Genomic DNA, 141,999 nt, shown 5'->3' with positions numbered 1-141,999 from the left:
GGTGGTGGGGGATGAGTGTTCAAACCCCTGGGCTCTCACTTGTGGGGTGCCTCAGAGTTCTGTCCTCTCCCCCATGCTTTTCAACATCTACATGCAGCAGCTGGGAGAGATCATCAGGGGGGTTGGGCTGGGTGTTCATCAGTATGCGGATGATACCCAGCTCTACCTCTTTCAAATTAGAACCAGTGAAGGTGGTGAAGGTCCTGTGTGAGTGTCTGGAGGCGGTTGGAGGATGGATGGTGGCTAACAGATTGAGGTTGAATCCTGACAAGACAGAAGTACTGTTTTGGGGGGGACAGGAGGCAGGCAGGTGTGGAGGACTCCCTGGTCCAGAATGCGGTAACTGTGCCCCTGAAGGACCAGGTGCGCAGCCTGGGAGTCATTTTGGACTCACAGCTGTCCATGGAGGCACAGGGCAGTTGTTTACCAGCTCCATCTGGTATGCAGGCTGAGACCCTATCTGCCCATGGACTGTCTCGCCAGAGTGGTGCACGCTCTAATTCTCTCTCGCTTGGACAACTGCAATGCGCTCTACGTGGGGCTACCTTTGAAGGTGATCTGGAAACTACAATTAATCCAGAATGCGGCAGCTAGACTGGTGACTGGGAGCGTCCGCCGAGACCACATAACACCGGTTTTGAAAGATCTACATGGGCTCCCAGTACGTTTCCGAGCACAGTTCAAAGTGTTGGTGTTGACTTTTAAAGCCCTAAACGGCCTCGGTCCAGTATACCTGAAGGAGTGTCTCCACCCCCATTGTTCTGCCCAGACACTGAGGTCCAGTGCCGAGGGCCTTCTGGTGGTTCCCTCGCTGCGAGAAGCCAAGTTACAGGGAACCAGGCAGAGGGCCTTCTCGGTAGTGGCACCCGCCCTGTGGAACACCCTCCCACCAGATGTCAAAGCGAAAAACATCTACCAGACTTTTAGAAGACATCTGAAGGCAGCCCTGTTTAGCGAAGCTTTTAATGTTTAACAGACCATTGTATTTTAATATTTTGTTGGAACCCGCCTAGAGTGGCTGGGGAAACCCAGCCAGATGGGCAGGATATAGATAATAAATTATTATTATCATTATCATCATCACCACCACCACCACCACCCCTGACCACTGGTACTGCTAGCTAGGGATGATGGGTGCTGAGGTCCAAAAACAGTTGGGAGACCGAAGTTTGGGAAACACTTCTATATACTGTGACATTGGTTCCCAAACTCGCCCCCCACCCTCACCCCCCATGTTAGATGTTGATGGTTTTCCACTCTATTTTCACAGATACACAGCTAACCAGTTTGGGAACTCTGGTCCTACCATGTTCAACTCACAGATGCCGAAATGGATGATGGCACATTCTAAAAATGCTGAAGCCAGCGCAGAAATTGTGACTCATAACATAATCTAATTGCCTGACCTTACTCCTTTTACAGTCACACACACCAGTGAGGTAACCAATTAGCCTCTTCCTGCAACATGATCTGACCATACTTCTCAAAGGTAAGCTGAATGTATGTTGGGCAACTGATCGGATTTCACAATTCCACAGTTTCTGTGTGCTTGGCATGGATGTGAAAGGGTGCAGAGATACACTAGACTAGAGAAAACAGCAAACCTCATATTTCTTACGCAGGGGGAGGCCTACTGACTACAGTAAGTCTGTCCTGGAGTAAGTACCTTGTTGATTATAAAGCTCTTTGCAGAATGGGGGAAATGAAGAGAAAACGGTTCCCGGGAAACTGTGGGACCGAATAGCATGTAAATGAGCACCTGTCATTTCCCAGTGAAACAAAATAATGTGAAAGTATTTGTGTGTATCGTGAAGGTAAGCTGTGGGAAAGAAAACCAGTTAACTTCAGAACTGACCCTTAAAGAAACGAGCTCTTCCTCCTCTGGTTGAACAAGCACCCAATCAAAAAAAAGCAAACATTTATAGGAGTAATATATTGCTTTCCCAATTTTGCTCATATTTAATTCTATTAATATCTAAGAAATGGTAATAGACCTTCTCATCTCATACTGCATTTCCTCTTGATTTTGGAAGGTACATTTTTATTCTCAGAGCCACCTGGTAGAGGATGAACTCTAAAATATTTTTTCAATGGCAGGTGGCATGTAATTTTCTCTCTCTTTAACTTATCTGGGTAGAATCTTGTTTTCTGACCCAGGGACGGAGTGGGATTGTGGTCCCCTCTAGGGTACATTTTCAGGAAAACGTTCGGATCATAGCCAAAAGAGCTGCCTGGAAGCTTAAGCATCCCAAAGTCATTATTATTATTTTCCTGTCACCAGAAGCCACATGATCAGCTTTAGCAATGTTTGGTTCAGGCTGGGATTTCTGCTGGTAGCTGTTACACCATTCTCCCTTCTTTATCTTAGAATGCAGCATGTAAAAAGTAGCTTCTCGGTGAATAAAATGCCTGATAGGAATCTATAACCAAACAGCAACTAGTGCTGTTCAAATCTAGTTCTGTATGGCAGAATATAGCTCCTCTCTGTTCCATCTTATTTGTTTCTGGGTGCAAGAGATTATCTCTCAGAGTCTGTGCATGCTGATTTTGCTTCCTATTTAAACAGTGTGTGAAAGCATGATCAAACAGCAGCATCAAGAGCGAAAACAAATGCAGCTCATTGCAGATGAGAGACTAAAGCTGAATTAACACAGCAATTCCATCAGAATAATTTAAATGGCAGAGAAGCTTGGCTACCTGTCAAATACGTGCGCGCTCACATATGTACATGCATGCACGCACACAACCCAACAGACTCTTCCCCAAAACTATTCACAAATTGCCTTCTCTGTTTGTGAAAGCTGCACAAATAATATGGGCAGGTTTCAGAGCAGGACATCCTAAAAATACCTGAAGCTAGGCTCCCCATCGGACTGCACCCCATCTTAATGCAAGTGGAGGATTCTATGCTTGAAGCTCCCCACATACTAGAAATATCCTGCACATGGAAAGTTAGCATTATCAAAGAGCCTGGTGTGCCAGATGTCTATGTGCAGGAAATGTATTTATGACCCCTCCCCCCCCAAAAAAAACCTAAAGAAGGGTACAACTAATTTAGCACAGTTATACATGACAGCTTGTTGGCATATAATTTAGCACAGTTATACATGACAGCTTGTTGGCATATGTCAGTCTTGAGAGACAATGGAGAGCACCTCTGGGGGGGGTGAAATCAAACCACTGGATTGTATGCCTTGTATCTTATTTCCAGCTGATGAAGACTATTACGAAACAGTAGCATCATTCCGGAGACACTGTCCTTTTGAAGCTGTTTTGTTTGTTTGTTTTTGTTTTAAACATGCAACAAGCTTTATTAATAGTCCTACAATACATTACATATTTATAGTACATCACTTAAAGGACATTGAAATTTCAAATATGTACACACACAAAAACCCCTATACTTATTTTTTCTTACATAATTATGAACCTTAAGCTTCAGCTGAATTTATGCTACATTTTAACAAAACTAAGACTTTGGACTTCCTGTCAATTCCCATTGTATGATTATATTCTAATATTGAATGTACCTACCATTATTAATCTATCTATCTATATAAAAAAATGTAGGCATTGTGTGCGCAGAGGTCACAGCCTTTCTCCGTAACAGCTGAACTGTAATGTAACAAATTTGGCCACAACGTTCCATACCCATCAGTGAGGGATCTGGCATAAAAATAATTCCAAAAAAGCACAGCTTTCACACCTAAAATAGCGAATAAACAAAAAAAAAGTGCCGCCCAAAGTTGGCCAATTGCGCCATTTCCACATATTCTTGTAACTTATTCTGCCAATCCATTATAGTCAGAACATCTTACCCTTTCCAGTTCTTTGCTACTAGTGTTCGGGCCGCAGCCGTAGCGTACAGCAACAGCTACAGTCCTTTTGAGGCTTTCAAAACGTCTTCCGTTGAAACTTTTGAAAAACTATTGAGAAACTTTACTTTTGAAACTTTTGAGATGCCTCCTGTTGCTACTTTTGAAAGACTACTGTGAGACTGTCCTTAGACATCTGTTTTGAACACATGGTTTGATGGTCCTCGCTACCACTCTGTTATATTGCATATATGAACTTTGATTGGCTTACTCCTATAATTTGAATCATATCATTATTCTATTATATAGTTTCTACTAACTATTAGCCTATGTGTTGTGTTTGTATTGTTGTGATTAGTTCTTATTGCAACACAGGGGTTTGTTTTTGGCTGTAGGACTTGCCAGAAGGAGGCATACAAGGCGCCATCCAACCATATTAGGGACCCCACTCCGGATTTGTGTAGGATTTACCCCTTAGCCTTTTCTTCTGCTGAAGATATCCCACAAGGTTTCAGGTCAGAGCTTTCCTTCTCCTAGATGGGCTACCTTCCCAGGTTGATGGCAGCACATTTTCTATAACTCTACAAAATACAGTCATACCTCGGTTTACAACCGCCTCGGGTTTACAAACACCTCGATTTACAAACACCGCGGACCCATCTGGAACGGATTAATTCACTTTCCATTACTTTCAATGGGAAAGTTCACTTCAGGTTAAGTACGGACTTCCAGAACCAATTACACTCATACTTCGGGTTAAGTACGCTTCAGGTTGAGTATTCCATGGACCCGTCTGGAACGGATTAATCCACTTTCCATTACTTTCAATGGGAAAGTTCGCTTCAGGTTAAGTACGCTTCAGTTTAAGTACTCCGCGGACCGTCTGGAACGGATTAATCCACTTTCCATTCCTTTCAATGGGAAAGTTCGCTTCAGGTTAAGTACGCTTCAGGTTAAGTACAGACTTCCGGAACCAAATGTGGTTGTAAACCGAGGTACCACTGTAAATGTCATTTGCAATAATTTATCTAGAGGGCCCCCAGTGAATTGCTACTGCAGCCTGCAATAAACAGGACACAACTGTGTAGCTCTATCCCAAAATTCTCAGGATTTGTGTTTGTTAATTTTTTTGATAGGATTTTTTTTTAATCTAAAAGATTTGTTTTGTCTGCAACTGAGCTAGATATCTCGTCATTAAAGATGTGATGATGTATCTGGCTCTGATCACAAAACTGACGGTTATCAGTCAGTAGACGGCCTATGTTTTAACTAGGGGAGTGAAATGCATACATCATTGAGCAAGGACTCTTAACGCCGTTCCACTTTAGCAGTTTTATCATCATCAAGATTAATTGACCATTCACTGGAGGGACTATAAAAAAAATGGAAATATATCCTCATTTCCTTTTATACCCGTACCAGTAAGGGGTCTTTAATCTAACTGGCTAATTGGTGACTCATATGTTTATTCTCCTCCCCCCCCACTAATTTAATATTATCAGAATGTGACCTACATAATGGATATGAGGAATGTTATTTTTTCACACACATTCTCTAGGGAAGTTCCAGAGGTTATCAAAACGGTTTGCAGCATATTATTCAAAGTTTGCAGCTTGGAATGGTGTTCCTGTACCATATGGGACAGCTGTAAAACCCCATAGGAAAAGATTTTGGGTATCACATGGCAGGACAGTCTCCCAAAGATGTGCTCTCCCAAGCCCACATTCACAGTATGTTCACACTCTTGTCTCAGCGACGTCTACGCTGCCTTGGTCATTACAGGGGATTCAGGCACCAGACCAACTCTGCATTACAAATATTTCTGCAAACATGACATGAAGGCTGGCAACCTCAACTCCACCATGTGGGAATCCCTTGCAGATGACCGCAGGGCATGGAGACAGTCAGGTTCATCATTCATAGCAATGACCAGAGGAGAAATGACTGCTGGGAGGAGCACAGAGAACAAGCGTCACGGTGCATCTGCAGCAGTTCAACCAGACGCCTTCATTCAGCCCCAGCTGCAACAAAACATTCTCTCCTGTATGGTCTCTGCAGCCACAGCAGGCGCTGTAACCTTCCAACAGGGCACACTGGGTCTTAGTAATTATGGCATCCTTTTCAAAGTGCTCACAGACCGTCTGTTTAATTATCTGTTCCGGGACCTTTCCTGGTATTAATGTCAAGCTGACCGTTTGATAGTTACCAAGGTCTTCTCTCCCCACCTACCCCTTTTTGAAGATGTAATCCATGGGTAGGCAAACTAAGGCCTGCGGGCTGGATCGGGCCCAATTGCCTTCAGGATCCGGCCTGCGGACGGTCCGGGAATCGCCGCTTGGATCGGCAGCACGTGCACGTTCTTTACCTCTCCCTCCCTCTCCCTCTCATGATGGCAGCGGCAGTGCCTCCTCCCTCCCTCCTCCTGGCTTCTCCCTGCCCTGCCTAGAGGAGGAAAGGGGCTGGGCTTTGTTGGTGCCAGCAGCAGCAGCGCTCGAGTGGCTGCTATTTTAAGCAACCCCTCTCCAGAGCCCTTTCGCACACCACTCATTATCCCTCTTCCTCATTTAACATAGCTAGGTGTTCCCTTGTCACCTCTTTTCCTATCGTGGGCTGCAGCTCCCTCCTTGCATCACTTATTCTGTCATCACCAGGTTATGCACTGCTTTCCTTTTGGGTGAAGGCAGAAGAATATATACCATTGCATTACTTGGGGGTGGGGTGAGGCATTCTGAACTTCCTGCTGGAACTCAATTTCACAGCTATCAATACTTCAAAACAGTTTAATATGCCACTGTGAGCCCTCTTTTCAAAATCAATTTCAGAAATCACTGGGAGCTGTTCTGATAAATTATTTCTCCTGGGAACCAAGATTTCTTGTCCTGTTTCCCTAGATCTGTAGTAATTACTGGAGAAAGGTAGTATGCATTAATGCTTCACCAGAGGTATTTGTCTTCTCAATGAAAACAATGAATTGCTAAAAGGAATTTCAGATATATTTCATATATTTAAGAAAATTTACATACCACACGATTATAATGAATTTTCCAACTGGTTTTCAATAAATCTTAAAATCGACAATAAAAAACTGCTACACAATAAAAGCATTTTGAAATAATTAAAATTAACATTAAAATATATTAAAGCACATCAGCATGTGTCTTAATGGACTTACCTAACAAAAATGCTTCAAGCAGGTACAGTGGAGACAGCAAAGTTGCCAGCCAACTCCCTATTGACATCAGGCTGACACCTTTGCTGCCATACTCAAAGTTAAATTTCTTACAACTGCAGAACAAGTATTGCGTGGCACCCGTAACACTGCCAGCACCACAGATACGTCAACCAATCTCCTAGGAGGAGCTAGCCAGACTGTACTTCTTAAGGCACGTTATGACACAAGGCAAGCTGGTAAACCCTTTGTACTGGTAATTTATCTGAACATGTCAGTGAGAATGCTTGGCACCCCATAATAGGACTGTTTTGCTGGAAACTCATTTTCCTGAGAGCACGTGGAAGTTAAGTTTTATTAAGAGCTCATTTGATACAAAATGTTTCCATAATGAACTCTTGCCAAGGCTTAATCACCACCACACTTAAATCATTTGAACTGAGCCAACCCCAACTCCTGAAAAAAAATCTGTAAATCTGTATAAAGGTGTTAGATATGTCCGTTTACCTTATTTGGTGGGCGGCGTTGCAACCAGGCCCCGGGTCCTGCGTCATCTGGCTAAGGGCTGGAGACTGGCGGGCTCCCTGCTGTCGCCTCCCTATGGCGCTGTGTGGGGCCCCGCTCAAGGACCGGGCTTCTCCAACCATTCAGCGCCGACGGGGGGCATGTCCACAGGGAATTTAAACTCCAGCACAGCAAGGTCAACTGGCCCCTTTTATTGTGAACCAATCAGTACACTAATTTTGGCAGCTGATGGCAAGCAAAAAGGTTTTGGTAAAGCAGAGGGCACTAGCACGAGATCAGGCAAGCTCCTACTTTTGAGTGGGTTCCAGCAGCAGGTGGAAACATTTTAGTCTTGCTAGGATTATGCCAATGCTTCGAAATACGCAAGGTATTTTGAAATGGTTGGTTTTAAGTTTGGGCTCTGGTTGTCCTACACCCAAAGCTGTTAAAAGGCACTCCTAATTGACCCATCTCCTGGGTATGCAAACCACCTACCCACACATTTTCCCCAAAGTCTACTTGATTCTGATGGAGTTAACTACAAAAGTAAGCATCATCTTGGGTCCGCAGCAGTCTTATTCCTGATTCAGTCACAATTTTTATGTGAAAATGATGCCCTCCAAGTAAAAAGGGCGGCTACTAACTTGTTTCACACTCCTTCCTTCTGGCACTGCCCCTTTCAGGGGGAATAATCAGCAAGAGAGAGCTGGTCTTGTGTGCAGTATTGAGTCTGTCTCTGTCTCCTAGGCATTATCTAATGGAACATGGTGGCACTCGCTTTATTCTGTAGATACCAAGGACATTATGACAGACAAGCTTGAGAAATAAATAGTTTCAAAAGCTGTTCACATCTGTAGTCTTGAGCCTGTTGTTTTCTCATCTAGGATTTGGCTAGCTCTGCATCAAATATTTGTATTTCATTTGAGAGGGGAGGGAGAGAGCTACAAGTTCAAAAATAATGAACTTCGTTAAAAAATGACAAGGAGAAAAAACACTAGGGCTTATCATTCAGGAAAATATGGGTAGAACACTGTATCTGCTCTCTATGGATAAAACAACAGATAATTCACGTTATTTGAACAGAAGTCTGTCTCCTACTGATACGAATGCCAGGCTGCTACTGTACTTCAGATGCAGTTTAGTAATTGCATATACCAGCAAATTTGTTTTGTTATCAGACTTGAGAGATTTTATTTTATTTTTTTAAACCCTTGGTGAGCTATATTTGGATGACCACAGATCAAGGCTGGTATTTTTTTATTTAACAGGGATGAAGTTCTTTCGTTTTCCAAGAGATTGTGCCTTACTTTAAAATTTCTCTGCTCTGTTGTGAGTTGCGTCGGAATGAATTGTTCCTAAAACGTTATTCTGTTCTTTTAGAAATGCCATCAAATTGCGGCAAAGGGATCAGCATGTCATTCTACTTTAGTGTTTGGACGTTATTACTTCTTCCTACCAAATTTAATCATCAAACTCATTCATCTCATGAGATGGTAATTTTCGTGCAAGTGCAATTATATTTCACAGCAGGGCAGCTGATTAGGCAGACAGAAAAAAAAAATAATTCATCAGGAAATTATAAAAAGAATTAATCGTCAACAACTTGTATAGTGAAAATCACTGCATGCTGCAGTTTTGCTAAATATTTTAAGACCTTCATCCTCACCATACCTTAATGTGGAGCAGTATATATTCACCAACAAATAAGGAAAACATAACCCATAATTAAAGTTTACATTTCTATTTGTGCTGGAAAGATGGCACTCTTTAAATATATTTAAATGATAGTGATGGTACCTCCAGTGATAAACAAGATGTTTCATGAGCTCCAACATTAAAATCCTTTAAAAAAAGGGGAAAAATGGCATTACACAAAACACTGCTACTAATTCACATTTTACTGTCATATTTCATACAGATTTAACTGCCATTCAGTGCATCCTCATACAAATGACAATGTTTCAGTGACTAGGGCTAGACTAGTGCTGTCCTTAAATACACCCATAATTGTAAGAAAACGCTTATGGAAATCAGTTCTATGGGTCATTCCCTACACCTTTATACTAAATCACTAGCAATAACTAAGCAATATCTGTATCTATAGTTAAAAGTTAGATTTAGTAACTGGAATGAAGGAAAATTCTACAAATTGTATGCGAGACACAATGAGTATATACTGTACCTTTGTAACAGATGGCAAGGTGTTCAAAATAGCCCCCTCAGTTGTAATCATATGCATCAAAATATTCATTTTTCGCTTCGTAAGACGGTTTCTTTGAATCTGGTTTTCTCGAATCTTCGTCTGCTTCTTCGTTTGGATCTAAAAATTAGGTAAGTGTTTATTCAAATATGAAAGCCAGCTTCACATTGGTATTGCAGTTAACAGTATCTCTCCTCTGAACTCGGTGCTTCCGAGTATTGACTAAACTGTATTTCTCGATAACTGTAAATGCAATAAGTTAACATGAAGATTATTTCACAACACGAGTACCTCTAGGTAAAAGGTGCATATGCCTTCAGTTGGTTTCAGGCAATAGGAGCTTTGCTTGCTACCATCCAAAACTATATTTTTTCTATGGGATCAGCACCAGATTTTGCAAGTTTCTTTAGAAACTTTTGCAGCCGATAGCCACTTTAAGTATGTAACTTGTAAGTATAACTGAGCAGGGTGGGGGGCACAAACAGCCTTACATGAATGGAAAGTTCTCAGACTCCAGGCCACACCCTTACTTCAGAGTAGTGCCAGTTAGTTCCTACCACTGACTTGAGACTTCAGAGACCCTCATCACTGTGACCCTCTGTACAACATAAATACCACATTGGTGTTAGGATTCCTTAGCCTGTCTTCCCTACCTTTCTTACCCATTTTCCCTCTAATGTTAGAACTGTTGCCCCAGACTCCCCCGACCACTCTTGTACAGCATTCCTATTACTGCTACGATACCTCCATTCCCAAGCTCCCAACTAGTACCTCACTCTAAACTCCTCTATTTTTCTCACTGGACACCTTCTCTCTGTGGTGAGAGCACTGGGAGGCAAGCTGCTTTTGCCCAGTCCTGCATGCTCCCACCCCTCTCCGTCCATCCATATTTACTTCTGGTTGGCTAGGAAGCTTTACAGTGCAGAGTTTGACACCAGCTGCACCCGCATCCTCACATAATGCCATGGCCCATTCTAGGACCCCTTAGAGACAGGTTCCTCTAGTAACTGCAACTCCCCTGGTCTGTCCTTTGTGGATCCATGAGGCCATCACTCCCACTGCTCTCAACTGAGCCCCAAGAAGACATCTCTGAACAGATTTTGGTGGTTGGTCCACAGACTCCTTGAAGGATCAAGGGAGCCCTGATGAGACTTCCACAGATGTCAAAACCCCATTACCCTGAAGTACCTAATGGCTGCAGCAGAAGGCATCAGCCCATCTAACTGGCCAGGGGTCATCATTGAGGAGGGGCTCCGGTCAATATCTACCTAAAACTCATCCAGTTGCTTCAAGGCCTTGCTGATTCAATGTGGCGTCAGCTGTTAGGAGCACTGTCTGTGGTCCTGAACTGACACACATTCATCTCCAAGGAACTTCTGACCTTCCCTTGCTTGGGTTACCATCCCAAGGGGAGGGGACAGATCAAAAGGGCAAGAGATGCAAGACAGTATTTACAAAGTAGATTGAAGGCCACCAGAAGAAGGAAAGTAGTGATTCACAAGAAAATGAAGGCCCTATATGCTCCTCTCATAAAAATGACCCTCTGGGTGTAGAAAAGCATTTGGATTTAACTATTGTATATATCTACACAGCAATTCCCATCCTTTAATACTGTAGATTTGGAATGGGTAGAGTCTTACGTTATGAATCATTTCACTCATTCCGTGAGAAAATATTCTGGATGAATATTTTGAAAAATGGCGGACAAAATATACCTCTTTCCCCCCTGACTTCACATGTCTAGTTGTAAACAAAACTTCGGAAAAAAGGTGCCACATTATATTTAGACATCCAGAAGGAAGTGAGGAAGAGACAGGGAAAAGCTGAATTAAATAAATTTCCCCTGTGTTGTACTCAAGCTTAGCAGTATTTTTAATTATTTTATTTTTTAAACCATTTATATACTACTTAATTATAGTCATCTCTAAGTGGTGTTCAAGGAACTCAATACAATGCAAATAAATATCAGTTAAAATTAGAAATTGAGTTATTGATTTCTTCCATTGTATTCTGCACTTCCTCCAGACAAACTAATGGTGGTGTAGATGGTGTGTTAATCAATTTTAACTCTTAGGATTGTTGTGAGGATAATTTTGTTTTGGAGACAGCTGCTGACACCAGAGACAAGAGAATTAATGATCCTGTTAGCAGGGTGTCTACAGTGTGATGTCAGCTTCATGCAATGTCTAGTAAAAATTACCCTACACCATGACAACACTGTGGACTTCCTTGATTCCAATCACTGGCCATTTTTTGGGCAGGGAAAGAGAGAAGCAGCATAACAATATCAAGGCATGAGATAAGTTGTGCTACATGCCATAGCAGGGAAGTAATTTTCAGTTGTTGTTGGTTTTTTGTTTTTGTTTTTTTTAAAAAAACTCTGCTTCTACCTAGAAATTCATGACTGAACAACTTAGGTCTCTGTAGGTTGGCTGTCAGTGGGATTGGGGATTTTAATACAGTACTACATTATTCCGTTCACATCTCTAACCTACAAACAGCCACTACCCGTCGGCCTATACGGTCTCCTATTTCATTTGCTACACACCTTCCAGCATGTTCAACAAATGAGGCAGAATCCTTCAACTGACGGCTCATTCATTATAAAATGCTAATTCATTCCCAGATTATTGTTAATACTTTTTTTGCTGAACATCTCTGCGTTCCCTTGGAGGGGGAAATGTAATCCCATAATCAAAATCATTATAGCAGCACACATAGGCAAGAACGGTCGATACCCTCTCCCATTTATGCTTAAAAATTAGCAAACTTGCATTCTAGTGTCTAAGTATTTGTAGTTTGTAGTTAAGGCCCATGCCTTTTAAGTGGACTTTGAAGTACACACAGAATGCAGCCTTGGAAACATTTGCACAGAACACCCTTGGTGTGACAAAGCTTTCTTTCCTTTTTATTTAATTGCGATTTGCCCCAAGCCCTGGGGATGACAGTGAGATGAAATAAATAATAAATCCACGATCCAATGGGTGGAAGCGTGAGAGCTCAGTGAAAGAAGGCATATGCCTATCAGGAGGAAGGTTTGGGGGTTTTTTTTACACATAATCACATTCCTGGAAATGACATGATCATTATTGCTTAAGTTTGCAGCCTGAGGCAGACCTGAAATGTTTCTACAACATGGTGACGGAAATGAAAATAGGATGTTCTGATGGAAAGCGTTAGGCTGCTCTAGTGGAAAGCATGGTGCTGCGGCTTCATCTACAATATAAACATACAGAGGACTTACTCTCCTAGCTTCTATAATTATACCTTTTCACTATTGGATGTAATTGAAAGCACAATGGATTATTTTCTCTCTCTCATTACATTCATAATACTCAGTTATCTACCTAAAGTTAATCAACCAAGAAATGAAAACTATGTGTGAGAGGAAGAGTAAATAGGCTGTTGTCATTATTATATGGATTCTAACATAGTGAGAGGCTTCGTGCATTACAGAATTAACTTTAGGGTATTTTAGCATCTCTGCCTAAGCCAGCAGACCAAATGCACTGATTACCAACACTAGAGATATTTCAAGGAATGCAATGGATTTTTGGGGTGGGGGCAAGGGGAAGAAAATGGAGAACTTCTACTCATAAAAGTAAACGTTATGCACTACAATATATTCTGAGCTGATCTAGTTATTATACCCGTATTCAATTCGACACACTAAAAGCAAAAAAGTCAAACAGAATAAGAGGGGAGAAGCTGTTGTGTACCATTATTGGTCAGAAGTCCAGAGTGGTAGCTAGGTGCCCAATCTGGCTGGCACCCCAAGCATACTCTTTAAGCTCCTTCAAGTTTGCTCTACAGGTGGCTTCGCAAAGCCATACAGAGAAAGCAAGTCTGGTGTAAACTAGCTATCCTCATTAACAGGAGGCAAAGTATCTGGAAGGAACAAGAGTTCCAAATGCATGCTAATTCCTAACTCCGAACCAGATTGATTTGCCAACTCCCGTAGTTTGATTTGGCCATCAGTGAGAGCAGTGTCATTTTTTCTAGGAAAAGAGGTGCCAGAACTCACCATGAACACCTCCCTTGTTCTCTTATAATGGCAAGGGCGCCCACCTGAGAGGTGCTGGAACTGAGTTTCCAGCAAGTTTCGGCTGAAACAAAACCCATGAGAGAGAGAACAAAGCAACTTCCCCAACGAGCACAGTTTTCACTTGAAAGTTATCAATAACTGTTAGTCATTGAGTCATAGAGTTGTAGAGTTGAATGGGACCAAGGTCGTGGCATATGCATAGCAGCATCCCATTTCTGCTCTGCCAGACAGCACAGCGCATTCTCCCTGTATGTGGCAACTCACCATCCTGGCTGACTTTTACATCTCCAGTTGCATCGTTCTGCATCAGCTGTTGTTCTGGCATGTTGACAGAGTCCGCTTGGTCCTCTGGCTGATCACTATGTCCTGTCTTCTTATTGGGTACAAGGTGTGGTGGTTCATCTTCTTCCTGCATCTCCCTCTCAGGTACAAGTTGTGCTGGTACATCATGTCCCTCCATTTCTGGGGAAACAATGCTTTCTGTATCTCCCTCATTTTCTTTATTGTCCATTCTTTTGGAGGGGCTCTGTGGCACTTCGGCTACAGGGGGTGGTTGAGTGATGCCACTGACATTACTTGTGTGGCTGTTAGTTTCTACCACAGACCCAGCACTTCCAGCTAATAAGGTCTCCTCACCTGAGAACAAAAAATGTAACTGTAAATGAAATGGAGTCCAGGTAATGAGGTAGCAAGAGCTAAGTGGTGCGGTGATGCAAGGTTCTGGAGTCCTCATCTCACTAGGCCATGATGATCAAGGACTGATGTTACCCAGTAGCCCTACTGATGTTCTTTTTGTGTGTGCCAAATTTCTATTAAACTTTAAAATCTTTAACATATAAATTCCAGATTTCAAATTTGCTATACATTTCTCTTTAAACTCTGACTTCCCACCTTTCCCTCCATGCTGTTCTTAACCCCATCCCATTTGCATACTGCATTCTAACAAAAGTTTCTCCTAAGACATATCTTCTATTTCATATATTTTCATTTTTCTTCTGCTGCTCGTATTTCAAATCCTGCTCTCCATTTCATCCAAGTATGATATCTTATTCAGATATTCATTCTTCCATGAATAGTCCATCATGTTGGTTTCCTATTTTTGCTGTTAGTTCCACCAGTTCCACAAAGTCCATTAGTCTTTCTGATGTTCTTGATCCTCCTGTAAAATTGAGGCAGGGAATTCTAGATGAATCAAACAAAGCTTTCTTGAGCCATTTCCAAGTGCCCCTACTATGCAATGGTGCCCAGACTCATCCAGGGGGAAAAAAGACAAATAGGTAACTAATGATCCAGTGTGCCACTGCTCTCAAACAGAGCATATTTTGAGCTCTTTGGATTTCTCTAAGCGTGGTACTCTTTTTGGTACAAAACTAATGGATGGGCTAGACAGCAATGTCTGAAGTGGAGAGCTTGTGCTGGTTTTTTGTTTTGTTTTGTTGCTAAGGCAGGATATACCACCTCTTGGCCATATTCATAGTTCGGAAGACCAGGAGACACAATGGCTGCTTGCTGGCACTGAAATCCAACAGCCGTATGCTCTTCATCTTCAGCAGTTTCAGTCCAAGCATTCAGTATGACAAGCAACTTTCATGTATGAAGGTTTGCAAAGTTGTAATGGCACAGAGAAGTGTGATTGAGCGTGTTGAGACGGCACAAGTGTAGGTCAAAGACCACGTGACTATTTTCTAAACTGGCACACAGATTGAATAACATCCATTCCAAAATCATCCATGATCAGCTGGTATAGTTGCATCCAACAGCTAATCCACTGCTACTCTGAGACTTGTTCATTTGAATGGAAAGGAGATAACTATATTGGCTGATCCACTCCACAGAGTCCCATAATAAGAAATATATCACACATGCTATATTTTCCGGAAGGATGTAATCTCTGCAGCAGTGTAGGTACTAGACTGATAGTTTCACATTGCCAAGTGTTGCACGTTCTGGAATACAGGGTGTTGTAACATGGACTCAGCTTCCCTCTGCTGTTGAATAAAGGGTGTCAGTGAAGTCCTTGAGTATATTTGTCCAATGAGCAATAACATTGCCCATGTTTCACACTTCAGTTTATCTATTTTATATTTCTCTAGTCAGTTAGTTTTTACATTGTCTTCTCACTGCATTGTAGCATTACAAGTCCTGGCACATCTTGACTTCATCATCAACATCAACCGGTTCTAAACCACTTATATCTGGGATGTGGGGTGGGGTGGGAGAATACAGTCTCCCTATGAGGTGATACCCTATGCATAATAAGGCGATTCATAGTTGGCTGTGCATATATAACTATTGTTGGTTTGGCACAGCTTTTTGCAGGGAGAACGCTGGCTGAGCAATGTGCTGCTGGTTGTGAGCTCACCACTATGCAATTCACGCTGATACCATGTTGCATATTCATGATTGACGGTGAAGCAAACAACTGGTTAAAAACCACCGAGCATTTACAGTTGCAATGCTTTGTCATGGGAATCCTGACATCCTATGCTTCTTCCATATTTGATGCGCTGGCTCATCGGGAGCTGAAGATGACAGTGGATATACAACACTGCTTCTCACCCAGGAAATTTGGTAACCAAAGAAATATCACCATGTGTCGAAGACAGGACATAGAGACAGTGAGCAAATTTCCATGATTCAACTTCTACAGTGGTGGTACTCATTGCTGTGCCATGGCTGTGTGCTTTGCAGGCCAAGGACTTGCAGGCCAATGACTTGTGTGCTTTGCAGGCCAAGGCTTCGTGCTTCCACTGTTCAGGGAGGGCAGAAGCAAGGCAACAAAATGCAAAGGGAATGGCTGAGTCTCCAGTGACTACTATCAAGGGAATGCATTGGCAGGATAGACTAACCCCTGGGTTTTCAGTTTCCTTTCAGCTGCTTGCTTTCAGTGAACTGCATTATTATTCAGCCTGACTTCTTATATATGTGTTTCCCCGATATGACAGATTGTTCTCACACAAAAAAGACACCAAAGGCACCTCACGCAAAGGGGAAAGAAACTGCATTAGACCATATACTTAAAACCAAGACATTTGCGAAAATGTACACTTCTCTAGCCATCTAGCATTACCCAAATGAATTTCTCAGGCTTTTGTAGTCCAGAAGCTACAGCAGCTTTTCAATGAAAAGCCAGTTAATGAATATAGCTTCACCAAAAAAGATAGCATTCATGTGTAAGAAGAAAATGCATAACTCTGTAGCCTCCCAGCTGACAAAACGAGTCTTAATAGCTATGACAGGACAAAGATAATACTTCTCAAGAATGAATGAATTGGCTGGCGTTAAGACTCATATTGAATAGGTTACCGTATTTTGCTGGAAAATATTTCGGAAGAAACAACCAACATTTAACGCTGTCAGAATATGGATTCACTCACAAGTGCAAATCTTTCTTTCTTTCTTTTTTAAGCTGTAAAGATGAACTGCTGAGGCAGCTTGCTTAAATCAAGAGGCTGTAAGTATTTTCCTGGCTCACTGTTGCAAATATGAGAAGCACTCCCTTGGGAATTTACCTAAATTATCTATGGTTATTTAATGTTAGCTACTGACTTTTCCTTTATCAAAACTTTAGGAGCAATGGGCGTAAGCCCTGTACTGGTAAAGCATTACAAACCTATAGTTTTGTGTTGTGTAAAGGGCCCATAGACCTATCTGAAGCAGCCCTCACCTCCAGGCATGACATTTCACAGTGCCATGCACGTGCTATGAGCTACCACCTCCCAATTTTTAGTTTTGACTTACTGTAGATAAGCATAGCCAAGATCTACACACAGCTGGTCTGAGGGATTAAAGCAGGCATCCCCAAACTGCGGCCCTCCAGATGTTTTGGCCTACAACTCCCATGATCCCTAGCTAAAGGGACCAGTGGTTGGGGAAGATGGGAATTGTAGTCCAAAACATCTGGAGGGCCGAAGTTTGGGGATGCCTGGATTAAAGCCTCTCTCCCTCCTGTTAGCATTTGCACTTTATTTGTTAGAAAATGTATTTTACAAAGAATAAATTGTTAAAGGGGGAAAGAAAACATATGTAATGTAACAGCTGCAAAGCTTTTTGACTGGCCAGCTAAAGCAGGCGAGAGTAGCTGATGGGTCTCAAACCCTCAGTGAGTTAGGGACGTCCCCTACATGCAAAGAGATCCAGCAGATTGAGTGGACAAGACCAGTAGTGGGTCCAATGGTCAAGAAGGAAGTTTCTGCACATGCTGTAAAGCAAAGTGAGGGGCAGATGGGGCTTGTCACTCTGGGAAGGTAGCCCATTTAGGAGAAGGAAAACTCTGATCCTAAACCTCCACTGCCTATATTCAAGAGAAGAAAAGGCTAAGGAGGAAACCCTACACCATGGGTAGGCAAACTAAGGCCCAGGGGCCAGGTCCGGCCCAATCACCTTCTAAATCCAGCCCGCGGATGGTCCGGGAATCAGCGTGTTTTTACATGAGTAGAATGTGTCCTTTTTAAAAAAATGCATCTCTGGGTTATTTGCGGGGCATAGGAATTTGTTCTCCCCCCCCCCTTCAAAATATAGTCCAGCCCCCCACAAGGTCTGAGGGACAGTGGACCAGCCCCCTGCTGAAAAAGTTTGCTGACCTCTGCCCTACATAAATCCGGCATGGAGTCCCAAGACAGTTGGATGGTGCCTTGTACGCCTCCTTCCGGCAACTCCTGCAGCCAAGCTGGTGCCAAATGTATTGCTTTCCTTTCTTTTGGACCACATCAGCAAGACCGGGGATCAAGGAGGTATTGTCGTCTGGGCAGTCCAGGACCTCCACACACTCCTTGAACCCCAGGGAGCTCACTTCAGTGCTGCTAACACAAGCGGCTTGCTTTCACCCCCGGAAGCACACTCCATTGTCTCTTGAGACAGATGCCAATATACAAATATAAATCATTCAGAAAGGTAGAGAACAATATGAGATACAGGCAGTCCCCTCTGTACATGAAGGTTACTGTAAGGGGGCGGAGTTACAGAGAACAGCCCCCCCATCATAAAGTCCAGCTCCTCAACCAGTCAGAGCTCCAGCAGCGGGTCCAGTGAAGGGCAGGATGAAGTGAGCAAGTCGGTACAGGGCTCCGGCAGCATCCAAAAGCCACGACTGCAGCCTGGAGCTCCTATACAGGAAATGGCCAGGGGTGGAGCATCGGACAGGCGCCCTTTTCCCCCCAATGCCTGATTTGAGGCATGCCAGCTCCCGTAGGAGCAAGGGGCGGTGCTTTGGGGTCCCCAAACTACTTTGCTGGGCGCGTAGCCGGAAAGCGCCATTGCGAGATTCTGATGAAGACTGAACAGTCATGTTTCCCCTATCTCTTGCACTGTAAATAAGTATGCACCAATAAAAGTCTTAAAGACACGACGGTGTGGAGCGCCGTTACTCGAGGGTAGCCACCAGCATCCCTGACAGTTACGTTCCAAGGTACCGCATGTGTTGGCGGAATCGCATATAAGTGAAAAAGTGAGGAAACGTCCCATCCCGCCTTTGCCCTGCTCTTTTAGTGATGTTTCAGTGGTATCCTTATGATGTTTCTGGGTCACTTCCAGGTTTGGCATGCTACACGTATACACGATTGTGCACATATCAAATGCGTGTGGGTTGCCTGTATATTGGCATATTGATTTATCAGGCAAAAAATGAAGAGAGAAAAGGAAAGGAAAGGAAAATAACAGTGAGATTTAAGGCACAAGCCCACAGCCAAGATCCACCAGTTACAGGGTTTTATGATTTGGTGGAAGCCTTGCTAGTGCTAATTCAGCACAAAAGGAACCAAATTTTCAAGCTCCAAACACCAGCTGCAAATAGTTGTGCACGAAAATTCAGGTGCCAAATTTTAAGTCTCCTTGCTGATCAATGACAGTGAGAGTGTTGTTTTGAGGTTTATATCCTCAGCACCTAAACACGTTGAGGATCACTAGTTTCAACAGTTGGTCTGACTTTTGAAAAAAAACAACTTAGGGCCACACCACGCCATTCACTTTTAGATGCACATCTGTTTTGAAATATCCATGTAAACCATTTTCTGTATTCTTATCAGGAAATCATGAATGGCTGTAGCTGTGCTGAGCATGCAATTCAATGGCAGATCTGGGTTTGCCTTTATGAGGCATCAAAAACTGCCCTAAGGACAGAGGTTAATAAATCATGAATGATGTGCAGAGTGTAAAAGTATTCGCTTTCAAAACATTTCTGATGAAACTGACAGACAGTGAATCTAGGGCAAACAATGGAGGGTGGTTTGGGTTGAATATATTGTATGTATATATATGTATATGTGTATATGTGTGTGTGTGTGTGAACCTACCACCAAAGAATGTCGTGACAATCAGTACAAACTATGACAACTATGATAACATAGTTTTCATATTAAGAAACAGTCAAATTCTGTAGATAATGGGGAGTAACCAAGAAAGGGGGACTAGTGGAACTTTGTCTTGCTTGCAGAATTATGCTTAGCATGTATCTGGTTGACCAACATCAGCAGAAAGGATGCTGAACTAGGCAGAATTAGGTCTAGCCAAGCATGGTAATTCTTACATTGTTGGGTTTTTTTTAAAAAAAAAAACCACACACACAAAATTGTAATCCCAACATAATAATATCATAGAATAGATTAGCCGTAGAGTATCTTTACTAGCTATTGCATATTTGTCTTGAAAATAAATTTATGACATACCTTTCTTCTTTGATTTGTAGAAGAATCCAAAGAATTTTTTGAAAACGCCCTTTTTTTCCTGAAACAAAAATCAACATCCATTAAGGTTCTAAAATACTCTAGATCATCAATACAGTATAATCAGCAGTATGGAATAGCAATTTTACACACACACACACACAAACACACACACACACACACACACGGGCTTTAAATCCTAAGCTCCATAAGTGGAGCTTCACTTACAGGGAGATTTCTCATCTTCCCCTTCTCCTGAGAGTAACAAGTCTTTCTAGGCCAATATGGGGCTGAGGCAGGGGAGGGCTGCAACAGGAAGGGAGAATTTGCAGAAAGGCTCATTCCTGCTGGGAGCAACTGTTGTGGGCCCAGCTGTTGGCTGGAGAGGGTGCTTCTGTCTCCTCTTGTCGCACTGACTGCTGGGGACGTGCCTGTGGGGCACTCCAGCCAATTGGGAGCATGCGAGGGGCTGGGGAGGGAGAACCTCTTCCTTCTGGTCCACTCCCCTGATAAGGCCAGCAGTGCCATGACTTAGGCAGCCAGTCAGGCAGGCTGGATTTCCTATTCTCCTTCTTCCCACATTTCTCAAGGAGAGAAGGCGTGTGGAAAAGACCGTCTTAATCGTCTACTCATGATAAAATGTTCCTCAAGATGCCCCAATAGGGAGTACTGCTCCAACTGGTGGTTTCAGAGGAAGCAACATGCAGATGTTGAAGTCATTCTGACAGAAAAGAAAGGCTAGGGTGAGAGCAGCAAAAGACCTACACCCCAACATCTTAGTACTGGAATACTCTGGTGAAGTGCTCGAATATCCATTATTATTTCAGGGCATTCAAAAAACGATGAGATAATAGACGCCACCCAGAAAGGAAACTGCTCTCCTTTTATGAACCACAGTTGCGAGCCAAACTGTGAGATGCAGAAATGGACAATGAATGGGCAGCTGTGGGTTGGCTTCTTCAACACAAAACTTGTTCCGTCAGGCTCAGAGCTAAACTTTTTGACTACCAGTTCCAGAGATATGGCAAAGAGGCTCAGAAGTGTTTCTGTGGCCCTGCCAACTGCCAGGGTTACCATTTCTGTGGTTTACGAGCTGCCTAAAGCTGAGGAGGCATGCTGTTGCTGGACATTGCTATGGATTACACTGGTCATTGTATTCAGAGGCCAGGGAGGAATTCTCCTTCAGACTAACCGGGGCTCATCTGCAGGTTTTGCCTACTACTTCATCACAATCACCACAACTAGTTGGCAGAGAAGGCATTGAGTTGGAAAAGGCATTGGCTGCCTCCCACCCACCCCCCCACTTTGCTGTCATGGGGCATTCTCTTAAGGCGGCCTGTGGGGTGTTTTATGTCCAGATTCCAAACTCGGGGGCTGAAGGTCCTTAGCACTCCCTCCTAGTGATATTGTGGCCCACTCAGATGTGATGTGCCGTTGGAGACCCACCTTAAGCCTGGCCAACCCCATTCAACCACCAACCAGCAGTTAGGTGGCTGATTTCAGCATACTCAACGTCTACATCAAACCACCTGACATCTGTAACCAATTAATTCGATCATCTGAGGATGTTTTGGTGAGGAAGCTGGACATATTCTGCACTTTGTACGGAATCTGTTTAGAATTCCACACAGCTCAAGCCATGATAATCATTATCACGTGACAGAGTGAAACACACTAGGGAACAGTAGCCGTTCTCTCTCTATATGCCACAGTATTATGTAAGCTGTGCTGAAAATTGAAAGCTGAAAGCATGAGAATAGGAGGGGCATGGATGCATAGGTAGGTAGGTAGGTAGGTGATAGATAGATATGATAGATAATGATTGATAGATAGATAGATATGGGCTAGCAGTCATTCATAAGATACGGATTTTAAGTCCAACTTATTTAAATGTGATAAAAGGTGACAGATGGTACCACAGGGTAGAACAATCTAGCAATTCAAATCCCTATGAAATTTTAGTATATTTCATAGACACCAGCATAATTGCCGTAATAAATCCACTTTTGTAATATCTTAAACAAGGTGCACCTGGAGTTTAAAACTGGTAAGATTTATTATAACACTGAGGCATTCTCTGCTAGAAAATGACAAATTGCTAATGTATGCTTGTTATGTAATAGTTAGGCTCTGTTCTTCAAAGCCCAATGAATGGACTGATAAAAGGAAGTGAAGATTTGTTGAATGGGGGTACAAGAGACTGATTCAGCTTTGGCTGCGTGAGAGACATGACTTGTTTTGAATGTAGCAGCATTTAAAATATTGTGTGAGGCATCCTGAATTCCAAACAAACTACAGTAGTAACTTTTAAAATTAATGACATGTTTTGAGCTAAGCATGGAACATGGGGGATACAATCCAGTAATCCTTTGGTCATGTGTACCAGAACTCCTACCCTAAAATGTTTGGGAGCAGTGGACACACTGTATTTCAGAGTAAAAACACATTTATCCAACTTTTATCAACCTTTCCTTATGTAAAGTCATCAGATATAATAAATACAGTTCTAATCATTTTCCATAGTTATAAAGCAAAGTATTCAGATAAAGCCCTAGGCTGCAATCCTGTTACACACTGACTAAATTCCATTTCCCCCCTGCATACTTACACTACTAAGGCTGTTATGCTATACACCAGGCATAGGCAAACTCAGCCCTCCAGATGTTTTGGGACTACAACTCCCATCATCCCTAGCTAACAGGACCAGTGATCAGGGATCTGGAGGGCTGAGTTTGCCTTTGCCTGCTATATACATCTACATAGGCGCTGGAAACAAACTCTGTTGAATAGAGCTTCTTTCTGAGTAGATAAGCATAGGATTCTACTATAAATCCCACTGTTTGCAAAGTTGCAGCCCTGGACCAAAAATCTTAACACTGAGGATTCTCCCCAAGGCATCCCTGTTCGACAGCATTTAATACTTCTGGTTCGATCAATATCAATCCTATTTTCAAGGGAAGTTCTAAAATACTTCAAGCATAGCCACAAAACAGTATCAAAAAAGTAAGAAGAGATATTAACTTAAATATATTTTGTGAGCAATGCATAAGAAAGCCAATTATAAAATCAATACGTATTTGATTTTACAAAATTTCACTGGCGGAGAAAATACTTAATATACACTTTATTGGCAGTTTGGGCATTATTAATTAAAGAAAACTCTTTTGCTGGTAGTAGATTTCTAAATAAATCAATAGTACTAAACTATTACTATAAATCTTTGCATATATTAAAACCCATAGCTTGTTTAATCTAATGTTAGCAGTTAATACTTCGCAACTGTTTCCAGAGCAAATCTGTAATATATTTTACCAATACTCCCCACTGCCCTTCACTGTCTTTCAGCCAAGAATTCATGATTTTTCAACTTTAACAATGCGCTTTATTTTCTAAGTCTGACATTAACGTGGCGTGCTTAACTACACGGATATGTTGAAGTGATTCAATTTCAGCTGCATGAACCAGTATTCTCCCTTCCCTTCTTGCCTCTTAGTATACTAATTAGTGTTGTCTCACATGACCAAGGTGGAAAGAAATGAACTGGATCCCAAATTCCCATGATCAAAACTCTGTTCAGGGATGCTGCTACTAGAGGCAATTTTCACCAAACTCTCCTTCCCCCTGCAGCCCCATGAAACTGTTCAGGAGAGGGTTGAAAAAACAGTGTGAGAGATGATATGGGAGGCCACAATAGAAGTGGAAAATTGAAGGACCACTCAGGCCCCATAGGCGCCAACTCCTAGGGCCGTGGGGGCTTCAGGCCCCACAATAAAATATTTGAGGGGGTCGGACCCCCACAAAGATGATGGGTATTCCCATTCAAATGGTGTGGATGCACTGCATCATGTGATCAGTTATGTGGGGTGGGGGTTACCTGCCCCCCATATTTTATTTAAGTTGGCACCCCTGTCAGGCCCCAAGCCAAGTGCAGTATAAACAGTGGTACCTTGGGTTAAGAACTTAATTCGTTCTGGAGGTCCGTTCTTAACCTGAAACTGTTCTTAACCTAAGGTACCACTTTAGCTAATGGGGCCTCCCACTGCCACTGCGCTGCCACCACGCAATTTCTGTTCTTAACCTGAGGTACTATTTCTGGGGTAGTGGAGTTTGTAACCTGAAGCGACTGTAACCCGAGGTACCACTGTAATGCAGAGAAAGTCAGGGGCTTGGGTAAATGGGAATACAGTGGTGCCTCACTAGACAAATTTAATTCGTTCTGTGAGTCAATTCGTTTGCGAAAAATTCGTCTGGCGAATCCCATAGGAATGCATTGATTTTTTTTGATTTTTTTGCCCATAGGAACGCATTAATTGAATTTCAATGCATTCCTATGGGAAACCGCGATTCGCTAGATGAATTTTTCACAAAACGAATTCGTCTTGCGAGGCAACCTCCGCTCGAAAAATCGCTTCGTTAAGCAAAAATTCGTCTTACGGGGCATTCGTCTAGCGAGGAACCACTGTACTGAGCTCATTTCAGATCAGTGTAAGGAAGCTGTGCTCCTAAGCAATTTCTATCCCAAGTGCTTCCCCTAAGTCCACATAAGTATTACAAATGACCAGACCACACTATAAGCACTTTCCTGTCTTGTTATTATCTGAGACTGAATAGATGAGGAAAATATATATTTTATATAAAGGGCTCCATCATTTCTGTAGGGTGTAGGGGAGACATGAAAGGTGGTCTTGTACCTCCTGAATTGATAAACTAATTCACAGGAGCAAATGCTTGTTATGAAGGAAGAAGGGCAACTCCATTTCCCCTACTCAGTACTTCAGCTCTTGCTGTTTCATAGTTTTTATATATTGAAATATTTGGGTATTTAAAACAGACCTTTTTCTCAGGTTCCACGTCTTGATAATATTCTTCAGCCTATATGATAACAATCAAAAGCAATCATTAACCCTTCATTCCACTGTTATCTAAACATACAACTAAAATGTACAACTTTGCTAAACTCTACAATATATACCAGATTATAAAAAGGGAAGAATGGTATAAAGAGGTGTGGGGTACAGCTATTAACGATAAATTAACATGTGACATTAAGGTAAGACACGGAATATGCAGGAGAAATGATTCTGAGGAGGTATGGAGGGTGTTTGTAGAATTTGCACAGTGGAACCTCGGTCTATGCCTACCTACGTTTACGAACACCTCCGTTTACAAACGCCGCGAACCTGGAAGTGTTTACATCCGGGTTCCGCGGCGTCGGATGCACAGACGCGATCTGCGCAGCTTGCACATGCGCAGAAGCACTCTATCGGCACTTTGCGCATGCGCAGAAGCGTGCCTTCGGCAAGCGAATGCCTCGGCGAGTGAATGCCTTCGCGGAATGGATTGCATTCGCAAACCGAGGTACCACTGTACTGTTAAAACAGAAAGGGGTCAAACCATCGCAAGAGGTGTTGAAATTTTGGGCGGTTGGATAGTTACAATGGAATGGTCTCTGTGGTGGGGTGCACATTCTTATTCTTACCAGTATTTATTTATGATCATTAGCTTGTCAAAATAAAATAATTTTTTTAAAAATATATACAAAAACTGTGAGTATAAATGTTTATTTTAATACAGATTCTTTTTATGAACAAGCTTCTTAGCTACATCTGGAAAAATACTACTTTTTAAAGTACTTTAATAATCGAAAGGTAACAGAGAATGAAGCAAAATTCTCAAAAAGTAAGTTATGCATATGCTTAAAATGGAACCGCTATGATAGTGAAAGAGAAGGTTTGTTTCTGGAAGGTTATATCCAGAAATCTCTAGATATAAGTAAGCTTTCTTAGAGGCATTTGCATGGCCACATTTGAAACATTAAAACAGCATTAGACTGTCACCGCCCCCCCCCTCCCCAATCCAGCAGGTCTCTTACCATCTCAAATTCAGTTTCAAATTAACTGGAAAGTGTATTATAACAAAATAGGGCTCTTACCCTATTTGCCCTCTAACCATCTGAATGGTATGCTAGCAATGCTTATGGTGGGGGCATCATGGCCTGACAGTCACTTAAAATTAAGCAAAGGCTTAATGTTTGTGTTTACACATTGTGTTTACAAACATTTGTGTTTACAGCTAGTAAAGGACTCCAACAAAACCTAAATGTGGTTGCAGCCTGTCATAATGAGAATGGACATTATATCTTGGGAACTTTACACAATTTTGAGTGACAGCAACAGGAGCTCAGCCATTCCAGCTATATATGTACTAAGTGGTGGAGAAGTTTAATCTGATTATTAAAGTTGCATAGAGTAGAATTCCCTTATTTCATCGGCTTACTATAAACCTTGAAATGAAAGTATACGAAAGTTTTTATTGTCTATGTTAGATAATACAACTGTGCCTCTTAACAAAAGTATTGATCTCAGCAGGTCTGAACTAATGCAGTTTCCGGTGCTATACTAACCCATCTCAAATGCCACATTATGAATGGCTTTGGGTGTTAAGAAGTTAATTTGTTTGACTGATGTAAAAACTGGCAAGGAACACCCCAGGATCAAGATTCCATTTTGACTGTATAAAAAAGTTCTCAAATACTGCAAAAACAAAACTAACCTCTTTTTCTGTATTCCAATTTGCATAAAGGTCTTCATCATGGACAACCTCAGCAGGAGCCTGGAGTATGATGCATTCCAATAAAGATTTGCATGAACACAAGGAAAGAAAACAAAAATGCTCTTATGTCATTTTATCACAAATCCGGGGGGGGGGGGGGGGGGAATCAAGCAATCGACTTGTTTCCCGTTTCCCCACTCTTGAAAACAAACTGCAGTTATGCCTCACGGAAAGCTTGCCATCCTAAATTGGCATTACAATATTAACCCTCAGAGTCTGCGACTGGTCTTCACTGTCAGGGGTCCTTTACCTTTATGTGACAGTCTGGGAAATGGGTAAAGTCCTCTCAAACAGTAAAGTGAACCTAAGGTCCCGTTTTTGCAAATAGTAAATGAGGTGGTAAACTTCTAACTAGACTGCTTCGCTTCAGAGTACAGGTGAGAGTTCACAACTGAATGCTTCTTCTGCCCTGGCCACAGTGAGTCAGCAGGGCTTTGGATGAGATGGTGGCTCTACAAAGGCATCTTCTACCACCTGCTCTGTAATGGTACATTGGCTTTCAATAAGTAGATCAAAACTTGACCTAAGGAGGGCTTCACCAGTGGCATCATAAAACTTGCATTTCCTTTTACAAAAAGAGTAGAAGGACTGAGTATATGTGGAAGCAAAATAAAAATAAAAAATCCTTCCAATAGCACCTTAGAGTTTAAACAAAATAAAAAAAATCCTTCCAGTTTTAACTACGGCAGACCAACACGGCTACCTACCTGTAACTGAGTATATGTGGGTTGGGGAGCAAGTATACATTTATGCAGCAGGGATGTTAAATATCTTTTGAATAGAATTCTACTTCCTTCCCTCTTGATGCACACACAAGTAACAAGTGCCATTCCCCAGTTTTGTTAAAAGGAAGGAATGACTTTTAAGGTAAAGGTAAAAGGTAAAGGACCCCTGGACGGTTAAGTACAAAGGCGACTATGGGATGCAGTGTTCATCTCACTTTTCAGGCCGAGGGAGCCGGCGTTTGTCCACAGACAACTTTCCAGGTCATTCCGGCGCAGTGGGGCACCGTGAAGGAAACAAGAGCTCATGGAAACACCATCTACCTTCCTGCTGCAGCAGTACCTATTTATCTACTTGTACTGGTATGTTTGAACTGCTTGGCAGAAGCTGGGACAGAGCAACGGGAATTCACCCCGTTGTGCGGATTCGAACTGCCAACCTTCTGATCAGCAAGCCCAAGAGGCTCAGTGGTTTAGACCACAGTGCCACCCACATCCCTCACTGACTTTAAAACCAGTATATCCACAGTGCAGATCTGTTCCGAGAAAGACAGTGAGTGAAGGGGGAAATACAGAAAGAGAAAAAAGGGACAGAAACATTTCTTTATTTTAAAATTAAAACTTCGCCCAACATTTCAGGTTGGGGCTAAAGGTGCATCCAGAATCTGGAAAGACTGAAAACAAATGGTTTAACAGAACAGGAAATAATGGTCTACTTTTGGCAGAAAACAAAAACACACATTCAAATATCCAGAACTACAATCTAGCCAAATTTGAGCAATTCTGTCCCACCAATTGCAATAAGCTTTAAGTATGCACGTAAGATTTCCATTGAAATTAACAGCTGAAATCTAATAGCTGAAATGTAAAGGGCACTTCTGCATATTACCAGGCCTATTCTATTCTTCCTCTTTCCTACTGCAGCCCCGTGCTCTACCCAAGACCCAACACTAGGTGCTGGAGGACCCCTGAGAGATGAATTCAACATGGTAGATGGGGAAGCAGCCAGAAGGTAAAATTGCAGTCACCATCCTTTTGTGTATGCAGAACTGCTTTCTGCCCTTACACAGGGCAGACTGCATCCATCCTAGTCAATGGGATTTAAATGCACTGAAATTTGCTGGATTGTGGCCAATCAAGCATGCCCAATATTTGTTTCCATGCACAGGCAGATGGAAGAGAGGGGTGTGTGTTATAATCAATTCATTCAGAAAGAAGACATGTACTTTAAATCTACCTGGTCAACAGGTATTTCCACTTGCACATTGTTATCTTCTTGTATTTGCTGAGCCTCTTTAATTTCTTGTGGGGGTGTACGAGCTTTATAGACCCCGCGTCCTGAAAATAAACAGGATTAAAATATATCTGTATTAATCACTATCTACCCCACAGTGTGAAAACTACCAGCATAAATAAATTATAACAATATTTAGGCATAGCTAAAAAGCAATTACTTCTTTAAGGGCAATGTTTGTATACAATAAATATTTTCGAACAACTGCAGTCTGATAAATTTCATCATTTTGAAATGTTTTATTTCTGTATTAAGTAATAATAAAAAGGAGGCAGAAGATGATACGGTACGAAGTTGCAAGAGTCATGTTATAAATAACAGAGACATTAACGGTTACTAAATATTGAGCTTTTATCTAGTAAAAGAATATGGAAATTATGCTGTAATTGTAAATTTAAAAACATTAAGAACATTGAAAAAGACCAGCAATGTCTGCAAATATGCATTGGTTTGCAACTCCTTCTTAATAAGCTTTTTTTTTTAAGGCTTAGTTTCTCTCTGGTGCACATGTTACACTGAATACAAGTATTTTGGCTCAAGTGACTATGTACATTTTACAATTGGGGAAAGATACACATTAATATGTAAACCAGGACATCAATACCGAATCTGCCTGCATTTAACTATGGAGTCTTAGGTACCAGATACAATATTTTGTGTTACCATCATCAGATGTCAGTTGCTTATAAGCCTCAGCGTCACGACTTGCCTTCTTGGGTTGTGCATAATAAACTGAAGACCTATCTCCTGCTCCTCGTTTTGATGGTGGTGTGGCAGGCTGCATGCCGGCTGCCCGTTTTGATCGTTCTGTGGAAGGAGGCTGAAGGAAACACACTCAATAAACATCCAAAGAACACCTATTCCTTTAGATCTGCAGCAAACGACTACTCTAACAACATTGTTAAAAGATTCAGAAACTAATACAGTTCAGTATTCATGGGCAGCAAAGTATCTCATGCTGCCTCTGGTTATATGAGCTATTCCGGAAGGCAAATGCCCTTTCCCCAACACTCTGTTTTCCTTTTGGGTCGGGGGCTTGATTCAATAGGTACTCAGCTTCCAGCAACATTGCATAGATCCTGGAACCTACTGAGCATAAGTCCTTCTTGAGTTGCTTGGTTCCGTTTTTCTTTCTTTTATAAACTAACATTTTATGGGACACAATGGACTAATCTGGAAGCTGCTAGGTGAAAATTCATAGCTTTGCAGCTGAAGGAGACATTGTACTTCAGTGTTTGAAACTCCCATTGTTCTAGGCGCGTTTTGCGGCAAGGAATTTCATTAGCGCAAGCAGTTTTCTGAGCTCTGGACACAGTACTGTGCCTAAGATTTCAGGTTAAAAAGGAAAGGAGGACCTTTTTCTGCCTCCCCACTTCTAGCCTCTCTCTGAAGACCGGAGAAGAGACCCTCTTAAGAATATTAGGGAGGGAGGCAAGGGAAGAATGACTTTGTTTTTTTGTGCAGTCTTCAGATGAGGACTACACCATGTGAAAAATGAATATGAGATTTTAGCTGCAGTTCATTCCTTTTCAGGTTTGTATTCTTGTTATTTTTTAAAAAAACAGACATTCCGTTGTTATGCCCATAACCTAGATTTAAGGTGCCATTTAGCTCCTAGCTTTCATATCTCAGTTTCTAACACTGCTTCAGACAAAGCACAGTTGTTATACATACCTACTGCAATAATCTCAGTACTGTACTGTACATTTTAAAATTATCAATCAGTCAATAAACCTTTTTTTTTGTATGCTGCCTATCCATGCTCAAGGCGGCTTACAACACATTTAACAAATGCATAATGACAAACATAACAAAAGTAGACATAAACAATTCAAAACATCAAAAAGTACACAAAGGTTGTACGAGATACCAAAGTTGTATGAGATAGCAAAGAAAAGTAGCTTTTCAACGGCCAAGTGAAAGGGGTATTCAGCAAGCCTACATGAAGGAAGTGCCAGCCTATTCTGAAAACCAATCTCTCTCTCTAGCCATAACAAAGTAGAAGGCGAATCAGAAGACATTTGGCTGTTTTCCCAAGTGAATCTCATCATTTGAGTGGGAGCCTACATACTTCATCATACACCACACATTTAATCTGAGGATTTATTAAAATGGAAGACTGGCTAACATTTGAACTCTAGCACAGCCTCTTCATGATCTTGACTGATGAAAGGGAATGTTTCACATTTATTTTGAGATACAGCCCTGTCCCTGGAATTACTACCAGTAATCTGAAATATCAGCTCAGAAGCAAACATTATTCTCTGGACTTTACGTATCTGGCATAATGCATTAAACTGCTGGGTTTTATTGGTTAAGTTCCTATGATATGATATAGCTCTCTTCCCCAACTAACTGAAACGGAGACTTCTCCTAATGTTATTTTTTTCACCTGCTACAGTTTCTCTTTAGTACTTATGTTATGTATGTATATGTGTTTTTGTACAAACAAACACACACATATACTGAGAGAGGCAGGCAAGTGTTCAAATTAGGTCTAGTATTTAATGCAGGCATCCCCAAACTTTGGCACTCCAGATGTTTTGGACTACAATTCCCATCTTCCCCGACCACTGGTCCTGTTAGCTAGGGATCATGGGAGTTGTAGGCCAAAACATCTGGAGGGCCGCAGTTTATAGTATAATAATAATAATAATAATAATAATAATAATAATAATAATAATAATAATTTATTATTTATACCCCGCCCATCTGGCTGGGCCTCCCCAGCCACACTGGGCGGCTTCCAACAGAAAAATAGAACACGGTAATCTATTAAACATTAAAAGCCTCCCTGAACAGGGCTGCCTTCAGAGGTTTTCTAAAAGTCTGGTAGTTGTTTTCCTTTTTGACATCTGTTCCACAGGGCAGGTGCCACCACCGAGTTTGGGGGTGCCTGATTTAATGTAAAAATGTATGCATTCAATAAATCAACAAAAGTGTTAAAATATATGCAAGCACCACAATTTGCATTTTTATTACAGGTTTTAATATCAACAGGGATATTTTGCAGCATCAGAAGGCATGTAAACAAATTATTCCCTGTTGCTGTTTCCTAAAGCGTTTTTTTTAAACTACAGTTTTATTACTCTTCCACTAGTTTCATGACGCTAATACCTATTACAAAACTGAAATAAGCAGGTAAACAAATTAGATTTCAATTCGCAAAGACAATGGGCTGCATTTAAGTTACCCTCTTCCCAACCTCACAGGCATACAATTAGACGAATGCATGAGAGCCCAATACCACTTTATGCATTACAATCCTAAGCATGGAGTCGCAGAGTGAGTCTATAACAGATTCACTGCCTGTGAGCTGAATGATATCTGTCTCTTACATATGCCTGGGATTTGCCTAGGCTTGGCTACCTGCACTGGCATGAGGGAGGGTACAGTTGTATCAGTGCTGTAGCACATAATACATCACACCATGCGGAGAGAGAAAATTAAAGGGCCCCCTGATACCCAATATAAATCACCACCATCTTTATTACATAGTTTGGAAATTCTTCTCATGACTCAACTTCCAAGACAGAAGATAAATTTACTTGTAAGAGCTCTTTTGCATTAAACACACACACACACAACCTTAACACATTTATTGTGGCATGAACTACGACCGACATATTCTGCAGCATGAGCTACAGCCTGCTTTATCCATGGCAAAAAAACTGATGAAGATCTCTATCATTTTCACGATCTGTGACAATGTGGGCCACATTCCAAAGGTGAGCAGGGTGAAACAAAATGAAACCTTGAAAAAAGAAAAATGCACACACAGAGAGCGCATTTGCAGGTCTCTCCCCACTATAGCACATGTCTCCTGGTGGCTACAAAGATCCCTCTGCCAGAGGAATCCCCCCCCCCCATGCACTATTTCCCTCCACTCTCATTCTAGTGCTTATCTCTCTTATCTTAGTGCTGTGCTGGGGTGCTTAGTGCTAAGATCAGAGATAACATTATTACTTTGCCAGCACTTTAGGGGCTTGTTTTCAATCTAATGATTAAAACATGGTAGATGCACCAAATGATCCATTAGTCATGGCAAGCTGACTAATGGTAAAAGCCATAAAACAACAAAAAAAGCCATAAAATCACATGGGATGATTAATAGGTGGGTGAGGCTCTGGGACAGGCCTGGCAGAGCAGATTGAAGGATGCGGCTGGCTGGATTAGGCCTGCAGGCCAGAAGTTCCTCACTGCTGCTCCGAATTTAATTACTGATACATAACTTTTAAAGCCTAATATGTTACTATCCATCTTAAGCCCATATGATAAGAGGGCTATATATCTGAACATATAAACAAGCAAACAAGTTGTAATTCTTTACTTCCTTTCCAAGAAAATGATGGACAACACAAAGTGTTATATTGCTACATTATGTTACTATTTTCGTTAAATGTTGCTTTTTGGTGAAAAGCAGTATACTGTACAAATGTGAAAATAAAATGTGAAAACAAGCAAATATTGGGTGAGAAGACCTACAACTGGCCTTCCTTTCAGTCAATAAAAACCTATCTTGATAAGGATGTCTTTTATAGGACAAATAAGGTTTCACATGCAAGTCTGACCCAATCAACCAAGCAAACCTACCGGTATATATCAAGTCAGAATTTTAAATTTTAATATTGTATTTTAATCTGTATTTTAATTAATTGTTTTCTTTTCTTTTATGTCTTATTGTAATTTTATTGGTGTTAGCCGCCCTGAGCCCGGTTTTGACTGGAGAGGGCGGGGTATAAATAAAAATAATTTTATTATTATTATTATTATTATTATTATTATTATTATTATTATTTGTAAATAAGCTCCACTGAGTTTAGCAGGGCTTGTTCCAAGGTATGTGGATACAGGATTGCAACTACAGACTGTTTAGTCATAGCATTTTCAGAATGAGGTGGGTGTTTTTGTTTTGGTGGCTGTGAAAACATATCCCAAATAGAAGACTAATGGCAATTATACAGGTGTATGATTGACTGCTAAGGGTTGATCGCTGGCTAGTGCCTTTATGACATCACTAGAGCCAAATACCCTCATCACTCTGAAGGCACTTTAAAAGTGAGGCTTTTGAACGCCAGGCAATACGAATCTCCACAAAAGGCAAATGTGATTAACTTTGCAGAGAGCTTTAGGCATGCCTCCTGCTACACAGAAGCTAAAGACCAGGCACTCCTTAAGTATTCACTGCACAGTTAAGTTACAGTCCAATGGTATCCAGGTCTACTCAGAAGTAAGTTTGGGTTTTACGGGGCTTCCTCCCATTTAAGGGGCAGTCTGGACTTTGGCATTGGAGAAAAGCAGATTTCCCTTAACAGCTGTACAGGCAGGCAGAAATTCAACAGGTTAAGCCTCTTCTGGTATAGAAATGCAATTACGGTAGGGCAAAGCTTTACCATGACTGCCCCCTCTCTAATTTTGTGTGACACCCTGCCTCCAAGAGCCCCCTTTTTGTGACATATATTTTGTGACTGGAGCCCACAGCACTCTCTCAAAACTCAGAATGTGCTTGCTGGTCCAAAAAGTTGGAAACCCCATAGTCTAGTGGCTAGGCATGATTAGGACTCAGAAAAAAATACCTCGTGCAAACTCAGTTCAACCCGAAACTTGGTGGCTTTAGGCAAGCCACATTCTTTAATGAAAGTTGCTTCTTTTTACTGTTTGCCATCTCACATTAAAAACATTTCTTCTTCATGTTTTACTTCTTCTTATTACAGATAATTCCAAACTCAGGTAATTCTGATAACTATAAGATTCACCCACATGGGGGGGGGGAATGGCCCAAAGCCTATAATAATATAAAGAACAAGACTATAGTGTTCGAACACAATTGAAGGTATTTTTTAAGAGATGTTTTTCCTTCTTATTTGCGTATTAGCTATTAAAAGGAGACAATTTTGAAATAAAGTATTATTGTTTTACAAAGAAATTTTGCAGGGAAACAGACTGTGATAAACATATTGCAAATCACACATTACAAGGGAAATGAAACAACAAGGTGGGGGGAGACAGACCCCCCACTCACACGCCAGTGTCCCTTTTCTGGCCGCTCTGCCCCTGTCCCTTTTCCGGCCACTTCCGGGTTGCGGTGATGTGCACTTGAACGGTTGCACACATATTAGACATTGCTAATGCTCTGGTCCATGGGGTCACAAAGAGTCGAACATGACTAAACGACTAAACAACGACGGCCATAGCTGCCAAGTTATCCCTTTTTTACAGGGATTTTCCCTTATGCTGAATAGGCTTCCTCGCGAGAAAAGGGAAAACTTGGCAGCTATGACGACGGCAATGGATAGGATTCAAAGAGCTACCATATTTTTCAGTCTATAAGACGCCCCATGTATAAGACACCCCCTTTTTTGAGGGACTCCAATTTAAGAAAATGGGGGGAAGATACTATCCATGTATAAGACGAGCCCAGATTTTGAACATTATTTAAAAGTAAAAAAACATAGTCTTATACACAGAAAAGTACGGTACTTTAACCACACTTAACAGTTTAAGCATGCCCTAGGATTTTTGATTCCACATACACACACACACACCCCTTTGAAGATGAGATCTCTGCCATATCACAATCTGCTGTTCAAAGCTACCTCTGTAATTAACGCAGTTGGCACTGTGGCCAGGGAGCCAGGAGACAATATCTCCTTCACAGCACAGACTGTGCCGTGCAGTTCATTGGATCCCAACTACAGTATCGTATTTCACATACATTGTCCAAGCAGAACTCCATGTAGACTGCAGAGCCTTGCAAATCCTTGAAGTTGTGCCAGGGATTGAAATCCATTTGGATTTGCCCAACTTGAATTCACCTGAAATTTGTCCGTTCGACAGTGAACAGCTGTTGATGCAGCATTTTTAAATGTGAGGAGAGGAGAGCATTATCCAGATCTAACTGGATTGCAATCAGAATGTTTAAAAGCCATTATAAATAATCTTACCTTTTTCGAAGGGGGCATTTCTAGAGGTCGAGGTGTGTTAGAATAATACCTAAAAATATAAAGTGTAATTTACTTAACGTGAATATTTATAAGTAAAGGTCAATGTTCTTTTTGTTTTTTTAATTTTAATAAACTTTATTGGAATTCAAATTAAAATACATTCACATAAACACACACACACTCATGAAACAATAATATAAATAATATAGAAATAATAACATACAAAATCATATATAATGAAATAATAATAATAATGAAAATATAACATAAAAATTAATCTCATACAACATCCAACTTAAATCAAACTTAAATAATAATACTCGTAAACCTAAAAAATTACAAGTAAAAACAAAAACGAAAATCCTACATTCAAATACTCATTCAAACCTAAAAATATAATAATCATAATACTCAAAATACATTCCAGCTATAATCCCCTTTATTTATTCCCCTATATCTCCTCCTCTCCTAATAGACTTCCACTCATCTCTCTCTCAGGTTCGTTAAATACTATATTCCGGTACTGCTTCCCCTTATTCCTACAAATATATATCCTAAAATTCTCAAATATAATCATGCCTTTCCATTCATAAGCATGGCTGAAAATAGTAAGGCTGCAGTTAGCATAACTGTGCAACTCGGCCCCTTTGTAGCTTTCTACAAAGTTCAGAGCTTATGCACAAAAGTTGCACCCACAAAAAACAAAACAAACAAGGAACAAAACAAAAACACACTGGGCATAAGTCAGAGAACAAAAAAAACTGGGTAACCATTATTTAAGTAGAGAGTGAGAGAATGTGAATAACTTTTACAAAGAAGGATCTAAGTCAAGGCCTATATCAAGATAAAGGTAAAGGTAAAGGGACCCCTGACCATTAGGTCCAGTCGTGACCGACTCTGGGGTTGCGTGCTCATCTCGCATTAAGGAGGCTTAATAAAAGTGTGGGCAGAGCTCCAAGAAGTCAGTCACCTGTTGTCTCTCAGCTAAAGGAATCTGATAGATAGATAGAGAGTGACTGGGGCAAAAAAGGGAAAAAAGCATTCTAACAAGATGGTCTGACTGACCTTCAGGAATGGACCTTCGGGATTTAGCTCTTGAGCTGAATCAGAGCAAATGGAAATACATTAACGAAAGCTCTATATGACAAGTATTTCCTGAAAACTAGCTGCCCTCAACCATAACCTCATAAACAAAGAGATGAAGGCATTTAGGTTGGGGAACAAACACTAAGAATATCTGTTTTATTTTACACACGCCTAATTGGATCAGTATGAAAGGTGGAAACAAAACCTGAACCACAGACCAAGGAAACTCTCCCAGCGTTGTGGGAGAGTTATTGACATATCATGCAAGGACATCTAATCGCTTCGAAACCAGCTTCAGACACAGAAAGTCAACTGTGGTGAGATAACAAACATTACTGGTGGAATAAATAAGGGTTTGGGGGATGGAATAAAGACAATGGAAAAATATTTGGCCATCTGATCTAATCCAAGTCAATATGGCTGGATAACAGTTGCTCAGGGGCAAAAAAAACAAAGAAGAGATCACACTAGGGGCCAGCTAGATGTGCTGAACCAAAGGTGGACTGTTCCAGATGCTCTGCTTAAGCCATGTTGGTACTCAAGACGACCCCATCCTTAATTGGTAGTAAGCTGTAGCATGGAGCTCATACACAGCTTGCTTTGATCTCCACTAATTGGCCTGGTTGGATGATACCCTTATCTGTGGGCCTGGGAGGTTGGGCACAGAGAGGAGAAACATTGACAATGTTTGGACATTTACCACCTGTGCTCCCGTGTGACAAATGCTATTCCATTGTATAATGAATGTGTGCATCTTAGCTTGGGTGCGGACAGTCCATCACTTGCTGTGGAGTCCGTCCCACAGGTGCTCTTCAATAAAAGCACTAGAAGTGGCCGCACTGGCATTTTAGACATTTTCCTTGGTTCTTCTGTGAAATCCGAACTCCTGTCAGCCCTCTGGCTCTGCAGGGCGCAACACTATAGACACTATGGCATAGAGGCTTCCAGAACATGCCTTCAGTGTGCCTGCAAAGGATGCTGGCCAGGTTGAAACAAGCCCACAAATCTCTTGCACATTTCTGTTGACTTAGGTCAGGCATCCCCACACTCAGCCCTCCAGCTGTTTTGGGACTACAACTCCCACCATCCCTAGCTAACAGGACCAGTTGTCAGGGATGAGGGGAAGTGTAGTCCCAAAACATCTGGAGGGCCGAGTTTGGGGGTGCCTGACTTAGCTGGTACTTTCCTAAGCAGAGGTTGAATGGCCATCTGTTATGGATGCTTTAGTTGAGATTACTGCACTGCAGCGGGTTGGACTCGACGACCCTTGGGGTCCCCCTGCCAACCGTTCTTTGAATCCTATGTTCTTCAAGCAAGTTCACTCAGAGAGGCCAGGCCAGAGCAGTGAACACAAGAGTTGTGCTATGCTTTCAACACATCCAGCTCCCTTCCTGCGTCCTGTCAGAGGAAGTACTTTCAATTTAAGTACTCTGCGGGCCCGTCTGGAATGGATTAATCCACTTTCTTTTACTTTTAATGGGAAAGTTCGCTTCAGGTTAAGTACGCTTCAGGTTAAGTACGGACTTCCAGAACCAATTAAGTACTTAACCTGAGGTACCACTGTACTAACCCCAGCAAAAGGGGGGGGGTTGGGGGGAGGGTTGACGGGAGGTATAAAGTCAGTTCTTAATATCCCAGCAATGTAACATCAATTAAGTTAAATCATTAATACTGTGCTCACCGCCGGATATCTTCTTGAACTCTAGAGTGCTGCCAGTATGGCAAAGGCTGAAATTTTTCTTTGCCGCATGCAACGTAAAAATGGTTATGTTCTAGCTCATCAGACCCATGTACAGACTGGCCATTTAATGTAAACAGTCTGTAAGAAATGCATATTGAAAAAGTAAGTATCTTATACCTATCAAAGAATACAGTCCCTCCAGTGTGCATAATTATCAGCTCCACTAGCAGTTTGTTTCATTATAATTTTGGAAAAACCAAGAAAATTAGTTCCATTTTTCCAAAGCAATATTCAAAGACCACAAAGGCGTAGCCAAGGGGGAGGCAGGGAAAGGCAGCTTTCCCTCCTATATCAATACAAATAAATAAAAATACATAACTGAGGTTATGCCCCCCCAAACAAGAGGCCTGCCCTCCCTAATAATAATAATAATATTTATTTATTATTTATTTATACCCTGCCCATCCAGCTGGGTTTCCCCAGCCACTCTGGTAGGCTTCCAACAGATTAAAAGCAGAATAAAACATCAAACATTTGGAAACATTAAAACTTTCCAAAACAGGGCTGCCTTCAGATGTCTTCTAAAAGTCAGGTAGTTGTTTATTTCCTTGACATCTGATGGGAGGGCGCCACTACCGAGAAGGCCATCTGCCTAACAAAAGGCTTGCCCCCCCCCCCCCCGCCAACAAAAATCTTGGCTACACTCGTGAGTGAAGACTACACCTGTATTTTAATATTTTGTTGGAAGCCGCCCAGAGTGGCTCGGGGAACCTAGCCAGATGGGCAGGGTATAAATAATAATATATTATTATTATTATTATTATTATTATTATTATTATTATTATTATTATTATTATTACACTGGCCCAGTGCAGACACAATGCTGGCCAACCAAACAACTATAGAAAGCCCACAAGTAGGGCATGTGGGCAATCTCTCTCTCTTGCTGTTGCTCCTCAGGAGTTGGCATTCAGATACTTGCTGTCTTGCTTCAATAGCTAGTAGCCACTATAAATGTGACCCAGCTGCTTTTAAGGTAATCTAAGGCTGTGTATACAATCCCATCTACTCTGCATCTGGTGTACTCCCACCACTGTCTTCAGAAGTTGTGTACATAGCCACATTAAGCACTGCTTACCTATGGATACCCCCAGAGCGTGAAGATACTTTTTCATTTATCAATCCAAGGACACCATTCCAACTTTTCAGCGTGAACTTGGGGAGGAGAATTTTCACAGGCGGTATCAACATGTCTCCGTTTGTGAAAACACTATCAAAAAGACATATGAACAAGCTATTTTAAGTAAGGAAACATCTGGGAAAAAATATTGTATTTAGAAAATTACTTTGATAAGAATATGTTTCATTAGGAATCCAGCTAGTTACACTTCAGAGACAAACTTCAAATCTCAACCTCTCCGACAAAACATTTTAACTCATCAGATAGTATTGTATATTTTCACCCACTTCCATCTGACATGATAGGGGAAAGAAAAGTGAAATACGTTCAGTTGGAGAACCCAAGGAAGATACAGCCTTTGAAAATTCAATTACTTTCTCCTATACCGACAAAAGATGTCCTCAACAATTCCCAGAGGAAATAAACCACAATCCTTTTAAAGAGATAATAGAATCAATTGATTTCTTCAGTGAAGCTCGCATTAGAAAATGGCTCTTCCTCTACCTGCAAAGATCCATGGAACCACTTTGAGACTAAAGCTGTAATCTTAAGTATACTGACCTGGAAGTTAAGTATAAATGAAATCAATGGGACTTACTTCTGAGTAAACATGATTAGGAACTGGGCTGCAAAAGCTTTGAAAAGAAGCAAAAGTTTGGATAAATCACAGACAGACACTACGTCAGTTGAAGTACCTATATATTTTTGGAGAATGGCTATTCCAAGTCTCCACTCCTCTATTTTCCCCTGCTTAGTGTGTCTGTGTAGTGCAGCATCATTTCTCCTACAGTAATAGTGTAATCAAACGAAGAGCCAACACACACAATACAGCAACAAGATTTGCTGAAAGGATTTTTCTTAACACTGCTGTTAATTTCCTTAAAGCATGTTACTACAAAAGGGCAACAACAAAAGGAGTAGCGGTTCTACTCTCTCATATGAAAAGCTAAACAACACATCTGATATATAAGGCTGGGTTAACTATGACTACAATAGTATAAGCAGTGCTAAAGATCCAGCTCTGTATACTTGACCCCAACCTGCTTTCACATATCCTGCTTTAGCATCACAGAGTGTATCAATAAAACTACAGTACATTATGGCAGTGGTTCTCAAACTTTCCCCCACAGATCACTTCACTGCTGAGGGTCTTGGTGGACCACTTAATTATATGCTGTTGTAGCAATTGTAACATGTTGTGCTAGATGCTGCCTGATTTTTAATTGTATCTTTTCAGACACAGTCACCGGATGAAGCTCTTCTTTAAGTCTGTCAAGTGCTATGGTTCATTACTTTTGGGGTGAGAGACTGGCTCAGAGGTGTTCTTCCGGGTCTACAGTATTCCCATTACATCTGACCCTGCTCCCCAAATCTTTTTATGCATAAACTGCCTTTTCTTGATGGAAACTAAGAGAGCTGCAGAGCTCAAGCTTTTAAGATGCTGCTAACCATTTAGCTGGCTAATTTGGCTTCTAATAGAGTGTTTCATATTTTCTTCTAACTTGTTACCCCCTGGCCTAAAGGCTGCAGAGAGATAAGACAGAAAATGAGAAGGTTCACTCTGGGGCAGCAAAGATCACAATCCGGCTAGTTAGCAGTATATTTGAGGATTTGATATTATAGATCTCTGCTTCATTCCAACGATGCTTCCCTATTACACCAAAGAACAGTACTGCACGATTTTCTAAGCTAATAATTTATTGCAATTATATTCCACCTTTTCCTTTAAAGAAATTAAGGCAGCATAAATGCCCCTGCCTCTCCCATTTTATCCTATTTACTCAATCCACTGAAGTTAATGGACATGATGGTTTTACTCTGGTACTATTGTGCCACCACCACTCATTTTTGAATCCGTGTACACATAAATTTGCCCAGAATTATCCTGTAGTTTCTAGTGGAAAAACTGCGTATTGGTGCTCTTTCTCCCAAGCCACCTTCAAGGCAACTTGAACATGGTCACATTGAAACCTGGGTCTGTGCATTTGAGCTTTCCTTTCCTTACGAATTTCCAGGGGTGGAAACTGTGCGGGGAAACAGGCAATTCCATAAGGTGAAGACATCATCCACTCACGTGGCTTCAATACACATCAAGCCATGCTTATGTGCACAGCAACAGGCAAACCGAACTTGAAACACACGCAGAGAAAGCAACCTCGCTGTATTTTAAGTCACTAATGTGTGCACAGACTTAAGTTCATTAATTTCAATGAGTCTACTCTTGAGTAATGGTAAAGGTAGCGACTTAGTTGAATACAAGTTCCCAAACGTCAAAAGTAACAGGACCTCAACAGATATTTACTTCACATTACAAGAACTGTTATTGTGTGTGTGGTTACAAGTGCATTTTTATCTTATAAATATTTAAATATCATCCATAGTATAGCTGTACCCAAAATTGCAATGTACAAACCTCCAATTCTGGTCTCAAATCAAATAGGTTTATTGTTCAAGCAAAAGGCAATGACAGACTTGTAGCAGTAGTATTAACAAAATAATTCAGAACATCCATCCATAATATGAACCACCATCTATTACGTTACCAGAGACACCAGCAAACTCAAATCCAGCTTGATTTCAGATTAACTCTCAAGTCAAATATTTATATTTGGCTGCTTATATTTAAAACAAAATTCTAAAAGCCACAGAGGCTGCTGTCAGAGGATATTTGGGGCCATCTAGTGGAATTTTCGGGGCATAGATAGAAACCATGAACCCTGCATTAAAATGAATTTCATTTACAGTACAAATATATTGTGCCAATAATAAATATGAATAGTCTAAAGAAGTTTGTTAGTCCTTCTGGTTAAGGATATCCCAACCCATTTTCAAGTACTTTTAAACACACCCATCCCTGCCCTTTTTCTTTACATCTCAGAAGTCTGAAAAAGTGAGAATTGGATCGTCTTTACGTGATCTTCGTCAATCCAGATAAGCAATACAAATTGTTCAAATACAAGTTGCTGTGAATGCTGAAACACTGTGCAAGCTTGGTACTCTGCTTACTTCCCTTGTCGTACAAAAGAACTAAAGACAACAGCTTGCTCTGCAACACTTCTCTCACATGGAGACAAACTTAAGTTCTGTAATTTATTCCGTGTATTTTTATCCCACCCGTTCTCCAAGGAGCTCAGGACGGGATACATGATTCTCTCCCCACAACCAGTGCTGCTTTTTTTCCAAGGGGCACTCTTGTTGTTACAAAGAATAGCATCATAACATCTATAGTGAGTTAGGTTTCTAGAAAAAAAGCACTGTCCACAGCAATCCTATGACATAGGCTAGGCTGAGAGGTAGCAGCCCTGTGTACATACCATGGTAAACCACAGTTAATCATTTACCATGAATGTGCCCAATAGTTTTGCTCCTTCCCACTAGCACACAAAGGGAGCAAAGACTGTCATGCCCGTTTGCAGCCCTTGTTCTGAGGCAAGTGTGGGAAACTTCTGGCCCTCGGATGTTACTGAACTACAACTCCCATAAGACCAGTGCACATGGTCAACAGCCAAGGGTGATGCAAATTGCTCAGGAACATCTAGATGGCCCACCTGCACCTGTTCATAGGTAACATTAAGCTGGGGGTTGTTATTTATTTGTCCCCAGTCTTTGTGCATGGCGAGCCATGGTTTATGCCACGTGGTGAGGTCCAAACTTTTTTCAAAGACGGCCAGATTTGATGAAGTGAAGGGCGACCAAAGTTGTTGAGGTTTTTTAAGGATTTTTTTAGGATTTTACCCCAGGAAATAAACTGCCACGGGGACCAGATTAAACCAACCAGTGGGCCGGATTAGGCCCCTGAAGCAGACTTTGGACATGCCTGGCAGTGATGTTTCAGACACAGGCAATACAAAGGTCACCTGGTTAACTTCATGCCTAACTAAGGATTTGAACACAGATCCTAGTCAAACACTCTAGCCATCTTTATAGTTTATTTTTATTTCAGAAGAACATTGATAACATCTGAGGATTTGTTAATAATATATGTACTTTTTTAAACCAACAACAACAATAACCATATACTTACCTAATATTTAGTGGCTTATTATAGCTTGATTGCCATTTGGAAGGTACTTTTATATTACTGTGGACCACGGGTCGAATCTGCAAAAACAGTGAAACTCACAAATTGTATAATGCAACATGTTTATAAAATATAATAATTAAAGCGGGCAGTATGAAGAAAATGATATAATTTAAGCTGCTACACTTGCTCAGAAGTTGGAGAAATCTACCAGAATCCTAATGTCCCAATTTATATATGATTTGCACTTCCTAACACGCTGTCGCAACCACTGCCTTTTCAGCAACCTCTGAAGTTGCTGTTTGGCACAGCAGGAGAGTCACTATCAGGAAGAATGGGGAAGTTCCTTCCCTTCAAGGCAAAAGAGATGTTCCATGCATGTGAACTATCTGGATTGGGACCGCAGGTATGTGGGAGGAGAGAGATTAGCCTTTCCACCCCAATGCTGTCTTCCTGATTAAAATCTCCCTAAAACAGCTATCTATTTACTCCATGGCCAAACTTACAGGTACTGTATCCCTATGGGCAAACAACAGCATCAAAAGGGAGTAGGGGTTCTTTTCTTTGCTTCCACTTTTAAACTACCCACTGTTTGCAGTTTTGCATAAACTTGAACAAATCATGGTTAGTCTAAACCAGGGTTAGTCAACCTGGTCCCTAACCGCCCACTAGTGGACGTTTCAGGATTCCAGGTGGGCAGTAGGGGCTTCTACACCACATGTTACTGCAGCACTGGTGGGCGGTAAGGAAATTTTACCATCAAGAAAAATGCATTAGTGGGTGGTAGGTATAAAAAAGTTGACTACCCCTGGTCTAAACGAAGGGTGGGGAACCTGCCGTCCTCCGGGGATTTAAAAATCACTGGTCATTGGGGCAATGGTGGTTGGGGCTTATGGAAGCTGAGCATGACTTTAGCATCATTTCAAAGGTGCCTTGAACTTGTCTTTTTAAATGCTAGGAAGACTGAGCAAATGTTAAATGAAAATGCCACTGATCAAATACTCACCACCTCATCCCTCTTCTTTCTTTGAGGTTTCTTTGTCCCTATACCGAAATAACTTAAAAGGAAAAATATAACCAGAATAAACAAAATGTTACTCAACAGCTTGCAAATTTAGTTAAAACGTTTTTGCCTCACGGAATACAGGGCCTTGATTTATCTGAATCTTCTTAGTCCAAATTAATACCAGAAAAAGAGGCTTCTGTACCACCAGATACAGGCATCTGTATCTTGGAAAGAGCAACTCGTTTCGAAGTCTCAGAGCAGGAGAGAAGGGGTATAAGCTTTCACTGACTTAGATGAAGTAGGGATGAGTCCAGAAAAGTTTGCGCCATTATATGCCATCCATATGCACCTACCCAGGACCCGAGATAATCTTCTGAGGCCCTTCTTTGTGTGCCTCCTCCATGAGAGGTCCAGAGGGTGGCAACACAAGAATGGGCCTTTTTTGCAGTGGCTCCCTGTCTGTGGAATGCTCATGGAAGTTTGCCTGACACCTTTATTGTACACCTTTAGGCGCCAGGCGAAAACATTCCTTTTTAACCAAGCTATTGGTTGAGTGGATTGCCATCTTAAACCCTTTAAAATGTGTTGAGGGGGAGAGTTTTGTTTTTATTTTGATTGTGTATTTTGTGGTATTTATATTCTGATTTTATTCTGTAAACTGCCCTGAGACTTGGGGGTATAGGGTGGTATATAAATTCAATAAATAAATAAAATAAAACAAATAATAAACTTGTTACTCTTTAAGGTTCCACAAGACTGTTGTTTTTAGAAACATTCAAGTTTTCCACAAATGACTGCCTCATAGAAAATGCTTAAGCATCAAAATAAATGACGCTGCAAAGTTACTGTACTTTACCATACCCATAAACAGAATGTGCTTGGGATCTTTCAGTTTATTTTAAATCTACTGTGGTATGGTGTTATTTTCAATTCTTCAACTGTATAAGAAGAGCCGCTTCACAGGCATCAAAGTTCACAAATTTATAGGCACTTTACAAACTTGTAACCTAGAGTGAAACCTCTGCATTCTATGTTTACTCCAAATGTATTGAACTCTGAGGAGAGCAAGGAAATGGATTTTATTTCCTCTGCCCTGAAACACTAATAAACAAATGCAAACAGCCGTCATCCTGCATTTGTGAGGGCATAAGTAGGTTCAAACAAAAATCTGATCAAACGGGTTTGCACTTACAACACTGAGAGGAATGTAAACATGGCCTACTCAAAACCGCTGCTCAGAATTAAAGTAAATGGCCCTGAAAGCCGCATTTCAGTAGTCAAAGAATTGTTATCTGTGAGTGATTCCATTTTCTGCCTGCGTTTCTCTCCATTAAATTCACCAAGCAAGAACAATGTCAGGAACACGTTGGTATAATGCTTTTTACTGTTGTATTCCAGAGGAGAGATTCACATTTAAGTTGGAAATCTTAGATGTTTCTACTCAATCACCCTTTAGTGAAATAGCAAGTAATCATGAGAGTCTGCAGACTTGTAACCAAGGGAATGAAGGAGGGAAGGAAAGAGGATTGGCAACGGAGAGCAGGATAGTGAACATCATAAAAGAACACTGGAAAGGGAGGAGACACAAAGCAGGAAAAGAAGATGTTTGAGTTAAGAGTAATGAACAGGGAGTCCTTCAGAAGTTATTGGACTACAACTCCTATCAGCCCTAGCCTGGCAAACGATCGGGAGGGAAGGAAGTAGAAGTCCTGCAACATCTGAAGCGCCACATGTTCCTCAGTCCTGTATTAAGAGGCCAGTCCCTATTTGGGTATGTCTACATAGGTATGGTTCCTGCCAACCTAGCAGTTCGAAAGCACGTCAAAGTGCAAGTAGATAAACAGGTACCGCTCCAGCGGGAAGGTAAATGGAGTTTCCATGTGCTGCTCTGGTTCGCCAGAAGCGGCTTAGTCATGCTGGCCACATGACCTGGAAGCTGTATGCCGGCTCCCTCGGCCAATAATGCGAGATGAGCGCCGCAACCCCAGAGGTGATCACGACTGGACCTAATGGTCAGGGTTCCCTTTACCTTATACATGTATGGTATGGATGCATTCAGTCTCTGTAAAAAGTACAGTGGTACCTCTACTTACGAATTTAATGCGTTCCGAACACACATTTGTAAGTCGAAAAAATTTGTAAGTCAAATCCCATAGGAATGCATTGAGAGAGAAAAATCGTAAGTCGAAGCAACCCTATCTAAAAATTCGTAAGTAGAAAAAAATCTAAACTGCATCCAAGATGGCGGACGGAGCTCCATTCATTAAGTAGAAAATTAAGTAGAGTTATTCGTAAGTAGAGGTACCACTGTATAAGCTATCTGAAAGGCCAGAATTGCAAAATCAAAGCAAGGTGGCAAAGTCCACATGATGGAAGGGGGACACCACGAAACCTTTTGCAACACAGGCACTTTTTTCTGGTGTAGTACACTAAGATGTCAAGCCTAGGTAATAGAATGTGTCTCTGCTGTCAACCTCAGAGATTCCTTAGCTGTGATTCCTGCATTGCACAGGCTCTACAACTTTATCTTCTTGGGAAATACAGGGACAATCCTTTCACATGCAAAGCTAACATTTTAAAATTCTCTACAATATGCATGTCTTGGAAAGCCACTCCAGTTTCCGATTAAAGAAAAATCTCGCGTTCCTGCGCATTTTGATGCACTAGACTAGATCTGCATCGCCCCAATTGTTCTTGATTGCCTCCGTTCAAACCTTTTCATACTTACTTCAGTTTCCTAAACCTTTCCCTGCCAGCAACCACGTATCTGCCTCCTTGCTCAATGTCGGTCAGGTCCATAACCGAATGCCCTTGGCGGGGTGTGTATATGTTCCTCACCCCAAAGGGTGTCTCCACGCCTTCGTTGAGTTGTATCATGAAGGCTTCAAAGTTAGGCACATAGCGGTGGTTGATCACAAACTTCCTTCCCAAATAGAAGGGGTCACCGTTACGGTACACCCAAATCGTCCGGGCAGGGGTGACATCTGTCAAGCTATAGACGGCTCGAGTCCGAGTCGCTCCCACCATACTGAAGTCACCAGTTCAGACAGAGAGGGCTGGGGAGGAGTGGCGTTTGGGGAAGAACATAAAATACACACCAGTGCATTTAAAAAAGAAAGGAAACCCCAAAAAACAAATCCAGGACCCCTCCCATACGCCCCAAAGCAAAGGGAAGTGGGGCAGAGAAGAGGAGGTGGCTGCAGAGCTCCTGTTCAGACCTCTAACCACCTACTTCATAGTGGCACCAAGGTGGGGACACCCCCAGCCCACCCTAGCCCCACCCCAAAGTCTTCCACGGGGCAACTTTATCTCCCTCTCTCCCTCTCTCTCCCCCACCTTGAGCCTCACACCCCCAATACATAAAAGCCTGACATCACGCCATGTGTGTGGCAGGATTGTGACTGCAGCCCCCAGCAAACAAAATAGGTCCCCACAAGGGTTTCCCTGGAAACGCATTGGGAGAGGGAGGGAGATGGCTCAGGCTGCAAAAGGGATTCCCAGGCGCCCCGAGGGCTGCGCGCGATCCCGAAGGCGGGAAGCGCGAGACTTGTGCGGGCGGGCGCCCGCCTCCTCGCACGGCGGCTTCCCTTTGGCACTAACCGCGTGACCCGCCTGCCCCACTTATGGGTCAAGGAAAATGGCCACATGCATGCTGCAGCAGCAATGACCAGCTCCCCTCAAACCAAGGACTCTCCCGTTCCTCGGTAGTTTCTCCATTACCTAGAAGTCCTCACCCACCGCGCGCTTCATTTCCAGTTTAAAATAAAAGGGTGAAAACTCCGCAGCGCCTTCCTCTTCCGCCTCATTGCTGTCTCCTCAGAGAGTTGCAACTACGCTTCCCCCCTCTTTTGGGGGTGCAAAGTTATTCCCACTCCTTCTCCTGATCACCTTCCTGTTTCTTTTCCCCACACAACACAGACCGATTGCCGCCTCGCGCCCCGCCCAAGCTTATTGCTATGCCCTCTCCTTGATGCAAACAAAACAAAACCCAGGTTGTGTGTTCCCCGCCTTATTGAGAAAAGAACCGACGAGCCAGCCTTGTTAAATGTGCACAACCTTCAGCAGATCACTCGCAGCAATGCAAATGAACTTGAGGGAAAGAGCGCGTTTCAAAATAAGGAGGAAACGGATCTTCCCCGTTTTGGGGGTGGGGGTGGGAGTGTTTTTGCAAGAATCAGCTGGGGGATCTGATCCTTTGGAAAACAAGATATTGGAAAGGGAGACCGGATCAGGGTGTGACTTTGTGAAAGGGCAAGCAAGCAAACGTTTTTAAGGCTCGCAGTGCGTGTTCATTGAGGCTGACTCCTACCGTGTTTCTCCAAAAATAAGACACTGTATTATATTTATTTTTTCCTCAAAAAAACACACTATGGCGTATTTTCAGGGGATGTCTTATTTTTTTCCTCCTCCTCCTCCTCCTGCCGCGGCCGGCATTGCTGTTGTGCCTATCACTATGCCTTATTTTCGGGGTATGGCTTATATTCCTTGAATGCTTAAAAATCCTGCTACGGCTTATTTTATGGCTACGTCTTATTTTCGGAGAAACAGGGTAGGTAAGCGAGCATAACCGCATCCTCCAATAACTCTGGGAGGAAACCCCATTGGAGAGATAAACATGCATAAGATTTCACCGTGGGTGGGATTCAACTCTGTTTTACCCAGAGCGGGCCAAGCTTAGTCCTATTTATTAATTTCATTGGGTCTACTCTTAAATCAAACCCAGTTCAGTACCACCCTGGGTATCTAACCATGTGTTTAAAAAAAACACATTAATTTTATTATTACATGTGACTTGGCTCTAAGAAGGGGCGTTGTTCTCCCATTCATGGAGCACTCAAGAGAAGCAGACCTATTTATTTTCATCAAATCTGTTTGTTTATTCTTACTGGAAATGGGCCAGCGGTGTTACACATCCGTTTTCCAACCTCCACTGTTGTTTTAGCTCAGGCCAGCAAACTTTTTCAGCAGGGGGTCAGTCCACTGTCCCTCAGACCTTGTGGGGGGCCAGACTATTATTGGGGGGGTGAACAAATTCCTATGCCCCACAAATAACCCAGAGATGCATTTTAAATAAAAGGACACATTCTACTCATGTAAAAACACACTGATTCCCAGACCATCCACCGGCTGGATTTAGAAGGCGATTGGGCCGGATCTGGACCCCGGGCCTTAGTTTGCCTACCTATGTCTGGGGCAAAGTTAACCACAAAGAAAGGTGGTTGAGTAGGAGATCTGCTAGCTTGGTGGTGTGTCCCAACACCTGAAAAGCACACACTCTCCAAAACACAACAAACAACCAGAAGCACCAACAAAAGTTAAATAAATTTGGGTCAATAGGAAAAGATGGAAGCACAGAATATAAAGTATGCAATGTATGAACCAGGAAAGGTAAGTATTCTTTTATTATAACATAATTCGATTTTAGATGGCAAAAGGAAGATAGGCACAACTACGGTATCTAAGCAAAATAATAATAATGCAATATTGACTCTTAGCACACAAACCTCAAACATACTGAAGCATATTCTTGCACAGATGTTCCATACAGTTTAGCTCTCTGCTTTGATAATTAATAGTTCCATAATCTCTCAGCTATTTGTGATCAGCATCACTTAACGTTGCACTCCTAAGCACACTTGCTCGAATTCTTCTATCAAATCAAGCGGGAATGACTTCCAAGTTAACATAGAATAAGGCTGTGATAAATGGCATCATATATGAGGACATATTTTGGATATTCCAGACTAATGTAAGCAAAAGTGAAAATTAGATTACACATAGGATTATTATCATTTTTATGAATAGGGCTGGTCCGCACACAAGGCGGAATGAGGGAGGAAACCTCAGGTAGCTGATTTTGGGTGCCATTAAATTGTTAGTTTTTTTAAAAAAAAATATTCTTATTGCCGTGGGGGGGGAGAAGTGTGATTTTTCTACTTTTAGTACTACTGACATTGGCAGGGCAGGGGGTGCCTGTTGCAGTACCACACATCAGGCAGCAACCTGCCTTGAGTCAGTCCTGGTTATTTATTATTACATTAATATCCCACCTTTCACCTAAGGAGCTCAAGGTGGCAAATGCAGTTCTGCCACTTCCCTGTTTTATCCTCACAATAATCGTGGGAGGCAAGAGACTTGAGAATGTCTGACTGGTCCAGGGTCACCCGGTTGGCTTCATGGCTGTGTGTATAGAGATTTAAATCCAGGTCGCACAAATCCTAGTCCAACACTAAACCATATATAACCGGCTTGATGTGTAACTGCGCTTTAAAAAAACAAAAACAAAACCCTTCTACCTTATGTGTTCTATCTGTTCAACAGCTGCATTCATTGCCTCTTAACATTGTTTAATAAATAATACCATTTCCCAAATCCGATAACCACCTGTTAGCAAATATATATGTAAATTATTCATTCAGCTAGAGAAATGATGTTATTGTACAACCGTAACAAATTGTTGCATTTGAACCAATGATGCGGAAAACTGTATAATTCAATGAATGCAGATAGATGAATTGTATTCGGGCTTGTATTAACCATGAGTGAAATTCTGCAGAGCCTTTTTCCTGAGAACATTTTTACTTCCTCATGTCTGGCACGGCCCGTGGAAATCCCCAGAGACGCAGCCTACTTACACCTCCATCAGGAGCAAAAGAAAGTTTCACATGAGTAAACACATCCAGCATCTTTATGGTAGTACCATCAAAAAAATGTCTCGTATGAGGTTTAAGCTGGGGGAGAAAGAACACAATAAATTTGGTACATTTAAATATTCCAAGAAGGAATTTTGCTAAAATAGTAGTTGCAGACAAGATTGTCATTCCAATCTCTCTCTTTTTTGTCTAGTTGTGGATGTTGTATGTTTGTGGCTTTTGTTTTTCTGGAACTCGTATTGCTTTTTGTAAAGTGTTTCCCACCCATAATACAGATATATTCATATTCAGTTGATCTAAAGATTCAAAGCTGACCTTTGTTTCGGGTACCAGTGTGTTCCATTTTGGACCTTGCTTCAAAGTCCACTTTTGTGCATTATATTCATTTTCTTCTTCTGTACTCAAAATACAGGCCTCAAGTTTAAATGTATCTGGAAAGTTTCCTAATAGTAAAAAAATAAAAAAATAAAATAAAATTGAATGTGATATACTAATAGTTCCTTCCAAGTAAATTTGGGCTGCAATCTTATATACACTTACCCAGGAAGAAGTCCCATTCAAGTATTACTTCTGAGTAAAGAGATATATGGTTGCATTTTAAGGTTGGAACCCTTTGCATACTTGCTGAGGTAAAACTCCACTGAATTCAGTGATAAGAGGGTGTGTGTTTTTCAAATAAACATGCTTAGGATCATACTGCACAGATTATATAGTAGTACCCTGTGGCATTTTCAAAGGTGAAATATGAATATTACCCACCACAGTCTGCTTCTTAAAACATCTGCTTGACTGTTACAGCTTGAAAGGAGGGACAAAATATTTAAAATCTGCTGAATTTTAACAAAATCTTCCAGATAAATATATAAATATTTGGACCAAAATCTTTGGAAACACATTGAATAGTAGTAAACTTTTCACAGAGTTATCTACGTAAAGAGGGTTTGACAAAAGAACATAAGACTAACATAACAAGAAATGTGTACCTTTAAAGTGATTGGTGTCTATTTCTATGTGTGTTATAACACCTGAATGTCCCAGTCGGAAGACTGCCCATTCACTTCCTGGTACAAGTAAGATTCCTTTGTCACCAAGCTGGAATTAAAAGGAAGACATTTTTTTTTAGTAGTTGATTTCCCCCTTGTGATCCACTCACATATTAATATCCATTTGTGGGGGATTCCAATATACAGCAGTTTCCATGTTATCTCCTTCGCTCAAAAAACTGCATTTTGTATGGAAACGTATTGTTTCAGTATACTGTTATGCGTGTTCATTGTTGTTGGAGGCATCATAAAGATCAATAAAACACTTTAATGACAAGAAATAGCTGAGGAATACTGAAAATATTACATTCATTGCAGCTTCTAAAGATCAGTGTTCTTCTGTGTATGAATTATGTTTAGGAATTGGATAGGAGTTGTTATAAATAATTAGTTTCTTACCTTTAAAATGGGTGGCCTTTGCAGACTTCTGCCTGTTTCCCATCCATCTTTCATGGACTTTGCTCTTCCTTGTCCTAACCCATCACCAAAACAAAAGAGTAGAGACACTATATAGAGAGAATAATTCAAAAGTCTTAACTATGAATCGCCTTATTCCTTAATTTTATATGTTCTAAAGTGATTTTTTTCCTGAACTAAGTAGGGTTGTCTATTGATAAGATAAACCTCAACTAATTAACTGTAAATATTGTAATTGGTCACCTAATGATTATTTTTTAATAAAATTTCTGCAACAATAAAACAACAGTTTCCAAAGGAAAAAAATGCTTTAGCCAGGTTCCAAAGAACCACACAATTAGTTCTGCATACCCAATAGGGATTTGGGCTTGTGCATATTAAACATTCATTCGAGTGAAGTTTCAAAATGAGTTTCTGATATGGCATATTGATCTGCTGTTCAAATACAAGGGTGTCAGGATTTTCACTAAGCACTTTCCCATGCTTATGGGTTCCCTAATTAATAAGTGGCATGTTTGTAGCTGACAAAACCGTATTCAATTAATCAAACTAATTCAATAACTAAATATTGCAACCCAGAATTCATTTGATTCTCATCCATATTGCAGATAGATATTAATACCTTATTTAGCTGGGTCTTTCTAATACAAATCCTTCATCTAGATGTGATTTCTACTTTATTCCTTTATATTTTCTTTTCCTTCATTTTCCATGACCATGTGTTTGGAATTCTATTATAAATAGCAAAGGAGTCTGAAGATTTATTACCCCCAGGCAAAAAGCAGTTGTGGGAAACAAGAGGAATCCAAGAACAGGCTGTTTAGGGGAACCAATACTGTGTTAAAGACAAGTGGTTCTCTATTCCCCTGTTTTGTAATAAGTCTTGGAAAAAAGGCAATACCACAAATTACATTCTCCTCAGAAGGAAGCTGAATGTGCGAACCACTACCCACTGCAATTTCCTAATGCAAGGGGAAATGAGGAGTGTGGAAAATATATATCTGAAAAATTATATCCAAAATTCTCTGCCTCGCTCTGCCAATTCATCTACCGATAAACTGGAGAAATTATTTTCAGTTGGGCAAAATGTCATGCTTAACCAATGTCATTGGACTCTCAGCTGAAACAGAATGGAATTCACCAAACACTACTGTTTGCACCATGCCTGTTTATTTCACTTGGGTTTACTGAGCATAAGTGCCATTAATGGGGATAGTATTTCATGGATTATGCCCTTAAACAACAATTGTGAGGATTGTTTCTTTAGCGGTTCACTAAAAAGTTGACAGCTCAATTTCACGGAAACATCACGTTCAAACTGCATTACATGAAACCAATGGCTATAAACAAAGCCTGGTGTCATTCTTACCTAAAATATTCCCAGGATGGCCTAACTGAGCATCACTGTATCCAACACAGACACCTCCGTTCACCATTGCCACCAAATCACTCAAATGGTTCAGGCCAGAGAGTGGCCATTCTCCCTGCATTGTGCCGTACGCTTTTAAACGTGCAATTCCACCATCTGGGAGGGGGAAAGTGTTTTAATTCTGGTTTCATGCCAGAAGAAAAGGATGCACATATTTTGATTAGAGGAAATAATGCATATGCACATTTCTATATTTTACAATATATGGCGGATATAACTTAATATATGCTATGCTTATTGTTAAAGGGGAGACAGAAATAACACGGAAAGGATGCAAGCAAATGGTGTTACATATACAGCTGTGGTGCAGCTTCGTCGCTGTGGTTCTCCAGATGTTCATCGTCTCTCAACTCCCATCAGTTCCAGCCAGCATGGCCAATAGTCAGGGATAACTGGAGTTATAACTAAGCAACATCTGGAGGGTCACAGGTTCCTTTCCTCTGATAGGGATCTTACCTGGATATATGTTGAGTCTTAGATGTGTCCATTTTTGCTTCAAAGTTGCAACAAAATAGTTGTGGGCAGCATCAAGGTTTCCTGATTTTATCTTTGAGATGGGAACTAAGGAAGTCCATTCATCTGACCTCATCTAAAAAATAAATATTCATTAGCTGGTTAACTTTCAAGGAAATGGTAACTTTACTTAGATTTCTTTTCAATACACCTGAGCTGGTATAGCGGTGGCCCCACGCCCACAATAAGACTGCCTTTAAAATATTTAGGGTGCTTACATAACTCAGATGTAAAACTTTTGAAGTGTGCAGTGCTGCTAAAAGTGGCCTCTTTAATGCAAGTTTAGTAGGTGACTAATGTTACAAACTTGTAGGTAGGTGTGATCTGTTAAACCAGCCATTCATAGCACAGCTCCATAGGCCACTTGTTGTCCCCATCCTGTTTACTTGTTCAGGGAAATTCCAAACACCTGTTGTTTATAGCCCTTTCTCCAGTATAGAAATATCCAAGGTCTACCTAAGTGCGTCAAAAGCAGGAGTGGTGATGGGAGAATGTTTTCATCACAATTCACATGCTCTCTTTTATGTATTTATTCTGTGCATGGTGAGAAATTTTGCTGGACAATCCTGCATTGCTCTCTCTGTTAACCCCACCCCTGATATCCACAGATTGAAGCAGAGCCTTTGCACATACAACAATTGTATGCACATAGGTTTATACAAACTCTTGTATATTCTCCTTTACAAATGTTGCATTAATTAAAAAATGGCATAGTGTTATGTGTGAACCCAGGCCAGCAGCTTTAACAATGGTTTGTTTACTGACAACAAAGTACATTCTAAATCTATGGTTCGTTGGTGGCTTACTAACCTTGTTTTGTTTTAACTATGGCTTGGTGATATGTATGAACCCATCACCCTTCCTTAACCTTGGCTTGTTTGGCACCCCAGGTGCTCACTGAATTATAAAAGTCATGAGGCAAGAGCAGCTAGAAAACAACCCAAACTTTGGAGAAACAAGCCATGGCTTGTTTGGTGGTCTGGGATAACTCATAGTTAACTTGTGCTTTAACAACTCATTCCTTATCATTATTTGTAAAGTAGGCTTTAGAGATTAGGGCTGCAGAGAAAGCTGTGGGTAAATAAATTGAGAAAGAGGGGATATGTGGGAGATGGTTCAGAGAAGCAGAAGAGAGTACAGTCGTACCTCGGGTTACGACCACCTCGGTTTGCGAACAGTTCGGGTTACGAACTGCGCAACCCCGGAAGTGTTTTCGCCGCACGCACGCGCGCATAAGTCGCGCTCGCGCGCTTTGCGCATGCGCAAAATGGCGGCGCCCATCGCGCTCGGTTTGCGAACTATTCGGGTTACGAACTGCGATCCGGAACGGATCGCGTTCGTAACCCGAGGTATTACTGTATAGAGTTCAGAAGATAGGCCTTTATCCCCATTGGTTGCTGCTAGTCACTCCCTATATGTGGTACCTGCATGGTGCAGCCGATCCCCTTTCCCCCACCTTCATATTTTGCAGATGCCAAGAGGCAATTTCATTGGGACGCGGGTGGCTCTGTGGTCTAAACCACAGAGCCTAGGGCTTGCCGATTGGAAGGTTGGCGGTTTGAATCCCCGCGACAGGGTGAGCTCCCGTTGCTCAGTCCCAGCTCATGCCAATCTAGCAGTTCAAAAGCACATCAAAGTGCAAGCACCATATTTTTCCATGTATAAGACTAGGGTTTTTTCCCTTAAAAATAATGCCAAAAATTAGGGGGCATCTTATACACGGATACATCTCTCCCCCCCCCCATTTTCTTAAATCTGAGTCCCCAGAAATAGTCTTATACATGGGGGCGTCTTATAGACAGAAAAATATGGTAGATAAATAGGTACCGCTTCGGCGGGAAGGTAAACAGTGTTTCCATGCGCTGCTCTGATTCGCCAGAAGCGGCTTAGTCATGCTGGCCACATGACCCGGAAAAACTGCCTGTGGACAAACGCCAGCTCCCTCGGCCAGTAAAGCGAGATGAGCACTGCAACCCCAGAGTCGTTCGCGACTGAATTTAACTGTCAGGGGTCCTTTACTTTTTTTTAAGAGGCAATTTTAGCTCCTCCCTTCAGCAAACACCTGACTAATAGGCAGTGAAGGTAGTCTAAAATTATGTGCCTTAACATTTTGATAAAACACAGTAACTTTAGCGCAATAACTCAGTGTTATCTAGTGCTTTTCCTGCACAGGCATCCCAGTTACCTCCTTCACAATCCTCAGCTCTTCATCCGAAGCGGCTGTTCCTATTCTGTTCCCTCTTGCTGGCAGCGCTGGTACCTCCCCTGCAAAGACAATATGCCCAACAGAAATTTAAGTAGATAATATGGGCATATTCAAAACCTCTTCCACATCCACTTCCGAAAAGCTAATTGTTTGGAGTCACTATTTTATCTCGTAAAATATTGTATTAGCAACAGGGTATCTATTGTAGGGCTAAGGGGGCAGGGGAGACTAAAGAGCAAACTAAACGTGACTTTGAACACCACGTGCAGAAACATGAAAAAAATGAAAAGCTGCTGATATGTGAGAGACAACACCATCATTGCCAACACGACCATTGCCGTTTACTATATTGATATTGTTGGGGTAAAGAAAGCTTCTGTCAGGATGTCCCTGTGATGCAGATAAGGTTGGGGTTAGCACAGTATAGCAGCACATGGGATGAATGCATCATAATAAGTGCACACTCTCCTAATCACATTTGTGCCATTTCAGACTTTGAGTCATAGAATCTAGTCCAACCCTCTGCAATGTAGAAACCTTTTTGCCCGACGTGGGGCTCGAACCCACGACTCTGAGATTAAGAGTCTCATGCTCTACCAACTGAGGTATCTCTGGATACCCTTGCTGCTCTTTTGTAGTAACAGAAGATTAGAAACAAGCAGAGTCATGAATGGTGAAACATTGCTATGGCTTTTTGATCTCCAGTGCCTGTATTAGTCCCTAGATATCCTTGTGCCTGGTAGCTAAACCTGAAAAAGTCTCCTTCACACTTTCCCAATAGACAATCTCTCCTCCTGAGGGTCCATTTTTGGCTTTCCCTTGCCCCCTCCATGACTTTTCGTAATCTGTAGCCCAGGCATAGGCATACTCAGCCCTCCAGATGTTTTGGGACTACAATTCCCATCATCCCTGACTACTGGTCCTGTTAGCTAGGGATCATGGGAGTTGTAGTCCCAAAACATCTGGAGTTTGCCTATGCCTGCTCTAGCCCTAGGCCTTGAAGGAAAGTTTCTCTCAATGATGCTCATTTCCCACTGGGTTTCAGGCCACGTGACTGTTGTCCTGATGTTGCTTCCGCTAGGATCCCTTTCCTGTCACCTTTCCGTGTTTTAATACAGCATCACCAGAACCTCTAACAAAGTTCTTGAGATCTTAAGTTACCTGGCTTCAAGGAAGCAGCTTGGATTGATATCTGAGGAGCGCAGTTTCCAGCAAAGTAAGAAGTGTCTGCCTCAAACCCATAAATCGTACCTGGCACCCCCAGTTGAATGATACACCAATCATGACCTAAGACGCAAAGGAAGAACCTTTAAAATGCAACACCCAACCAAAGTTAATATATGTAGATATAGGGAATTTTTCACCCTATTTATTTATAAGATTCCTTACCCACCTTTCACCATAATCTCCAGAAATTCTCTCAGAAAAGAAAAGTTTTCTTAAAAAAACAACACGTTGGTTCAACTGTTTTACCTGGAATGCGCTTCCTCCTGGTTTCCCATCCATCCCTCCACTTCCCAAACTCGGTGAATAGGTCTGCATGATATGCTGGTCTTTGTTTCTAAGCAAACATATATATATAAAAAGATCAAGGTAGTGCTTGCATTATGCCCTTCATTATAATAAGGTTCAAAGCTGACGGAAGTACAAACCTATATGTTTATAGTAGGTGCCTCAGAATGCCTTGATTCGGGGTTTTCTGTTTGTTATGTGAAATGAACCAAATTAAAAGTGAACTGGGCAAAGGGAGGGCTAGTGGGCTGGCTAGCTGCCTGTGGACATTCCCTTGAGATTGGTCTCAGCCTGAAAAGGGCCTAGCACGTGAACAGCGGCTACCATATAGTGGTGGGCTACAACCCCAAATGAAGCAGAGCTAGTTTATAAGGGGAGCCCTTGTAATGTAAGGCCATTTGAAATAAGTGAAGTAGTGAAGTTGCACACCATTACCACCTAAAGAGACATTCTTCTATGTACAACCACAAAGGCCAGAGTCTGAAAATACCGTACCTAACTGCTGTAAATTGGCCAAATGCTTATTCTTATACAAAGGAAATGAAACTCTGTAGTGTGTGCCTCCCCCAAAAAACTTTTCACAGCTTGGGAAAGGCAATTGTGCAGCAATACCTTAAGCATTAGACTGTTAATTGGCCTTTATTTATCTATTAGATTTATATACCAGCCTTCATCAGAGGATCACAGTCAGGGCCGGCTCTAGGGGTAGTCTGGGTGGCGCGGGGTGGCCGGGGCGCTGGCCCGGCAGGGGGGCGCCGCGCAGCAGAGCCGCACAGAAACCGTGCTGCGTGCTGCGCCCACCCACCAGCCGCGGCAAGGAGCGGGGTGGGGGCGCCGGAGCGATCTCCGCACCACGGTGCCAGGGCGCCCGACGTGCTTGAGACGGCCCTGATCGCAGTGGCCTTTATGACCAGAATACATATGCAATCCAAAAAAGAGCCATATAGATATTGCATACCTACCTTTAAGAGGTTTTCTGCCGGAGCAAAAAAGTCATCCGTTGCAAATAAAACCTTTACAAAATAAAAAAAAATAAGCATGAATTACAGCTTCAATTTACATGTAACTACTAATTTTATTTTACATGCGACATTGGAAATCTCTCTTTGAGATTAGGCAGGCTTGTATGAGGGACAGGGCCTTCTCAGTGATGGCCCCCCAAGTTGTGGAATTCCTTCCCCTGAGACATACTATCAGCCCTTATCTTGGTTTTTTACGTGGGCTCTAAAACTGCATTTGTTCAAAATGACTTTTGGGGGGGGGGGTTCAATGAGTAGTGAATTCTGTTTTTTCATCTTTACCAGAATGGCTGGCTGGCTGTATTGGGTATCTTGAAATGAATCAAATGCTACAGAGGAATTATTATTTATTATTATTGCTATTATACTTATCGTGTTCTATATTTGATATGGTTTTGAATTGCTTAAGGTGCTGTAGAATGATATTGGATGATATCCAATTACACCAGCCTGCTCACACCACAGCCATTCTGCTAGCGCAACACAAAAGCCAAATCCAATGGGTGTCTTGTATGTGAGAAAGAAGCTACACAAATCCTAGTTAAACTGCTATTATTATTGCACTCAGTAACACTTAAACTTGTGCACCTGTGATACCATTTGCACTTGAAAGTGTGCAATTGTGTCTGTCTGTCTAGTAGATTACAGCCCTGCAGGCAGGAGCTGCTTTTGATTTAAGATTTTATGCAGCACTTTTATTTGAACATGCTATCAAAATTAATTATGGAAAACTATTGTTTCAATTACCAAAATATATTCAAACAGACAAACAAGTCCTGGTATCATAATAATTATGATAATGACTTTATATCTCTAGAAGTTAGATTTTTAAAAAAATACATTTTCAAAACCCCTGCACGAACGCTAAATATCATCTACTTTTATGAACTTCTCTTGTTTCGGTGAATATCTTTGAATTTACCTTCCCTCCTACAGATTCGCATCCCAAGTCATTCAGATGCAGGAAGTCAGGTAAAACATTGCCCTTTTTTTCTGAGAGATGAACAGTCATCATTCTTCAAAAGATTATTTTTTGTTAAAAAGATATTGCTCTTCTAAAAGGGAAGAGAAATAAAATAAATCATATATCCCCACCTTATCACATTAAGCTCCCCCTTTCTTAAAAGCAAACTTGTAATTTGATTAAATAAGTAATGGTGATTAAATAAATAAATCCAGTATTTCCTGGCTTGAGGAACCCAAGGCTACTACAGGTATGGAGATTTTCTCAGTTCAGGCAGAACCCACAATTTGTGTGGAAAGGAAAGTAGCATACCCACTTGCTAATAACAGCGATATGTAACAAAAAGGAGCAGGCAAACACTGGATCAAACAGCAACTACACACTATAAATGGTAAATGCAGAAAGGCCCCATATGGCTGGCCTTCTGGGGTTCCCTTTTAGCTGTGGCCATTAGAATTGAATCCTCTTTGAAAACCATTTAAGCCAGTGGGCTGTGTCGCCATATCTTGTGGCAGCAAATTCTGTACATTTATTGTAATTTAACAGCAGTTTCTCAATCTATGGCCAACTAGTTTCACAGGGTGACCCCCATTTTCTAGGTTTAAAAGAGAGGGAGAACAGTATTTTCTCCACCTACTTCGTCAAAACCATGCCTAATGCTCTTAGACTCTATTCATGATCATCTGTTTGTTGCCTTTTAAGAAAAAATAGCCCCAAGCACTTTATTTAGGCTTTCCTACACCAGTGTGGTGTAGTGGTTAAGAGCAGTAGACTCGTAAACTGGGGAACCGGGTTCGTGCCTCCTCTCCTCCACATGCAGCTGCTGGGTGACCTTGGGCTAGTCACACTTCTCTGAAGTCTCTCAGCCCCACTCACCTCACAGAGTGTTTGTTGTAGGGGAGGAAGGGAAAGGAGAATGTTAGCCGCTTTGAGACTCCTTCGGGTAGTGATAAAGTGGGATATCAAATCCAAACTCTTCTTCTTCTTTCCTCCTATGAAAGAAATTCTAACATTTGCTCATTGGGTTTGCCCTTTTCTGCACAGTTTTCAGTTCAATTATATTTAATTTAAGTGTGCACAGCATTCCACAATTTGGCAACTCAATAGATTTACTGTATATAAATGTCTTCCGATGCTGGCAGTTTTATTTTTAATCCATTTCCTAATGATCCCAAGTATGGAATTTCCCTTTTTGACAGCTTTCTTACATGCCATCAGTGTACTGTATATATGAAGTTGGGAATTGTTCCCCCTAATGAGTGTCACGTACTTACTTGCACTAAATATTGTTTGCCATTTTGTTGCCCAATGATTCAGTTTGGAGAAATTATGTTGGAGCTCTTTCCTTGAATATTCACCTGAATACAGTGGTACCTCGGTTTAAGTACACAATTGGTTCCCGAATTCTGTACTTAACCTGAAGCGTACTTAACCTGAAGCGAACTTTCCCATTGAAAGTAATGGAAAGCGTCTTAATCCGTTCCAGACGGGTCCACGGAGTACTCAACCTGAAGCATACTTAACCCAAAGTATGAGTGTAATTGGTTCTGGAAGTCCGTACTTAACCTGAAGCGTACTTAACCTGAAGCGAACTTTCTCATTGAAAGTAATGGAAAGTGGATTAATCCGTTCCAGATGGGTCCACCGAGTACTCAACCTGGAGCATACTTAACCTGAAGTATGAGTGTAATTGGTTCTGGAAGTCCGTACTTAACCTGAAGCGTACTTAACCTGAAGCAAACTTTCCCATTGAAAGTAATGGAAAGTGGATTAATCTGTTCCAGGCAGGTCCGTGGAGTACTTAAACTGAAAATACTCAAACCGAGGTGTACTTAAACCGAGGTATGACTGTAATTAAGTGCCATCTGCAAATTGGCTACCTCACTGTTCACTCTTTACCCCCCAGCTCATTTATGAATGTTAAATAAAAATACTGGTCCACATCCAGAATACAGATCCTTGTACAGTTCATTGCTTACTTGCCTCCATTTTGAAACAGTTTATTCCTTCCATCTGCTTTATGTTTAGCCAGTTACTGAACTAAAACGGACCAGCCCTATTTACCACGTTTGCTAGGTTTAGCCTGCAACCCAACCCCACTTACCTGGGAGTAAGCGCCTCAGAATTCAATAGGGCTTACTCCTGAGAATATATTATTACTGTTGTAGAGTTACTCATGAGTCTTTTGTCAATATCTTTTTTCGAAGTCCAAGCATATTATGTTTATATACTTGGACGTCCTCCTGACCAAGTGGGACTGCTGAAAGGTTGCAATTTCTTTTTTGTAAAAACAGTTAAAAGATTTCTTTTGTTCAGTTATTAATATAAAACCATGCTGATTTTTGTTTTTAATTACAAGGTTGCTAATAAGATGTGATTAATTGTGCTACCATAATTATTTCAATATAAAGCAATGGCATTTCAGTTGTAAAAGCTAGTGCTATATATTCTAATAACTATATGCTAATTAGTTACAAGCAAAATAGCCAAGTTGTGTCGTCTCGGCACACCAGCAAAAATGGGAACAAAATTGTTAAATTATACTTAATTGAAACTTTTCACAATTCACTGGGAAAACATGAAATATGGACATTCCTATGGATATTTTTAAATAATTCAGCCTAAAATACCTTTGCCATAACATCTCAAGAGAAATTAATAAAAATAAATTAGTCTTACTCTATTAGTAGTTTTGGTCCACGACAGCTGTAAATAATCTGCACTGTGAAAGAGACTAGTGTTTTAAACGTATTGGTGGACATTCCCCAATAAGCAAGTTACACAACCAGTAGACAATCATTAGTCTTTATTGATTCTGTAAGGGATCCATCTAAACACCCACCCTCTTCCTCAAACAAACATACAAAAAGAATGTGCAGTCTCTTTATGAATATAATACATTTTTTTTACTTAAGCAGCGCATTTTAAATTAGCCTAGCAAATTGCTCGAAGCATGGTGTTTGTGCCACATTTTAAACTCCTATTTTCTACCACGATACTGGCCTTCACAAACTTTGCACCTGGAACCATGCCTGGAATAGAAGGTCTATTTTGCTGTATTAGCAACACAACAGCCAGAGGATGATCATTCTCATGTAGCGTGGACCTGCCTTGGCAGAAAGCCTGTAGTAATACTGTGTGAGTGTACATATGCACAATGTATCCCATCTGCTGAAACAGGAGGCATGGGTGGTGTTTTCTCTTACAGTAATAGCAAATGACAGCATCAGAAGCTGGTCAGTTGCCAGGGCCCTAAGACCATCAGCACGGCAAATGGTTCCCGCATGCTGCCATTCTGTTTGCAACGAGCAATCCCTCTTGATTTGCTGCAGTCTTCGTTACTTCTTCCAAGATTTGTCTAAGGTTCTTTGAATTTATTAATGTTATGTTATATATACAGTGGTACCTCGGTTTACAAACACAATTGGTTCCGGAAGTCTGTACTTAAACTGAAGCGTACTTAACCTGAAGCAAACTTTCCCATTGAAAGTAATGGAAAGTGGATTAATCCATTCCAGACAGGTCCACGGAGTACTTAAACTGAAAATACTCAAACCGAGGCGTACTTAAACCGAGGTATGACTGTATTTTTATTTCTTCCCAGTTTGCCTCTAAGCAGTCAGCTTTTTTTAAAAAAAAGGATTTGGGGTGCGTGTGTGGAGAGACTTACGTTTTACTGACATAAAACCTAAAATTGTTGGACTGGATGGCCCTTGTGGTCTCTTCCAACTCTATGATTCTATGATTCATACCGGTACTTTTTATTTTCTCTTCTCTATTCACATGTGCCTACAAAATTTAATTGCATGTTTAAAAAATTCGGAAATAAATAAAATGAAAAATTTAACACAAAGAGCCATTAAAGGTAAAATCCAACCACTTGATGAAATACGAAATATTAAGTCAATTATATCCTCCACTGCCTATTTTAAATGAAAAATGGCTAAACTAAACAGCTTATCGTATTGCATTTCTTTTTCATTCCTCTTTTCAAGGCAACACCTATGCATAATAATGGGCTTATTTAATTCTGCTCCTTCCTGCTGAGTGTTTGCCTTTAATTCATCCTTATTTTTATGGCATCCTCCTCAGTAATAAGCCATGCATAGGTACTCTCTATCGTGCGCCAACAGATCTTCTGAACTGCCGTAACGGGTACAAATGGGCTCCTAAATCTATTTTATATTATATTGAAACTAATTTCCAAATGTTAGTTTAGTATTAACTGTGATTTTTTTTGGGAGGTGACCTTTGGCTTTACTTCAATTCTTTAAACCTGCCAAAGGTCTTCCAGAACAGTTTTAGGGTGATATCTTGCAAAGGAGTCAGTGTGGCGAATCCAGAGATGAATAAGCTCTCACAAAAAAGGGCTTTCCTGACTCCCATTATATCCTCCTGTGCCACTGCCTCTCCTCGAGGATTCACAATCCACTCGATTGGTGTGGAATGAAGTGGAGTAGGGGCGTATGATGAACAAATTCAGAGGGAGCAGCTTGCGCAAGTGGAAGTGTTTTTCTGCCAACAGCGGACATCTCTGAATCCAAGCCTGTTTCCTAAATCTGGTTTCTTCTACCTACCACCAATTCTGTGTTTGCCATCAATTTTGTGCTGCGTCTCCTTGAGCAAACAGTAGACATTTTTTTATCTGCTCTGGCAGCTTGAGTAATCCATTGATTCCTTTGGATTGATGTGAATGACAGCTGATTCACAATTTTTTAATTGGGCACCCATTTTGCTGGTATATATCAGTGTTTAAGAAATGTTATTGGGATAATTAATTTGAAAAGAGCTCTTCGCCCTTACAGTAGCCATTGAAGGGATATCAGCATTTTTGCTGCTTTCCCTTCCTAATATTTTGTGCCTCTGCCTGCATTTTAGAGGCTCCATTTGCTCCCACATTGATTTAAATCTAGTAATCTTTGGAGCTTGCAAAGCACCATGCAGAGCGCTGTATGAAAACAGATCACACAACATCACTGTGATGTCAGGAGGGCTGGGCCTCACTCACCTGTCAAACCTGGCCTAGGGTGGGTGGGGGAAATAAGGAGGCAGTTCAAAGGCTAGGATGTGAAGAAAGGTCTGTTTCAGGTACAAAATCAGTTGGGGTTGGGGAGAGAAATACTGTTTTGAGGTGAGGGACTGGTATGCATACCTCTAGATCAGTGGTTCCCAATTAGCTAAGTAGGCCTACTGCAAACCCCCTGTTTTTCAAAAGCCGAATTTGAATTTTTTAAAATCTCTTTGGTAGTCTTTGCTACGTGAATGGTGCCACGGATCCCCTGGGTGGGTTACATGGGCCGCCTGGGGTCCGACGACTACCAGTGGGGAACCACTGTTCTAGATGATCCATTGCCTTGCAAGTTCATGAGGACCAGAAACTACTGCTAAGTTAAGAGTTTCAATGCATACATACATTGCCGCTAGAAGTGCTTGCTTGACAACAGCAGGCATGAACTGGCCCTAACTCATAACTTGAAGGTTTCTCCTGCCATTTAGAACTTGGATTATAACAGTCCCAGGTCTGTTTCTGGATTCAGACATAAATGTGTCTGCCTGTGCTGCTGCTGCTGCTGCTGCTGCTGCTGTTTTGTTTTGTTTTGTTTTGTTTTGTTTTAGTATACCATCTTACTTTCTGTTCCCTCAACCCCTGCTGCTTTTCTGTTGCAATGGTAACCTCTCCCTTTGGAAGTTGTTGCCAGTTGTGCCGCATATCTGGGGCTGCAGCAGGTTCAAAAGGGTAGGGGTATATGTGTGTGTACACATTTGCAGGAGAGCAGAGAACAGTTAGGACACTTATTAATCCAGTCAGTCGAAAACTGACACTTGCTTAGAACGAATAATTTAGCTTTCCAAATAATGTGTGCGTTTCTGCATTTGAAATGGACTGGTATTTTCCTCCCCAACACACACACACACACACACACACACACACACACACACACACACACACACACACACAAAATATACTGGCCAGAGAGACAGCATTTCCATTAGCAGCCAGTCCAAGCGGCCAATTACAATGACTAAAAACAGCGACGCAAGGCTAACACCCCATTTCAAATCAGTGTTCCGGCTCCCTTACCTGCGATAATCGCAAACTCAAAGCAACTGTTTCCAGTACGGCACTAGAGGGCAGCATGGTAACGCAGAGATGATTAAACTGCACACTGGACAAAGATGATTAAGTCAGGTCTGGCACTGCTGGCGTGTTTGCAGCATATAAGACAGATGTGTCGTGACAACATAGTCTCTGTGGGGGAGGGGGGCGGGAGCAGTTACCTACCAACACACAGGGACACATAGTACTGGTGTGCTGGGAAGATCCAATTGGCTACAGAGACCTGGTGCGTGTCCACCACCATGTACAGTGGTGTGCATTGCACAGGCATGCTAGAAAACCCCTCTGCCATATAACTTCTAAAGGGACGTTTTTTCACTAGTGCATTATCTGTTGGGATGTTATCAAAGCTGTCTAGACCAGTGGGTTCTCAAAAGAGTATGGCACACTGCACTGGTGTGGCAGAAGAGGGTGGAAAACATTCAGGGGCAGTCGAAGAAAGGTTTAAACATTTCAGTGTAGTGTAGTGTAGCATAGTAATCAAAATATTTTTTTATTTATTTGCAGAAAAATGGATAGATATCTTTTCCAAATACCTTTTCTGACAGATATGAAAGATCAGAAAAAGAAAGGCTTCTTTGTGTTTATGAAGAGCTGAGACCTAATATAAATGAGATTACCCAGCAAAATCAAGTTCACATCTCTCATTGATCTTATATACATTCTTAAGGTATGCATGTAAGAGGCCAGTCAGATGGGTGGGATACAAATGTTGTTGTTGTTGTTGTTGTTGTTGTTGTTGTTGTTGTTGTATGTTGTATGTTGTTGTTGTTGTTGTTGTTGTATGTTGTTGTATGTTGTTGTTGTTGCTGCTGCTGCTGCTGCTGCTGTATTGGGGGTGTGTGTGATTTCTTATATTGATGCATTATTTTAAACTTTCTGGGTGTCCCATGATTATATTACAAAGTAGTTGTGCTCTACATTAGAATAGAATACTTCATTATGGTCAAAGACAAGCTCTTGTAAAAATCCCTTTGGAAGAACAGTTCCAAGGAGCATAACATATATGTGACACTTTGTATAACATTAAAATTGATATTTGTAAATGCAAAGGGCATAGGATGTGCTCTACATTATAAATCAAGCAACTGCTAGGAGTTGTTTCTTTTTGTTTTCCAATGATGCTTCTTATCAATTAAAAACTTGGTGTTACACGAGCAAATGTTTATTCTGAAAGCGTGGCCCAGAGAAAAAAGTTTGAGAACCGCTGGTCTACTAGACAAACACATTTCAGACATGTCAACCTATGCACAGTAGTGAACACTGTGCCTCTCTGGAGGGTTGGGGTGCAGCACAGGGGTGTTTCTGGGGGAGCAAAGAAACACCCCAAATTGGCAGGGTGGGGGAGTCCACAGATAGCTTCCTGGAAGCAGGGAGGACTTCCTCCCATTAATTTCTTCAGCTTAACTTTATCTGAGGTTCCAAGGCATGGTACCTGTATATCTGCAACCAATTTACGTCCTAACGGAGAAAAAGACCCTATCATAGAGTCAAACATATTACGTTCCCCCCCCTTTAAATTCTTTTAAAATTCTAGGGTTGAAATTAAACTGCTGGGATTCCACCTCTTTGGGCAAACTGGTAGAAACAAGGGAAAAGAAATTAAGCTCAAAGGAAACAAAAGTTGGGATAAAATTTATTTACCATATTTGTTTATTTATTTCCCTTAAATGCAAAACGATACACAATAATTTCAAATGTTTGCCGTACTTTATTTTTGAGAGCAAAATTGCTACAAAAAAAAATCCTTTATCAACCCAGTCGCTATAAATTAGTTACGTACTTGCATTTGTGTGCTACCAGGAAGCTTATCGTTAGACTAAACATAAATATTGAAGAACGCAACAGAAAACATATACCCTCAAGCTTTAAATGTTGGGAACTAAGTCAGTATCAAGTTACAGATAATCCACTCTGTTTTTGTCATAGTCTCTGGGATGTTACAGCATCAGGAAACCTATTATACACCCAACCCTATTGTTTTTTGCTTACATAGAAATCCCATTGAATCAACATTGGCAAGATTAGGGTGACAGTCTGATCCCCTTAGAATGAACTCCTGCTTTCTTCAGCAGAATACATTACCAACTATGCATAAGACTGCAGTTATTCCAAGTTATCACATGGGCCAATATTCACTATTTTATGCCACATTCATTTTTGTATCCAAGTTATTTCTAATGAGAAAAGCAGCAGAGAGCTTTAAAGCAGGGATGGGGAACTTGTGGCTCTCCAAAATGATGTGGGGCTGCAACTCCCATCATTCCCGCTGGCTGGGACTGATGGGACTGAAATTCAACAATGCCTGGATGAGGAAAGGTTATTTACCCCCTACTTGAAATGCTACAAACCTCAGTGAGAAAGGGGAAAGGGCTTGAATCATAAGTGACTTAGTGATGAATGGTCCGCTAGCGAATTCCGGAACAGCTCTGTGCTGCACAGAAGTTACAACATCCCAACAAGGAGGAACAGGTTTAGAAAGCACTCTACTACCAGCATAGCAATGTAAGCCTAATACAGAAGTGAACTAGTCATAACAAATAGCCACATTTTTGATATCTATTAAATAAGAGAATGCAGTTGTTTATGCATAGGCAGGATTGGAAATATAGATTCGTTAAGTGAACTGCTGCCCTATGCTTCTGTAAAGTTTTTAACCAGGCATCCCCAACTAGTGGCCGTCCAGATGTTTTGGCCTACAATTCCCATGATCCCTAGGTAACAGGACCAATGGTCAGGGATGATGGGAATTGTAGTCCAAAGCATCTGCAGGGCCAAAAGTTGGGGATGCCTGTTTTAACCCAATAACTAGGAACAGCATAAATCTTGTTCCTAAAGTCAAATAGAGATGGTGAACCAATTTTCTTGTTCGTGTACTGGACTCAGTCTTGTAGTTCACCCATTATTAATGAACTTCTCAGCTTAATTCCAACGCCAGCAATCTTGAGAAGCCAGCTGAATTAATACCCACTGCTTGAGTGCTGGGATTTGTATCTGGCTTCAGGTGGATTTGTTTGTGCAGATGAACTGGGAAATAAAATGCAAATTTAATTTTAACTTCAACTGTTTCATGTGCTACCTCCCTTGATTTGCAACCAGGCTAGAAGAAATCCAATTGGATTGACTCTATCATGGGATTAAGGCCTCAGTAATAATAATTAAAACTATAGAACTTCATGAAGGGCCAAACATCAGGTGCAACCAGCTGCATCCTCTGTTTTAAATGGATAACATTCATTAAGTCTGTAGAGTCAACTTACTCCCACAAAATCTTAGCATTCATTTAGCTATGTGCCTACAGTGACAAATGGAAGGATGGGTAAATGAATTTTAAAACATCTCTCAGAATATGAATAACTTAAAAGTTTTTGTGAGTTGCATGACAACTTACAAAGACCTGCTTGGATAATTATTATTATTTTTTAAGAAAACAGTAATAGCATGCAAGCAAGTATCTAAACACAATCATGGCAACTATTTAGGATGCAGTTCTGTGCAAAATGTACTCCTGATTTAATGGAACAACCTGGTTCATGTGTAATTCAGAGTAAGATTATGGCTACTGAGATAGCTTTAAACTGCAACAGGCTGGGACTTGATTAACTTTGCTACATTATTCTGGCCATCAAGCCACAATGCTCAGATCCACTCTATGCCAAAGGGTACACAAGGAAAATGTAATATTCGTGTTTTCTGTGAATAATTTTGCAATACTCAATTTATAATCTATTAAACACTGCCTAAAGAGTTGAACTGGTTTACTTCAGTGCTGTATTCCCACTTTAGCAACTGTTTTAATGGAAGAGCTAAGGAACTAGTTCATTAGGATTCAGAAAGTGATAAAAGATAAAAGTTTACATTTTATGATTATGAACCAGCACAGGATGTATTGTGAGCAATAGAAGGGTGGGATTTTTAAAAGATAGAAATGATGACTATAGGTCTTCAAAAATAACTTCCTAAAATCTACATTTATACCTTCCACTTTTGTTGTAGATCTCCATTAATCTCAACAAACGATTTGATGGATATTTTCTGCCTAAATACCTCGCACATAACGTGAGTATAAGCCTACCGATTTCAAGTGGTTCAACTGTGCTTAATTCTGTGTTGGATTACAGCCATATTTCTTTAAACCATGTCTCTGTAAACTCTGCTCTTCCCTTCTGAAGGGTAAATATTGATATTTGAAATACCTAGATTATATTTACAGCTGTACAATACTAATATAATATACTTCTAAAAATACTACTATAATACTTTATCAACAAAAGTAACTAGGGTAGGTCTTGGAGTTGATTGACACCAGCACCCTGCGTTATAGATCTTAATGTTGAAGTTTGTCCTTCATTAATTCCTGTGTTGTATTCTTAATATACAGTGGTACCTCATTTTAAGCACACAATTGGTTCCGGAGGTCTGTACTTAACCTGAAGTGTACTTAACCTGAAGCGAACTTTCCCATTGAAAATAATGGAAAGTGGATTAATCCATTCCAGACAGGTCCGCGGAGTACTTAAACTGCAAGTACTCAAACCGAAGAGTACTTAAACCGAGGTATGACTGTATTTCATGTTCAGATGTGCCTACTACTATCCAGGATGGTGTGCTGTTCTTTAATCTGTTAGGGAGATTTCCTGTGCAAGCCCTGTTGAAATGAATGAGTCTCATCATTTCAGTGAAAGGTTGTGCTTGGAGACATTCCTCATTGCATGGTATAGAAGTGGGCACGCCCCTATTCCTTCCACAAGGTAACTCTCCTTATGGCTAAAAAACAAGCAAACTGTATTGGAATTCCCTTTTTGTGGAAGAAAAGGAAGCATGTGCTGTGAATTTCCACTTCATACTTGGTTGCCTGTATGACAGAGGGGAGGGAGCACTGCAAAGATAATGCATGAAACAGGGCTTTAAAAAAAACCTGTGCTGAATATGAGTGAAGAAAACCCATGCTATGAACACACACACACAAATGGAATGGGAAGCTTGACATATGCCATGGCTTGATCTTGGAATGTGTATGCATCTCTCTCTCTCTCTCTCTCTCTCTCTCTCTCTCTCTCTCTCACACACACACACACACACACACAGAGAGAGAGAGAGAGAGAGAGAGATCAGATATGAGGATTTTTTTCAGGATGGATAGCCACATAACCCGAACTAAACAAATATAAATGTCGCATTGCTTTTTTGGTGATAGAAGAACTTTGAAACACTGGCAGAGGTGAGGGTGTTCTGGGATATTTGTCCAGACTAATATGAAGCCTGTTGAAAGATTAGTACCTCATCAACAAGGTACTAACTTTCAAATAAAGGCTGATTTGCACATACCGCTAAACCATGATTTGTTTAGCCTAAATAAATTTGTTTGAATGGGTGAACCCAACCCAGCAAACAAACCCTGGTTTATTTTCTGGCAACAAACATGATATGTTTGTGAACCGTGACTTATGTTAACTATGGTTTTGCTTTATGTGAAAGCCTTGCTTAAGCATGGCTTGCTTTGGTACCCCACCCCAAATGCTCATCAGGCTACAAATCACAAGGCAGGGGTGGCTGGGAAACAAGCCAAACTTTGGAGAAACACAAGAAACTGAGACAACTCGTGGCTTATTAAATAAATCATGGTTAAAACCAACCATAGCTTAGTGTTACGTGCACACACACACACACAACCCCATAAACAGATAGCAGTTCAGGATATGTGTACTGCACCATCTTATTCCGGTACATTAAAAAAAACCTGACAGTGCAGACACACAGCCTAACCTGCACACAAAGCTTGATTCAAAAATTGAGCTGGGAGTGGGGTGGGGTGGGGGTGAATCATATTTCTACACATTTTCTTTGTCGAATTCACAAACAAAATTCATTGTAATATGACAGGCGACATCATTCCATCCCCCAGAGGCTATCATTTCTACACAGTCCTCCTCATCATAAGCATTATTTGGCTCTCCGTTGCTCCATTTGTTGAAGGTCTGCATTGGGGACCGGTCGGAGTAAACAAAATGGCCCTCTTTCTCGAGGTCGTTAATGCCAATGAAAACTCGGCCGAGGCCAGCTTGACTGATGTAAGCAGCAATTAGGCTATTAGTGTTTTCATCCTTGGGCATGCTCAGCGTTCCTCCCCTTCCTTGGCAGTAGAGCTGGGCGTCCATGTACCTCTTCTCTTCTTTCACCAGCAAGTAAGTCTTATTATCTGTCTCACGCACACCAGCAACAGCTGCGGGGGAGGGCAGTGCTGAAAAGTGAGCACTTGCATTTCTATATAAACCAACTTAATGCATAGCACAATCAACCAGTGATTAAGCAAGCAAGATTGCCCCACATGCAAGGAAGGGGAGACTGTTTGGACGTTCTTACCTTTTTTAATGAACTTCAACTCGGTCGTCAGCAAGGTCACTTGATTATCCATTTTACCAATGGCTGTTCGTAGCTGGCCACATTCGCAAGGAATGCCTGCAGAAAATCCGTGTGCAAGTTACATTTCGGCATTGGCACAAAACGCCTCGCACTGTTTGCTGGCCACCCAAACTAGTGCATATTTCACAACTTTTATCCATTAACTTACTATCCTCTTACTCCAACCCTCTGGAGAATACCAGTAATGCTCCATTGCAGGTATTGAACCCCCAGACCTGGCTGCTGGTACATACATATACAGTACGGCAGTTTGTGTTCAACATGGTCCCTCCCAACACAAAGGGATCACAGGGGGTGGTCTCTACGTCACAGTAAACCGTAGTATGGAATAAACCATGGCAGACTATGGATGAACACCTTGCTGGTAGATGGTGCTCAGTTGCTCCCACTTTGCAGCCAAGCAATATAAACCACAAGGCCTGCTCTTAGCATTATATCCAAACCATCATTTGTTTTTCCTGAACAACCACGTGTACCATAGTAAGCCAATAAAATCTTGGCTGCACTCAAACAGAGCCCACAGTTTCCTGCAACTTTTTAAGATAACCATAGAAATGGCTGTTGAAATTCATATCTATTCACAACTGGGTTCAAACTAAGATTCTGCCGTGTTATCCCATACGTAGTAGGAATTCTGCCGGGGTGGGGAGTGACTGGTTCATAGACATGAGCTGAATTCGAGAGAGTGTAGTACAATAGGTACAAAAAAGATGACTTGGACTGCCAAGGGCTAATTCACATCTGTATGCATATCCCTTGAGTTCAGTGGTTAATCTAATATTACGGCTGCTGAAATATTCTGTCTTAAAAAACCGTATTATACAAGCTGGTACAAACTATACATAATTTCACATTTATTAATTAAGACCTTAAATTGGATGTAAATACATGAAAACGTGCTAATATTTTTGGTTTACCTGGATCTCCATTAGGACCAGGTGGGCCTGCATCCCCATTATCTCCTTTTTCTCCTAAGAAAGGGGAAATAAAGTTAAGCTTCTCAGCAGATAGCCTCAAGTAGAAACAATAGCCTTTATCTTATACACTGACACCAGAATACTAGTTGTATGGGTGTTTTTGTTTTTTCAAGCCTACCCAATGCTGACCTCAGGGCCGTCTTAACCATATTTGGTGCCAAGACAGGGGCGTACCCAGGATCAAAATTAGGGGGGCAAGGGGCGGGGGCAAGGGGTGGGAGGGGAGGGGCCACAGTGGGAATGTGGGCGGGGCTACGTTGCCTGCGCCGTCCAGCTCTTCCGAGGAGGCGGCCCCAGGCTCCTGCTCCCGGCGCGAAGTTCCAGAGGCGTGCGGGGAACGCGAGCCTGTGGCTGCCTCCTCCGCTAACGCTCCCCGCTGCTTAGCGCTCCTCCGCTTACGCTCCCTGCGCGCCTCTGGAGCTTCGCGCCGGGAGCAGGAGCCTGGGGCTGCCAAGCCTGCGCCCCTCAGCCTTTTGCTTCTAGGGGGGGCAATTGCCCCCTCCTGCCCCCTGCCTACGCCCATGTGCCAAGATCCCTCTGGCCGCCCCCTGTGAGTGAGGCAGGCAGGAGGGGCGCGTGGGGAGCTGAGAGGAACGGGGGAGGCAGCCCCAGGCTCGCGCTCCCTGCGCACTTCTGGAGAGCAGCCTGAAGCCGCTCAAAAACTGAGAGGCGCGGAGGAGGCAGCCCCAGGCTCTCACTCCCCACACGAAGCCCCGGAGGCGCGCGGGGAGCGCGAGCCTGGGGCCGCCGCGCCTCTATGGAGAGCGGCCTGAAGTCGATCAACAGCTGAGACAGAGGCGTGGCAGAGGCGGTCCTAGGCTCACGCTCCCCGCGCGCCTCCAGAGAGCTGCCTGAAGCCGCTCAACAGCAGAGGCACGCGGAGGCAGACACCAGCGTTCGGCGCCCCTGATGGCCTGGCGCCTTGTGCCACCCAGCCCAGGTCTAGGGATGGCCCTGGCTGACCTGTGTGAGGGAACTCAACTTCATTTATTTGTTGTTCTTGTTAGCCACTCTGAGCTCTGCTTTGGCCAGGGAGGGCGGGATACAAATAAAAATTTATTATTACAGTATTATTATTTGACATGATCGTCGCATGTGGCTTTGTCATAATCATGGTCAATCATCTTCTCTTGTTCCTTGCAGAAAGAACCTCAGAATAATTTAAACAACTTTTTCAGAAATAACCGCTTAAGAAGTATTGAAAGAAAACATACCTTTTGAACCAATGGAGCCAATTTTTCCATGTCTCCCTATGCTCCCCTTTTGTCCTTTGTCCCCTGTTTCTCCTGGGGGGGGGCAAAACAAAAGACAAATTAAATGCAATTTTTTACATGTATCCTCATAGGTCAGAGAGTCTTGAGAGATAATGGAGTGTGCCTCGAGGGGTGAAATCAAACTGCTGCGTTAGCAGCACGGAAGTGACCTCCCTGGGGCACAAGCCTGGGCAGTATGTATGGGGGACCTGGGCTGCCCAGACAACAATACCTTGGCCTCCCTGATATATCAAAACATACCCGAAAGCATCATGTAGTTCCTCAGTCAGAGTTGCCAGAGACTAAAATTAGTTCAAGCCCCACTGGAATGAATAGATCATGCCCTCACAACCACAGGTCTGAGATTACAGCCCTTTCATTTCACCTATGCTAAGCAGCATGTACGGCTGATCTTTTCCCTGTATGCATTCAAAGACTTTATTAATGAGGAGTGCACAGCAGCCTCAGGAAGATACCACGAAATAACTATCTGGAGCCTCACAGCAGGAAACAAGGAAGGTTTTTCAGTTTTAATGGCAGCGTTATACAGCATTTTACAACGGAGCTGTGGCAAAACGAGCCTCTTAAAAATGGGCTGCCTTAGCAGATTCTAATGAATAAGAGTTAAATATGCACATTGCAGCACAAATCAGACATAAATATTGTCAACAGCACTTCAGCATCTGGTCATCTTTTTCATTATTTGCCCAGGTTTTCTATTATGCATGCAACAGAAATGGTTGCAGGAGCTTAGATTCACTTTGTGTGTATATATGCACCTTTAATGTATGTCGCTGAAGAATTGATGCTTTTGAATTATGCAGTCTTCTGCCTACCTAGGAGTCACTAGATGAACAAAAAGACCAGACACAATGTTGTCTTTCTTTGCATTATGATATTATAACGTAGCTAACAAACCTAGCCGACAAAGGTCCGTATAGTTAAAGCTATGGTTTTCCCAGTAGTGATGTATGGAAGTGAGAGCTGGACCATAAAGAAGGCTGATCGCCGAAGAATTGATGCTTTTGAATTATGGTGCTGGAGGAGACTCTTGAGAGTCCCATGGACTGCAAGAAGATCAAACCTATCCATTCTGAAGGAAATCAGCCCTGAGTGCTCACTGGAAGGACAGATCCTGAAGCTGAGGCTCCAATAGCTTGGCCACCTCATGAGAAGAGAAGACTCCCTGGAAAAGACCCTGATGTTGGGAAAGATGGAGGGCACAAGGAAAAGGGGACGACAGAGGATGAGATGGCTGGACAATGTTCTGGAAGCTACTAACATGAGTTTGACAAAACTGCAGGAGGCAGTGGAAGACAGGAGTGCCTGGCATGCTCTGGTCCATGAGATCACGAAGAGTCGGACCCGACTAAACAACATTGTTTAATAGCACTCAAAATGAGCAGAAGAATGGGAGGGGGGGTGGATAGTTTTGTGTAGATCCCATTCCAAGAAGAGCACACACTAGTATGGAGGTAGCCAGTTTACACAAGTTGCCTAAGAAGAACCTCCGCCTGCTCAGAAGCTCCCAGCAGGCTGTAGCAACCATGGATTCTAGTGAGCTATATTCCATGAACCCCCATTACAACCATCTTGTTTCTTATCTGGTGCTGCAGGGAGAAGACCTGTAGTGGCAGATTGTAAGTGAACAAGCAAAACGTGCAAACTGAGAGCCTGGATGGCTTTTTCCCCACTTGATCAGTAGCTGCTACAGTAATCCAGAGGCTTCTGGGTGCATGGACGCTTCCGTCCTCCGTCTCGAATTGTTTTATAATGCAATCCTATACACGTCTACTCAGAAGTATGGGGTTCATTGCCAAGTAAGCATGTACAGTGGTACCTTGGTTTAAGTACACAATTGGTTCAGGAGGTCTGTACTTAACCTGAAGTGTACTTAACCTGAAGCGAACTTTCCCATTGAAAGTAATGGAAAGTGGATTAATCCTTTCCAGACAGGTCCGGGGAGTACTTAAACTGAAAGTACTCAAACCGAAGCGTACTTAAACTGAGGTATGACTGTATAGGGTTGCAACCTCAGGCCCTGAGTCAACCTGGAAAAAACGGTGAAAAGGACACAGAACAAATACTTAAGCATTGCTAGCAATATTTGTACCCAGTTTGTGCCTTATTGTGCTTATGTTCCTTATTCATGACAAATAGCTAAGGCAGCCATTTTTAAGAGGCTCATTTTGTCACAACTCTGCTGTAGAAAGTGCTGTACAGCATTATCATTAAAACTGAAAAACCATCTCGGTTTCCTGCTGTGAGATACCAATACTAATTTTGTGACATCTTCTGGCCAGCATATTTGAGGCTGCTGCAATGCTCATCATGAATGCAGGAAAAAATCACAACAGTCTTCTGTGACTAGATAACAGAAGCAGCAGCCTCGTCAGCCAACATTTTGGAACCCAGCTTGAAGCTCTCATCCATGCGTGGAAAAATTAGAGTGATTATATAGGATGCTTGTGTACATATGGCAGGGTGAGTTTCATGTAGGAAGATGGAAGCTCTTATAACAGATGCAACCAAATAATCACTATATTCAATACAAAATTGAGTTGTGCGAAAGGGTTCAGTGCATTAGACCAGTAGTTTTCAACCAGTGTGCCATTGGACCTTAGGGTGCCTTGAATGATGATCAGGGTACCACGGGCAGCACTGGCCTCTGTCCCTCTTCCCTTCCTCCTCTGATGCCCTCTTGTGTCTCTGCCTCCCAAAGGCTTGCACAGCTGTTTGTTGCAGCAGCCTTGGCTACAAGCTCCCCAGGCAAAGGCTGCTTCTGGGGCTGGTCAGGGGGTGCTGGTTGCCAGGGGCTGAGGTGGCCTCAGAGTAAGCAAGCAAGCGGGTGAGGGAGGGAGCCCAGCCTGCCAGCCCTTGCTGTTTGGGAATAGACAGACAAGTCCCAGGCCCCTGTGGGGCAGCGTGAGGAAGCACCTCTCTTTAGGGCAGGTATGGGGCAGCTCAAAGACCAGGGGCAGCAGCAGCAGCTGCCCAGAGGACTCCCAATGAAAGAGGAGAGGAGGCTGAGGGAATACACCAGAAGGGAGGATGTTTGAAAAAGAGTGAGAAGCTGCTATCTCTGCAGACAAGAGATGAAATCATTGGGCTCCTGAGCCCCACAGGGGTGTGTGCTGCAGAAAGTATGTAGTTGGTCAAGGGAGCTGTGGACTCAAAAAGGTTGAAAACCTCTGTGTTAGACAATGGAACAATATACTTCCAGCTAACATGATCCTTCATGGACCTCTGGCTTAGAAACATCCCCCTCTTTAAACAAACAAAAACCATTATAGAAATATCTTGCCTGAAGAAGAGTTGTGTCCAACCTGAGAGTTTGCATCATGCATTCTGAACTGTGATTGATCTTAATAATAGGACTTGTTTTTCTGTAGTCCTGTGTTTTCTGATCCTTGAGGTTCACTCAGGTCTTTGGGTCTCAACATAAAAGTACTTAAAACTATTACAGGTATCACATATTGATTTAAGCCTAGGCAGCTCTTCTGGCAAGCTGAAGTGTGCAATGGAAATTCAAAAGAAGGAAGGCAGGAAGATTCCCCTATCCTTAGACCTGTCAGAGGGTCACCTAACATTCTCTACATTGGAACTCTATGCAGAAGCAACCTTCACTCTTCTTAGGAGTAGTACCCAACAGTAGTTGTTAAATTTGCAATTAAAAATAAAGAATAATAATAATCAATATAATTATTATTGATGGTGATGAAATCAGATGCCCTGTTTTTTTAAGATTGCTATTTACTGTTTTATCCAATTTCTTTTTAAAAATGGAACAATCATTGTATGTGCATTCTTAAAAAAAAAAAATCATAATGCAACAAAATTGACAAGTATAACGTTAACTGGTATTCAGAGGTTCTTAACTATTTCTTTCATTTCTTGCAAAGCTATTTGCCGTTGTTATGGTGAGCTTGAGTGTGTGTATGTTTGTTTGTGGGGGCAGAAACTTTATACCTTCTCTAAAGCCAAATGCCACATTTAGTTTTTGTATTTATTTTCTAACTACTCCTTCCAGGTCTCTCAAAGAGCTCCCAGTGCTCTAAATCCAGAAGAAAGGTCAAATAAAAGGGGTCAGATAAATTGGTTTCTGGTGTGCAATTGTTCTCTCATAAGATTTTTTTACCATGAAAATAGCCTCTTATGTCTTTTTAATAATACTCACAAAGAGCCTAAGTATTTTAGAACTTACAGGCCTGGCACAAATGGAATTACAGAAATGATTCTAAGTCCCAAAGCATCATTATAAACATAAAACATTGCCAGATCGGCCAAGGAATTACTTTCACACACCCCTCCCCATGCTCCAGACATTACTGCCCCCCTCCCCCCGGCAATACACTGGCTGCTTCCTGAATGTGAAAAATACCTTTCCTTAGCTAAGTCTGGTATTACAAGAAAGCAGGGTCCTGCTGGATCTTGGTTTTGAGAACCCTCTCTCACGCCAGAACTCTGCAAAAAGCAGAATTGAAGTACCTGCTCAATCAGCTGATGGCACACAGATCCACTGGAAGTTCAATTGTGCTTGGTCACTATCTCCCACCACACCTATAGGGACCACTCATGTCACTCAGCTGACATCAGGTGGGGTGTGTTTTTTAAGCAACAGCCTGCCAGGCCAAATTGGTCTGTGGACCAGAGGTTTCCCACTTTTGACCTAGCCCAGTATCCTGATTCCAACAGTGGCAAGCCAGGTGCATCCAGGAACCCAACAAGCAGGGCAGTGGCATAGCATGGGTTGCCAGCACGCAGGGCCATGCGGAGGGAGGGAAACAAGAAGGAGTGTGCATACGTATTCAACTGCCTAACGGCATCCGTGTCGCCCAGGAGATTGCAGCCGCAGAAATAAGAAAAGAGTCATTCTGGAGAGATCGCTTCCTGGTTCGCATGGAGAAGCAGTTTTCAATGGAGCCTAGTGACAGCAGTGGGCAGCTGTATCGAGGCAGCACTGGGTGTTGAAATTTTTCGCCTCTTATCAATTTTGCGCCCGGGGCAACCTCCCCTGTGACTCCCCGCCAAGCTACGCCACTGAGCAGGTGGTTTGTTCTCCACGACTGGTATTCAGACCATCTCTGAACAAGCTCTCGTGACAAATATTTAGGATTCATGATGAACAGCCATAATTCCCATATGCTCCAGGGAAAATGTAGATGGAAATCGTAATCAAACAGAGAAATATTTGCTCCAAGGGAAAGCTGCATCATTTCCACATATTTTATAGCTTCTACAGGTATAAGCAGCTTTATCTAGCAGCACTCCCTCTAGTGGTGGAAGACTGGGCAGGAATTCCCATGGTTTTGATTGCATCACAGAAGATGGAATTATGATGCCTGGAAAACTTAAGGCAGAAGAAATGTTAGGTTCCTGGCTCTGCTATGAGCCTTTTCTTCTCTTTTGAGAACACTGGAACCAACAATACTGCCAGAAAGCCTGATATACATGATTACCCTCTACTCAGCACTAGGAAATAAACAGTTTCATGAAGAGTAACCTCCATCACCTCCCTCTTTAAAAAAAATACTGACCTTTTTCTCCTGGAGGTCCAACTCGTCCTGGGCGGCCCGGGGCACCTTTCTCCCCCTTTTCTCCAGCATCCCCTGTTTTGCAGTTAAAAAGGAGATACAATAACAACAGCAACATGCTTGAATTCTCAATATGAACAAGCCTCTTGATTTGTAGTGAAAATTACAAGTAGTAATAGGAGCGGGCGGCATTCAAACTCAGTGCAGATCCACTGAAATAATTTTGCAATTGGTACCAAAGGGCCCACTCTGAGCATAACTGAATGACATTTGAGTGTCAGTGTGTGCATGTATGTCTAAATATAAGAAGAAGAACCTGGTGTCAAGGGTCTGGTTGGTTGTGTTTGCTCAGCAACCTCGGCTTTTGAACTCCACCATTTTTTAAGTTTTCAGAGAGGGATTTTCCAGATAAAAGTTTAAAAGATATAACAAAGAGTAGGCCTCTTCCCTAAGGTAATTACACTCAAGCCTGGTCAATGGGAAAAGGACAAAGGTGTAAAGGGAGAGAGTACAAAGGCAAGAGGAAAAGAACTGGCTTTGTCAGAACCTAATGAGGTCTTGAGAACGGCGAAAGAGGATAGAAAAAAAAGATGCAGAAAGTTCAGTTTCAGAAAACAAGAACAGCATGGTCACAGAACATTCAGATACAGTACATGTTAGCCATGCAATGGGGATGCAATTAGTAAACTTCGGACAGAGCCTCTGCATTAAGTCATGGTTTCCATTCTATTTTCAACTTAAAAACAACAGCAACAATACATGATAAGACATTCGGACACACACAAACACACTAATATAAAGCACTGACCATTAGACAAATGCAACATTTAAATGGCACCATAGGTTACTAGAAAATGTAGCAGTGGAAACTCTGGGAGATTCTCAAATGTTTTCATTGATCAATAGCCCTCCTTGTGAAGGAAAATGTGGATAATGTACTGCGGTATATACAGTACATGCCCTTAGGAAAACTAGCCATGCCCTTAGCCACAGCTCCAATAAGGTTAGGTAAGGTGTAAAGGGACCCCTGACCATTAGGTCCAGTTGCGGACGACTCTGGGGTTGCGGCGCTCATCTTGCTTTACTGGCCGAGGGAGCCAGCGTACAGCTTCCGGGTCATGTGGCCAGCATGACTAAGCCGCTTCTTAGTTACCTGACACCTTTTGCCTTTGTGTGAATTCAGCCTCTGCCACAGGGCCATTCCGGATGTGAAGTGGGTACTTTTTAAAATCTTTGCTGTAGTGTCAAAGGCACCTCACCGACATCCTCCAGAAAAAGAAATACGATTGCTCCAAAGTACTAAGACTCAAGGCTGCAGAGAAGCTGAGGGCATGAGCTGGATTTCAGCCAACAGATGAAAGGCTCCAAATCTCATTAGCACTCCTCTAAGCTAGCCAGCTACCCCCCTGACAGTTTAGATCAGGCACTGATGGCTTTTTAGAGATTTTATATTAGCTGTGGCCTTCGCAGGCCATTTTGTGCTTCACTGAATTTCTTCATCAATCTCCTTCACTATTATGATTATAGCTTCTAATTAGGTAGGATATGTGGAACCATGAGCAGATTCGGGACCCATCTCCCTTTCTTTCTCAGGCAGAAATAGACAGATAGTGTTTTCTGATCATTTGATGAATATGAGATTGTTGGAATTCATTAAACAGTCAGACCTGTGCATGCTAACAACCATCATTTTTAGCATTTGTGTGACAATATATAGAAGGGCTTTCCCCCGAAACGTAAGCTAGCTGTTCATACTCTGTGTGGTTTCATAGTTTTATCCAGTGGTGATGCTACTACTAACATAGAGTAGTTTAGATGCTCTTCCAAGGTCAAAGAAGGCATCAGTAGATCAAGATTAATGCCCCCATCTACCTAGTCTGTGCTCTGCGGAATAGACTATTCCTTTCTATAAATATGCACTGTATTAAATCTAGTTAAGAGACAACCAGTCCCAATTTAACGCTGCTCTCCGTTTTCTCTAAAGTGCTGTGCTGCCTGTTTGAATAAAAGCATCCTACTAAATTCAGACATTGCATTTGGATAGTTTCATCCCCAAGGTGTAGAAATCAGCATTTTGGCTTGGGCAATGGCATTCTGGAATATAAAGGCAGAAGGGCAAGGTCTCTCTCTCTCTCTCTCTCTCTCTCTCTCTCTCTCTCTCTCACACACACACACACACACACACACACACACACACACACTTTCAGTACATACCATTATTCCTTCACAAGAGTGACTCATACCCCAGCCCAGTTTACGCACAGTAGGCAGGGACAGAACATTGCCACCTTTTCCTCCTGCAGAAGGAGCAGCCCCATTATACTCCGCTCTACCTTTCCCCGTCTTCACTGCAAAATACATTTGTCTTCCACTGCATCGTGCTTTAGGGGCCTTTCTCCATACCTATATAATGCATGTGCCATGAGGCCAACAAGCACATGCTACACATTAACTAGGGCCTGTTTCTGCAGGCGTACTGTACACGTGGCATAACTGTATACTACTGGCTTAAATTTAGTTGAATAATCCTTCCCTCTTGAACTGTAGATCTGTAAGGGGTACGGTAACTCGAGCAAAACTCTGCTTCAAACTGCAGTTCCAAAGATCCTTTGTGGCAAATCTGTAATGATGGCATAACAGCAATGTAAGCTTACGGCGCATATATGCCCGAGGGGTACACACACCGTAGATGCAAGCTGCTTTTTTGTGCGCTGCATTTTTATTGGCTTAGATTTGTTTTATCGTATGCATGAGAAGGCACTAGTGCTTAAGTACACTGGGACAACAAATTAAACTAGGTGGCAATTGGCGAGAATAGCAATGCGAAAAAATGACGTCCTTATACTTTGAAAATGAAATGTGAAGACATTAAGCAACCAAAATGTAAATTTCTTTCATTTGCTAAAATACCAAAGCATGAATATTTAACAACTGCTACAACGCTAGTTAGGTGTGTTTACTTCTTGTAGTACTGTAGTAGTGGTAATAATAAATAATAATATTTTTTTTTTATTTTAACCCCACCCATCTGGCTGGGTAACAAAGCACTCAGCTATAATGCTTAAACCATGGGATCTGGCATCGCATTTCTTAAATAATTCCAGTGTATTCCAACTGGCCCTTTGTTTACTTTCCCTCTTTTTTAAGTGTAGTGGCCTTAAGGTCAGAGGCAGAATGTTCAGGCACGACAGTTCCCAGAAAATGTTTTGGAAATGTTAAAAGGGGGGCAAAAGCGACCCAGGGCTGGTAGGCCAGACTAACTAACCCTAGGGAGAATGAAGTCAAGAGACACACCAAGTAGTTTCTCTGAAAAACATGTTCCGCAAGCACTACAACTGTTGATCCAAAAGGATGCTTCAGAGAGACTCTCATTCCTTGCGTTGCACCATCATCATAAATTGTCATTTTGTCCCCTACAGGTGACTGAAGCTATGTCTTTAACAGCAGCTCAGTGCACAAACTTTAGAAGATGGTGCTTGTTTCCATGTAGCTTCACCTACATATCAGGCCATTGTTAAATACACTGAAACAGCCATGTAGGAGGCATCTATTTATTTATTTTTCCTATTTGGTGGGCAACTCTAAATCACCAGGGATGCAGTCCAGGATCTGGTGGAATTAAAGAACGCATCAGCTGATCAGCAGTGATCTAAGTGATCACTATATAATGCAGGCCTAAAAGAAAATTCTACAGCATTCTTAACAAGTGATCTGGAAATGCAACTATAAATTGGATTTAGCACCAGTAGGCAGAATTCCAAAACAGGCTACATGCCAGCCTATATGGAAATAGGGAAGCATACCTTTGTGCAGGTCCCCTTGAAATTCTGCCATCGGGAAATCTTCCAAATTTCGCAACACTTTTCTCATTACAATCCTTGAGGGGGGAGTGCTTGAATTTTGACAGGTACTAGGATTGTGGGATGAGTAAAAAGTATGACAACGGTACCAGTATCAGGCAGGTTATAGCAGGCATGGGATGCCTGAAGCCAGATGCTGCTGGACTACAATTCCCATCGTTCCTGACCAGTGGTCACGCTGGTTGGTGATGATGGGAGTTGGCGTCCAGCAACATCTCGAGGGCTACAGCTTTCTCAGCCCTGGTTAGACAGAGAACTAAGGGTGTGGGTGTGCAGTGATGTTTAATCACCATCACCATTAAAAACTCCCAGGTTGATTTCTTTAGCTCCCTACCATAAGACTAAAAGCTCCTTCCCCTACAGAGGCGAAGCCTTAGAAAAACGAGTATGCACATGTAATTTCATAGAATCACAGAATTGTTGTCGAAAGTGACCCCCAGGGTCATCTAATCCAACCCCATACAATGCAGGAATAACAGCTTAAAGAATCCCTGACAGATAACGATCTAGGGTTTTTTTTAATTAAAAAAACCTCCAGTGAAGGAGAGTCTACCACCTTCTGAGCTCAAGTTCAACTTTTTTATTCCCCATGTTCTGTGCATTAGTATAAAGACAACTAAAACCATAAATCATTTCCTCCAGCTGCTTCCTTATTGGTTTTTCCTGCCCATTAGCAAGTTCCTGTACTACTAACCCAGTTTCCTGTACACCAATGAAGTTATCATCCCCAGTACTTGGTGTGTCCCCTGTCCTCTAAAATATTATCTCCCACTTTCAGGATTCAGTTTAACACTCTCCTGATCAAGTTTGTGAGACTCCTAGCAAACGCATTCTTGCCAACTATGTGAGGTACAACCCATTTTCCCTTTAGCCAACGGAAAACACCTAACAATCCCGAAAGCAACCTCAGCAAACAAAAAAATATGACTGGGTGGGATCAGGGGAACTTCGCTGGTCATGAAAATAGATACGCCCGTTACCTTTTAGGCCTGGAACCAGAATCTGAACAGAGCAGGATTCTTCTGCAATATGCTGAGCATATCCAGATCTTGGCAGAGACAGGAAGGCAAGGCTAATTACAGAGACAAAGAAAACCAGATCACTCTTCATAATGAGCTTGTCCCTTACTCCTAAAAGGAAAGAATGAATAAACAGTTAAAAGGAATTCCAAAGACTTCCAGTAGTTCCAGGCGGTGTTTGCAGTCTTCTACAGTCCAGTGCCTCCTACCTTTGCAGCATGTAAGCAGCTTATCATGTACCTTGTGTTATGCGGTATATAGAGTAGAGTTCCACAGGAAGTCATGTGCAGAAAAGCTATATCGGGGGTTCTCAGACTTCATCAGAGAGTCTTTGCAAAGCAAAGAAATATTCAAAACCTCCCAAGTGCAACTGAGAAAAGGGGCCTTTGCCAAGCCAAAGCTCACTCTTGTCCTCAGCCCAGGAAAAAAAAGTTCAGACTAACAGATCAAAAGAAATGGAAACGCAAGGCTGAAGAGGTTTTAAGGTTCCCCAGGGAAGGAGGGCGAAGAGAGAGGGGGACTAGCACACTACAGACAACACAACAGGCAGCCACAGAGTCCTATACTGCACTGGTTGGGAGGGAAAGGCTGACAGCCAGTCTCCGAGCCCAATCAATGCATATGGTGGGAGAGGTCAAGCTCACGGTTCCCTTAGGGAGGCCCGAATTGCATTTTCAAAACCGCTGTGAGAGTTCAACTGAGGGAAATGAAAGCCGCTTAGGAACAGATCCCAAGTACAAACGCATTGGGTGAGATGAACCTAATGAAAAAACTGCCTCAAATTGTTTTGTTTTCCACTGTTGTTTGCAAGCTCAAGAAGAAGAACAAATGGCAATTTCCTCCTGGATTAGCATGGGAAAATGGATTGGGGCTGACTTGGTTCTAGGTGGCCTCCACTGAATTCTATGAGATAAAAGAGGCACTGGCATCACTAATGGCAGGGAATGAAGATGGAGTAGGGTTTGGGGGAAAGGACTGGAACTCTCTAATCTATTCTGCCTCCTGTCAAACCTGGTGTGCATTTAGGTCGTGGATATTCCTGAGGACTGCGATCTCTTCTAGAGAGGCCCAGCTCCCTAATCCTAGATCTGTAGAGGGCTCAGTGCAGTTACTCACTACTGTGGCAGTTTCTTGAAAAACTTGCTTTAAGGTCTGAACCCTGACACTGAAACAGGCCTCGGGACTAAACTCTGCCTCCTACTAAACCTCCTACATTGCTTTAACCATTGTTCTTCAGCCTGTCAACAGATGTTATTGAACCACAACTCCCGTCACCAGGCTGGGGGGGGGGGGTTGGATTAATACCAACTTCATTTCTTCCCCCAGGTCTGTTAGTTCCCTTGCTTGCTTTCTGCAAATGTGAGATGAGGAGAAGATTGCTAGGAACAGAGCCCTGAGTCCTTTCCTTTACTGTATAGTCTTCCTAGTCCAGGTAGCTCCCATCAAGCAATGGCTACTAGACAGTGCCCAGAACTGGGAGATTAGTCTGAGGAGACTTGGGCACCTCAGAAATACTTGCAGTGCCATTGAGGCATCTCTCACACACACCTCAGAGACCATTTAAGGGATCTTTAATTATCTTTTTCCCTGTTCCCACATCCATTTGTGCTCCTCTCCTTCCACTTTTCAATTCTCCACAACTAACTCCCCCCGCCGCGGCCATTATTCTTTTCTATTATCCTTTGACTTGACACCACCACCAAACCTACTCACCCAGCTTCCCTCCTCTTGTACTCTTTTTTATCTTGTTTTTTTTTTTCTACTAGGCCCTTCATTCCCCCCCCCTTTTTTTCTTCTTCTTCTTCTTCCATAATTATTTCTCAGAAGCAGAGTTTAATTCAAGTCAGGGCTTCTTAGAACCGTCTCCAGAGCTCCTTTCAAGCATTGGGCTCCATTCTGGAAAAGGAGCAGGATGGCTGTGAGAATTCCTCACTCAGTCCCAAATAGTTATTCACAGCCAGCAACCACTCTTGGAATCATTTCCCAGACAGAGGCTATAATTTTATAGGCAGGCTTGAAGCCTGTCACTTTTTAATTAAGTACTGCCTGGAAGAGGGTGTGTAGAGGCCAGGTCAGGAAGGGAACCCACCAGAATCCACCAATGGGAAAGAGCATTTTCCCTCTCCTTGCTGCTGTTTCCATCTCTCCCTCTCTCCAATCTATTACAAAATCTCACCGATTCCCAAAGTTTCCAATGTTTTTTGCACCCATGCAGATCACACCACACCTTCCTCTAAGATGCTGGCCAATACCATTTAATTACTGCCACCTTTTTTTCCTGGCAAGACTTAGCTGTCTTTAAAAGCAGCGTGGCAGGCAAAAAATTAAGCCGAGCATATTCAATATGCCTTACTCTTTTTTAAAAAGAAAAAAGAAACAAAGGAAATCAAACAGTATTAACAGAGCTGCCATCCTTTTGCATATTACAAGTTGGGAAATGCTTTGCATCCTTTTGCATATTACGAGTTGGGAAAGGTTTTGCTTAGCATTTCTCTGCTATTTCCCCCTTAGATTTATTATTTAGCTGCTGTGAAGAAAGACAGCTCACTTTTGGTCTGCTACCCCTCAACACAAACTCCACCTTTTAGCTTACTTTACACTCTCTACAGACTGCAGTAAATATTCAAGTGACTACTACACCATCTGTAAAAATACACTGCAGCTTGCGTGCTTTTCAAGAACTGTTAAAAACTAAAGCCAGAAACTATACTCCTCTACTGAACATAACATGCTTTCTCTTTAGCTTAGCTTCCATTAAAGAAGAAGAAAATGAACGCTACACCACTGTTAATCCAGCCTTAAGTTTACTACCCACTCCACTGATAGCTGTCAAGCTCTCCCTTTTTTTTTTTAAGGGAAATTCCCTTATGCTGAATAGTGAGAAAAGGGAAAGCTTGACAGTTCTGCGTTGAGCAAGTGTATCTGCTTATCTCAGGCTTGAAGCATCACCTACCTTACAGTTGCTGAGAAAACAGGCACCGTAGCACAACCTCTGCCTGGAGGGACACTGCACCGATGAACCTCATTGCTACTATTTACAAAAGCCTGGTAGTTTTTAATTTGAAGCAAACTCGTCTCCTGCTCTTCGACATCCAGCAAATCAGACCCAACAGTTGCGAGCGTTATCTATAAACAGCTTCCTGTTTGAAACAGCTCAGCTGTCCAGCAGGACAGTAATTAGGAGCAAAATGTGTGGGAACGCTACAGCGACCCATGATGTAAGCTGCTTCTTTTGGCAATGCACTTTTTTGGGGGAATGCAGAATGCCTCTCCGTTCACAACCCTCCTTCCCATGAAGAGAAATCCTTGGTTAACCGTTTAGGTCTGGCCAGTTGCAGTAATGTAAACAGGATCCAGCTAGAGCAAAGCTTCTGCTGTCTCCCTTTAGTTTTCAGATGGGATATTTAGAAATGCATTGTGGGCATGGTTCTCATCGAATCTTGGCACTTGGCTTAGAGACATTCTACACATTAAACACAGCGAGGTAGTGGAATTATGGACTGTACCACTTCAGACCATAGGTAGGGGTGTTAAAAGGGCCCTATAGTATAGAAACTGGAGATAACTGAATTGTGGGGAAGGCTGGACTTCATCTGCAGCTCTTGACCAGCACCACTTCTGCCTGGCCACAGAGACTTGGCAGTTGCCGTTTCCCATGTTGCTTGCAGCACATTGTAACTGTATTCAGACTGCCTTCTCCCAGCAGCAGCTAAGACAAGGCAGTAGCAAGGACAAAACCTAATGAAGTTCAATAATCATATCACCACTGAAGCTTGTCTGGGCTGCTAAGAGAAGGCATTTCCTGTGGGAATAGCTGTTAGTTCTGTGCCAGACCCAAACACACCACTTATAGCTGCATTTTCCAAGGCCAGTCAGAGCCTTTTCACCTCGCGAGACGAAAGCCACTGTCCTAATCAGTCCCTTCCTCCAACACAGTGGAGAAGAGTGCTGCCATGATGTTACCAGTCATATGTATTGGGTACAGGCCCTGGAACCAATATGGTGCCATGAATGTGCCTTGTTTTCCTGAATTTTGGAAGGCTCAGGACGGTTAAAAGGAAGTGCTTTTTCATGCAGCAGAGTCAAAATTGTGAAACTCACTCCCACAGGAGGCAGCGGCGGCCACCAACTCAAAACGGCCTTAAGGGGACTAGACCAATTCCTGACGATAAGGCTATCAAGTGACTACTAACCATGATGGTTTTGCTCTGCCTCCACAGTTGGAAGGCAGTAATGCTTCTGAATAGGGACCCAGGTGGCGCTGTGGGTTAAACCACTGAGCCTAGGGCTTGCTGATCAGAAGGTCGGCGGTTCGAATCCCTGCAACGGGGTGAGCTCCCGTTGCTTGGTCCCAGCTCCTGCCCACCTAGCAGTTCGAAAGCACATCAAAGTGCAAGTAGATAAATAGGGACCGCTCCGGCGGGAAGGTAAACGGCGTTTCTGTGCGCTGCTCTGGTTCGCCAGAAGCAGCTTTGTCATGCTGGCCACATGACCCGGAAGCTGTCTGCAGACAAACGCCGGCTCCCTCGGCCTATAGAGCGAGATGAGCGCCGCAACCCCAGAGTCGGACACGACTGGACCTGATGGTCAGGGGCCCCTTTACCTTTTAATGCTTCTGAATACCAGTTGCTAGAAATCTCAGGGTGAGGGTTCTTCTGCTTGGGTCCTACTTGCAGGTTTCCCACAGGTATCTGGTTGGCTGCTGCGAGAACCGGATGCTGGACTAGATAGGCCACTGGCAAGTTCCAGCAGCCTCTTCTTACATGCTTCCCGCCTTCACAAGAAAACTGTACCTAAGAGTTCCCATAAAATCCAGCACAAGCTCACCTTCCCTCTATACCAGGGTTTCCCCAAACTTTGGGTCTCCAGCTCTTTTTGGACTACAACTCCCATCACCCCTAGCTAGCAGGATTAGTGGTCAGGGATGATGGGAACTGCAGTCCAAAAACAGCTGGAGACCCAAAGTTTGGGAAACCCTGTTCTATACTATAATAAAGGTGTGTTCCCCACAGTGCAGTTTGCATGGTATTAAAAACCAATAAGCGATGCTGAAGACTCCAGGTCTTCACAAGCTAGAATAGATCCCTTTGTATACTCTGAGGGTGTACTACTATAATGGCAACTGCGGGGAGAAAACGTTTTAAAAGGTGTTCATAAACCGAGGTTCCACTGTATCCCTAGCACTAACTGCTCTTGGATCTCTGGACTGGAGCCTAGGCTCTTGCTGCAGCCATCTAAAAATAAAGACACCAAATATTTGTGGAAAACTACTATTTGACCCTACTACACTATTATTAAAAACCCCACTGGGCCATTAAAATGATGCCCCACCCATTCCCATTTCTCCTTATCTTGAAAGAGCACAGTAGGGGGAAATGCCTCCCTTATGCACCAAGAAACTCCCAGAGGCAACTGATTATAGCAGCTCATATTCCACCATAAGCACAGCCAAATTATAGCAGGCTATTATCAGCAGGAGCTACTGTCCTGTCAGCAGCTGCTGTTTGGAGACTCTCCTGAGTAGTATTCATTGATCATAGGAGACTTGCATAAGAAAAAGGTCTTATTATACATGTTCTCTTGATGAACAAGGTGTCCAGTAGTTCATGTCTCAGAGTAGATGGATTAATAGTAATGATATTCTGGAAGGCTTTCAACTGCTAAGATAAAACTGAGGTGCCTTTGGTTTTGGGGTACCCCCCCAAAGGGGCTTAAGTCTCCATCTGTCTTGTTTGGGGCCAGTGCAGAACAGCCAAGATATAGCAGCCAGTGAAATGGAAGAGGAGCAGACACCTCAGTACTCTTCTATTTCTCACTACCCTTCAGGAAATCTTTGAATCGGATTCATTGCTTGTTGGCCCAAGAAAGATAATTCATCTGCCCATGTGGATTCATGCAGATTGGTTGAATTATAAAAAGGTTGCATTATAAAAAGGATGTTACAATAAATAGAAAAAAAATTCCTTCAGTAGCACCTTAAAGACCAACTAAGTTTTTATTTTGGTATGAGCTTTCGTGTGCATGCACACTTCTTCAGATACTTCAATAAATAGAAACAGCTTCTGGAAGCAAGTAAAAACCCTTACTGTCGGTGGTTGAAAGTCTGGGGCCCTCAATTAGGAGTCAAATAGTGTGAATACTTGTTAACCATATGCATCAAAATAGTGGAAGCATTCGCTGGGGAACTACTGTATTTTCTAGCAATTAGTTTCAAATACACAGGAACTCTCTGAGCCAAGCTGAAAAGCAACTATTTCCCTTTATTCATATAAGTAGTTCCTAAAGAATCAGAAGAGACTCACAACCAACCAAGAAATCTGTTTGATGTACAGAATGTGACAGGGTTATTTCATTCCCCCCACCCCCCACCTTTGAAGACTGTTACATACAAATCACCAGTGCATTGATCTCTCTGCCCATAAACAGTGTAATAGTAGTGAGACAAAAAATATTTTTTTAAAAAATGTAGAGGGAACCAAATAAACAGGTTGACGTTTTCAAAGTAATGCATATTATATATTTAAAACTGATATACTTTGGATAAGTTTAAGAAACTTGAGAATATCTGGGTGATACTCAACCAAGTAAAATTAGTGAGTCTACTCACAAGTATAAGTACAGTCAAGTATCACACATTTTTTTTGAAGGAGTGTCTCATTCCAAGTGGACTAGTTTTATCCCTCAAGAGAGGGATAAAAAAAAACAACTTTTATTATTAACAACCATTATTATTAACCGCCCAAAGGTGAGGTAGAGTTGATACCTCTATTTAAAGCCTTACAGGTTGAAATAAAATTGTTACAGGTTCAGAACACAACCACCTTCAAAGAAAAATATCTTCAGTAGGGCGTATTAACTGTTAATGTAAGAACAAGAGGTAGCTGGAGGTTACACACAATTCTTCCACCAATCACTTGAACCTATCATGAAGTAAAGCTTTGACAATCCTGTGCATTTCAACCCCTGTTCATAATGTACACTATTCAAACAGCACCGACTGATAATTCTGAAATGCAGAATTTTCCAGATACGAGGCACGGGATGTCATTATAAAGTTGCTCAAACCACCATGTGCCAAGAATCCAATTGCTTTCCTGCAGATTCTTGATTTTGTGCCTAAAGATTTTATTTTAAAAAGGGTAAGGTCAAGGCACAGCTATGTAATGGACTCTAGGGTTCTGCAGAACAGCAGCGTTCCCAGTAGACACATTAAAAACTTGGGCAGATAACTGACTTCCCACACACAGCGCCACCATGAACCTTCACGGCGGATTTTAAGACTATGAATATTCAAGGCAGGTAATACTACAACCATCCAAGTAGGAAGATAACCCTTTACCCCATTTAATAACAGAGATGTCACAAAACAATCAGTTTTACAGATTGAGACTGCCCATGACATATTATTTTGCAACATGTTTTTTATTCAAAGATGTGGTATCTCATAGAATCATAGAATCATAGAGTTGGAAGAGACCACAAGGGCCATCCAGTCCAACCCCCTGCCAAGCAGGAAACACCATCAAAGCATTCCTGACAGATGGCTGTCAAGCCTCTGCTTAAAGACCTCCAAAGAAGGAGACTCCACCACACTCCTTGGCAGCAAATTCCACTGCCGAACAGCTCTTACTGTCAGGAAGTTCTTCCTAATGTTTAGGTGGAATTTTCTTTCTTGTAGTTTGAATCCGTTGCTCCGTGTCCGCTTCTCTGGAGCAGCAGAAAACAACCTTTCTCCCTCCTCTATATGACATCCTTTTATATATTTGAACATGGTTATCATATCACCCCTTAACCTTCTCTTCTCCAGGCTAAACATACCCAGCTCCCTAAGCCGTTCCTCATAAGGCATCGTTTCCAGGCCTTTGACCATTTTGGTTGCCCTCTTCTCGACGGTTCCCACTGAAGAAGTCTAAAAAAACACCAGCCAGCTGGGTTGGAAGAGTTTCTTTTGGCAGTGATTCTGGGAAAGATGACAAGTTCATGTTGCATGCATCTTTCCTTCTCCAATTCAGATACCCAGGATCTGAAATTCTTTGATCACCCAGTGCAGAGAGCAGGAGAAAACATGGCCAGCTAACCCTATTATAATGATTAGCAGAACCCAAGTTGAAGTTCAAAGTCCTCTCACATTCTTAATAGAACATTCCTGGAAAGAATATAGCAGAAGCATCACAAGGGGAGTAGATTGGCCAGTTTTGGATAGCTCTATGGTAGGTTTTGCTGTAACCTATCTAAATCCATGTCCAATATAAGAATGTTTAAGGCCTGAGAAAAGTGTGGTAGGGTAGCTAGAGTTGAGAGTTTAGAAAGATCCTATATACAGAAAAGGGTGCCTGGAAATTTTAGAGAGATGCAAATCCTCCATATTGACAATCCACCATAAATCTTAGTGTCCGAAGTATTTCTGTCTTACTAAGCATGTCAGTGAATGGTGATGACGTTGAGATAATTCACAATCCAGTTTATTATGTGGGAGTCTAAAGACTTAAGAGACTGCTGATATTCACCAAAATTTTGAAGACACTAAACCCACAGGACATTCTTTGGATCATCGCCTGCTAATTCTATGTGCTAGGATGGGCTTGTTCTTGTCCTTTTCAAATAGTAATTCATTTCCCCACACACAGCAACTTGCTTTTGATTTTAAGCTGCCTTTCAAAAGTAGTTTGTGATACAATACAGTGGTCCAATGTTAAAATAGAAAGCGAAAAAACCTCATTGGTGTGCGCAAATTTTTGGATGAGCCTTTGGACAACAGCCACTATTTACGAAAGCGTGCCGAACAGAATGTTGATATATCACATTCTACTAGAATTACTTCAGAATTAAGTACATCTAGCCATAGATGAGATCTAATGTTCTATTGTTTTGACACATTTATGGGATGTAGAATACTGTATACGCAATAGGCTATAAGCTTCACTTTTAAAAGGCAATTTTCATTACTATAAAGAGACATTCCCCCTACAGGAACTACATTCATGGATCATCTTAAACGTGTCTATTTCAAGTCTCATTGAGTTCAATGGGGCATATTACCAGGTATGTGGGTACAGGATTGCAGCCTCAAATTCATTACAGCATCAGTTCAATAGTTAAAACCTAAAGCTATTTCCCATTTTGAACTGTAAAAATGGCTCACAGGTCAACATTCTTCTGCGAAGTTTGTGTAGCAAAACAGGCTTAGGTCAGTATCAAAGTTTATCAATAACAATGTGATACAGTGTAGGTAGGACAGCTCAACTCCACCCTAGGTACCCAGAGTTCTCCTTTTACCCAAGCCACCAAAGCAGAAATCTTGTTAGTGCTGCTGAACAATTTGCTTACTGTTAAAATGCCAAAATGACTAAAAACCACTAAACATTTAAAACTACATTGGCATCCTGCTGCATATCAGAAATACTGTTAGGCAGGTCTAAGGTCTACAGATCAACACATGCTCAATGTCATCTCATACAGAAACACTGGATCAGAAACTGTCCTGGTTCCTTTTTCTATCAGAAAAGCCAGGGATCAAGGGTCTTAAAGATTATGCCAGAACTCTTTTTCAGTTACCTACCTTGGGCAGTAGTAAGATTGTTGTGCGGGACATTAAACCTTCTACCACCAAACCCTAGCAGAGACTCCCATTCTCTCCAAATGTTTTTTCTTTCTTTCTCTCCAAATGTTTTAATAAAAACACATTACTTTTTTGATATATGAACAATTGAACTGTTTTATTCAATCATTTGTTGTACTTTACAGCTGAAATTCTGGAAACTCAAACACAACATCTTTGCCTGTGAGTTTCTTGTAGACACCAGAAAATGTTTCTACCTGCAAAGGGAAGGAACAGAAGTCACAAAAGTGGTAAAGAGAAAACTATCGTTTTCTACAACACAATAGTTCTTGTACCAATATACACAGCGAGTTTCAAAACGGTGCTGTACATGGCTTTACTTCTTAGAAAATGTTTATTCTTTGAATTTCTATCCCATTCTTCCTCCCAACGGAGCCCACGAAGCCAGACAAAAGGCATGGCATTGCCACATGGAATTCTGGAAGTGAAGTCCCTCTTCCATACTGTACTGCGAAATGGAACTGTGTCACTCCACTTGTATAGAAGCACAGCATTTTAAACTTCAGACAAAATTATGAGAAAATCTGAACAATGCCTGTGTTGATAATTAAGTGGACCAGTATCACTCTGCCATTTGAGTTCCATCATTCATCGTAAATGGCTCCATCTTGTGATGCCAGCTGCACACACCAACACTCAGGTAGTACAGATGTGCCAGCATGCTGGCTGTTAAAACTGCAAATTCTCATGTGGTACTGGAGTGTACTACAGAGTCAGCAAGGAGACAGCAAGGACAGCGCTGAACACCCAAGGAAAGCTGCACATTTCCCCAAGTTTTTATACTTCTTGTTTGTAGATACTGCTGGTGGAAAACCTGGCTCTTTCGAGCACCCCAAGGGGATGGGCTGTCAAACAGCTTGAGCACAGACTAATCACAGCAACCGGAATAGCAGTAATCTTTGCCAGTTTCAACTCTGCTTGCTTCATGGAGTGCTTGGATCCAAACCCCTGCAATGCAGGAATCCTGCCCACAAGCCATCCCTGGGTGGGCTCGAACCCACCAACCTTCTGGTTAGCAGGGAGACACCCTGACCCACTGCGCCACAGAGATGCCCTTTCTTACCTTGTGTTCAACATTGTTCTGTTGCGCTTTGTCTAAGTGGACCTTTATGAGCCGGCTGCCGTCCAGTTTTACGCGGATTCTCTTGCCCACAATTTCACTCGGAAAAACCAGATCTTCAAGAATGGCATCGTGGACCGCAGTAAGTGTGCGGCTAAACAGAAATATTGTGTACAATTAAAATGCTTTTACTAATGCCAACCTCCCCTTCATCTACACCACAGAGAATCATTAGAGAAGCAGAAAGACTGGATGCTAACACAGCAGGTAGCATGTAAACATCCACAGGATGAATTCTTCTACCCTCGCCCAATCCCAGGGGTACAGCAGACAGATCTAGTGACTAAACCTTATGAAATGCCAGTAATAAGGTAGTGAACAAAATCTAGCAGCATTTAAGTTTTAGGTATAAAATAAATATGGAGCTGCCTTATACTGAGGCTAACCACTAGCCCACCCAGTAAGCTGGGAATTTTTACACACAAAACATGTCATCTACCACTGAGCTATGGGTCTACTCATGATTAATGCCTGGCAAGGATCAGAGACCCGCAATGTCAGATTAAAATGGTCTTCTCCTTTGAGTCTTCAAGCTTTAAAATAGGCACCCATGCCAAACGGAAGGGAATGGATTAGTGCATGATTAGTTACTCAAATAATATAAATTTGAGATTACCTCCTGGGACGCTTTTGCTTGTTTTTTGTGCGGCTTTTTCTTGTTGGCTTCGGCAAAATTCTTCTCTGTTAAAAGACAATAGCATGACATATATCAGCACATTTCTTTCATGTTTAGGAATGGAATTAACAAACCAGATTTAAGACAGAGAGTATTAGAGCCAACCAGATAGCCATGAGAAGCTCACAAGCAGGACTTGAACACAATAGTGCTCTCCCCATCCACTGGTATTCAGAGGAATACTGTCTCCAACACTGATAGGAACAAATTCATGGAGGGCAATTCTAAAAACATACTACTATGACTCTTGTGATCTAGTTCCTGTGTGATGCTATGCTGCATATACACAGCTGGAAGTAGGAGCCAGTTCAAGACGTGTCTCCAAGTATGTACAAGGCTGCAGTGTTCCGATTCAATTTAGCACACCTTTCACAGACAAATAATTGTTCTACCTCCATTAACACTCCCCCCCAACCCAGCATTTTGTAGAAAGTTATGACAAGCTGCCACCTACCTGAGCAATAAACACCACATGCTTTCCACTGAATTTTTTCTCCAACTCACGAACTAGCCGCACTTGAATCTTCTGAAAAGATTTCAGCTGAGGGACTGGCACAAATATGATGATTGCTTTCCTACCGCCACCCACTTCAATTTCCTAAGCAAGAACAGAACTGGGAATTAACATGGTTTTAAGTTTTTAAACATCATCCAGCATTTGCAGGATTACTTCCAGTCATGAAACACGGATCTTCTTTAGACCATTGGTCTATCTAACTCAGTTATGATCTGCTCTTAACTAGCAGAGGTGCTTGCAGCTTGGTCATTCAGCTGGAGGTACCACAGACTGAACCTTGGGAGTTTCTGCATGCAATGCATGGGGCTCTACCACTGCAATGTGTCCCCTCTTGGCTAAACTACCAAAGGTGGGTGTGAGGATGAAATGGGGAGGAAAACCATGTAAACCACACCTTGAGATCCTTAGAAGAGAAAGATGGTATATAAAATAAATTTAAAAATAAAAGGATCAATAATGAAATCTTTATTTTTTGGAAGAACTCTTTGGCTCTCAAGGAAACAACCTAAGAAGCACTTCGGAGTATCACCCTTTTGCCGTAGACATAAGGCCTGACCAATAGAAACAAGCACTACTAAGTTTCATGGAGGAAAAGCACCACATTTATCAAGTTCCATATTAAATGTATTAATATCATATATATATATATATATATATATATATATATATATATATATATACATACACACAATATATATATATATATAAACACTAGAAAAGCACACCTGAAAACCTCCAAGTGTTTTAAGTGCTTGTCCAACAAACTCCAAACTCCCCCCAAAAAGTTAGAGCAACATCCAATTGGCCTATTAGCCGCCAATAGTAGCAAGTACTAGATAATTCAGAGGAAGCCACAGGATACGTAAGTATCAAACCCGGTCTAGCCTATTCCAGAATCCTTTAAGGCAATCTTTACCACAACCCTACACATCTTTACTTTTATACAAGTACTGTAAGCAGGTATAGGATGGAATTTACCTGTTTAAGAAAAAGATACCGTAATTGTTCAGTTCCAGATACAGGTATAATCTCCAGTGATTCTCAAAACTGGAACATAACTGATGATTGTGTGCATTTTTAGTATACATTAACAAAGGAAAAGTAACCGTGTAATGTGATATATCCAATGGATGGAAAAACAACACAGCTCACCAAACTCATGAGGGCCTGGCCATGACTTCATGAAATAGCCATTATTTCAGATTCCTCATCTGAATGAGAGAAAGCTGGTAATAGCTTATACTGCAGATGACCAGGCCTCTGTAAGGTATTTTTAAATTCCTAACTTTTGAGTGGTGTGTTGATTTTGCATACCTGTTTTCTGTGAGCAGCACAGCTTCCCTAATTTCTGCAAACACAACTACTACAGTGCACATAACAACATTCCTAGTTTCCATGAAATGAATGAATGAAATGCAGCTCATCCTGAACACATCCAATTAGTTTTATCACTTGTGTCCTGCATGGTTTGTCTTCACAGCAACTGTTAAAGCTGGGAAGTTATAGGAATATACAGGACGTCTCCCACACCAGCCTTTTCGGTCTGGGGAGGGAAAAGCTTCATGTCCAACATTGTGGAATGGGACTATACATCATTGCACCTTACGGAGCTAAGCTCCCATACGCCACCTGGGCAGAGCCATGCGAGAGCCACCTCAATGGATGCCCATGTTGTACTCTGAGAGAACAAGTTACACATCTGTCTGCTAAAGACATGTCCAGGCGGAAAAACACTGTAGAACTTAACACACACTGCAATTATCACTTTAAATACCAACACAGAATCAGAGTTGGAAGAGACCACAAGGGCCATCCAGTCCAACCCCCTGCCAAGCAGGAAACACCATCATGGTAGCTTATATACCCCAAGCATCCTATAAAATGAGCCTGCACCTTTGAGAAAGCCATTTTAAAGCTACCTTTGCTGCTGTGATGTTCAATTCTCTCAGCTGAGCCTTTAAGTCAGAATTCATCTCCAACTCCAGGAGAGCCTTGAGGGAGGAAAGTTAAAAGAAAAGTTGACAAATATCTTCAACAAACCAATTCTAAAATAGCTGTAGTTGTTCTTGGCTGTAAAAAAATGTTTTAAGGGGGGAAATCACTGGGTACCTATGTTTCTTTGACTTCCGTCAGTCATATTCAACAAGTTGATCTAGCAGGATCTGCAGAAACTACCTTAGTTATATTTCAAATACATATAGTTCAAATGTTCCCATAAACATTGGTCAACCGTAGAGGAGTTTGCAAACAGCTTACAAAGATACTCAGGCTGTAGCTGCTCCCACACCTCTTCCTTGTGTGGATCACAACTCTGCTTTTCCGCTACGAAAGTTTGATTGAGTGTATCCATTTCGCTGAATGTTAATTAGCACAGCATCTATACTAAAATATAGGACTATGACATCACATTGGAGCCTCAAGATTCCAACTCTCACATGTTCTGTAAGCAATACAGCCTATATTACCAGCTGAAAGGAGCACTTACCTGGGAGATGCCAGACTCAAATTCATCCGGCTTTTCGCCATTGGGCTTCACAATCTTTGCGCTGGAACTGAACATGGCCTTTCTGCATTTCAAAGGAAACAATCAGTATCTCAATGTACTGTTTTAAAGAATGATTTCCACCTATCACAATGACATCTAATTAGGGAAAGCCTTGATGGTGGAAGAAGCCAATTCTAAAGGCTGGCTCAGTCATATTACTTAAGGAAAAAGCAGTGATAGATTTGGTCTTAGTACACATTAAAAAACGTCGTATGCACCCTTAGCAGAAGTACCACAAAGAGGAGTGTAGTGGTTAAAAGTATTTACTATGAGTGTAATAACACTCTTGTTTAAGTTTAGCCAGGATCTTATTGGAGGTCTGTGGGGAGGACATAATCTCTGAACTGCAGCCCCCACATTAACAGTAGTGTATCTTACAAGGCCTTTTTTTCCTAAATAACTAAGATATGAAGCACTCAAATAAAATGCAAGGTTAATACAATGCAGAACAGTCCACACACAGAAGGCGAGCACCAACATGCATTTTCCAGCTACCACAGAATCCTTACAAAGAGACTCTAGAGAAGCACATGAGAACCCCCGTCTTAAGCATCTTATTAAAGCTTTATCAAAGGGCCACAATCATAGAACCATAGAACTGGAGAGTTGGAAGGGACCCGGTGGGTCCTCTAGTCCAACCCCCTGCAATGTGGGAAACTTAACTAAAGCATCCATGACAGATGACCATCCATCATCTCCTAGAAAGCCTCCAAGGAAGGGGAGTCCTTCTGAGAGTCTGTTCCATTGTCAAACAGCTCTTACAGTCAGAAAGTCCTTCCTGGTGCTATCCGGAATTGCTAAGTGGCAAGGCAGAGCTACAATCTGAAACAGGTTTTGGGAACCTGCAGCCCAGCACCTTCCAGACTCATGGCCAATGCTGGGAGCCATAGTCCATTAACACCTAGGACGACACAGGCTCCTCATCTTAAATAGGATTGATGCAGGCCCACGTCAGAACAACTTCCACAGATCCACACACACAGACCCAGCAAGTGTTTCCCTCCCCTACAGTATTGGGGAGATATGATAACTGTGGGGCAGAAGCTTCCTGTTTTGCATCCCTCTCTTATTCGAGCAGGGCATACTGGGAGCTTACGGACCATGTGCTACCCTTGGAGGTTGCGGGGGTGGGGGAGCGAAAGGGAGGTAGAACCGGCCTCCGCGCCCCTCCCCCGGGAAAGCTAAAGCACGGAAGGCAGTCCTTCCTAGTGGTTAAAGCTACTGATAAGACTTCATAGAGTGTCCCAGGCAGTGTGCTCGGTGCAACACTCTGCGAAAGCCAGGCGCGCATGGAAGACCCGTAGAAACACCAGCAACCAAGATAAAGATAATTGGGGGTCCTTTCCCCCTCCCTTCCACCGTCCCCTGCCCTATCCCCGAAATGCGTCTCCTTCGCCGTCCCAGGAAGCCATCGGGCATTAAGGGGCGGCGAATCGGACGCATCTCTGGATACTTAGGCCAGGCGCGAGGGCTTCCATCGCCCAGGAGCAATATCACCGGAGCCCCCGCGGGAAAAAGCCCCCACGCAGCCCAGCAGGCCCCGGCTGGCCGTGCCTACCTCTCTCAGCGCCGGCCTAAGGAAGAGGAGGAGTTCTCGCGAGAGCACCACAGATTCTCTGCCGGGAACGGCCGCAACGCCGCCCACTTCTCGTCTCGGGGAGCTTGGGATTGAAAGGGTACTTCCGCCCTTCTGAAGCTTTCCGGCGGGAGGAAACTCATGGCAGAGGATAAAGCACTGCTTTCACCAAACGGCAATACGTACTGTACTGTACTGTATTGGAGAGCACTTTGGGGAAGCTGGGAGTACAGTGTGTGGTTGTGTCGGCTGTATAAATTAAAGTAAACCTATGGCTTTCCTTCCTCCAAGTTGCAAATCCACCAAGGGAAGAAATATGCACGCATTAATGGGTGTTTTATAATGAAAGTGCTCAATGTAGTCGGAAGTTGCCTGCTTGAGCCTATACCTGTAAGAATACGGTTTTGTTTTGTTTTGTTGCTCAGTAAGAGGTAGAATTGAGCAATCCGTTTCAAACCACCGCTTTAGGCGCTTTGCAAATATAATTTATGATCCGTCGTAGTGTACAGTACAAGCAAAAATAGAGGTTGCGTAGGGTGTTTGGAGAGGGCTATTACCTATCGTGCTCCTTCTGGTGTAGTTTGCCCACCATACTGCTGATGATTCAATATTTTTGAGTCCCCGAAGAGAGGCTTCTGCAAATGGACCTAATTATAGGGACCTCAGGGACGGAACCCGAGGTGTATAGCCTGGGTGGGCTCCTCTAGCAAGCACTCAGGTTTCTTCTGCAGTTTCCGCTCCCACGCTAGTCAGTGTGTTTGTGGTAGCCCTGAAGTGGCATTTCACTTGAATTGAAGAGCTACAAAGCAAGTAGGAGAACTTTCGGTTCTGGGCGATTATCATTTGGGAAAAGTGAAAGGAAGAAGGTATTAATTTATTCGCATGCATCTCAACCCTATGCACACCTGCTAGAAAAGTAAGCCCCACTTTGTTCAATGGGACTTAACCCCAAGGTAACTGTATATTCATTACAGGTAGGTAGCCGTGTTGGTCTGAGTCGAAGCAAAATAAAAAAATTCCTTCAGTAGCACCTTAAAGACCAACTAAGTTTTTATTTTGGTATGAGCTTTCGTGTCCTATGCTCATTCCAAATTTACCGTACATTCAAGAGGCGGCCAGAAATAAGGCTTGAATGCATTAGAGTGGGAGGGGGAACCACTTGCTCTTTTCAATAGAAGCTCTTTCCTCTCCAGCATTTGCTAAATCGGTAGTAAGAAAGTACCATTGTTGGTGAAAGGGGTAATGCATGGAAGGTCCTGGAATTATAATTGACCTTTCAAAGACCCTGGTGCATGTTCCCCCTCTTTTTTGTTTCACCAGTGGTTTTTCCCGATCTCCTAGGGAGAGTGGGCAGGTCAGGAAGCGCCATTTGGTTTATGTGCCTGCGCAGGGAAAGATCTGCGAGGTAAGGCAGGTGAGCGGATGCACGTGCAGATAAGCCGAAAATGGTGGAGGGAGGCTTCAGTTCGAAGTGAAGCCACTGTGTTTGCAGTCCAGAGACTGCCGTGGCTTTTAAGGCTTGCTCGGCAAAGGTTTAGTGGCCGATTGCAGCCTTATTTTACTATCGCAGTGCAGTGGCGCTTAGAAGTGGGTTAGATTGGCGAATCATGCAGCGATTCTTTGGGGCTCATATCCTTTTTTCTATCATGCTTTTGCTTTCCTTTGGTGTTATGTCTCTTAAGCTACGACTATAATATATTCGAGTTTACCCGGGAGTAAACTTCGACTACTTTCTGGGCAAACACGTGTGGAATTTGCCCATCAGACGCTCGTTGCTTTATCAATAAATCCAGGAACTGGCAAGTTTGGCTTTAAAGCATTTGTAGAATAAAGCCATTAGCTGCTGTTAGTGAAAAAGAATAAAGGTTTCTGAATAAGGTGCACCGAATTAACACCGGTGCTTTTCATTTTCCCGCCTTCGGCACCAGCGCATGCGCACTCAAGTCTTTTTTTGAGATTTCCTTCCTCCCCACCCTCTTGTTTTTGCAAGGAGGTTGCGAAAAGAAGGCGGAGACCGCGGTGGTGGCAACGCGCCTGCGCGCAACACTGTTTAGTTTCCTCCGCGTCGTCACTTCCTCGGTTGGACCCTAGGGGAGAAAAGACTCGAAAAGCACCACTCTTCCGGTCGGTTCGTGTTTTAAATAGCTGCCATATGAGGGGCGTAGGAGGTTACTTGCTGCGTCTGCCCTCCCCCCTCTTCCGTTTCTGATCCGGAAGTGTTGGCTGCCGCTGTGGTGGTTTTCAGCCTAACCCAACCATACCCTCAAACTCCAGCGCGGCTAGTTATGCGCTTGCGCGGCTGCCCGAACACGGAAGAGCAGGAGAACAGCGATGACGGACGGAGAGGGCGGTGGGTGGGGGGTTGGGAGGTGAGGCGAGGCGAAGTCTGCAGTTATTATGCTGCGCCGGATCCTGGCCTTGCTCGCTCATCCTTGTTTTCTCCCCAGCAGCAACAGCGGCCCCGGAACTGTCAGGAGCGGCAACATGTTCTACGCGGTGCGGAAGGGCAGGAGGACCGGCGTGTATCGCACCTGGTAAGCGAAGCCACACCTGGAGTGACCAAGCTCCCCCCTCTCCCTGGGGCTAAAATGCTTCGTATTCCTCCCAGTTTGGAAGGGACCCCGAGGGTCATCTGCTCCACCCCCCACAATGCAGATTTTTTTTCTTTTTTTCTTTAAAAAAAATTGTATTAAGGTTTTTCTTGATTTACAAGAGTGCGTGCATTGTCTCATTTTTTTCAGGTTATCCTTTCGACAGATCAGTTACATTTGTGTGGTGTAGTGGTTAAGAGCGGTAGGCTCGTAATCTGGGGAACTGGGTTCGCATCTCCGCTCCTCCACATGCAGCTGCTGGGTGACCTTGGGCTAGTCACACTTCTCTGAAGTCTCTCAGCCCCACTCGCCTCACAGAGTGTTTGTTGTGGGGGAGGAAGGGAAAAGAGATTGTTAGCTGCTTTGAGACTCCTTCGGGTAGTGATAAAGCGGGATATCAAATCCAAACTCCTCCTCTTCTTATTAATATTATTAATTAAATTTATATACCGCCCTATACCTATATCCGTGTTGTATACTTGCCCAACGCAGGGCTTGAACCCACAACCCTGAGATTAAGAGAGTCTTGTTATCTAGCCTGTACCAAAGAGCCCAAGGCAGCAAACATTATCTCTCACCCCCCCCCCTTTTATATAAAAAAGAACCCATTCTCCTAACAACCCTGTCAGGTGGTGGTACTGAGAGCAGGTGTCTGGCTCCGGGCGAGCTTCGTAACTGTGTGCAGATTTTAACCCAAATCTTCCTCACACTAGTTCAATGCTCTTAGTTCCATGGGGATTTGTGTTTAAGTTACTTTCAAAACAAAACTAAAATGGTTAGATTTATGTAATGTTTCCAGGCCCCCAAGTGGCTCGCATAGCCAACCCCGGCCTTTTGCCTTTGAAGGGCTAAAACTATGGTGGATTCTTGAGGTTGGAAACTTTCCGTCCAAGAACTGTGTGAGGATTGCCCTTCAGCTGATATAGGGGAAAGCTTTGTGTCCCCAGATTTGCTCAAATGAAGAGTACGTAGGTGGCATTGGAGATGATAATGTGTTTCTTTTTTAAAAAATAATAGCTTTATATTTTTATAGGGAAGAATGTAAAGAACAAGTTGACAAATATAAATATGCTAGCTTTAAGAAGTTTTCAACAGAGGAAGATGCTTGGGACTTCATAAATGATGGATCAACAGGCACATCTCGTCATTCAACTGGTAAGCACTCTGTAAAGGGTTGGTGCTTGTCAGAAATTTTAAGAGTAGCCTTCTGGTAATTAGTATGGGTGTGCTAAATGCTTGATATACTTGTCACTGGTCAGCTGTATTTCCAGATGGCACAGGCTGAGTTCTCAGTTCTGGGATGGTTTTTTATGTAGGCTAATTGCTCCACCCAAGATTTAAGATCTGGCTTGGTTTTAAGTGAAAGTGGTGGATTTGCATTAATAGCAGTGAGAAGTTACAGCTGAAAGAAGGGAAAGTCTAGACCTCTTGCATATCTCATTTTGCGGTAGATCAGAGGTGGGGAGAGTATGGCTTTCCAGATGTTGGACTACTACAACTCAAACCATCCCTGCCTATTGGTCATGCTGTCTGTGGCTGATGCAAGTTTTAGATATTGTACTGCGTGACTAACTATTGAAGATGGTTACATTCCTGTGGGCTACTTTAGAAAGCTGGGAAATGAAGACTACATTCTGTTGCTTTACTTCCTTGGGAATGGGTCCTGCTGAACTCAGTGGGACTTATTTTTGAGGAAGCATGTAAGATCAAATTGCAGTTTTGATAAACCTACAGTTGCATTGGAGCTTGGTCCACATGACTTTTGTATGCAGATCATCTAGCACAGGAAGAACTTGTGCAGTGGTACCTCTACCTCTTATTCCGGACATGATCCGTTCCGGGGTGGGCCGTTCGCACCCTGAAAAGTCCGTAACCAGTGTGACGCTTCTGCGCATGTGCAAACCACGCAGAACGCTTGTGCATGCACGTCAAAACCCGGAAGTAAACACTTCCGGGTTTGCCGCGTTCTTAACCCCCCAAAAAACGCAACTTGAAGCATTCGCAAGAAGATGTATGACTGTACAGTGGAACCTCGGTTTATGAACACAATTGGTTCCAGAAGTCTGTTCATAAACCGAAGTGTTCGTAAACCGAAGTGAACTTTCCCATTGAAAGTAATGGGAAGTTGATTAATCTGTTCTAGACGAGGAAAAACACCCCCTAGAACGGATTAACCGCTTTGCTCCGATGCCTTTGCGGAGGCCGGGGAGCGTTTCCGCGACTGGGCTGTAGCCGCGAAAGCGGTCCCCGGCCTCCGCAAAGGCATCGGAGCGAAGTCCCGGCTCCGATGCCTTCCGGAGGCTGGGGCTTTGCTCCGATGCCTTTGCGGAGGCCGGGGACCGCTTTCGCGGCTGCAGCCCAGTCGCGGAAACGCTCCCCGGCCTCCGCAAAGGCATCGGAGCGAAGCCCAGCCTCCCCGAAGGTATCCGACGCTCCGATGCCTTTGGGGAGGTTTGGCCTTTGCTCCGATGCCTTCGGGGAGGCCGGGCCTTCGCTGCGGGCCTCCAGGAGGCATCGGAGCGAAGGCCCGGCCTCCCCGAAGGCATCGGACGCTCAGTAGACCTCCGGCACCTCGGTTTACTAACTTCCGGGTTAGGATAGTTCGTAAACCGAAAGTTCGTAAACCGAGGTGTTCGTAAACCGAGGTACCACTGTACTGGCAATTGCTTTGTCACATAATACAATGTGTTCCCTTTACTAGGCACACTGGCTGGGGATGCAGCGCATGCAGATGCATCACCACCTAATGACCCAGCAGTTGTTACAGAAGGTGCTCCTCATATTTGTCTTGGTGTTTGTAGTGCTGTAGTAGATGCATAATGCGCCAGGCCGCACACCCCTGTGCTTTCATTCTGGAGCTTTTCTAATGTGCTTTGCATTACTAAATTGCAATCTCTCATTCTTGCTCAGTGTGGTATTTGCCAGAAAGAGAGACTCAGTGTTTCAGTGCCACCGCTGGATTGCTCTCTCCCTGGATACTGGTTTAGTGCTTCCACATATTTCTGTTGGTGGCTGAATGTCATGGACTGAGTGCTTGGAGAAGGGGCATAGAAAGTTGGGAGTATAAAAATAAGCAAGTGCTTCAGATAGGTCAGGACAAATTACAGATTCATGAAAATATTCCCCAGGTTTCGTTGTATGTTTTGTATCCAAAACTTACTTGATTATGGCAATTTGTTAGACTTGTTAGTCATTTAGTACTCAAAGGTCTCCAAGCAACTTAACACAAGATACATTACATGAAACAATGGAAGTGTTACATTAAATGCGTATCTTGGTTGAGATTCCAGAGTATCAAGTGAGCACAAACAGGGCATTCCTTTCATGTAAATTTCAGAAGCTGACACACTGTTCAAGAGTTCTCAATTGTTGCCTGTCTGTATAGTAGGCAATACAGATCTACATAAGCCACTCACAACTTGTAACGTGTACCTAATATGTGGAAAAACTATCGTGTCCTAATTGTATTGTAGTAGATACAGCTAAGTAGTCCTAGAAATTGCCAGTGGATTTCCATGAGCCCATCTTTTTTGTGGATCTGTTCTGCTGTCCGTTTAATCGCTGAAAGCATGCTTCTGCAAGTTAGCACTGCTCACTCTTTAGTCTTGCAGTATAACCCTTATTGTCTCTCTCTCTGTGTGTGTGGTTATGCATTTTTCTGTAGTCCTCCTCACAGTTTATTCATGAGTTAATTTCTAATTACTTTAGAGGGACTTCATTTATGTAATTGGGGGTGTATAAGGTTCTTGAACATGGATATTATAGTTTCAATGTGATTTTTTTTATTTTTTGCATTTCATTTCTTCGAAGGTTACGATAATGCAGCTTATGAAAGACCAAGAAATAATAGGTTAAAGGGTAAGAAGACAACATCGTGGTCAGATTATAGTTCATACAAGAGACCATATGAACAGCCCTCAGAAAACCAACGTGAGAGAAAGCGTGTAAAATATACTGAGGTACCTTACACACCTCCAGAACGCAAAGATGAATTCTCATATACAGGTAAGTGTCTTTATTGCAGCAGGTGACTAAACAATGTTGTCTCCTTACAATTTTTAAATAGAGCTTTTAAGCTGCTGTTGTTATTTATTTAATTTGTACACCACTGTCTATCCAGTTCACAACATAAAAATATAAGATAACAAACCCCAAAATACCTAAGAAAAACAAGAGCAAAAAGAAAACCAATTTCCCTTTTCTCCCACCCCCCATTGGAAGTTCTTTGCATATATATTTAATATGCAAAAGAGCTCCTGGAAATGCACAAGTCACTCCTATTGAAATTGACTTTGCTGCTGCCTAGTGAGTTATGGCACAATCCAAACCCTCCTTGCTGGGGGGGGGGTTTGGAGTAGGTGGGAGGTGTCCCTGCCGACCTGCAAGCCGAAGTGCCACTAGTGGGTTTCATATAAGCGGTAGCCAGTAGAAGTTGCTGGAACCTGTAATCCAAGGGAAGGATTCCACCTGCCCAGGATCCCTTGGGGCCTGAGTTGGCCCCACTGTTGTCACATGACTGCATTGGGCGAAATTGTTGTTGCAGTGATTTGCTTCCCCCATCACCTTCCACTCCTGCTGTTGTGTGCAGCAAGTTTGTGGATTCGGCAGTGGCCCCAGCACTAAACCAGAGTAGTCCAGGTTTTGAACGGTTCCATTAGTGGCTTTACAGAGTTTGGAATCCAGGTCTTAACACATTGACCGATAACAATTTTTTTACACTTGAGAGCTTTTCCAGCACAGTCGAACCTCCGTTTACGTAACCCTCTAGTTATGTAAACTTTGGCATGCGCGCGCGGCAAACCTGGAAGTAATTTACCAGGTTTCGCCCCATACGCACTAAGAGTGGTGTGGAGCTCTTAGTTCACATAGGATTTTATATTTGATTTTATCTCTGCTTAAGCTACTGCAGATTTCTGTGCTATATAGAATAAGTCACAAACTTATGCAATAGGTTCTAGTAGATGATTGATCTTAGTATAATAAAGCATTTTATATCTCCTGCTAAATAGATGAAATAACTCTTTGATGGAGTCAAAACCCATGGGAGAGAAATGTTTTAAAACTTGTGTTTTTTATCTTTCGTTTTATTCTGTGAACCTCCCTGATATCTTGTGATAAAGGGCAGTATATAAATTGAATAAATAACAATAATGTTAATGTGACATACAGCTTTTTTGGTAGCTCACTATCTTTTTCTGAATACAATAATTCAAAACAAAGTGGCTCAGTTGTGCTATGTCCCTTGAAAGCCAGTCTGCATTGGGAGCAGCACATGGCTTGTTTGTATGTGTTATTTTTAACCCATTTTCCTAAATGTGTATTTTTGTAGGAACCTCAATAAGACTTTAATTTGGCAGTAGTATGTTGGGTTGTCCTGATCACCTTTCTTAAATATCAGAACTAAAATATGTGATGTCCATCCAGCTGGCAATATTCCTGTTGAATTAATTCTCCCATTTCCATTTTTAGGAGATTATGCAGTTGTTTATACTGATGGGTGTTGCTCAAGTAATGGGCGCCGTAAAGCACGTGCTGGAACTGGTGTCTATTGGGGACCCGATCATCCTTTGTAAGTAAGAAATGAGTGGTCAAATAACTTGCGATAAAAACCATTCTAATAGCTTTTTTTTTTGGCAGCGATCCCTATTTTTGTTTGCATCCAGACACGATATTTTCCCGTCCTTCCACTAATATTATTTTCAGATGAATACTTTGGCTAGAGGGTGGACCCACTTCTCTTGATCCAATCTTCTGCCTCTTGTGAAGAGTTGCAGGTTCCTGGCCCCATCCACTCGGCCAGGTGAATCCAGTCCAAGCATAGTTTTATTGGTTGTAGACTAGGCTGTAAGAAGAAGAAGAAAAAGTGTGCATGGCATCTGTCCACTGCTTTCCTAAGCAATAAAGAGGAGCCAGAATCAGCCTCATAGTGCTGTCTCGATATATCCCTTTTCTTCAGTCTTGAAAGATTGTTCATGCTTCTTCAGATGGATAAAGTCCATGCCCACCAAAGCGAATGTCCAGAAACCAGACTGGTAAGAAGTCACATTATGGAGGCTAGCACAGTGGTGTCCAAAGTAGCTGCTGAGATGTCCCTTTCAGAAGCAATTAATGCCAGGAGCATCTGCCAGAATTCTCTTCCAAAGCCCTCAGTATGATGTGTCTTCCTATCCAGTCTGACCAAACTGCGGGAGGCAGTGGAAGACAGGAGTGCCTGGCGTGCTCTGGTCCATCGGGTCACGAAGAGTCGGCCACAACTAAACAACAACATCCAGCTTGAAAATATTCAGGGCTTGTGATATGTAGAGGGAAAGTATGGCCTCTGCCGTTTGTCCAGGTGGATGGTCAGAGTTGGAGCAATTTGTTGTCCACCAATCCTGTCCTTTCCTTGGTCACATTTGAAGGAAATGGCTTGTTTGACGAATGTGTGTACCAAAGGAAAGTAGTGACTGCTGAAAAATAATAAAGCCTGGGGGCTTTCTCTAAATCATTCAGAACCAAGAACACCAGCCATTCATCACATCTTGCACTGGCAGCCTTGAAAGCATGAGAAGCCATTCAAACTTTCCAGTTGTTCTCTGGGAAATGTGAGATCTGGTAGTGGCTCACTTGGCTCCTTACTTTCCTCCCAAAATGGAGCAATAAAGAGGTCTGCCTGACTGAATAACATAAAACATAACACTTTAAAATAGCAAGGATTGGATTTCCATTCCCAGGAGGTGCTTCTGTCCAAGTTTCAGACTTTTTACTTCATCCCTCAATGCCATAGTTCCTCAGCCCATCTCACTCAACAGGGCTTCCTAAACCTTGGGTGGGTTTTTGGCAGGGGCTGTTGGGGACAGAAGGGCCATAGCCTTCCTCTGGCATTTCTTTTGATCCAATATGTGCAATTCAGGTAGAAGCAAACATGGCGTAGGACTAAATTTGAAAATCTGTGGTTTGAAGGAAAATAACATTGGTTTTCCTATTATAAACATGCAGAGTTTCTTTCAGGTCACAGATGTATTTTGATCCCCATATTAGCCTTGAAATGCTTCATGCATGAGAAAAATTACTTGAATGTTGTATGTATTTTGTACTCTTACAGAAATAGTAGTGAAAGACTTCCTGGGCGGCAGACTAATCAAAGGGCTGAAATACAGGTAAGTTAAATGGATCACAGAATTGGCACGATTGAGTGCTTGAGCCTTTTAGTTTTAATGGAAATGTACTTCTTTTTCAAGGGGGGAATTGCATGGATATATATAGAGAGAGAGTATTTGGAGAAATTGAAAGAACAATCTAAAAAGTTATCTCATAAATCCCAAAAAGAAATTGCATGATGGATAGGCTAGTGACGCAGAATAATTATGTAGCTATTATGAGAATTCATAAAACCTAGTTAAGTAATTGGTCAATTGTCTTTAACATAATTTGCTTCAATTTCTGGACAAACAGTGCTACAATTGGATTACATTACTTTTGTGTTATAATTTTGAAAGTTGCCATCAGTATTGATGGTTCAACTTCCTTTCTGCTGAGTTGTGTATTCTAAATGTTTTCTGTAGGCAGCTTGCAAAGCAATAGAGCAAGCCAAGAGTCGAAATATCAATAAACTGGCAATCTATACTGACAGCAAGTTCACCATCGAAGGTAAGTACCTGTGCATTGGGAATAAGTAATAAGGCAAGAAGCATGTGAAATGGCCTTCTGAAAGGATAATAAGTTTGTGCAGGGCATGGGACTTGGTATTTTGATTATTTACCAAGACGCTTCCAGCACCTTTCTGGGAGACCAGAGTTCTAGTCCCACTTGGCCATGAAGCTCACAGAGTGACCTTGGCCCAGTCACATTATCTTGGTCTAACCTACCTCACACCATTGTGTGGATAAAATGGAGAGTGGGGGGAGAACTATGTGTACAATCTTGAGCTCTTTGGGGGAAAGGTGGGCTAGAAATAAATAACTTTCCAATGATCCAAGACCTAGGAATTTAGCATGTAATATATAATGAATGTTTGCTTTTGATGTTTAAGCAGATCCTAGTGGTAAGCAGGCATGTGAATGAGTGTTGGGTGTTTTTCTATTGAAAGCTAGTGGCTTGGGAAGGGTTTGCATTAAAAGCTAACAAATGCTGCTCTCCAGAGAATCCTATATAATAATGTCCATGTTGTCCCTGCGTCCAGATGTCCCGTGTGTCCCTGGGTCACTGCGCATGTGCCCCAGGGATACAGGGATTGGACAGCAGAGACTGCGCGCGCGCACTCTCCCCCCACTCTGCCTCCTCCAACCGCCGCTCCCGCCGGGGTGGAGGCCGGCGAAGGCCTCCTCACAACCCTCCCTGGCCGTGAGGAGCGGCGGTTGGAGGAGGCGGGGGGGGGAGAGTGCGCGCGTCCTTCCTGTCGGCGGCTGGGGGAGAGGAAGGAAGGAGGAGAAAGCGCCGCTTTCTCCTCCTCCGTTCCTGTCCCCCTGCCGCCGACAGCAAGGACGGGTCCCAGGGTTCGGAGAAGCGCTGCGCAAGCGCTTCTCCGAACCCTGGGATGTCTGCTTCCTGTCGGCGGCTGCGGGAGAGGAACGGAGAAGGAGAAAGCAGCGCTTTCTCCTCCTCCGTTCCTGTCCCCCTGCCGCCGACAGCAAGGACGGGTCCCAGGGTTCGGAGAAGCGCTGCGCAAGCGCTTCTCCGAACCATGGGATGTCTGCTTCCTGTCGGCGGCTGCGGGAGAGAAACGGAGGAGGAGAAAGCAGCGCTTTCTCCTCCTTCGTTCCTGTCCCCCTGCCGCCGATAGCAAGGACAGGTCCCAGGGTTCAGAGAAGCGCTGTGCAAGCGCTTCTCCGAACTCTGGGATGTCTGCTTCCTGTCGGTGGCTGCAGGAGAGGAACGGAGGAGGAGAAAGCAGCGCTTTCTCCTCCTTCGTTCCTGTCCCCCTGCCGCTGACAGCAAGGACAGGTCCCAGGGTTCGAAGAAGCGCTGCGCAAGCGCTTCTCCGAACCCTGGGAGTTCTGCTTCCTGTCGGCGGCTGCGGGAGAGGAACGGAGGAGGAGAAAGCAGCGCTTTCTCCTCCTCCGTTCCTGTCCCCCTGCCGCCGACAACAATGACAGGTCCCAGGGTTCGGAGAAGCGCTGTGCAAGCGCTTCTCCGAACCCTGGGAGGTGTCCTTGCTGTCGGCGGCTGCGGGAGAGGAACGGAGGAGGAGAAAGCAGCGCTTTCTCCTCCTCCGTTCCTGTCCCCTTGCCGCCGACAGCAATGACAGGTCCCAGGGTTCGGAGAAGCGCTGCGCAAGCGCTTCTCCGAACCCCAGGATGTTCTAGAGCCCGTTATTGAACGGGCTGAAATACACTAGTACTTTCAATAATAGAATTGTGGCCAAGGGAGGCTGTCCTCCATATACCGTTTCTTTTCCATCCAACCCCCTGTCCCAAGATTTACCAGCCAACGTTGCCTTTCTGGATTTATCCTCTTTCAACTTGGACGCATTTGTCCCCAAGCTAGGGACTGGCATTTCCTATGTTTAAAACCCATATTGGCAGGGATCCAACAAACCTGATAAATACCATATTTTTTTGCTCCATAAGAAGCCCTTTTCCCTCCTTTAAAGTAAAGGAGAAATGTATGTGCGTCTTATGGAGCGAATGTGTGGTCGAGCGCTGGCTCCCTTTCTGGCTGCACCCCCTTGCCCAGGCCTCCATTGTTGAATGTTCTGCAGGCAGAGGCTGTTTGTTTCCCCAGCGACATGTGACTGGCTGATTAGATTATCTGTTTGGAAACTGCAGAAACAGCTCCCTTTCCTTTCCTAAAGAAGCTGCAGAACTGTGAGTTGAACCCCATAAAAACGGGGTTTTTTTCCTTTGCAATGTGAGCTCAACAACTTTGAGCTGATCCTCCAAAAAATGGGGCTTTTCTCCTTTACAAAAGAAGCTGCACAACTTTGAGCTGATCCCCCCCAAAACGGGGCTTTCCCCCTTTCCTCCTCTAAAAACTAGGTGTGTTTTATGGTCAGGTGCGTCTTAGGGAGCGAAAAATATGTTAAATACTCATATATGCCCAGAAAGTGACTTCCTTCTCAAAAGCAAAGGTCAGAAGTGGGTTGGTAACTGTAGAATCCGCATATGGTTTTAACTTTTTATTTTGAGAGAGACCTGAACATCTGCAGATGTTACCCATTATCTATGCTTGAAGTGGGTCCCTGTCCACAAATGGACCCCTTCAAGATCTAGTCTTCAGCTTCTACTTATGGCAGGCAAGACCAGCTATAAGCTGACCGGTGCTTAAAATGGTAGGCCCAAAGTCAAACTGAATATGCATGACTTATAATGGGCTGCAAATTTATTACAGCAAACATTCAGTGCCTGCCTAGACCCAGCTTGGATTCACCACCATATACACTTCTTTGAACAGCACAACTGGATGGCATTTTGCAGATGTGCGGTAGAATCCGAGGACAATTTTGGCAGTCCTTTAAAAAAGTCACGATTCAACAGATGCATCTTGTTCTTACATAGGTATGACAAGCTGGGTTAAAAACTGGAAGAAGAATGATTGGAAAACATACAAAGGAACAGATGTAACCAACAGGGAAGACTTTGAAAGGCTTGATAAGCTTTCGGAAGGCATGGATATTCAGTGGGTAAGTTATGTGGTTTGAAAAGGCAGACTTCATAAATAGCAAGTGCATACTGTACTATTAAAAATGAATGTTAACAAAAATAATGCAAGTAATTCTGTAATGGAAATGTGCAAGTGTTTGGTACCAGTCTAGGGGAAGGCCTGTGTTTTGTTATGTTTTGAATCAGAAAACTGCATTTTATTCTGACCCGTGTATTTTTCTTCACAAGTTTTTTTGGGGGGAATTGAAATACAGTGTTGCTTTCTAACTCTTTGCGGGTGGGGGACTGGGGAAAAAATGTCTTACCAACACGCTGCCTTAACAGTAGCAAACCATTTGCGTGTCTGTTCCTTAGCTTTTGATAAAAACAAGAATTGAGTATTGGCCTTTTTAAAAAGAGTCATTTTTGGCACTTTGAACTGAAAGCTGTCTCGTGAGATGTGGAGGATGGGGAGATAGTCGTAAAATGAATATGGCTGTACAGTTGTAGTAACTGGTTCAATTTACTGTTAACAGAAACACGTTCCAGGTCATTCTGGCTTTGCTGGAAATGAAGCAGCTGATCGACTAGCAAAAAAAGGTGCTGGAAAGTCCTTGTCCTAGAATGTGTTAGAAATATCCATTGACTTTGGGGGCAGAGTAACAACATTTTTGACTAACAGGCTGCGATTGTGGTGGATAAATGTGAGTTTTACTGACTTGCCATACAATTTCTTGATACTGAGAAGCCCAGGTTTGGATACTAAGGATTATTCTAAAGATGGCATGAGATATTTAAACAAAATGCTTGTTTGATGCATTCTGGTTATGAAGAGTTACAACACCGCAGAATTTTACGTAAGGCGTTTGTTTCACAGTTGTACATTCAAGAATTGTGTTTTATATATAAAAAAATTTAATAAAAGTTTTTGTTTTTCACCTTGGCATCTCAACTGCGATAAATAATAACAATAAACACCAAAATCACAGATTTACAACAGCATGTGCCAAATACACATCAGTAGCAACCTTAGGGCAGTATACTCAAATCAGCCCCCCAAAACTGCTCCAATTCATACTTTAATGCACATGCGGGGAGCCTGTTATTAACCAAGTTATTGGTGGGTGAGGCCAGAAGCAAAAATGGGAAGAACAGCAAATGTACATTTTTTGACTTTTTATGATAGGTAGTTGTTTCTACACAGAGTACACCAGGCAACCCAGAGGCATTATTGGAGTTCAGAGATAGACTCCAGTCACAGAAATATTGGAGGAGGGTAAAGTAGGGCTGGTGGGATATGCTGTACAGAGAGTTCCAAGGGCCTGATAAGAAAGGCCTGGGGGGTCACATTTTGACCTATGCCAGCAAAATTTGCTCACAGGTTTACTACTTAGCACAAACTGGAAGGTGGCATTAGGGATGGTAAATAAATATCCTTCTAGAGTTAGCAGATTGCTGCTGGTTTTAAAGTCGTCGCCCCCCCCCCCCCCGCAAATTCAAGGGCACCAATTGGATCCCAACAACTGTGTTGTGGCCATTGCTTATTTAGCTGTGTGCCTCTCCAAATGGATCGACAATAATAGTGCAGAGAAATGCAGTCCAAGTCTTGATTTTTCTTCCCCTGCCCGGACGCCCTGCAATTTGACTTTGACAGTTTTCATGGTTCTCTGAGATTATTAATGACCTCTCATGACCAGTCCTCTCTTCATCTTCCCCTTCATCCATCAGAGAGCATGGGGCTGTTGATCCGTCTCTCCTTGAACTGGCAAGGCAGAAGTCATTTGCCAATCTCCCTGGGAGGTGATGGCTCAGAATGCACAGCAGATGTTTTATTCCACAACTCTTCTCCCTCCTAGAGCTTCTCCCCGTCTGCTGAGGTTATTGCTTATTTTACCAGGAGGAGGAGGTGTTGTATTGTCATCAAGAAACCTGGAACCACGAGAAACACTATGATTCGCGGACGACTTCAGTGGTCTAATTTCTACATATTTACAAGGTTATTTTATTAGGGCGATGCAAAACAAGAAACAACCCACAAAGTTTGTTTGTTTTTTTCCTATTCCAGATACACTTTAATTTCTTTTTCTTTTTGTTGAAAGAATTAGACAACACTACCATAAAAATGCAGGATAAAAATTACAAACATTGATGATAAATACTGGCTGATAAAAAGAAACTGACATTGCAAAGGCCCATTTGTGTTTAGAAGTCTAGAAGAGGCCAGGAATGATTCGTGCCAACCCAACCTCTAATGGCAGAAGGAAGGGGATGTATAGCCAGTTTTAGTCACCAGCTTCTATGTTTCAGCTAATGTTATACAGGCTTAAGGGCATGGTATTGTATTTTGACTCGCCCCATAGAATGTAATGCAGTCAGGGCAGGAATGCGGCTCAACCCAACCTCTAAAAAGCAGGCACTTCCTATAGAAGTGGCTGGAGTTCTCTGCAGCTTGCTTTAATTGTTTAGTGCAGCCTCCCTGGTTTAGGGCTATTTTATAATCACTGCAGGCAGTGCAAAAGACGGTTTCAAATTAGAAATGCATCTGAACAAGGGAGGAAAAGGTTGGCCCAAACGCCATAGAGAACGGCTACAAAGTCTGGAGGTTGTCCTGCAATCGTAACCATGTCTACTCAGATGTCCTACTGAATTCAATGGAGCTTATTCCCAGATAAGGGGTTAGGATCGCAGCCTTGGTCAAGATCTGAGGCTGCAATCCTGTGCATGTTACTGCAGTGAAGAGGCTGGGTCTTGCTTCCAAGTACATGTGCGTAAAATCAGGATTTATATAATCAGGGTGGGTGATAAATAAAAGCACCTCAAGCTTCCCGGTCGTCTTGTCTTGTGTATATGACTCTAAAAAATGTGCTTATAACCTTCATTTTTAACTTACTTACTTGCCACAATGACTTCCAAGCAGTATACAAATATAAAACCAGTTATAAAAACATGGCCACACATAATTAAAATACACAATAAAATTGATTTTTCTGTGTGTGCATTAGTAGAGATAAGGCTGCCTATGCATTCAGCAGCTTTTTATTTTCTCAAGCAATAAGTTTTTCTCCCAGGGAGATTTGAGGGGAAATTTCATCTTCCAGGAGGCTTGTGGCCTTTTGACACGCTAAAGGTAAAGGGACCCCTGACCATTAGGTCCAGTCGTGGACGACTCTGGGGTTGCAGCGCTAATCTCGCTTTACTGGCCGAGGGAGCCGGCGTTTGTCCACAGACAGCTTCTGGCTCATGTGGCCAGCATGACTAAGCCGCTTCTGGCGAACCAGAGCAGCACACGGAAATGCCGTTTACCTTCCTGCCGGAGCGGTACCTATTTACTTGCACTTTGATGTGTTTTCAAACTGCTAGGTTGGCAGGAACAGGGACCGAGCAACAGGAGCTCACCCCATCGCGGGGATTCAAACCGCCGACCTTCTGATCGGCAAGCCCTAGGCTCAGGTTTAACCCACAGTGCCACCCACATCCCAAATGCTGGTACATCACTAATCACAAACATCCACATGACATATCTAAATATTAAGGCTTTGGTTGTACGTGTGCTTTCTGCAAATGGAAAGACTTCATTTATGGAAGGCCTTAGATCCAGCAGAAGATCCTGCTGGTGGAAGAAGACAGCTTTCAATATAATATTTCCCTCCAGGCTGCTGCAATATTCAACCTTAGAGAACAGATTTTCCAAGGGGCTGCAAGGGAAGGAGAAATTAGTGAAAGCTCTCCTTTTTTTGTCAGCAGGAGAAAACTCAGAATCCACACCTGTGTACTTAATGGGTATGTTCAAACACAACAAGCCATGAATCCTGGTTTAATAAACCACAATGTTAGATGTGATCTACCACATGCCAGCCAACAATGATAGATGTGGAGAACAGATTTTGCTGAACTACAACTACAACTGCCCCAGGAAGCAGGACAAATGGTCGAGGATGATGGGAGCTGTAGTTAGTTCATGCAGCTTAGAGTGGAGAACTTTGCTTAATGTCCAAAACTGAAATTCTTGGTTTTTTGCATCCAAACAAAGCAGGATTAGAAAAAACAGCTTTTATACAGGTTGTAGGCTTACAAATCCTAACCTTTTTGGGGAGCAACAAAATCCCATATTGGACATCATGGGAAGTGATTCTGGTTTGTTTACTCGATCACATGAAGGGAGAAGTAAATAGGCTTCGCTCACCAGCATGTTGCCAATTCACATTGCGGTTTATTAAGCCTAGCTTATTATAAACGTGAACTTGGCCACTATAGCTATTTAAAAGGCACTAGTCACATGGTAGATTTACATGTGGAAAAGGCAGGCAAGGGTCAGCATTGTAATAGAAGAGGATTTGGTATCTGAAAGGAACATGAAACATCTATTAAACAACGTTTTTTAAAAGTGGAAGATCTTTTGGAAATGGGTTGCAAAATTTCTCCCGTGCTCTCCCACGCAAAGCTACCACTGAGCTGCATTGTATAAGGACTTCATTGTAACTCAGTGCCTATTTATTTGGGTAAAAGCTCCACTGAACAAGAGTGTATGTGTGTGTGTGTGTGTGTGAGCTTGCCGTCTTAGGATAACATTTCTGGCATCTGATGAGGTGGACTCTGGTCCACAAAAGCTTATAGGGAGCCTCAGTCCCTCCAGATGCCATTGGACTACAGCTGCCATCAGGTAGCATGGCCAGAAGACGGGGATAAGAAATGTCACAATAGCTTCCAGGCACCATCTTCGGTACCCGCTGGATTATGCCACAATTTTTAAGGGGGGCAATCAAACGTTGCACCCTTCTAACTGTTCCATCTGCACAAGCATTCCAGTTTGCTGGTCAGGATTATCTCTCCTTGCACCCTGCTCAATTTTGGGGGATGCACAGGGGAAGAGGGGGTTCATTATGTGAATCTCACCCATAGTTTTTTAATGTGCCATAAGGCTCCCTTGTTTTCCCACAAAGCCCAGCGCTCCAGCAATAGTTTTAAAAAACGTTAGCCCAGGGGGGAAAAGAAAAAGTTTACCACTGCAGTATTTAACTTTCTTCACCTGAGCTCTGAGACCTGAAAAAAAGAACTGAAGATGGCCTACTGTTGACTTGTTTCTCAGCACCCCCTGACCAACCTTCTAGCTTGAGCCTAAAGATTTAAGAAAGCCTTCCATTACTTGCACCTTTAGAGCTCATTTTCTCTCTGCCTATCTATCTTTTTCAGACAGCCTTCTGGCCTGCTTAGCTTAGAAGAAATTCCTTCAGTTTTGCCTAGGGGAACGAGGGGAGCATTGTGAGAAGCATCTGACTCAGAATTGATTTGCTGGAGTGTTTCGCGTGGTGCGTTTCTAGCAGTCCGGGGAGCTGGAAAAAATGCAGGCCTCCAGACATCTGTGGGAGCAGGCAGGTTTTTTGGAGGTGGGGGGTTTACAAGGGGGGGGGAAATCCCCCACTCCTGCTGATCGCTTCTGATCCTGCCCTGTGTCAGTTTTGGATACACCAGCAAAATAAAAATCATTTGATGTGTGGCAAGCTGTGCTTGGCATATGCTTGGAAATCCGCAAACGAGAGGGGAGCTGAATTAAAAATAATTGAGAAAAGGGAAAGGGGAGGAAAACCCCGACAGCACCACCGAGATGCAACATTTGGTGTTTCCTTAGGCTCCTGCTGTGAGCAATGTCCGTCTGGAATTTAATGTTCAAGGAGATGTGTGTGTATATAGATTGAACCTCGAGCGTAATAAATTCTTGGGGTCCTGCGCAGGCTGGCAACCTGCCCTGTTTCTCTCCTGCTAGATGAAAGGCAATAACGCTACCCGACTTTTCTTCTGTGCAAGCAGGCCCAATATGATGACAGCTTTCCACTTGATTGCCTATGTGGCAGCAGAATCAAAGGAATAAGCCACACACACACACACACACACCCTGCAGTGAAGCTGTAATACCTGATCTTTGCCTTCTAGCATCAGAAATGCACGGCCTGTCTCACTCCAGCCTCGCTCTTGCCTTCTAGCTTCATGCTAAAAGCCTGTAATGTTACAGGTTGCAAGGCTTAGTCCACAGAGTTTGAGTGTGTGTGTGTGTGTGTGTGTGTGTGTGTGTGTGTGTGTGTTTCGGTGGGAGGAATCATTCTGATCACACTTACTTGGAACTAAGCCCCATTGAATAAAGTGAGACTTACTTCCTGCTGAACTACTAGAGGTTTGGCAGGAACCATCCCTACCTTCTTTTAGATGTCTTCTGAAAATGGTAATTGTTTAGGCAGGCTTTCACATTTGAATTTCTCTCTAATCAACGTGTCACTACTGTTTAACCCAGGGATGGCCAAACTTGGCCCTCCAGCTGCTTTGGGACCACAACTCCCATCATCCCTAGCTAACAGGACCAGTGGTCAGCGATGATGGGAATTGTAGTCCCAAAACAGCTGGAGGGTGAAGTTTGGGAAACGCTGGTTTAACTGATGCTTTTTATTATGCTTTTATAGATACTTTTACTGATTCTATTAAATTTTTTGTATGTTGCATAATGCCTTAATCCACTTCATGAAAGTTCCGCTTGTAGACATTTCAGTTAAAAAAAAATAAACACACACATACATACTTACCTGGCAAGGGGGGGCAGGGTGAGGCTCGTCTACTGCACTCCAGGTGTGCTGACCCCCTGCGATCTCCCAAATGCAGGAAACGTGACTACATAATCTGTGGTAGTGGGGGACTGTGTTTGTGTACTCACTCTCGGAACATAGTGATGACTAAAGGTGCTTCCCTGGGGAAAAAATAGAAATCTTATTCATACACTGAAATGTATAATTTGACGGCGCCGCAAGGATAGCCAAGAATGGTTACAATAAAGACTGAGTCGCAATCACTGTTATCGCTTTGGCACAATTGTTGGCATCCGTCTGTCTTGAGGAACAATGGAGTGTGCCTCTGGGGGTGAAGTCCAACCACTGGAGAATCACAGCACCTGCTGTGGCTGCAGAAACCGGTTAACCCAGGCCTAGGCAAACTCCGGCCCTCCAGATGTTTGGGACTACAATTCCCATCATCCCTGACCACTGGTCCTGTTAGCTAGGGATGATGGGAATTGTAGTCCCAAACATCTGGAGGGCCGGAGTTTGCCTATGCCTGGGTTAACTTGTAACTGCTGCCTCCCACATTGTTTTGCTAGGTTAGCAGCGCCGAAATGACCTTTCTGGGGAAGGTCAAGTCTGGGCAGTGCTGCCCAAACAAGAACTCCCCCTTTTTGGTCTCGCTGATGCGTTCCAAAGAAAAGCAGAGCAATACGTCTGGCACCAGCTTGGCTGCAGGAGCTGCCGGAAGGAGGAGTACAAGGAGCCATCCAACCGTCTTAGGGACTCCACTCCGTATTGGTGTAGGGTTTGCTCCTTGGCCTTCTCTTCTCTCAAAAATGTCCCGTAAGACAGTGGGCACGGCATAATGCAATCTTATTAAAAGGCAGGGTATTATCCAACACTCGTGCCAGTTATTTCAGTAGAGGGTGTCCTGACTGTCTGGGCCATGCAGAGACTATTGTTGATGCCAGTCATCCAATTCTGCTAAGGTCTTGACTATCAACTGAAATCACCCACAAAATGCAACAATTCAATGATAAGAGCATCTCCTTGGTATACAGAGGATCCCAGGTTTGGTTCCTGGTAGGGCTGGGAACATGCCGTCTGGAGAGCTGCTGCCAATCAGTGTAGACAGTACTGAGCCAAATGAATCAACAGTCTGACTCAGCGTTACATAGCTAGACATGTGTCTAGACATTTCCATAATCCACTGGTGATCATGACCAGTGGGTTTGAAAAAGGATCTTTTTCTGTCTTGCAGCAACACTGGGTTCTCTCTCTGATGGGGGGGGGGGGGGCAGGAAGAGTCAATCTGGGATTGACTGCTTCAGGGCCCATTTGTTCACCCTGGTATTTCCTAGGGAGCAAATGACAACATTCCTCAACATGTAGCCCAAGGAACAAAAGCAATTATCTAAAGTTATGCAGGCAGAGACCATTAAATTAGCCAGCAGCAGATTAACACTGCCAAGCATACTGTTGATTGCAATATGAGAGAACAAGCAGCTTCCGCAATTAATTCTGCAAAGCCGCCCAAGGTTCAGGCTGACCTACCTTCCAAACAAAGACCGGAGATAAGATCCACTTGGAAGGAGAAATCTTGTTTAACCCCACCAAGCCAGTCTTTTTTTTTATTTTCTTTTGCAAACGCACATGCCAAAGTAAACCTCCCACAAGCTATTGGAAGTCGTGCTGAGTCTTCCCGCAGAACATCTGGCAACATCACTTCCCTAAAGGGGCAACAGAATGAAATAACTTTTCAAAGATGGCAAGGAAAGATTGAAGAGCACTAGCTCAACCTGAGCATAGCTCAGACATAAGGAATAGCCTTTCCAAAAAGGAGCTGAGTGGGTGACACATTATTCCAGGTAGGAGCGTCTGATGCTACAAGCTACAAGCCCATGCATAGAACTGCACAGGGACTATGAAGAACAGGGTTTCTTTTACAAATAATTTTGAGTACTCATCTCTGCAATTCAGGTGTTTGTTTTTATACAGCAGAACATTTGCCACCAGGGTTGAAATCCTAAGTGTGCTTACTTAGAAGTAAGTCCCCTGAAATCAATGGGATATATTTTCAAGTATGCATTATTAGGGTCAGTCGATAACTCATGTTATGTGTCTATTATAAATGACCTCTCTCAGTATTTAATGACTGAATTGGGCTGCAATCTTTCACACATTTACCTGGGAATAAGACCCATCAAAAAACAATTGCACTTCTGAGTAGATATGCACAGGATTCTTAGCCCTGATTCTTAAAAAAAAAGCTTGATTATGAGTGTCATCAAATTCATTGGTCTAGATTAGAATTTGACGTCTTAAAAAAATGCCAGAGAAAAATCAACACAATTCAGTTTCTGCCTTTTTACTTTTGTGTTTTCTCTTTTGAGAAATGGAACCGCTGATTGATCTACCCTGGAAGACACTCCAAATTCTCCAAGACTTGCTGTTCAGTTTTATCCAGGAGCACATTTTGTGAAAATAGCCCAGGGCATTCCTGTTTTGTCATGAGATAGCAAATTTGGGTTGATGCTGCGATGTGCAAATGCCATCTAATAACAAGAGCAGCATTTATTGTACCAAAACTTATGTACTCAAACTGATCTTTTGTATTGTGGTGAAAGTACAGGTAACTCACAATCTACAAGCATTTAACTTGTGCATATTCAGCTTTACATGTTTGGCAAAAAATTTTAAATAGAAAAATTAAAGGGAGCAAAAAGGGGGCGGGCACTTGTGTGGGGGGACGACGGGACTTTGGTATTGGCAATTCCACCCACCATTGCGCCCAAAGTGTTTTGACTATACACTATTTTCGCTTCATGTCCTATCCCAGGAATGTAACCCCTGTGTAAGCAGAGTTGCCTGTACTAGCTTGGGCAGGTAACAAAATATACAAATACAAATCAGGCAAATATCAGATGACGCAGACACATGCAGTTCTCTCCCAACTTTTTAAAAATTAAATCAAATTTAATACATTCTCCACAAACACAGTGGCCATCTTAATTCTGAAACGTTCTATTTTCAGAGTAAATTATGGGAGATCAATCAATTAATAATAATACTAAAAATACTTTTATTATTTATACCTGCCCATCTGGCTGCGTTTCCCCAGCCACAATGGGCTGGCAGAAAGAAATGCCAGTTTTGTTTTAAGGGTCGATAACAAAAGCCAGTACAGGGCAAAGTTTGAGTTATCTCGCCCTACTAAACTTCTCATGGTGAGGATATCACACAGCTAGCGTGGGCTGGTGTGAAAAATGCCACCAGCACACCCATACCATGGGAAGCTGCCCCAACAGGCAAATTCACACGTGCACAAACGGTTCCATTACTACATGACTCAGGGTGGAGATTCGGCCGCTGCTCCTTTTCCACGCGTCTAAAAAAAAAGCCAACAACGGTCCGTATAGTTAAAGCTATGGTTTTCCCAGTAGTGATGTATGGAAGTGAGAGCTGGACCATAAAGAAGGCTGATCGCCAAAGAATTGATGCTTTTGAATTATGGTGCTGGAGGAGACTCTTGAGAGTCCCATGGACTGCAAGAACATCAAACCTATCCATTCTGAATGAAATCAGCTCCGAGTGCTCACTGGAAGGACAGATCCTGAAGCTGAGGCTCCAATACTTTGGCAACCTCATGAGAAGAGAAGACTCCCTGGAAAAGACCCTGATGTTGGGAAAGATTGAGGGCACAAGGAGAAGGGGACGACAGAGGACACGATGGCTGGACAGTGTTCTCGAAGCTACCAACATGAGTTTGACCAAACTGCGGGAGGCAGTTGAAGACAGGAATGCCTGGTGTGCTCTGGTCCATGGGGTCACAAAGATAATAATAATAATAATAATAATAATAATAATAATAATAATAATAATAATAAAATAAATAATAATTCATTATTTATACCCTGCCCATCTGGCCGGGTTCCCCCAGCCACTCTGGGCGGCTTCCAACAAAATATTAAAATACAGAAATCCATCAAACATTAAAAGCAGGGCTGCCTTGAGATGCCTTCTAAAGGTCTGGTAACTGTTGTTCTCTTAAATTAGAGAATTAAGAGAAGAGTCGGACACGACTAAACAACAACAACAAAAAGCGCTTTAACTAATAAAAAAAAATAAAAATTCCGGAGTTTAACTGGATTGGGATGGGGAAGGTGCTGCGGGTCTAGGAGCCTCGTGCACACTTGAATTGCCCCTTCCTGGCACAGCCAGACCCGGTTGCTCCTGCGCAGGAAGCCCCGCGCGTGGTTTCCCCACCCCGGGAAGCGGAGAGGCGGAGCCGCGGCGAGTGGCGCCTTCCCTCCCCCGGGAAGGCTGGGAAGAAGGAAAGGCTCGAGTTGGGGTCGCCATGGTGGAAGCCTGGTATATGGACGAGTCGGCGGAGGACCAGCGCCTGGCACACCGCCGGGAGCCCAACGAGCCCGTCAGCCTGACGCTGCTGGAGCAGCTGGGCGTCTTCTACTGGAAAGTAGGCAGGAGCGGGAGGACCCGAGGGAGCCATTCCTGGCGCCAGGGCTCGGTTTGCAAAGGGCAGCAGGATCCTGGTGGCGCTGCGTTTCCCTCCCGTCCAGGGCGCAGCAGCCTGTGCGCTTTGGCTGCAGGTTGCGCGTACACACACGCTCAACATTCCCCCCCTCAAAGAATTCTGGGGGATGCAGTCCACCCCTCGTAGAACTGCAGCTCCCAGCCGCTCTTAACGAACTACAGCGCCCAAAATTTTTTGAGGGGAGGAATGTGCTCTAAACGTGCGCACAGTTGCAGTTCGGTTTCCAGTCGCCAGAGCTGGGCAGCAAGCAGAGACGAGGCGCTGGCAATGTTGGACTCCTATCTTCCATCAGGTCCAGGGATGAGGAGAGATGCATCCGGACCACTTCCAGCCATGGGCATAGCCAGGATTTATTTTAGGGGGGCAGGTTTTATGTTGGGGTGTGTGTGTGCAGAACCGTGTTATCTGCTGCGCAATCGGTCAGTTAGTTAATCAGTATTTTTATTTATTTGCTTGCACACACCCCTGGCTACGCCCATGCCCTCAGCCATGAAGATCACTGGGTGCGGACTTGGGCCTATCGTGTTCTCATGGTCTATCCCACTCTGCAGGGCTGTTGTGAATATAAAAGCAACACAGTCGGTATTTGTGCCCCGCCCCTCCCACAAGCTCATGGGAGGGAGGGTGAGAGATAGCTGTAGTTCTCATTAACAATAGCATTTTTATTGTTGTTGATAATAACTCAGAGGAGTAACTCTGTTAACGTGGTGGTAGCAAGAACAATAGAGTTGTGTGGCATTTTAAAGACTTAACATTTATTATTGCATAAGCTTTCCTGGGCTAGAATCCACCTTATTTTTGAAATAATAATAATTTATTACATTTATATCCTGCTTTTCCTCCGAGGAGCTGAATGCATACATAGTTCCTCGATCTCTTTTTTATCCCCACATCTTGGTGAGGCTGGTGTGAGGTCAAGAGATATTGACTGGCTTAAGTTTACCCAGCGAGCTTCATGGCTGAGCAAGAGCTTTTAAAGCTGGCTTTCCTGGCTGTACTCCAGCACTCTGCCCATGGCACAGCGCTGCCTCTTCTTCCAGCGTATGAATCGTCATCCCTAACGGGTGTGGAGTAAAGCAGCCGTAAGCTGCTGGGCCCAGCGGCCATAAAATGCAGAATTACAGCCTGTGATAATTGTATGGGAAGCTTCCATGTACCCAGGTCAAGCACAGCGACTCTTGACCCTTCTGTAAGTGCCAGAAATCCCCATATCACATGCTGGTCACCTGCTCCCTGAACAGTGTTTTTCTACTACACTGGCCACATGCTTTGTTTCTGTTTCTGCTTAGCTTCAGCAAGGTGGCTGTATGATGTGCCCTTGGACCTTCTACAGTACTCTGTATTTCACATTTGACTACAGATACTAGAGCGTGAAATAAAAAAGCAGTGAGTGTGGAAAGCTCCTATTGTTTCCTATTGAAATATGTGGAGATTGGAGCTGGGAAAAAGGTTACGGTAGGCCCTTGCTTCCCTTGTATATTTGAATAGGCGGAGTGTACCGATGCGTACCTCAACTAAAGTGGATTGGGAGTATCTTTTGTGCTGTACCACAAATGATTGATTTGCTTAGCTCACAGAACCATAGAATTTTAGAGTCGGAAGGGACCATGAGGGCCATCTAGTCCAACCCCCTGCATTGCTCAAACCCCTGACCCTGAGATTCATGTTGTACCAACTGAGCTGTCCCAGAGGTTAAAGATGTACATGTATACAGATGGGCTAGCAAAACATTTTGCAGGCTCTTTACCTGGGGCATCTTGTTTGCAAAGCAATGGTCATGGAAGTACGTATTTTAAACTAAGTGTTCTCTCTATCCTACAGCGTATTTTAGAGCAGTGGTTCTCAAACCTTTTTTTATGGGCCACTTGAAAATTTTGGGGGCTCAGAGGACCACTTTGTTTGTGCGTCTGTGTATGCAAGCTAGAAATCAAAGCACATCTCTGACTTTAAAAAAAAAATTAATCATAGTCTTGACTTACTTATGTGATGGATGTGCCAGCTTTGTGTGTAAGCAAAATTCTCTCTATTATTATTATTATTATTATTATTAATACCCCACTCATCTGAATGGGTTTCCCCAACCACTCTGGGCGGCTCCCAACAGAATAATAATAATAATAATAAAGTGATAAAACATCAAACATTAAAAACTTCCCTAAACAAGGCTGCCTTCAGATGTCTTCTAAAAGCTAGATAGTTGTTTATTTCCTTGACATCCCAAGGTGAGTGTACTGTTTGTCAGGTTTGGTCTCTGGACATTATTCAGCATTCACTTTCCATATTTGGACTTGAAGGTGGCAAGGGGGGATGGAAATCTCACCTTACAATAGCAAGTAATAATAATAGATAGTATTATTTGTACCCTGCCCATCTGACTGGGTTGCCCCAGCTGCCCTGGGCGGCTTCCAACATATATGAAAACATAATAAAACATTAAACATTAAAAAACTTCCCTCATGAAAATCTTGGCCCTCAGGCTATGGCTTTATTTGCCTGTTCAATAATCCAGCTTTGGTCAAAACATCCTCTGCCTCCATTGTCAGAGAAAAAAGTCAATTGCATGACCATGTATAGTACAGCTATTCTTGATTGTTCTGCATCTGTTCCTCAGAGCACCTGAGTGGAGGTTGTGGGGGCCAAAAGTGATTTGCATACCGGAGCTTGAGAACCTCTGCTTTAGGGTTTAGCATAAACCTTTGGGGCTGCTCATTTTACACATATCAGCAAAGGAGTTTTTAGCACTCTTGCTGAAGTTTACATTACAATGTCAGTGTTGTGACGTGGGGTTTGTGATTTCAGCTGTCTTGACAAAACATGCTGGAGACAGTCCTCTAGTAACAGCTCTTTATTAAAGTGAACAAGACTGAAGACTGAGGAGAGGAAAGCTACATTTATAGGGACAGGGGACTAGCTAGGAAGGGATACATTTTGGAGGGAACAATATCAAGCAATCACAGTGCTGCCTTTTGGAGGAAACCAATAAGACAGAGGATCCAAATACAGCAGCTTAAATGAACCAATAGTAGCTGTACCCTCTGGGACCAAAAGGCAGTTACTTTATCCTAATGCAAATACAGACAATAATAATACAGATATAAAATCCTTTGACTCAATACACAACACCCCTCCCCCCCTAGTGAGCACAGCAGACGTAATCCCTCAGGTACTGTGGGGTCCTACAACTTCTACCTGATCTCCTGACAACAGGTGTTGCAGGTTCTGGATTGGGTGTTACCTGTGGTGGAGGGGCTGCTATAGGGGTTTCATCAGGAACAGATGGAGTCCCAGACATCTCAGGGTCCCCGACCTGTACCTCGTCATCATGAGGACTAGCAGACCCTGGTTCATTTGCTGAAGCCCCTGGTGACTGTACCTCTGGACCATTTTCACTCTGGTCTTGCAGCTGTGCGTCATTAGCCAGGGATGAATTATCTGACTCCTCCCTGCTGAGCGCCCGGCGCCTCAGCTGATCTATATGTCTCTTCCAAACTTGCCCATTTTCCAAGGTCACATAATAGGACACAGGTCCACTAGACCGGGTGATCACACCAGCCACCCACCGCGGACCTCGTGAATAGTTCCTCACCCAGACCAGATCTTCAGGGGCGAGATACCTTGTTGTGTCAGTCTCAGCCTGGGGGGTTGCTCTTGAATTACGGTTTGGCATTTTATCTGGGTGGACATAATCCAGCACCGTTACCAGTCTTCTACCTAAGAGCAGCTCGGCTGGCGACTTGCCCGTCGCAGTACACGGCGTCGCATGCTGCAAAAATAACATTCGCGCAATGCGAGCCGACCAGTTACCCTCCATTAAGCGCGCAATGGATTCTTTGGCTGTTCTTACCATGCGCTCAGCCTGCCCATTGGAGGATGGGTGAAAGGGCGCGGATGTGACCCCTCTTATGAAGTTATCAGCCAAGAATGCCCTGAATTCTTGGGATACAAAAGCTGCCCCATTATCTGATACAATGGTCTCAGGTAACCCGTGGGTAGCAAACAGCTGCCTCAACACCTTGATTACGGCAGCTGATGCCATGCTAGGGACCATCGCCACTTCTAACCATTTGGAATATGCATCAACGATAACCAAAAAGACCTTCCCTTGGAATGGCCCCGCAAAATCTATGTGCAGCCGGCTCCAGGGAGTCCTGGACTGCTCCCACCAGTGGACTGGTGCTCTGGCCACTTCTGGCCGCACCTCTTGGCATGCCTTGCATGTTCGTACCCATTGTTCTATGTTCTGGTCCATTCCAGGCCACCACACATAACATCGGGCTAGCGACTTCATCCTGACCATTCCCGGGTGTCCCATGTGAAGCGTCTCAAGAACCCTGTTTCTCAGTGGTGCTGGGATGATCACCCTATCTCCCCATAGGAGACAACCCTTATGCATGGACAATTCGTGCTGCCTTGTCGCATAAGGCCTGAATTTTTCTTCATGCGGACCACCTGGCCACCCCCTCCCCACCCAAGTGAGCACACGGGAGAGAACAGCATCTTTCCTCGTTTTCTCAGCTATATCCGTAGCTGTTACAGGAGCCCCCGGAAGTGTTTCTAGCATCATAACGTGCTCCGCCGGAGCAGGATCCTCATTGCTCCCGCCAGGAAGGGGCAAGCGACTCAGCGCATCAGCATGGCACAATTGTTTCCCCGGCACATGGGTCAAGGTGTACTGGAACCCATTCAGGAATATTGACCAACGCAACATTCTGGGGGAGAGAATTTGTGGCGTTTGTTTGTTTGGGTTGAACAACCCTAACAGTGGTTTGTGGTCCGTTTCAATGGAGAATTTGCGACCGTACAAATAATCATAGAACCTTTTGATTCCGGACACAATAGCCAGTGCCTCTTTATCAATTTGAGCATAGTTGCGCTCCGTGGGCGACAACGTACGGGAATAGAAAGAGATGGGCTTTTCCGACCCATCCGGTTCCCTATGACTCAGCACAGCCCCCAGACCGTATTGAGAGGCATCACATGCCAGGACCAGCGGCTTTGACTCATCATAATGAGCAAGGACGCTCCTGCTACTCAGCATTCCTCGCAAGGAGTCAAAAGCCTTCTGCTGCTCCCGCCCCCATCGCCACACATTCTTTTTCTGCAATAGTCTATGTAATGGTTCAGCTACCGAAGCTTTCTGGGGTAAGAACGAATGATAAAAGTTAATAAGTCCCAGGAATGACTGCAACTCCGTCTTGTTCTGTGGTCGTGGTGCCTCGATGATGGCCTTAATCTTAGCATCTGTGGGGTGGATGCCTGATGCATCAATTTTAAACCCCAAGAAATCCACCGTTGGCACCCCAAAACTGCATTTTTCCTTTTTCAGTTGCAACCCCACCTCCTTGAACTTGAGCAACACTGCACGGACACGCGCAACCAGTTCCTGTGGGTCTTTTCCAGCAATCAAAACGTCATCAAAAAATGGCAAGACCCCCGGCAGACCTCTTAACAGGCGTTCCATGAGCCCTTGAAAAATCCCTGGGGCCACACAAACTCCGAACTGTAATCTGTTAACTCTGAACGCCCCTTTATGTGTGACAATAGTCTGTGCTTCCGCTGATTGTGGGGTTACTGGCAGCTGTTGGTAAGCTTGTGCCAGGTCAATTTTGGCGAACACCTTGCCCCCAGCCAGTTTAGCCAACAGATGTGATACAACTGGAATGGGGTATGAGTTTCCCCTGAGTGCCTTATTGATAGTACATTTGTAATCTGCACATATCCTGACTTCCCCATTTGCTTTAAGGGGCGTGACGATTGGAGTCTCCCACTTAGCAGAGTCCACGGGTGAGAGAACTCCCTGCTTGACCAATTTATCCAGCTCTGCCTCGATCTTGGGTTGCAGTGCAAATGGCACTCGCCTTGGTTTGAGTCGGATTGGAGCCACCCCGGGGTCCAACTCGAAGTCAACTGGGGGCCCTTTATAACAACCCAGTTTTCCATTAAAGAGACCAGCAAATTCCTTGCATAATACCTCGCTCATCTCAGGGCAGGTTTGGATTGAATTAAGCCCTGAGATACTCAGTCCCAGGGCAGGGAACCAGTCAGTGCCCAGGAGACTGGGGCGACTGCCCTTCGCAATCACCAGTTTGAGTACAGCCTGTTTGTCCCGGAACTGTACTCTCACGGCACACATTCCCATAACATGGATGCGGCCTGCTGAGTACGACTGCAAGGTTGCCGGAAAGGGCTCCAGAGGGGGCAACTTACCCCTGGGGAAGAATGTCTTCGCAGTCTGGTCTGACACGATGGTGAATGCAGATCCGGAGTCCACCTCCATGTCGCACTGCTGACCCTCAATCTTCACCTTGACGTGTGCCTTGCCTTGCGCTGGAAACTGCACGGCCCTCCCATTGATCTCCGTTACGTAGTGGCAGTCCTTTAGAAAACAAGTTGCTGTGGGCGGTCTGCGATGCTCCAGTCTAGGTGCTCCTGTCACTCCCGACGCCGCCGATCTACAGACCCTGGCGATGTGACCCGTCTTTCCGCACGTCCGGCAGATAGCATCCCTGAAACGACAACTCTTCCTTTCATGGTTTCCGCCACAACCTGGGCAACTGCCTCGGCGATCTCTGTGCACTGTGCAGGCCTGACGCACCGACTCAACCCCACGGACTGGGCTCTGGCTTGGAGTAGCCTCTAGCTCGTCCATGGCATGCGCAACTTCTATCTGTGGTTTAGTGGCCTTGCGACTGGCATCAAGCTCCTCTCTTTCATAATTCTCCGTGGCGGTGGCCTCCTTCAAGGCTGAAGCAAGGGTAACCTCTTCTTTAGCCACGATGCGTCTTCTGGCTTTCTTGCTGCTCAGACCCCCAATAAACCGATCCAGGAGAGTCTCTTCCAGATTTTGGAAGCCGCAGTGCTGAGCGAGCTTCCGGAGTTCAGCCAGAAATGTGGATACAGACTCCCCAGCACGCTGCTGCCTCTTATGGAACTCCATCCGCCGGGCCATCTTGGTCTCAGTAGGCGCCAAGTGGCTTGTTAGGCAGGCAAGAATATCTTGGAGAGATGTCTCACTCAGCTTAGCTGGAGCAAGTAATGCCTTGGCTAGCTTGAAGGTCTCGGGCCCACAGTAGCTCAGGAATGTGGCCCTTCTTTTGCTGGCATCGGTGATCCCTTGAGCCACTGTGAAGAACTCGAAGCGTTCGACGTAGTCTTCCCAGGTGTGGGGCTCTGATGGCTGGAAGGGCTCCAATACCCTTGGACTCTCCATTGTCCTAGCGGGCAGGGTCGTCTTCTCAGCTGGCCAGTGAGTCTTGTTCTCAGCTGCAATCCGGACTCTGAGGCAGGGTTGTGTTTAACCGCTCCTCAGCATTCCGGATCCCAACCTCGTCGCCAGTTGTTGTGACGTGGGGTTTGTGATTTCAGCTGTCTTGACAAAACATGCTGGAGACAGTCCTCTAGTAACAGCTCTTTATTAAAGTGAACAAGACTGAAGACTGAGGAGAGGAAAGCTACATTTATAGGGACAGGGGACTAGCTAGGAAGGGATACATTTTGGAGGGAACAATATCACGCAATCACAGTGCTGCCTTTTGGAGGAAACCAATAAGACAGAGGATCCAAATACAGCAGCTTAAATGAACCAATAGTAGCTGTACCCTCTGGGACCAAAAGGCAGTTACTTTATCCTAATGCAAATACAGACAATAATAATACAGATATAAAATCCTTTGACTCAATACACAACAGTCAGTACAAACCATTGATTATCCTAGACAGGATGGGTGGTGAGTGGGCAGCGTGGACCTGCGCCTGCCCTCCCATGAGCGCTGCACTGCTTCCCTCAAGGTGCAACCCATTGCAATTACTGAACAAATGCAGTTAAATCAGGACCCGGGCAATATATTAAACTTGTGAAATAATCAATGAAGACCCCTTGATTCTTGTCGGCGTTTAAATTTAATCTCGTTTGTTTGCTGCGTCCCTGCTGCTCCCCCTATCAAGGCTAATTTTTGTTGTTTTGGAAATCTGCTCTGCCAAAGATGGCAGCCCGCCTGGAGGGAAAACCAGGAAGGGAAAGTTGTATAAAACAGCTGAGAGCTCTTCATGGACAGAGGCTTCTTGCTGGTGTAGCAGTCCTCCTTCAGGGGGAACCCTGCTCTACTGTCGACGGTTGAAGGCCAGCTTTTCAATGATCCCTTTTTGATGAACAAAAGTGGTTTCAGAAACTGAGAACTTTTTTGCCGGTTTCCAGAACAAGAGTAGCCAACGCTGTGCCATCCAGAGAATTCCCACTACTTCTGACCATTGGGCTCAAGGTTGTCATCTGAACTAGCCTGATGTTTAACTGAGAATCAATCACATCTTTTGAAAAATAAGACTTTAGAGCCGCCTAGCCCCAAAATGGCAACTAGACATTCCATTTTGGCAACTGCAACCTTGGTTTAAGGAACCATTTGGCACCTGGCTTATATATCTTGAGTGTCTTACATGGGACGTCAGCAGGTAATAGTACCAGGGCTTTCTTTCCTCACCAGTACAGTGGGAAGACTGACAACTGTGGGAATGTTCAGGGAGGCAGGAGAGGATATACTGTTTATTAATATCCTTCCTAACTTGCGCTAGCAAGTTCCTTTACTTAGCAGAGTTTTACATTCCCCTCTTAAACGCACAGCAGAACGCTGGTTGCAGGCTTGTGTAAGCCTTTCACTACTAGGTTCCCGGTAAGTTCCTTTATATCCCTCTTAAAAGAATAAACACGCCACAATCTTGTTTAAAGTGTATAAAAGAAGTTTACTCACATCATCAGTTTACAGTTGGATCCCTGAACGCAGACTTTGTTACAAAGTATATACATGTGGATCTATCCCAAATGGGGATAATCCCAGTGTCCTCTGTTGGCTGAAAGCCAACAGAGCATTTCTAGCTCAAAAGCTGCTCTAACTTTGACGGAGGAAGTCAGAGAGAGAGAGAGAGCTGCATGCCTTGTCCTTTTGTTACCTGGACGGGTAAGGTCACCCCCACCTCTAGTCACATGCAAAGGAAGTATGTCCCAGCCCTGGAGGAAACAGGAAGTTTTCGACTGGCTGGACCAAAACGTTCCCCTGCACATCCACTCTAGGAAAACAAGGAATGTTATACTTGACTGCTACTTATGTATCACATCCCACAACAACCTGCTCTGCAGAGTCATAAAAGCGTTTTGTACGCAAGGAACGTTTGGGATGCAGCCGATTGCAATAACTGCCTCGTTTTCAACATTTCCGTCACCCAAACCCTTTTCTTAATTCCACAGCTGGATGCTGACAACTATGAGACCGATCCTGTGTTAGCAGAGATCCGGAAAGAAAGGAACTACAACTGGATGGATATAATAACGATACATAAAGATAAGCTTCCGAATTACGAAGAGAAGGTAATAAATACATTCTGTCTCTCGTTTGGGCCTTGAAAGGGTTGCAAATGCTGGATCTCGCCACTAGAGTGTGTGCCAGTTTCAGAAGTTTCCTGATTCTGCTGAATGAACACTGGCTCTCCCTTTCCTGAGAACTAAGGATGAAATCCTAACCCTGCTTAACCCGAAAATAAGCCAAATTGAATTAAAAAGGGCTGACTTCGGAGTAGATATGGCTGGATTTTGCTGTCAGTCATGCAGTTGTTCTCTCCCCTGCCCTATTGCATTTCAAAACCTATTATAACGGGAAAGATAGGTGCTTACCTCTGGTTGCTGCCTATTATTTTTCTGACAGGGCTCCTGTACCTTCTTAACAGCTGGTGAATTCTGGAGTGCAGATTGGGGGATAAAATGAGTTGCACCTGTTTGATTTCTGCCTCCATTGCTGTTGTGAAAAGGCACAGCAAATGTGCCAGAAAAAAATGGAGAAAGTTGGCAGCTTATGCATACATGCGAATCACTTCCGTCTTTTCACATGCAGTTAAGTGAGCATTTGGGAAGTTTTGGTTGTAGGCAGGAGCTCTCTCACTGGCCTGCTTTGGATAGAACTGTAGAATTGTAGAGTTGGAAGGGACCCTGTTCTTTTCACTTTTAATTTGTATACCACCTTTCTATATTACTATACACAAGGCAAATTTACAAGCCAAAGAAACAACAAAATAGGCAGCAAAGATCACACATGTAATAACAATCTGATCCAGTACAAAATAAGTCACAACTACACACACCTCTTCTCTCTCCCACCACCGCCAACCACCCTACTTATATGGCAGAAGGACGTATGATAAGCTTCTGAACAATTGGCCACACCGCTTCCTTGGGACACTATAAATGAAAGCAACAAAACCAACTGGTTCTTTTCTAGTAGTCATTATTCAGACTTCTCAGAAAGAGGGAGCTCTTCTGCCTCTCCTTGTCTGGTTGTCAAGGTGATGGCGTTTTAAGTGCTATGAATATTTTAGTAATTTCGCGACTGGAGTGGAGTCTGAATGCCTGCCCAGCTTATTTCCGTCAGGTTCTGCGATCTCCCTGACCCATAACATGTCTCAAGAGCGTTATCAACCCGGCAGCGCTGACTGACGCACCCTTCCGAAAGCTCCAGTGCACTTCAGCTGTTGTTGGCTCGCAAATTCTCTCCACCACTAAATTTAGGTTCTTCTCCTCTCCCTACCTCTTTCCTCCGGAGCTGACTAAGCACTTGAGGAAGCGCGTCAGTTGTGGTGGCATCTTTGGTTAAAAAAAAAAAGGCTTTAACAAGGGAGGAGCTGGGAAAGAGAGTAGTTCATTGGCAATTCAATGCACTTCAGGTGCACCTAGGTAATTTTACTCGCAGATCCATCATGTAAAGCAGGCATCCCCAAACTTCGGACCTCCAGATGTTTTGGACATGTGTTGTGAACCACTTTGAGACTTTTTTTCTTTAAAATATAAAGCAGAATAGAGGTGGTGATGATGATGATACACAAAATCTGCTCTGGACGATAGATCCAGTGTGATTAGTTATTCTCAGACTAAAGCTGGAATAAGGACTAGAGCAGGCATCCCCAAACTTCGGCCCTCCAGATGTTTTGGACTACAATTCCCATCTTCCCTGACCACTGGTCCTGCTAGCTAGGGATCATGGGAGTTGTAGGCCAAAACAAATGGAGGGCCACAGTTTGGGGATGCCTGGACTAGAGTCTGAGTTGGGAAGTTCCTCAAAAGAGTGATCTGCAATATGAGATTAATGATTCTGCCCTGCCTTGCAGGGTTGCTGTTAGAGAATGCAGGTAAAGAGCTTGAAGAGCGCTCAAAGGGCTCTCCTTTCAGTGCCAAATATTGCATTATTGAGAGGCGCTTTGGGTTTCCTGATGTAACATCTTGCAATCTTTACATGCTTTGCCGCTTGTAATAGGATTCGCTAAATGGAAAGCCGCTTTCTCTTCCCTTCCCCTTTCCCAGATAAAAATATTTTATGAAGAGCACTTACACCTGGATGATGAGATTCGCTACATCCTGGAAGGAAGTGGGTATTTTGACGTTCGTGATAAAGACGACAAATGGATCCGGATTGCCATGGAAAAGGGAGACATGATCACGCTTCCTGCTGGCATCTATCACCGATTTACGTTGGATGAATCTGTATGAAATTACTTTTCCCCCCTTACCCCCCCCCCCATAAACATCTACATAGAGTTGACAGAATTGTCTGCAGCTGTAGAACTGCATATTAATAACAAAACTCTTGAGACCTGCAGTGTAATCTGCTAAATTAAAAATGTGTGGGTGGAATAATGAGGGAATAACAGGCAATGGGTACAGAATCAGAGCCTGTGACCACTTTTATTTGTTTTTTATTTATTTTTTAAAAAAGGAATCTAGGGCTACATCTGAACAGTCAGAAGTGGGGCTGCATCAGTGCCAGATTTAGAGCATTGTGAGTTGTTCCCATGAATAGGGTGCTGAGCTGAGCAGCAAAATTGAGAAGATGCTTAATTGAGACCATCCATTTGGAGGAGCAAAATATAGGCCTCACACAGGGCGCCATATTAGAAAGATGACCATCTCTGGCTGCATACAATTGTTGTTGTTGTTTAGGCGTTTAGTCGTGTCCGACTCTTCGTGACCCCATGGACCAGAGCATGCCAGGCACTCCTGTCTTGTACTGCCTCCCGCAGAATGGATAGGTTTGATCTTCTTGCAGTCCATGGGACTCTCAAGAGTCTCCTCCAGCACCATAATTCAAAAGCATCAATCCTTCGGCGATCAGCCTTCTTTATAGGCTGAAGGCTGCATACAATACCATACATTTAAAGCATGCAATTCCCCCCAGGGAATTAAGGGTACTGAGAATTGTAGCTCTGTGATTTTCTTTTTATTTGGGGGGGGAGATGTGCTTTACACACCTGGTGTGAACACAACCTGTGTTTTGCCATATTAAACCTATGGAGTAGGGTGCGGGGAGTCACTTGAAATTCATTGAAGGGATTCCTCCTCCCCCCCCCACTAATTTTTATCATCATAATCTCCACCGCCATAATCTCCAAGGAACTCAAGGTACATAGCTCTTCCCATTTTATCTCAACAACAATGCTGTGAGGTTGGCTTGGCTGAGAGACTGTGACTGGCCCAAGGGCACCCATTGAGCTTCAGGGCTGAGCAGGGATCTGAACCCTGGACTCGCAGGCCTGGGTACGAGACTTTTAACCACCACACCACACAGGCTCTGCAGTATCTTGCTCTCTGTGCAACTCTAGTGAGAATCCCCCACTGCTTTCTTGAGAGGGTTTTCAGGGGTTTGTGGGGAAGGGGCCAGAAAGGCTGCTTCTACAAATTGCCGGCTTCTCAGCGGACCACACCCTGGGTCTCCTCATCTAAAGTTGCCTGCGTTTATTAGTATAGAAAAAAACAGCTATTAAAAATGCTTCTCCCCACAGACTTTCCTGCCCCCAGCAATTCAGCAGTCCTACTTTTGTTGATAGTACTGACCAGTGCTTCCCCCCCCCCCAAAAAAAAATATGTTTAGGGGTATTCTCATTTTCCTACTCATTGAAATACCGCCCTTCAATGAGGCCAAACTTAGATTCACAAAATGGAGCTACCTGGGATGAACAAAGACATAGGATTCTTATCTCATTATGCATGATCAAGCTTTCTTTAGCGCCTCAGCCCTTGCTTTTCCCCCGCAGGACCAATTGCAGTCATCAGCAGTCGTTAACAGCCATCAACAGGTTTACCACTCCTATCAGCCCATCACCCATTCCCACCCACCCCCACCCTCTGTATATACATAAGGGTCTGGCTCTTCTGTTTCAAGTGTATCTGAAGAAGTGTGCATGCACACGAAAGCTCATACCAAAACAAAAACTTAGTTGGTCTTTAAGGTGCTACTGAAGGAATTTTTTTATTTTGCTTCGACTCAGACCAACACGGCTACCTACCTGTATTTAGCGGTATGTGTCCCCCTGTGTGTCCCCTGCCCCCAGAAAAAAAAGCACTAGTAGTGACTGGAAGTCATAAGTATCTGCACCATGTTGGTAATCGAGGCATATGCAGCATCAACCTCGGTTCGGACATAAAAGCCCACCTGTCTTCCAAGCTGCCATTCCCAACTCTCTGGGTTTAGAAATCAATTCCTCAAGGTTCAGGCAGGGATAGTATTTAGAGCACATGCGCTTCCTCTGCTCTGTGCTGCTGCTGCTGCTACCTTTGCAGTTAAATGGAGCACTCGTGTCTTCAGCCTTGTCACAAAATCCATCTTTAGTAAGGGATTGGTGTTGCCATAGCAACTATGCAGTGGAGCCTTGGGAGATCTGCTTTGCTCGCCCTGTTCTCTGGCTTGTTGCGAGGGATGTATAAAAGCATTCGATATAGAAAGTTTAAGGTCGCTGTCTTGCTACGGGTCTGAGGCCTCTGGCCGGCTCTTTAAAATGAGCTCTGCGATCTATTGGTTTCCCTCTGGGTAGGAAAACAGGTGTAGGCCCTGACAGAGTGACAATATCATGACCCCCAAATTTTGTTGAATGTGCTTTGTTGTTTTCCCGTGCTATTAATTTCGCCGGAAAGATTAGATGGCAGTCAGCCAAGTTTTGCTCAGAGTAGGCCCATTAAAGTTAACGGACTTGTATTAGGCCTGTTCCTTTCAAAGGGTCTACTCTGAGTAAGGGTGCTTCAGTGTTGAAAAACAAAGCAAAACATGGAACATTAACTGCAGAGGTGTTGCTGTGCATCAGCAACAGAAACTGGAGTCTGGCTTCTTGTGTGTAAATTTTAAAAATGCGGACAGAGCAAAGAGATCTCTCTTCTTCCCCTTCCAACCTGCATGTATTGAATTGTAAATGTTAACCGTACTGATTTCATGTAGGCTAGCATTGCAATAACTTCTGTGTGTGCCCCAAGCCTTGTTCACAGTTGGTTTTGCATTGAGCGGTGCTCATTTTTGTTTTTGTTTTTTAAAGAGCCAAAAATCAACTTGAGAAACTGTTCCAAACACAGAGATAATAGTGGGGGGGGGGCATTAACTGCTACATTTTGGTGTGTCAGGCTGTTCCAAAAGGGGCTCCCCCTTTTGTGACTTGTTCACAATCTCTTTTCCATGAAGGGTTTCTGGATGTTTTTGCCTTAGAACAGGGACAAGGCGAAGCGATTTCACTTTACAGTGTCTGATCTTCACAAAATGTGAATATTGCAAGGAATCGGAACACAATTAGGCTATGGGGATTGGGGAATGGATATTTCAAATAAAGTAGCCAGCGTTTCTCCAAAGCTGGCTGTTTCCCAACCCTTCAGTTGGAATCGAGCCCTGTACTTTGAACCCCACTCCTTTCAGGGTTTTCATTCTTGTTTTGCAGAAGTAAACCATGTTAAGTGCGAACTTTCTGTGTTTCCGTTCCCAGAATTATGTGAAGGCAATGAGGCTGTTTGTCGGAGAACCTGTGTGGACAGCGTACAACAGGCCTGCGGATCATTTTCCTGCTCGTGTACAGTACCAGCAGTCTCTGGTGCAAGCAGCACAATAAACCAGTGGAGAGGCGCAAGACTCAGTTTCCCACAACTTCCGCACAATGGAAATAGCAAAATGGCTTTCTTAATGCCACCTGCTTATTAATGAGATGTTGGTTTCCTGCAGCTCTAATGTAGGGGAAGCAAATAGAGGGGGGCGTCTGTTCTGTTCTTCCTCAATCAATTGTTGGATGGAAGATGATTACCTTTCCTTTACTTAAAAAGTAGGAGAGATCCTTTTGAGCAGAACTGGAGGTTGCATTTAACTTCGACTACTTATTTCAAGGATCTCTCTGCTGCTCACGTAGTCAAATAATTCAGTTACACCTGAAGATTCTTATAGCGTAGCTTTTCCAACTTTGTGAGGGCACGAAGCTGAGGAACGCGGATGACAAGGCAATATAAATGCTTACCTGATCTGGTTTTGCTTTTCAATATAGTGCAGACGTTATTCAGTTGAGGATGAGCTGGTTTTTTTCTTTTTAAAAATACAAATTTAAAACTGTTTGAATACTTCTTGAGTTAATCCAGTGCCGTGTTCATGCAGATTCACTTTGTGCAAATGCTGCTTTAGCAACAAATATTTGGGCAGAAACTATTAATAGCATCCTTATAATGCTGCCTTATCCAGTAGCCTGAGGTTTTGGTTGGTTGTAACAATCAAGCGGTACATAAATTTTATGAAATAAATAACTACTGTGTCCCATAAATGAGTCGCGACAAACCAGGTTCCTTCTGTCTGGCTTCCTTAACTATCTAAGCATTTGGATAAACAGAGTTATTTTCCGCCTTGGGTGCAATCCAGCAAATCCTGTTGAAGTCAGGTTACAGCAGCAAGTCATTGAAACACATCTCTGGTCAATAGGTTATATCTGGCAGAACAAGAATGTTGCCCCTTATCCCCTGCATGCCCCCAAACACTTTCCGGAGGGATGAGAGATCTGCAATA

General features: G+C 43.1%; 6 protein-coding genes, 1 long non-coding RNA gene and 1 other non-coding gene across 26 annotated transcripts; 3 read left to right on the top strand and 5 right to left on the bottom strand.

The window, feature by feature from the left end:
- Positions 1–7,584: 7,584 nt before the first annotated feature.
- Positions 7,585–48,835, bottom strand: DCDC2C (doublecortin domain containing 2C). Of its 7 annotated transcripts, none has more exons than XM_035109895.3 (14): positions 47,667–48,834; positions 44,939–44,990; positions 43,936–44,012; positions 39,870–40,001; positions 38,732–38,869; positions 35,965–36,013; positions 29,730–29,840; positions 28,964–29,064; positions 26,945–27,004; positions 25,226–25,264; positions 20,396–20,453; positions 9,671–9,808; positions 9,286–9,330; positions 7,585–7,734 (listed from the first exon to the last, which is right to left on the bottom strand). In XM_035109895.3, exons 1-14 carry the CDS (start codon positions 47,963–47,965, stop codon positions 7,714–7,716), a joined length of 1,320 nt encoding a protein of 439 aa, XP_034965786.1. In that variant the 5' UTR covers positions 47,966–48,834; the 3' UTR covers positions 7,585–7,713. The 7 variants fall into 7 exon arrangements, 6 of the variants coding, with proteins under 6 accessions (XP_034965786.1, XP_088521819.1, XP_088521818.1 ...); XR_015948870.1 differs by having other exon boundaries at positions 7,644–7,734; positions 29,684–29,840; positions 47,667–48,439; XM_088665693.1 differs by lacking the exon at positions 7,585–7,734 and having other exon boundaries at positions 8,651–9,330; positions 29,684–29,840; positions 47,667–47,994; positions 48,659–48,835.
- Positions 48,836–50,305: 1,470 nt separating this feature from the next.
- Positions 50,306–65,640, bottom strand: ALLC (allantoicase). Of its 2 annotated transcripts, XM_060272475.2 has the most exons (13): positions 63,374–65,640; positions 61,571–61,686; positions 60,653–60,785; positions 59,674–59,724; positions 58,673–58,760; positions 58,361–58,486; positions 57,179–57,258; positions 54,937–55,069; positions 54,421–54,576; positions 53,034–53,107; positions 52,575–52,683; positions 51,907–52,034; positions 50,306–51,669 (listed from the first exon to the last, which is right to left on the bottom strand). In XM_060272475.2, exons 3-13 carry the CDS (start codon positions 60,743–60,745, stop codon positions 51,517–51,519), a joined length of 1,191 nt encoding a protein of 396 aa, XP_060128458.1. In that variant the 5' UTR covers positions 60,746–60,785; positions 61,571–61,686; positions 63,374–65,640; the 3' UTR covers positions 50,306–51,516. The 2 variants fall into 2 exon arrangements, with proteins under 2 accessions (XP_060128458.1, XP_034965791.1); XM_035109900.3 differs by lacking the exon at positions 61,571–61,686 and having other exon boundaries at positions 63,374–63,464.
- A 6,772-nt stretch (positions 65,641–72,412) lies between these two features.
- Positions 72,413–89,100, bottom strand: COLEC11 (collectin subfamily member 11). Of its 5 annotated transcripts, none has more exons than XM_035109903.3 (7): positions 88,832–89,100; positions 85,840–85,989; positions 81,003–81,074; positions 75,427–75,498; positions 74,153–74,206; positions 73,176–73,271; positions 72,413–73,035 (listed from the first exon to the last, which is right to left on the bottom strand). In XM_035109903.3, the coding sequence occupies exons 2-7, from the start codon at positions 85,967–85,969 to the stop codon at positions 72,644–72,646; spliced, it is 816 nt and encodes a 271-aa protein (XP_034965794.3). In that variant the 5' UTR covers positions 85,970–85,989; positions 88,832–89,100; the 3' UTR covers positions 72,413–72,643. The 5 variants fall into 5 exon arrangements, with proteins under 5 accessions (XP_034965794.3, XP_034965792.3, XP_060128453.2 ...); XM_035109901.3 differs by having other exon boundaries at positions 72,492–73,053; positions 88,832–89,043; XM_060272470.2 differs by lacking the exon at positions 88,832–89,100 and adding an exon at positions 86,119–86,293 and having other exon boundaries at positions 72,492–73,053; positions 85,840–85,931.
- Positions 89,101–95,565: 6,465 nt separating this feature from the next.
- Positions 95,566–100,377, bottom strand: RPS7 (ribosomal protein S7). Its single transcript, XM_060272469.2, has 6 exons — positions 100,296–100,377; positions 99,730–99,801; positions 97,748–97,891; positions 97,234–97,298; positions 96,561–96,711; positions 95,566–95,694 (listed from the first exon to the last, which is right to left on the bottom strand). The coding sequence occupies exons 1-6, from the start codon at positions 100,368–100,370 to the stop codon at positions 95,617–95,619; spliced, it is 585 nt and encodes a 194-aa protein (XP_060128452.1). The 5' UTR covers positions 100,371–100,377; the 3' UTR covers positions 95,566–95,616.
- On the bottom strand, positions 99,261–99,485 carry LOC118083284 (small nucleolar RNA SNORA73 family). The gene has a single exon (XR_004692360.2). It is a non-coding gene; the product is annotated as a small nucleolar RNA SNORA73 family (small nucleolar RNA).
- Positions 100,378–103,304: 2,927 nt separating the features above from the next.
- Positions 103,305–116,019, top strand: RNASEH1 (ribonuclease H1). 7 transcript variants are annotated; one of them, XM_088665689.1, is made up of 10 exons: positions 103,305–103,345; positions 104,379–104,465; positions 105,556–105,677; positions 107,224–107,292; positions 108,333–108,527; positions 109,992–110,091; positions 111,607–111,661; positions 112,067–112,151; positions 114,998–115,122; positions 115,618–116,019. In XM_088665689.1, the coding sequence occupies exons 2-10, from the start codon at positions 104,416–104,418 to the stop codon at positions 115,702–115,704; spliced, it is 888 nt and encodes a 295-aa protein (XP_088521815.1). In that variant the 5' UTR covers positions 103,305–103,345; positions 104,379–104,415; the 3' UTR covers positions 115,705–116,019. The 7 variants fall into 7 exon arrangements, with proteins under 7 accessions (XP_088521815.1, XP_088521814.1, XP_088521816.1 ...); XM_088665688.1 differs by lacking the exon at positions 103,305–103,345 and adding an exon at positions 103,928–104,055; XM_060272465.2 differs by lacking the exon at positions 103,305–103,345 and adding an exon at positions 104,241–104,281.
- A 790-nt stretch (positions 116,020–116,809) lies between these two features.
- Positions 116,810–120,575, top strand: LOC148686186 (uncharacterized). The gene is made up of 2 exons (XR_015948869.1): positions 116,810–117,077; positions 120,272–120,575. It is a non-coding gene; the product is annotated as an uncharacterized LOC148686186 (long non-coding RNA).
- A 5,357-nt stretch (positions 120,576–125,932) lies between these two features.
- Positions 125,933–141,760, top strand: ADI1 (acireductone dioxygenase 1). Of its 2 annotated transcripts, XM_088665691.1 has the most exons (5): positions 125,933–126,097; positions 135,411–135,530; positions 137,511–137,690; positions 139,238–139,330; positions 140,945–141,760. In XM_088665691.1, the coding sequence occupies exons 1-5, from the start codon at positions 125,978–125,980 to the stop codon at positions 141,065–141,067; spliced, it is 636 nt and encodes a 211-aa protein (XP_088521817.1). In that variant the 5' UTR covers positions 125,933–125,977; the 3' UTR covers positions 141,068–141,760. The 2 variants fall into 2 exon arrangements, with proteins under 2 accessions (XP_088521817.1, XP_034965801.1); XM_035109910.3 differs by lacking the exon at positions 139,238–139,330.
- Positions 141,761–141,999: the final 239 nt, after the last annotated feature.

This window comes from Zootoca vivipara, chromosome 3, assembly GCF_965207765.1.
Source record: "Zootoca vivipara chromosome 3, rZooViv2.hap1.1, whole genome shotgun sequence".
Taxonomy (NCBI): Eukaryota; Metazoa; Chordata; class Lepidosauria; order Squamata; family Lacertidae; genus Zootoca; species Zootoca vivipara.
The sequence above is the reverse complement of the archived record's forward strand: the minus strand, read 5'-3'. Positions and strand labels throughout refer to the sequence as shown.

Excerpts from the sequence above, each read along its gene's own strand:
- DCDC2C (XM_088665694.1), bottom strand. The coding sequence starts at position 47,965 with ATGGTGGGAGCGACTCGGACTCGAGCCGTCTATAGCTTGACAGATGTC. Across the intron at positions 29,841-35,964 it reads AAATGCCCCCTTCGAAAAAG|CCTCCTTCCACAGAACGATC; the intron begins GTAAGATTATTT and ends TGTTTCCTTCAG. Across the intron at positions 14,370-20,395 it reads CTACAAATCAAAGAAGAAAG|GTGAGGAGACCTTATTAGCT; the intron begins GTATGTCATAAA and ends TTTTGTTCTCAG.
- ALLC (XM_060272475.2), bottom strand. The coding sequence starts at position 60,745 with ATGATGACTGTTCATCTCTCAGAAAAAAAGGGCAATGTTTTACCTGAC. Across the intron at positions 58,761-59,673 it reads CGGCAGAAAACCTCTTAAAG|AAACAAAGACCAGCATATCA; the intron begins GTAGGTATGCAA and ends ATGTTTGCTTAG. Across the intron at positions 53,108-54,420 it reads CCATCCTGGGAATATTTTAG|GACAAGGAAGAGCAAAGTCC; the intron begins GTAAGAATGACA and ends GTGATGGGTTAG.
- COLEC11 (XM_060272470.2), bottom strand. The coding sequence starts at position 86,162 with ATGACTTCCTGTGGAACTCTACTCTATATACCGCATAACACAAG. Across the intron at positions 81,075-85,839 it reads TCTGGTTCCAGGCCTAAAAG|GGGATGCTGGAGAAAAGGGG; the intron begins GTAACGGGCGTA and ends ACTGCAAAACAG. Across the intron at positions 74,207-75,426 it reads TGGCTCCATTGGTTCAAAAG|GAGAAAAAGGAGATAATGGG; the intron begins GTATGTTTTCTT and ends CCCCTTTCTTAG.
- RPS7 (XM_060272469.2), bottom strand. The coding sequence starts at position 100,370 with ATGTTCAGTTCCAGCGCAAAGATTGTGAAGCCCAATGGCGAAAAGCCG. Across the intron at positions 97,892-99,729 it reads TGAACATCACAGCAGCAAAG|GAAATTGAAGTGGGTGGCGG; the intron begins GTAGCTTTAAAA and ends GTTCTTGCTTAG. Across the intron at positions 95,695-96,560 it reads AGAACAATGTTGAACACAAG|GTAGAAACATTTTCTGGTGT; the intron begins GTAAGAAAGGGC and ends TTCCCTTTGCAG.
- RNASEH1 (XM_088665687.1), top strand. The coding sequence starts at position 104,329 with ATGCTGCGCCGGATCCTGGCCTTGCTCGCTCATCCTTGTTTTCTCCCC. Across the intron at positions 105,678-107,223 it reads CACATCTCGTCATTCAACTG|GCACACTGGCTGGGGATGCA; the intron begins GTAAGCACTCTG and ends TCCCTTTACTAG. Across the intron at positions 115,123-115,617 it reads AAGGCATGGATATTCAGTGG|AAACACGTTCCAGGTCATTC; the intron begins GTAAGTTATGTG and ends TACTGTTAACAG.
- ADI1 (XM_088665691.1), top strand. The coding sequence starts at position 125,978 with ATGGTGGAAGCCTGGTATATGGACGAGTCGGCGGAGGACCAGCGCCTG. Across the intron at positions 135,531-137,510 it reads TTCCGAATTACGAAGAGAAG|ATAAAAATATTTTATGAAGA; the intron begins GTAATAAATACA and ends CCCCTTTCCCAG. Across the intron at positions 137,691-139,237 it reads GATTTACGTTGGATGAATCT|GACCAATTGCAGTCATCAGC; the intron begins GTATGAAATTAC and ends TTTCCCCCGCAG.